Raw genomic sequence first — 142,576 nt, 5'->3', positions numbered from 1 at the left:
CTGGGCACTCATCTGGGCTCGGGAAGGCCTGTGGTGATGACATTGATGGCCGAGGCGGAAACTGCATGGCGGGCATCGCCGGCGTGCGCATTCACGCGCGGTTCTGGGCACGGGAGTGGTGCAATAGAGCTCTGGGTGCGTGCGCAGTGCAAAACAACACGAAGCTGGGCCTATGCGTGGCTATGCTGCTCTGTAGGAACGGCGCCGCGGCGGAGCAGCGGCGGCGGAACGCCGGCGCGTATGTTCCGGCCGCTCTGGGGGCCAAGGTCTATCAGTTCTAGTGCAAAGGACGGGGAGGCTAGGGTGTTGCTCACCGAGGGCACGAAATGGCCGCAGATGCGGCGCAGGATGGTCGGCGTCGTGGTCGGGCGGCGGCGCAGGAACGGAGTTCGCGGACAGGGCGATGCAGGGGTGCTCCGGGCCTCGGATCTCCTCAAGTCGACGCGTGGTGTTGCTGCGGAGGTGTACAAGGGATCAGGATGGGCTAAGGGTCACCGGCGGTGAGGAATTGCGGTATCGGAGGTGCTCACCGGCGGTGGGTCTCGGGTGCGAATCTGGCGTTGCAGAGGTCGGAGCAGAAGGCAGCGGGCTCGGGGAAGTTCTTGGTCCCACGACGACGCTCCTGCGTCGGCTTGCAGTAGCAGTGGCACGGCGGAGCGGCCGGACCATGATGGCGGGGTGCTCTGCTCCGAGCGCCGAGGTTGCGGGCACCGAGGCTAGGGTTTGTGGGGAACGGCGGTTGCGGGACGAGGATAGGGGAAAAGGGGGGTCGCAGGGGGTGTTTAAAGGGGGTGGCCGCTGATCCTGGGCGTCCGTGCCGTTGGGCGCGGCGAGATCTCGGGCGGAATGTTCGGGCGAGCTGGCGCGGGGAGGAAGAAAGGAAAGGGAGAAGGAAGCGCTGACAAGTGGGCCCATGTTGGTCAGCGGCGGAGACGGGCGAGCGCACTGTTGCCGCAGCGGGCGCTGACGTGCGGGCCCAGGAGCTGCTGAAGCGAGCACGCGGGCGAAGCGGAGAGAGCGAGAGCGGCTGTGCGTGCGAACTGGGCCGAAGGCTGCACGAGCTGGTTCTGGGCTGACGCGCCGTGCGGGTAGCTGGGCCGCGCGGTGAGAGAGGGCTGGCTTGTTGGGCCGAGCCGATAGGAAAGAAGGTCGGGCCGCGGGAAAGAGAGGTGGGCCGCGGGTTTGGGCTGCTGGGTTGGGCTGGGGTTTTGTGTTTCTTTTTCCTTTTCTATTTCCTTTTATTTTTCAAACAACACTCAAACTATTTGAATTCAAATTTAAAATTTGAATTCTAAACTAGCACTCAACCAAAATAAAACTATGCTCCAGCATGAATGCACAAACAAGTTGAACCTAAGATAAATTTTAATTACTTTATTATGCGAAAATAAATTATAAATGCAAGGCTAAGCAAATTAAATCCTAGAAAATTAAATAAACCAATTAAATTTATTATTAATTGCTGAAATTTAAATTAGGGTGTTACAATCTCTCCATTCCATCCTCCTCGATCATGCATCTCGACCTCGATGTTCAATTAACTGTTAAAAAATCTTGTGTTTTGCGAGTAGATGGAGGATAGAAGTTGGATGAGCCTTTCTAGCCATTGTTGTCCGCAGTACTTGAGGGGGTTGAAGTATTTCATACAGCTTGCCAGGGCCGACATGGAAGCGAGGTCTGAAACAACAATGTATTATCCGTGCCTCGATTGCAAAAATGATAAGAAATACTTTGATTTTGAATTGGTTTATGCGCATTTGATCATTCGTGGATTTGTACCAAATTACACTTGTTGGAATAAGCATGGAGAGGAAGGGCCTAACAAAAGGGGGTGGGGATGGGTCGCCGATACCAAAGAAGCAGGGTGCAGGGATGATGATCAAGATGTGCAAGGCAACTGTGATCAAGAAGGGTGTAGGGATGACATCAATGAGGAGTGCATTCTGGAGTTTAGTGACGACCAGTTTGATGCCTTGGTCGACAATGTTGAGGAGATGATCCATGATGTCAGGGGAGAAGATGAGATGACTGAAGCTAAGCTGCGTAAATATAAGCAATTTGTTGAAGATTCCAAAAAACCTCTTTATCCCTATTGTGAGAAGTACTCGAGGGTAACCGGGGATCTGAAGCTTCTGCAACTAAAGGCTGCTCATGGTTGGAAAGACAAGAGTTTTAAAGCATTGCTTCTTCTCCTGAAGGATATGCTGCCAGAGGGGAACTTGCTACCGGATACTATGTACGGGGCCAAGCAGATTGTGTGTCCCGTAGGATTGAAAATTAAAAAAATTCATGCATGCTGGAATATTTGTGTATTGTTTCGTGGAGAGAATGAAGATCTGGACAATTGCCCTGAATGTGGAATGTCGAGGTACAAGCGTCGAAAGGATGGTGGTGATGATGGAGAGGACATCATGGATGAGAGGAAGAAGAAGGGGACTCCTAGGAAAGTTGCATGGTACTTTCCTTTGGTTTCCAGACTGCAGCGGATGTTTGCAAACAAGAAGGAGGCGAAGTTGTTGCGTTGGCATGAGTTGAGCCGAAATAAAGACGAAATACTACGTCACCCTGCAGATTGTGCTCAATGGCAACATTTTGACAACACCTATGGCTGGTTCGGTGATGATCCTTGGAATATCAGGTTTGCTCTGAGCACAGATGGAATGAATCCATATGGAAACATGAGTACATCACATAGCACGTGGCCTATTCTATTGTCAATCATGAATCTCCCCCCATGGCTTTGTAATAAACGCAAGTATATCATGCTGTCAACATTGGTCTCCGGACCAAAACAACCCGGTGATAGAATTGATGTGTTCCTCCAGCCCCTCGTCGAAGATCTTCAGCTCCTTTGGGATGGTGTGGAGGTTAGGGATGCTGTCGTCAATAAGCACTTCACTTTGCATGCTATGCTGATGACCACCATCAGTGACAATCCGGCTCATCGTAATTTGTCCGGGCAGAGCAAAAGGAAGGGTCAAGGTTGCTCCCACTGCTTGTTAGAGACATGTTCCTTGAGGCTGAAGAACTCGAACAAATTTGCATATATGGGCCATAGACGATGGCTTCCGAAGAATCACCCATACCGAAGCATGGACAAACAGTTTGATGGTACAAGGGAGACAAGAAATCCTCCACCACATTTGTCAGGGAGTTGATCATGAAGGTGATGATGATGGTCATGAAAGGATCTGGAATAAGAAATCCATTCTATGGGAGTTAGAGTATTGGCACATCTTAGTAGTTCGACATTCAATTGATACCATGCATTTAAAGAAAAACATTTGTGAGAGCCTTGTCGGCACAATCATGAACACAAAGGGTAAAGGAAAGGACCACGAGAATGCCAGAGCTGATCTTGAAGAGATGGGCATTCGTCCTAAGCTTTTTGTCAAAGAAGCGGAAAATGCAAAAGTCCTTCCTGTAGCCGCCACCACAATGTCCAGAAAGGAGAAGAAAGAATTATGCCAATTCTTGCATAGTTTAAAATTTCCCTCAGGATACAGTTCCAACTTTGCCAGACTAGTCAGTATGAAAGAACTAAAGTTGAATTTCGCTATGATGAAGTCTCATGACTGTCACGTGCTTATGACGTCAGTACTGCCTGTAGCAATCAGGAATGTGCTCCCTGTGAAGGTTTGTGAGACAGTTGTAGTGAAAATGGCCTCTCATGCCATATTTCAACATAATGTTTTGGTGATTGATATAGACAACACAACACTTGGACTAATATGATTGTTAAGAAAACCATTCTCAGGCTTTTAGGTTCAAGTGATGACAAAGAGAAGATAGGCGTAGCTAGGCCCGAAGGGCCACCGACGTAGGGCAAAATGAACTCACCGGTGCAATCACAGAGAAGGCCTGCGAGCTAGGGTTTGGCACCGGATTAACCGGCGTTGGGTATTTTACACTCGTCGGTGCATTGACTTGGAGCACGTCTGGAAGTTTGGTTTCACCGGTTGAACCGACGTTAGGAAAGTTATATACGTCGGTGCATTGGCAGATGAAGACCGAGGAAAATACCTACATCGGTTGAACCGACGATGCATCGGTCAATTGCATCGGTTCAGTTGTCCAGAGAGGTGGTTTTTGGAGGAACGTGAAGAAGTTACACTCACCGGTTAAACCGACGCTAATATTACATACACCGGTTGATTGCATCGGTTAAACCGGCGATACACCGGTTGATTGCTAACGGCTAGTTTTTCAATTAGCAGTTTACATACACCGGTTGAACCGATGATGGCTTTTGGGTACGTCGGATTAACCGGCGTTACGCAGTTTTCTGGCCGCTTTTCTCCAACGGCTATATTTGCTTATGCTGCCTATATATACCCCCAAGGCCGGGTCATTTGAGAGTGCTGGAGTTCAAGGAAGTATACAAGAGCTAAAGATCATCTCCAACCACCATAGAGCTTCATTGTACATCATATAGGCTTAAGCACACTTGTGAGAGTGCTTAGTGCTTGTTTAGGCTTAGTTCTTGAGAGAACAAGCTTGAGAGAAAGCTTTGCTGCGGCAAGCACCTTGTGTACTCGTCGTGTGACCCTCCAACTTGGTGTGGAATGGCAACGACACTTTGTGCGGGGAAGGAGGCCCCTACTTGGTGTTAAAGCTCCAAGATAGTGAAGACGGTGCCGTGGTGACGCTTCGAGATAGACGGTGGCGGTGACCTCGTCTTTGTGACTTGGCGTCACTTAGCCTTTGCTTGTCGGGAGCCTTGGAGGCGTGGCAAGACGGTGATCAAGCGAAGAGACTCGGCATCATACTTGTTCTTTGTGAGCAAGTGGCCGTGGACGTAGGGAGGGACTTTGGTGTCCTAACCGAACCACGTTAAATCGTGTGTCTTGGTGTCTTCACGGGAGTTTGCATATCCTCTCCCTTACCGCTTTACTTACCGCATTACGTTTCCGCATTTACTCTCTCTTGCTTACCTTTACTTTCCTAGTTAGTTTGATTAGGATTGGCTATAGGTTGCAAGTCTTTTGGGGTAAGTAGAGGGTAGCATAGATAAATCCTTAGTCATAACTAGCATGTGTATGACGTGTTAGGTTTATCTTATGCAATTAGATTGAGCCCTAGGTTAAAAAGCGATTAACGACCCTATTCACCCCCTCCCCCTCTAGGGTCGAACACCCCGGTGATCCTTACAACAGTCATGAGCCTCTGCTTCTTCTTCAATGCCATAGAGCAAAAGGTCATTGATGATAAGTTGCTGACAGCTCTAGACAGACATTTACAGGAGACACTTTGTCTGATGGAGGCCTTCTTCCCTCCGACATTTTTTGATATTATGGTTCACCTCACGATTCACCCTGTAAGTGCAATTGCAATGTGTACTGCAGTCTGAATTTTCTTTCTGGAAGTGTAAGTTCAACTGCAAATTCTGAATTTTGATGTCCCAAATAATTATACTACAATGTACATTACTTGTTGTCTGAATTTTGATGTAATATGACTTAATTTGCATTCTGGAAGTGTAAGTGCAACTACAATGTACAGCAGTCTGAATTTTCTTTCTGGAAGTGTAAGTGCAATTGCAATGTGTACAACAGTCTGAATTTTCTTTCTGTAAGTTCAAGTGCAAGTGTATTACCCGTGACCTATCAGTCATAGGAGACGGACGACATCTGTGTGGCCCGTCACCCATGCGTGAAAGGTGACAGGCTACATTCCTTGCCCGTCACCTGGGTCAAGTTCCAACTGGACTGAAAGCCATCCCCCTTAGCCGTAGTTCTTTACGGCTCCCATTTCAAACCCTAGGTCGTGCCCGCCTCCTCGCCTCCTCCGGTAGCGCCGCCCTCTTCGCCATCGCGCAGGCCCACCTCCTCGCCTCCTCTGGTCCTCGCGCCGCTCTCTTCGCCGTCGCGCAGGCCCACCTCCTCGTCTTCTCTGGTCCTCGCGCTGCCCTCTTCACCGTCACGCAGGCCCACCTCGCCTCCTCCGGTTGCACCGCCCTCTTCACAGTCGCGCCTCCTCGTTGCGGCCCCCGACGCCCGCCCTCGCCCTCGCCTAGGCAAAAGCCAGAGGCCAGCCACCGCCAGCAGTCAAGATCCAGAGCTGGGCACGCCGTCGCCAAGGCAAGATCTAGAGCCCAGCCGCCACCAGCGGGCAAGATCCAGAGCCGGTCACGCCGTCACGCCCGTCGTCATCTTCAGGCAAAATTGTTCATGCTATCATATATTTTCTTGGATTTGCTATCTATTTTTGGTGTTCGAAACATCAGTCTGAATTGCTTGGATTTGCTATCTATTTTTGCAATTTGAGGCAAATGATGATATGGGAATAGTGAATATCTTATTTTCACCTTTGCCATACAAAATTGAGAGATTCATACTTGCCATGAACTGGTCAGCCTCAAAAGGCATGAAATAGATGGCATGTACACTCGCTGGTGTGTGACATCTATTTCTGCCCTTTGAGGCTGAGCTCTTCATGGATTCTGGAGAGTGAATCAGTCATTGCCACCTCTGCCAAATAAAATTGAGAGATTGAGTAGTTGCCATGAACAGGTCAACCTCAAAAGGCATGAAGCATATGGCATGTACACTTGCTGGAGTACTGTGGCATGTGCTTCTGCCTTTCGAGGCTGAGGTCTTCATGGATGGATAGTTAATCCAAACATATCTCTGCCACTTTTGACAGTGAGGGGTTCCCAACAAATGGCCTAGTGACATCATCAAAGTCGCAGGCTTAGACAGTGAGGGGTTCCCAACAAATGATGATGGAATGAAACACTGGCGACTGATCTGTGGATTAATTGCATGGCAAAGGGTTGGAATCAATGTCCACTTTGAGGATTTGGATGAGCCCGCGCGGCAGGGCTTGTTCGATATCATGAAGCAATACTTGCAGTTTCCTAAGGGCACATCCGAGGCAGTGCTGAATTGTGTCAGAGGGGCGGCATGCAAGTCAATTGCCAAGCTTCACAAGAGCTTTAAGTCCAATCTAGTACGAAATTATGTCAATGAAGGTAAAGAGCCCTTCGAGCTACACAAGCACTTGGATCGCCAAGATTGGGATTTGTTCGTGGAGAATGCCACCTCGGAGCAGTTCAAAGGGAAGAGTGAGCACTTCAAGAACCTTTGTGCTAGGATCACGGACAACCACCGCCTCGGTCCAGAGGGCTATGCTGGGAAAGAGAAGGGGAGGTGGAGCAAAGAGGACAAGGCAATGGAGGAGGCGGGGTCAGAGAACCCTTAGAAACAGTATCTTGGCCGATCAGAGCCATATTTAAGGGCCAGGGCTGGTCCAACACCATCCACCGGGGAAATCACCTGGAGTAGCGACGGTACTAAGAGGCTAGCCGACCGTGTGATCGAGCTGAAGGATCATGAGAGCGGCGTAAGAGAACATGACATCTTCTCAACTGCCATTGATATGACAGAGCACACCGGTCGCGTGCGTGGAGTCTCCAGTTCAAGGGGTTGGAAGGAAGCCTTTGGCAAAGGACATGAAGGCTTGTGGAAGAAAAAGAAATGGTCTTCTGCTGTGGATCTCGACCGCCTGAAATAGGAGATAAAAGAATGACATATTTGCTACACTCAGGGCAGCAGGGATTGATGTTGAAGCAGCATTATTAGCCGCGGCCCGTGGCAAGAGCAGCTGCGCCTCCAAGGAGGTTTAACAGCGAGTACCAGAAGAAGAAGAAGAAGCAGCAGCAGTAGCCTTGCCTAACCCCCCCTCCCCCAGTCAGCGCAGCGTGCCGAACCCAGGACCCCCCTCCCCCAGCATTGCTCCTATGTTTGATGAGCTGGACACAATTGAAAGGCTCAATAATGTTCCAACCCCCTGCAGCATTATAACTGGAACCTACTCAACTTTATTGATTGAGCTAGCACAGGAGATTGTGCAACCCGGGGACAAGGAATGCCACATGGTGCCAGTGCAGGATGGGTATGTCGTGGTCAAGATTGATTTTGTAAACCAAAACACAAAGGATATCGCTCCGCCCATCCCGCTGCCAGAAGCTGACATTTATACTTTGGGGGATGCCCTTACCATGAGGATCCAATAGAAGAAAGGGTCAGTTGGATCCATGACACTACAATTTCACGATTTTTGATTTCATGTTGAAATCGATGCCATTGAGTGGCATGATTTTCAACGTGAAACCCAATTTCACGGAGTTGTGGTGGCATGAATCGAATTTTCCCTAGAAGAAAAGTGGTATTCTCATCCCCCCATTGGTCGGTCGTCAACTAGTGGTGCCCCAAAGCGGCCATGCACCCCAACACCTGATCCTGACAATGTGAAGAAGGATGCCGTGGCATACGACGACCCTCCCCCCGCACCAAAGAAAAAGAGACCAGGCACCCCAAAGAAAAAGGAAAGGGGTATGGCACAACCCAAGGAACCAGCACAGAAAGCAACGGAATCAAAGGGTAAGGCGGCACCCAAGGAACCAGTTGCAAAGAATGTATGGACTTCTGCTCACTCCAAGTTTGTGATGGGCAATTCAATGATGTTAGAGCTGGATCTGGCCACTGCAGGGGTGAATACCAAGGGACTCCACAAGTACTATATGACCCATGCCAATGGTGATGATACGTCAATCGTGGGTCATTACAAGGCTGAGGACTTGCACAGTGGGCCTGGTTATTTCTCCGTTTCTTGGTCTGATCTGTACGACGTCTTCAACCTTGATGCCTTGGACATCTCCCTCATCTGTTGCTTGACACTGTGAGTATATATAGCACAAAAGATTGTTCACTTTCATTCTTAATTACTTTGTAATGCTAAACCCTATGTCAGCTTTCTGAAAACTAATGTATTTGTATGTAGGCAATTGGCCAGAGAATCAAAGAACCGTCAGCTTGGTGTTGAATTCATTAACCCCTAGGATTTCTCTGCCAGAGTGATCAATAAGGATCCGCAGCACGTAGAGTCTGCCATCACAAAGGTCTTGGGCTCTTCACAATGTTGTGTGCTTGCCGCGCACCACACAGGCTCCCACTATTTCCTAGTCGTCATCTGTCCGAAGTGGGAAATAAAGTGGTACATAGACTCCTTAAGACCACTCGGCGATGATGGCATCACTCTAGGACAACGCGACTTCACCAGCATCAAGGCGGTTATTGATAGGTATATCTCTGAGTTACCACATTTGCAATCTTCCCATTTGGAGCCTGTCACCTATTTAATTTGTAGCTAACGACATCCATAACGCTTAATGCAGTGCTTTCTCCACCTTTCGAGCCAAGCATCGTCTTCCAACCACCAAGTTGACGCATGTGACCGATTTTCCGGTATATCTCTAAGCTCCTGCATACTAAGTTTTCATGATTTCACTAAATAATATATTTGTGCTAACAGTATATATCATCTTGAGCAGTGCATGCAGCAAGGACCTGGAAATGTATGCGGGTTCTATGTTGCATACCACATGATCCGCCTTGCTACAAGTTTCAAAACCCTTAAAGGAGCAAAAGTAAGCCTTTGTCAAATATATCTCTGACCGCTTGCTGCATCAACATATATATATTTGTCGCACAAGCACTCATTATTTGACTGTCACTTTTTGCTAGGACGTGTGGGGTCATCCGGACAAGCAATTGGACGACAAGCAGCTCTTGGGTATTAGAGAAAAGCTTGCCTCCTTCTTGCTTCTAGATGTCATAAGTGACAAAGGCGACTTCCACTGTCACAGCTGATGAACTGATAATTGTATATGTGTACTGTTAATTCTTTCATAGACCTACTCTCAATTCATGTGATTATTGTATATGTGTACTGTTAATTTGTAGTGTAGAGATACAATATATAGTTTTTTCATATACAGTTGGTGGTTGTTTCTTATGTAAGCTTTGTGAGATATCAATTGAGTTCTATTCTGTGTGTTTGCTGGATCAACAAGAAGGCTGCCAAATCCTAGCTGTGCTCTAGGATGCAGCCAGGAAACAAATTTCAGCTTGCATGGGTCAGGTTCTAAGGTGACGGGCAACAACCAAACCCGTCCCTTCTGTATACTCACCAAGTGACGGCACAGTAAAGCACAACCCGTCACTTATCTAGAATCGTAGGTGACGAGCATTGTGACCTAACCGCCACAAGTGTTGAAAAGGTGACGGTCGTAGTCCCCATACGGGGGGCCTGGTCACCAAGAAAGGTGACGGTGCTAAACTTAACCCCGTCACCTTCTAAACACTGATAAGTGATGGGCCTTGTTGCAGGCCCATCACCTGTAGTAGACAAAGGTGACGGTCGAAGACCTCACACGGGGGGCCTAGTCACCAAGAAAGGTGACGGTTGTCTACTGATATCCGTCACCTTGCTTTGACATAGGTGCCCGTCACCCTTGTGTTCTAAACAATAATGATGTAGGAGTGACGGGCACGATGCCCGTCACCATAGGGAGATGACGCCCGTCACTATAGATCTTTTCCTACATAGTGTTAACAATCACTTTCTACCAAAAATATAAAAAAGTATTATTTGATGATGTACAGAGAAAATATAAAGGGTATGAGAGAGATAAGCAATCTACTGGAGATGCTCCACCCTAGTTGCGTGGTGCCCTCATTCTCATCACAAGAACATCTCCGGTGTAATCTATTAGAGTGTTACCGTGTTACCAACTTTAATTGTATCTAACAAAAATATGACTAGTGCAAAGTTTGATGTTACCGTGTTACCAACTATTAGAGTGTAATCTATTAGAGTGTAATCTATTAGAGTGTTACCGTGTTACCAACTTCAGTCTCATCACAAGAGCATCTACCATCATGCAAAGTTTGATGTTGAACAAAAGTATGTGCAAGAAGAAATAGAAAAGAGAGACTTATACTTAAACAGTTGCGGATTCAGCTGTTCATCTCATACCCGTAACCCGCTACTATTCATAGACTAATTTCTATTTTTTGTTTCTCATTGCACAAATTCCAGTTGCATCTTAAATTTTGCATGATGGTAGATGCTTGCGTGCTCTATCCATTCACATTTTTTTGTTAGAATTTGAGATGTACAAATTTAAATGTAATTAAAGTTGGTAACACTGTAACATCCAAATGGCAGGTAACACTAGGGGCCTGTTTGGCAGGGCTTCGGCTCTGGCTCCGGCTCTTCTGGTGAAGCAGCTTCTCTGGTGGAGCTAAAACTGTTTTGGAAAATATTTGGCAAAATGGTTCCTCCTAGTTGTTAAATATGCCTAGAAAAGATCAAATGGCCATCCTTCCCTAATTGCTACCTTTTTTCTTAATTCTTTCCATCTCTTTCCTTTACTTTTCATACTTCTTGTATTTTTCCTTCTTTTTTGTTTCTTCACGTTCTCTCTCCTTCTCATCCTCATCTCCATCGCCCTTCCTCGCGGCTTGGTGACGGCGACCGGCCGTGCGCTCCTCGCCCTTCCTCCTGCTGCCGGCCACGCGATCGCGCTCCTCGCTCTCGTCCACTTCCTGGGTCCGTAGCCGGCAAGCTCGGCAAGCGCCACCACCTCCCGGTCTCCGCCAACTCTTCCTCCTGCTAATGCTGACCTCTACCGATGCCGTTGCTTCTCGACCTCTGCCCGCGCCTACCCCCGCTACCGCTATCGATGGCCTCGTCTGCCCCTGCCATGGCTGCTTCAAGCTCTAGTGGCTGCGCACCTCCTCCCGCAGGCCACGCTCCAGTTTTGAAGCTGCTTTTGGCCGTGGCAAATGGGGCCTAGATATGTTCTCATCTCATCATCTCTTCCTCTCCTCTCTCCACGTGGGTCCCACCTGTCAATCTAGTCACCTCCCCCGTCCTCTCTCGCCGCACCCCCGTCTTTTTTGCTTTTTGGCCCTTCGCGCAAAAGAATTTCACAAATAAACCCCTGGCGAAACGATTCCCGTTTCTGTACCCTGGGGGTCGGCGCCACAGCCCCTGGCGCCAAGCTTTAACGTCTCGGTGCCGTGTGTCAGTGTTTTACCATCGTGTTCTCCGAGGGGTATCCCAAGGAGAGTGGTTATGAGTAGGGACTCGCTGAGATCAAAACACGATGGTGCAAGGAACACAAGGATTTAAACAGGTTCGGGCCGCCAGAGCGTAGTACCCTACGTCCTGTATGGTGGTTTGTATTCCCTTAGGTATAGTTCCTTTTTTTTGGAGGGGTCCCTATTTGCCCTTATATAATCCGGGGGAATAGGGTTACATGGAAACTTCTTGTCCAGTTCTGTTTGGATCCCAGTCTGAGGGGTTCGGCTGGTTTCCGAGTATGCCGACTAGTTCTACTCCTACTCGGGTAGATACAAAAGAGGTAGGGCATATCCATGTGCTACTCCCTACTCTAGAATATTCTATGCCCGTGGGCAGTCCTGCTACCCCGGGCCTGACAAGCCCCCGAGCTCTTCGTAGTCGAGTCCTGCAGGCATTCGTGTACTTCTGAAGATGTCCTTTGAGTGCTTTGAGGGCTTCAGGACTTAAGTCTGGGCAACGAGTGCTTTGGATGCTTCTGGAGCAAGTCAGCCGTTTCTGGAGTCCATCGAGTGCTTCGAGTAGTCTTCCGAGTATATCTTTTTGGCTACGTCGAGGCTATGAGGTGCTCAAGCCCTAAATTTGTCTTGATATATGGTGCGCGATGTACTCGCGCTCCATATGAAGTAGCCCCCGAGCCTTAGTTTGATTTGGCGAATCAGGCTGAGGATCTGCTCAGTCTTCTGGGTTCTTCAATCTTCCGTTTGAAGTTTGGAATTTTTTTCAAAAAAAGTGGCTATTTATGACACGTATCCTGCAGCCCCCGAGCCTTGAATTCAAATCTTTAATTTGGGTTTAAGGGTCCAGTAGATCGTGTTACATCCTCTTGTGATCTTTTTGAAATCATCAGTACTGCAGCGAATCATCTGAAAAGGTGACAGTGTGGTGTACTGTTAGCCCGTGGGTTCTTGTGGCGAGTACTGCTGCAGCATCTTTTCTGTTTCGCCCGTGAGCCCCTCTGTCCTTGGATGTCACGGGTTGTGCTGCGGCTCTGCTGCTACTTCTATTTAAGCAGGGATTGCTGCACTTGAATCTTCATTCTTGCAGTTGTGGCCATGGGTTCCAAGTGGAGTTCCTCGCTGGAAAGTACTCAACCTCCTGATGAGAGTACTCGATTCATCCTTGTAGGTGCTAGAAGAGTGTTTGCGAGCAGCACAAACACTTGTTATCTCTCAGGCTGCCACCTTTGCTTCTCACATCGTAGCCATCCAGGTTGTCTTGGTGTGGAACTGGTGGAAGCCGTGTCAGAAGCTTTTTCGGGTAGGAACTATGGTTGTTTCCCCCTCGATGGCTTCTGGAGAGATGGCATTATTTTTGTTGCAAAATGTATCAGGGAGAGGAGCAGGTGCAAGAAGAGGATTTGCGATGTTTCTGGCCACGCATATCTTCTTACAATAAGCCTTTTCCTCCCTGAATGTATCTGGATTACTCCCCTTTGGGAGTAACAAGCTTTGAATCTTTGTATCAGCCCTTGGGCTGTTCTCTTCATAGTTGAGATAGAGTGGTTTTGAGTGGTGAAACCGTTAAGATTTGTGTATTTTCTTATATTTGGATGTAATCCTTGTAATCAGATTTCCTTTGGAGTGAATCCCGAGGTTGCTAGCTGAAATAACTCCGAGAACTTGGTTGACGACCTTTGAACTTCTTGTTATTTACCGTACTACCACGAGGTGTGCTTATTTAACTGTTCGAGTAAATCTAGGTTTAGCGCGCTTCCTTAATCTTCTCTGCCGCCGCCGACTCGTCTGCTCTCGCCTCTGAGTGCCGCGAGAAACTAGCCACCGCTAGCCCCCGAGCGTGAAGCAAGAGAGAATCACCTTCTCGTCACTTCCAGGGCTCCCAAGAGATCTTCTGGAAGGGGGAAGGTGAGCGAGGGCGCTAGCGATGAAGCAGAGACTCATGGGTGGAAGTCGAGTAAGTGTACTTAGTCCCATCTTCTGAATCTGGTGGAGAGTCATCTTCTTCAGTCTCAAAATTTGATCCACTGGCGTAGATCCGAGGGGGAGTTTTTCCTCATGATGGGAAAAACAAATCTGTTGTTTTCCTGCCTTACGTTCTTCGGGGCCTCGGTTTTCCCGTTTCTGATTTCTTCCGGGGCCTCCTTTTCCATTGGGGGGGTTCAAGTGCATCACTTGACTCCTAACTCTATTCTTCACATCTCGATTCTTGTCTATCTTTACGAAGCTTTCTTGGGGATTGTGCCCAACTTCGATTTGTTTCAGAATTTCTTCCATCTGAAACCCCATCCCAATGAATCTAAGGTAGATGTAGTTGGGTGAGCTAGGTTGCAGTTTCGTCAAGGGAAGAAACTTACGAGTTGAGTGACAAGGTCATCGACTGGAAGGGGATGTGGTTCTATGTTAGGAATTTTTCTTCTTCTCTTTCTCTTCGCACTCCTAGTCCTCCTATGAAGAGACCAAGTTGGAATTCCATGGGAGCCGGGGCAGACCAGGTGAACTTTCTTCTAGGGGAGATTGAAGTTTTGAAGGTGGAACACGAGATCACTGGTGCATCCGTGGTGGCACACTGGACCATTCATAGGGTCCAGCCTCTTCAGCAGCGAGTTCATCTCACCTTCGAGTATACGGGTGAGAAGGATCCTATTCGTTATTCTCGAGAGAAGATTTCCGAGGATGACTAGGAGGTTCGGGTGGCCGCGCTCCTGAAGAATGTGGAGTGGAGGCCCAGTCTTTCTGGGGCGTTCAAGGCTGGCAGGCGTCCTCGGGAGGTACTGCTTAGAGTAGTAGATTGTAGTTTTTAGTCGAGTACTTTTTGTCGAGTAGTCGAGTTGATCAAGTATCTTTCGTGCAGATTAATCCCGAAAATTATCAGAGTAGGCCTCCGCTGCCCGAGGATGTGCCGTTGGCGCATACTGACTCAAGTGTGGATCTGACTTCTTTTTGTTTTGCATTTTGCTTCGATTGGATTGTTTGATCCTCGATTTACCGATGTTGTATCTTGTTTCCAGGTCCGTCGGCCAGTCGGATGGCGTCAGATGTCCAGGATCGGGCGGGGGATGAGTCGGTCTTCGATTCGGGGAAGACCCGGAAGCGGAGGGCTACTTCCGCTGGTAGCATTGACAGGTGAGTCCGAACTGTTGCTTTTCTGAAGTCTTGCGTTTGTGTTTTGATGGCCTTTTCTTTTCTTAGGCCTCCTCCCCTTCCAAGAGGTAGGCGTTGTGCTCTGTTGGGAGCCCGGTCGTCGCGACTCCCGCTGCGTCGGCTAAATCCGGCGGGAGTGTGGCAGAACCGTCAAAATTAATCCGGTTTAAGTGCGCTAACCATCACTATTATTACTAAAATGGTTAGCACGCACTTCAAATGGAGAAATTTGACAGTCTGTCGGGTAAAATCCCGATAAAACCACTAAATTTCGAATCGAAACAATATACCTCACTCGAAGGTGAGCCCAGAGATTGCAATAACCATAATTTTATAACACCAACTTCACTAGTAAATGTTATTATAAACTGAGTTTGAAAAATTCAAAAGAGTTCCTCAGAAATTTGAAAGTAGATAAGTTCTTCAGAGTTTTAAAGACAGCGGAAAAGAAAATGATATTTAGCGACGATATATGACATCATGATGAAGCCCGTACATGATGTCAATCTCACCAAGCATTCCAAAGGTTACCTGAAAACAAGGTTAAAAGCAAGACTGAGTATACTAATACTCAGTAAGGCTGACCCGACTAAGGGTATAACATATCCCTTTAGCTAGACATGCAAGGCTTGTGAAGGCTCTGGAGTTTATTTTGCAAGCAACAAAGAGTAGGTCCTTAATTTCAAGTTTTAGCTTTTAGATTCTAGTTTGATTTACCATTCTAGGTTTGCACCTATATAAACAAGCATGGTACAGAAATTATTGCATTCAACCATATTGAGTGTCATCAATGTTCCACTTCTTACTCTATGTGGCAAAAGTATCAAGCAGTCTCAATATCCGTGAGAGGCGGAACAATTCGAACTGAATTTCAATCCTTGCAAGGTAAAACCTAACACACACGCTTGGAGTACCGTTGAGTCACTCTCAAGCAACCGTTTGCTTGTCATTCCGGGTCGTGGATCAGGGCCACTCTCCCCGAGTACAGCGAGCCCGACTCTCTCTGCACTCGTAGTTTGTTGCAACATATATTATCTTTCATTTTAACTTTTTCTTTCCTATCTCTAAGAGAGAGTGGGAGGTATGTCCACTTGTTGGGCCGAGGAGTTACTAGGCTTGCCACTTACCCATAACTCATGGCATGTGGCTAATACTTTCAAACGCTTAACCACGATTACCACATATTGCGGTCTTAGCAGATTTAATCAACACAAACGGATTTCCACCATGAAACTTGTATCCCAATCCGTCCATGGTCCTTACAGTGATTGTAGAAAGTAAACAATCAACTCCTATAAAACTCGCGAGTGACAGGCAATCACTCGACTTTTACCGGTCCTATTAGCATAGCAGCTATTTCGAAACTCAGATCTAGTGTTCAATCAATAGGAACCTAGAATTATGCATCTAAGGTTTTCATTCAACTCCAATAACTTAAATGCACAAGTAAATAGTAATAAGATGCATAAAATAATAGGATTATGCACCGGGGCTTGCCTTTAGTAGTGTCTATAGAGTCAATAAGCTTTAACTCTTCCGAATCTGGGTTTGGGACTTCAATTAATTATGCTATGTTGGTTGAACTTCATGCAGCTCACTCTTGGATTCCGAGTTCACGTTCAGGTCTTCGTTATCTTTCGTAATGTTGACTTGGACTTCAGAAGTATCCTAGTCTGGTTCCTGGATGAGTTCGTACGTTCCGTCGACTAACGATATTGTTTCTATATGCAATGCAGTATTCGAAATTAGTGAAGTGCTTGAGTAAAAGTAAAGAGTTGAAAACCAATAAAGTAAACATTTAAGACCAAGCTTAAAAATGTTACTTTACTGGGCAACCGTTTATAGAGTAAAAGTAAACACAAGGAATTACATAAAATAACATGGAAAAGAGGGTTTTTATTTTAATCAAAACAAACAAACAAAACTAACCATGATAAGTACTCAAATCTATAACTCATTAATCCTAATTTCATGAAATAACAAGACTAGTTACATAGACAAGATGGGTAAGGTTCAAAATCAAACATAAACTCAAGGTCCAAAAGGAAAAGATCATGCATATAAATTAAGCTTAAACATGGAATTTATTTTAGTAAAAACCACACTAGCATGAATTAATCTTAAAACTCAAACATAAAATTAAAACTCAAACTAAATAGTGAAAAAATTTATTCCAAAAATTACCATAAACTATTTATGATTATTAGAGCCCATGGTAAAAGGATAACCCCAAGAAATTAATAAAAACATGCTTTAATAAATAAAACAGGTGTATATGCTAGACTTAAACAAAACACATGAAATTACGAGTAAAAGTCAAGCATTTGAGCCACAAATTTTATACAAGAACATACATAGCATATAGATTACATGTTTCAAAAATCAAGCATAACAGGGCTATGATTAAAAAGATATAAATAAATTACTCATTTGCTAACAAATAAATTAGAGCACACAATATAAAGTTTCATACAAAGTTTAGTAATTAAAGTTATAGATCTAGTTGAGAGGAACACAACAAAATTAATTTGGCATTTTTCTGATTTTTCTACATTTTTCTAGGATTTTTTCAAAGTTCATTGAAAACAAAAGGAAAGGTTCAGGGATTTTTACAAGGAAGACCCTAGAAGTTTTTAAAACAAAGCAATCAAGTCCTTGTAGCCTTGGCCGGCCGTGGAGGTCCTGTTCCGGCCAAATCCCGGCGAGGGAAGGCCATCGGAGCAAGGGGAAGCTTGGGGAAAACGAAGAGGGGGCTCGTGCACACCTATTGGTGGTTTGAGTGGGGCCTGGGATGGTTTGTAGTGGTAGGGCCATGGCGAGCAGCTGGCTGCGGCGGTGTTGTGCTGTGACAGCGGCGCGTCGGTGAGGCAAAAGGAGGGTTGGGCTGGGAAGCTTCAGTAGGGTGAGGACAAGCTCGTGGATTGCTCGATTTGGGCAGAGCTGGGGTGGAGGGGGTGTTTCGCGGCGAGCTCCGAGCTCGAGCGCCAATGGCTGGTAGCGGTTGGGAAATGCCGAGATAGGACTGACCGGGGCTATTTATAGCCTGCAAAGGGAGTGGATAGGGGAGAGGAGAAGGAGATGAGCTCGTCTATAGCTGGGGGCGAGCTCCCAGCGGCGGCGCTGGCTCTCCAGTGGGCAGGCCGGCGGTCGTAGCGCGAGCGGCGGCGTGGCGCATGCCTGAGGAGCCAGCAGAGGGAAGAAGAGGCGGCGGCCGGGGTGTTGGCGACGCGTGGAGGCGGCGCGGGGCAGCTGGCGGGCGAGGCAAGTCGGTGTGGCCAAAACGGTGGCAAGGGGCGGCGGGCGGCACTCTGTTTCAGCAGAGAGGAGAGGAAGAAGATGAATAGGAAGGGTGGTTTTGAAATTCTCTAAAAACTCAAGGGTTTTACTGTAAACATAAATTTTCCCATTGTTTTAGGGCTTAAATGAAAATGTGTCCAACATGAAAGTTGTGTAACTTTTCAAGATCTACAACTTTCCTGTTGTGCAAATTTTCACTAGATCAAAGGATTTTCAAATATTTTCAAATCCGTCAAATCTTTTAAAATGCAAAAGAACACAACTCATTTTTAAAATTGCAAGGGTAGTCTTAAGCATAAATATATGTTTTTATGAGAGTAAAAAGTGTAAAATAAAATATGCATTTTAACCCATCATAAATTTTGAAATTTTGTCTTTTGCAAAACTATTTTGTAAAAAAGGGCTTTACATTTTTCCAAAAATACAAAAATACCCTTGCTTTGGAAATCATGGTTTAAATTTTTAAAACAGCACAAAAATTTTATTTTTAATCCCTAAAACCTGGATTGTCACAGGGAGTGGCTCTGGTAAGGGGCGAAGCGCTTTGGGGTTGAGCGTGGTCTCAAAGTTTACTAAGCCGAGAAAGTTCGTGCTTAAACATTCCTCTCAGTAAGTGCAAATGTTGATCGGCTGCTTATCTTTGTTTTCTTTTTTTCTTGCATTGAAGTGTTGAGTACTTCCTTTGTTTTGTAGCAACCCAAACGCTCTTGGGATTGATGAGTCTGAGAAGAGAATTTTTTATTCCCTTAAGAATTTTGCCCAGTTGCTTCCTTGCTCGCCGAAGGAGGATGATCGGCTGGCTGATTCTTCTACAGGCGCGGTGAGGGATCTGTCCATCGGGGAGGCGGGCAAGGAGTCTCCTGCCACTGGCACTGGTGAGTGTCTTGATGTGATCGACTGGTTTTTCCATCGAGCTTTTTGGTAATGTCTTTTCTATTTTTTAGATAAGCAGACCGAGGACCAACCGAAGAATTCTTCATTTGTTGCAAATGTTGATCCATCTGTTGGCGCCTACCAACGTCACCACCGAAAAATAGCGATGACACCCGTAGACGCCAATTGGGGTGGCAGGTATTTCATAAACCACGAATAAATCCGCAAGCGCACGGAATACCGCTGTAGCATTTTACCCGGGGAGTATACTGGGGTGTCATTTATATTTCCGCAGGAAAGGCGGTGAGTGAAGAGATATATAGACCAGTTGATGAACTTTATCTAGATTAGATATTCTCATGCATAAACAAGGGTAAGATATATAACATGGTAGGAGGTAGTGTGACACACACACAAACTACCCTCTTGGATAAATAAAAGAAAAATATAAAAGAAGCTTTAGGACGGGAGTAAGGCAGAAGTCAGAGCTCGAGTCAACTACGCTAGGCTAGCTATATCTGTACTTTATCATTGGTTAGATCGTCAGATATTAAACTACACAACAGGGAGATCGCTATCGAAGCAACGGGAGGAGCCCGTACAACCCGGCGATTTTATGTACCTCCTACCCCCCATACCGAACGTGGAGGATCACTCGGGCTCGGACAGGGCTGTCACCACCTGCTGGCTACCTCTACAAACCATGGGTATAGTTGACATCCAGCAACTCTTAGCTAATCTAGACACCATGTCTACACTAGTAAGGGATACTCTAGTGTCCCGCGCGGAGCCCCCACCCTCCAGATGGATAGACATCACACTAGAGCAAACATACAAATACTAGAGCAGTTGATAAAGTTCTAAGAACGGAAGACTAACCATCTCCAGCACAGGGCGATCATACAATACAAGCATTGAATAATAATGCAACCTTATCAAGAAGCATATATCCGATAACTCGGAACATACTTCAAGCAGATACCGGTAACCACAATCTAATTCTATTACAAACAACTGAATATTACAAGAGAGAGCTAGAGATGAACCCATACCAGACTCTCGAGCAGATCTGGCGACTCGAAAACTCCTAGACTTCTCCAAAACTCCACTAAGCCTAAAGACTATGCAAAAAATGCAAGAGAGAAGAGGAAATGTTGTGTGTGTCATAATCTCTACCACCCCCCCTTGTATTTATAGCAAGGAGCCACGAGTGAGAGCTTGCAGAACCGACTTGAGCAACCAGTGAGGAGGTGACATGTGTTGAAGTTGAGGCGGTGGGGCCCACGGGCCAGTTCGGCCGACCAAGTAGGTCGGTCGACCTGCCCGGGCCGCCAACCGCCGCCATCTTCTTCCAACGGGCTGTCTTGGAACTCCTCTTGTCTGAATGCTGGGGCTTGTCTTGTCTTGACTGGTTTTGGTGTGGTTCTTGGGCTACACTTGGTCCAAATGAGCCTGAATCGTCGCTCTAATATTTTTTTTATGTCGGGCCAAAGTGTGCTTGCAACCTGCATATTAGCTCAAAAACACAACTTGCATTTTCTGGAAGGTGAAGTGTGGTTTAGGGACTTTATTGGATAAAGATTCATGTAAGAAATGCAAACTCTCATGATTTTCGGATCAAGTTGACGCCTGGAAATGATCCTTAGTGAGCGTCAATAAGATCCCCCAAGCTGTCTTTTGCTCATCCCGAGCAAAGTAGGACAAATCAGGTTGTTGATCAGAAAATCACTTTGACTCGTACCTTACCTATCATGTCATAGTCTGAAGCAAAGAGATTCACCTATAAGCTTAAATAAGTTGGCTATCATACCTTTGCACAATTACCTTACTCCTTCATGGGGCTTTTTAGCTATCTTCTTGTCTTGGGCTATTGAGTGTTAGAACGGTGCATAGAGTAGTACTTACTTGCTCATAGATCTGCAATCCATCTGGAGATACTTTTTGAAAGATTTTTGAAAACATGGCAAAGTTCCCAGGATAACTCTCTCGAGGCACTCAACTAGTATTTCCTTACCAAGACAGCATTTGCCTTTGATCTCTCCTACTACTACAAGCCTTTATGGAGCTCAAGGTAGGATAAGAACAGGGCATACTTGCATTCCATATATTGTAAAGTCAAAGAGATGATCCATGGAGAAACAAGTCATGCAATCTCGATCAAAAAGTGAAAGTGTATGAGTGGATGGGTAGATGGATGGATGGATGGATGTGGATTACTCCTTGAGGTAATGGCTTTCTCTCTCAAATCATCCCTTGTCTCTTTTTTTTGAGACATGGCTACCCCCTTTTTCTCTCTCTTTTTTTTTGGGTCATGCTTCTTTGGCATGCCATCTTTTCTCTTTTTTTTGGAGCAATCATAATCTAACTTTATTTTATTTCAGGCATGTTCTACGAGAGAGATCACCAAGACATGGAGTATTTATTAATGTGGAATGGATGGATGGTGGTGCTAATTCCCAGTGAAGGAATTGTCGGTGTTTACCGCCAAGCCTGCTCAGGGATACCCTTAGCAGTAGGGTTTGTAGGTAGGGATCGACTGCTCTAGAACTCGATGGTACAAGGAACACAAATATTTAGACAGGTTCGGGCCGCGAGTTTGCGTAATACCCTACGTCCTGTGTGGTTTGTATTGCCTTAGGTGTTGATGGTTGTTTGGAGGGGTTCCCTGCCCGCCCTTATATATCCGGGGGGACAGGGTTACATGGAAAATCCTAGCCGAGTATAGTTGGAGTCCTACTACAATACAATCGGGTAGTTTCCTTTGTACTGCAGCTAGTTCTATGCCTATTCGGATAGTTACAAAAGAGATAATGTACATCCATGAGCTATCCCTTACTCTAGAACATTCTATATCTATAAGCAGTCCCACTGTCCCGGGTCTGACAAGCCCCCGAGCTCTTCGTAACCGAGTCCTGTAGGCGTCGAGTACTTGACTGGGCGTCTTCGAGTACTTCAAGTAGTCAGAACATCCTTCTGGTTGCTTTTGGTCCTTCCTTCAGATACGTCGAGTAGTCCTTCAAGTACTTCCGTTTACTTCGAGACTGTGAGGTGCTCAAGCCCTGAAATCTTGATCATATATGGTGCGTGAGGTACTCGTGCTCCATATGGAGTAGCCCCCGAGCCTTAGGTTGAATCGCATAATCAGGCTGAGGGTCACTTCAGTCTATTTTCCAAAAAAATTGAAAAATAAATCTTTGATGCCTATATCCAGCAGCCCCCGAGCCTTAAATCAAAATCCCTTTTGCTACGAGTAGCACCCGAGCGTAGATTTGGAATTAAGGATTTAAGTCGTGGCATCAGATTTTATCCTTCAGATTATTTGCAGGATTCCTCAGATCCGGAATCCGAAAAGACCTCTTTTCGGGTAAAATCCCCAGAAAAATGATACAATTGGATCCGCCACACTGATTGCACCCGAAATAATTTCATGAATAAAACCCGGGATGTACTGCTCTTTATTCAGTGCTCACATGAGACGTTACTGTTTGGAGAATCTGCATTATTGCAGCTTTGACTGCGTCCATGAATGCAGCCATGAATGCGTTCGTGAAACATGCATTGTTGATTCACGATTTCTCCTTCAGCAAGTCTCCTTGTGGCTATAAAAGGCAGGGGAGAGGCTTTTGCCAAAAGCACCAAAGTATAGCGACCATGGCTTTTTCTTGGTGTTTTTGCTCTCGTCCTCCTGAATTTTACGTAGTTTCTTCCAACAAAAGATCCTAGAAGAGAACTAGCGAGTGACAAGAGAAGTCTCTGCTGCCTCCTCCTGCATCCCTAGTGCTCTCATCGAATCCATGCTGGACATCATGTCCTTACATCGTCCAATGAGGAAGATTTGGGGTCGCTGGGTTGGGTCTTATTGTGTCACATCCTCGGGGTTGCCTATTTATGGGTGCCCAAGAACTGACATCTCTAGCGGGGAAGCTTGATCTTGCCACAAAGTGTTCAGGGAGAAGGAGAAATTTCTCTGCAAGATGCTACAAGAGGACTTGCGAGGTGATTACTGTAATCTGCCCCCATACTCTTATAGCTTATCTCCCTGAATACAAATATCTTTATTTCCGAAATGGGAATAACAAGTTTGTACTTTGTCACAACCTTGGGCCAATCTAGCTACAGCAGGCATCGACTAGAAGCTCTAGGAGATCCAGGCAGCAAGCATGCAAGCCCGAGTCATTTGTAAAGTTATGTAATAAAAAGTACTCGAGTTGTAATGTCGAGTAGTTGTACTATGTCGAGTACTTTATCCTTGTTTTGGAATGTAATCCCAGTTAAGGAAAAGGGTGTCGAGTAGTCAACTAGGGATGTGAGTGTTTTCTTCTCCAAAATGTAATCTCAGAAAAAGGAATGTCTCTTTAAAAATCCTATTTTTTCCGCGATTTGCAACGGACTTTTGGTCTATTGGGTGTTTTTACCATGTTGCCACCGCCATTATAAAACGAAGCAGTAACTTAGGTTTTACCCCACCGGCCGCCACTTGTTTTTGCTGCTTTAGATTTTTCTTTCTGCTCTCGAGCTCCCAGATCCAAAGTTCTTGCTTCATTTTGCTCCCCACTTTTGCCCTAGGGTTACTGCCAGTATATGCGTGTGAAGCGATCCGTAGATTTCCAGATTGCCCCCAAAAAAGCGACCAAGGGGAAAGGTGTGGCTACAGAGCCAACCCGTGATGAGGGTTGGAACACAAGTAAGTATTCTCAATCTGACTTAGATTCTCTGGTATTACAGGGTCTTTTAGTTCCCAAATATGTTATCCAATGGCGTCCTGCCTTGGGTTCAGATCATCCGTATGAAAATACGGGGGAAATTGTTGCTTTTACCTCATACTTGGAACGAGGATTGGGGTTTCCTTGCTCTTCTTTCTTTTCTGGACTCCTGCGCTACTACAGGATCCAGTTACATCATCTGACCCCAAATTCCTTTGTCCATGTTTCCATCTTTGTGCATTTATGCGAAGCTTTTCTGGTCATCGAGCCCCATTTTGAGCTCTTTCACTTTCTTTTTCATTTGAAACCGCAGCCCAACAGATTCGTCTTAGATGTAGTAGGGGGCGCGGGTCTCCAACTTAGGCAAAGGAAGGATAGAGTGTATATCCCTTATGACCTTAGTAATAAAGTAATCGAATGGAAACCCAAGTGGTTCCATGTCGAGAACCAGTCGAGAAGTTTTCCATCCATTACTCCCGGCCCTCCAATCCAATGGCCCGAGTGGAATAAAAAACCAGTCGACGAGAGTCAAATCTCTGAACTACTCGCGCGGATTGCCATTCTAAGGCAAAATATATTGTCTGGGGAAACAGTCATGTTTGACTGGATGAAGCGAAGAATCCAGCCATTGCAGGCTCGGGAATCGCTTGGATTCCAGTATCAGGGAACAACTGATCCATCAAGATACTCGAAGGAAGAGATCTCGGATGATGTAGTTCTTAGTCGAGTACAACGACTTCTGAAGAATGCAAATAGAATCCCAGTTGTTCCAGGTATATTTTCTGCTGCGAATCCACCGAAGCAGGTACTTGATAAGAGTAGTCAATTCATAGAAATCGAGTACTTTACCATAGTGTAAATCTGATAGGATTTGCTTTCTGTAGGAGGATGTGGATCGCTTTAAGAGTAGTCCTTCACTACCAAACATTTATTCGCCCTTTTGTTCTTCTAATTTCCTCGATTTGTTAATCAAATCTTAGTATGTTCATATGAGGTTTCACATAAACAGTACTGATATCCAGACTTGGTTGTGCAGATGAGGCAGCGTTTGGGGAAAGGAGTGATGGGGAGCACAGCCCTACTCCAAGTGCTGATGCCCAGACCGAGCGCCCAAGGAGTACTCGGTCAGTGGCGAGGAAGCGTAGCAGCTCCTCCCATACCACTAGCGATAGGTAAGTAGCTAGTTATTTTGCAATCGAGTACTTTCTAGTTGTCGATTTGTAAGTTTTGATTTATGTTTTTGCTTTTCCAAGTCCGGCGGCTAAGATGCCACGGACCTCACCATCTGGGGTTGATACTGCGGTGGGACAAACTGTCCCCTCCACCACAGTGGACCCATCAAGTGGGATCGGGGCTACTCATTCAGCGAGTAGTTCTGATATAAATAAGTCCGTCGATGCGGGTAAGCTGGCCATGATCGCAAAGCCTGCTCGCAAATTTGGCATCAAGGGGTTTGCCCTAATAAGAGCTCCTGCGTAGGTTCTTTAGAACTTGTATGTGTAGAATCTGTTTTGAATCTGTTTTGAATCTAGTAGTTTGTAACTACTTTGTCTTTGCAGAGATACAGTCCTGGGAGAGGACGTGGTGGCTGAGAGCCACTCGGCTTCTCAACCAGGGCTGGAGAAGCCCCCGAGTACTCCTGAGATGAGTACTCATGATGCAGAGGTGATGGTAAATAGTATGCTTCTGGATTCTCCATTGCTCGATCCTGAGAGGGCCAATGAGGAGATCCCGGAGGATGGTGGAAGCAGCAAGCTTCCAGGAGAAGGAGAAGGTGAGAAGCTTCCTGAGGGAGGCGATGATAAACAGCCTGCGGAGACTCCTGCAGGTAAGCTTGTAGTGTCTTGTAGAAAGGTATCCTTCTGTTTGCTTTTAGTGTGAATAAGTAACATGTTCTTCCTTTAGATTCCCAAGTCACGGGGAATACTGTAGGAAGGATTGAAAAAGTGCCCAAGAAGGCTGTTGTTGTGGCGAGTACTTCCCAAGTCATATCGGGAAGTGACTTGCCAAGAGAGAAGGTGGAGCTAGCTTTCAAGCTGCTAGAGGTAAATAGTCGAATGCTTCGAGTACTTTTAGAGTAGATCGAGTAGTATACTGATCTTTTTGTTTTGCAGGAGGCACTGGGACGAAAGGGTGTCCAGTCGCCAGATGAGACAGAGCTGAATGCTCTCAAGGAGAGGGTTAAGACGCTCTCATCTGAGAAGACTGCGTTTGAGGGGAAGCTGAAAAAGCTTTCCCAATCTAAGAACGGTTAGTCTTTAGCATTTGATATGCACTCGACTAGTAGATCCGCTTGGTGTTTATAAGATTTTCTTGTTAATCGAGTACACAGCTTGTGCCAAATCTTTAAAGATTCAGGAAAACTTGGTACTGGATTTAAAGATTCTTATGTACCAAAACGCAGATGAAATAGAGAAGCTTAAGAAAATCAAGGAGGACTCTGACCGTGAGGCAGTGACGGTGCTGCAACAGCTCAAGACTTTGTCAGAGTCTTGAGACTCGATGCAGCGTGAGCTCGTGGAGCTGAAAGAAGTCAGAGATGCCGCCCTGGAGGTAGCCGAGGCCATGGATATCCCAGTTAGAGATAGAGATGAACCGCTCACACTGGCAGGGAGGCTTCGCAAAGTTCCCGGAGCTTTTGAGAGGTTTGTTTCAACCATCACCCGCCAATACATGGGTCACGTACTTGGGTTGATGAAATCTTGTTGGCCAACCACTCGTCTAGATGCTGTTGGACGAGGAGCCAAGGCTGATTGTACTGATGATCAGTTCCGTCAGTATTTGGCGGAAACTTCCGGGGTGGCTGATCAGATTGTGGAAGCCTTGAGCAGAGTAGAGTCTCCTTAAGCTTTTCTTGTATTTTGAGTTGGCGTGTGAGCCAGAAGTACTTTGAACAAATGCTGAATGTTTGTGTAAAGTAAAGTACTTGTTAGGATTGTGGAATCCCTTAATGTGTCGAGTAGTTGTACTCGTGGGTCCTGAGTGTAGGCAGCATCGGGCCCATTCAGTCATAATGGTAGATACGATGTATTGTATCCGTGGGTGCCTTAGGAGGCAACATATTCTCGAATCAAATCGAGTCTGTATGGTTCTGAATCATAACCATAGTGCCGACCGGTTAGGATTGAATCCCGCGAGATCAACCAAGTGGGAATAGCACATAAAGGTGTGAGAAGCCATAGCTTAGTATGAATTTCCTTTTTGGAGGGAAAAAATTTTCAATTAGCACGTGGCTAATATGAACTTTGTTGTCCCAATGGGGAAAGAACTCTTATTGAGTATTTAGGAGTTTTAAGAAGTTTCTCGATAGATAAGAAGACAGAGAGCTCTCGACAACTACTTACATTACTAAGGGAGAACAGGAGTTCTTTTTGTATTTTAAGCAAGCGAGTAGTACCCGTCAAGTACTCGAGGCAAAAAGATTCTGTAACGGAGATTCCCATAGTAAACTAAGTAAGAGGGAAACTTGTGTCAACTTATTTTAGAGTATCAAGAACTTATTTGTACTCCATGAGGGGTTTTCGTAGTTGACCATTTAGGATAGACCTTGTTTGGTTACCCAGATAGTATGCAACTGTTTACAAAAATGGCCCAAACTACTCGATCGTATCGAGTAGTGTGTCCTATTAATGGACTGGATTGATTTCTAGAATAGGACTGTTAGGATTGAACTCCGTCGAGTTAACCAAGATGTGAATATTCTAGAAACATCCCAAACTTACTCGAGCAGAGCGAGTAAGGTGTCCTACCTGAGGACTGGAGTAACTCTAAGGCAAGTCTGTTAGGTACTAACCCTGTCGGGTTGTCCAAGATGAAGGTGCCGAAAGAGTATCCAAGACCTACTCGAGCCAGCGAGTAGGGTGTCCTTTAACCAAGGACTGGAGTAATCCGTAAGACAGAACTGTTAGGTACGAACCCCGTCGGGTTGCCCAAGACGTAAATGTCGAAGGGATATCCAAAACTTACTCGAGCAAGGCGAGTAAGGTGTCCTTTAACCAAGGACTGGAGTAATCCTTAAAACAGAACTGTTAGGTACGAACCCCGTCGGGTTGCCCAAGACATAAATGTCAAAAAGATATCCAAAACTTACTCGAGTAAGGCGAGTAAGGTGTCCTTTAACTAAGGACTGGAGTAATCTTAAAGACAGAACTATTAGGTACGAACCCCGTCAGGTTGCCCAAGATGTAAATGTCAGAAAGATATCCAAAACTTACTCGAGCAAGGCGAGTAAGGTGTCCTTTAACCAAGGACTGGAGTAACTCTTAGGGCAAGTCTGTTAGGTACTAACCCCGTCGGGTTGCCCAAGATGAAGGTGTCGAAAGAGTATCCAAGACCTACTCGAGCAGGGCGAGTAGGGTGTCCTACCGGAGGACTAGAGTGTCTTTTAGGACAGAACTGTTAGGTACGAACCCCGTCGGGTTACCCAAGACGTAAATGTCAAAAAAGCACTCGAGTGAGAACCATAAAAACTACTCGATAGCTGCTCTAAAGCTGAGCAAGACTTTCGAGGTGGGGTATTGGTCGTGTGAGCGGGAGCCAAGTAGTCGATATAGGAGAAATCAACTTTATTTGTATTTGTCGAAATTACAATAACTATAAAGTGACAGACTCTGACTCTTAAGACCTACCCCTTGCTTGTTGGACGTGAGCAATGGTTTACATAACTGAATAAAACTTATTCGAAGATAGTACTAGTCGATATGGGGGTCGACTAGGTTTGGGGTAGAGCTAGTCGATGCAGAGGTCGACTGGATTTATTGGTGGGGTCTCCTTCAGGAGAGGTGCCCCAAGGGCCTTGCGGAGCGAGTCACACTGAAAGATCGTGTGAGAGCTCTTTGGGTGGATAAAGCACTTGCGTAGCAGTGCTTTGTTGATCCTGTTTCCATTCTGAGACGGTTCAGCTTGATGCTGGGTGCGTGGTTTACCCTGAGGACGGGTAGTGAAGGTTGCTGGCTTGTGCTTCTTGAAGGATGCGGAAGCCGTTGGGGGGATGCGGTAGTTGGAAGAAGGGCTATATGCCTCGACTTCCTCCCGTTCCTTTCTCCTTGAGGTGATGATGTTGCGCGCATCGCACCCAACATTGATCACACTGCGGAGGTCGCAGTTGGAGTAGTCTTAGTTGTCGCCTTGCTGTTCCTGTAAGCTGTTAGCAAGGCGCTGACGCCTGAACGCCCTCTTCTGGTTGAGCTGGCGACGACATTCATAGAGATCTTCAGCTGGATGCTGCTTATCTAGTTGGACGGTGACGGTCACTGCTGGGGGAGGGGAGGAGCGGGTAGATCCTCCTTGGTAGTGACTTGGGCTTCTGTGATTGTAGGAGGAGTAGTTTCCATTTTGTCGGAAAGGTACTCGTTGAAATCATCAGAATTGTAGTCGTCGAGGTTGAGATGCTCCGCGGGATCGCCCTCAGGTTCTTCGGCGGTACGAACCATGAGGATTTCATGGCAGAGTTCTTGAATTTCTTGGTCTTGTTTGGTTGAGGATGGGTCTAAAGGAGTGCTCTGTTCATAAGGCAGATCCGCTAGCTGTGAGGCAGAAGCGTTGGGATCTTGTGCCTTCCTGAGGTGCACCGTCCGTCCTTGTGGCGTTGCATAATCAGGTTAGGGAGGGAGTCCTGATCAGACTTGAGGTTCTTAGCCGAGTTGGACTCGGCTTGTTTGCTATACTGGATTAGGTCGTCCAGTTGTTCCTCCGGATCGAAGGAGTACTCGAATTCAGAATCGGTTAGCCCACCGATTTTTGAGTATGTATGTTTTGGGTGAGCGAGAAGCGGTATGCCCATCTCTACACGGAGGGCGTTCTCGTTCATTCAGTGTAGCCATGTTTGAGTAGGAGTTAGCCCCTTGTTGACACTTCTTAAAGCGCCAATTTATGTACCGCAAGCACACGGATCGTGTAGCTTTTCCCTTAGAGTATTCCCCCAAGGTTTATCAATCCACGGAACAAGTGTATTACTATGCTTAACTAAGCACTAATGATGTTGGTTAAAGATCTATATTGAATGATTGAGTGTGAAATAGATCTAATCTAACCAATCTAATCTAATCTAGACTAGTGAGCAATTGTAGGTGTGTGCAAAAGATATGAAGAGCATTTGTCCATAGGGTCTAGGATCACTAGAGATGTAATCGCCAAGCAACGAAGAACGGATCTAATCTACCAAAGGTGTGTTCAAAGATCAAAACATTTCCCTCCCGCATACTGTCACTACACAAGGATAATCGGTAACGAATCAACAAGAACACGATAGTTGATGTAATCTAAGTAAACCATGCAAGAGCAAAGCAAACCCAAAGCCAAGTCGCGAACTATTAGGCATCAAAACATCATCAACAAGAATCGTGATAGATCAATCTCATAAAGGATTCGGCAATTACAACTCAAGATCTCCTTACAACCCCATGAACAAACGAGGACTTTACCCCATGAAGCTAAGCGAAGCATAGTCGATCATGGTGGTGAAATCTCCGGCAAGGGATGGATCTCTTGCTGTCCTCCAACTTGCAGCGGCACCGAGGGATGATGAGGCCTCCGGTGTCGCCTTTCTCTTGTGTCTAACTCGAATGTATCTCTGGATGCTCTTCTCTGGATCCTCTCAATGCCCCCTCTTTGACGGCGGCTTCGGGGTATTTATAGGCAGATATGGTCGGTGGTTTTGGTAAAACATAGATTAGAGTTGACGCATACTTCGTGCTGAAGAAAACTGATACCGATTGGGCTCCGAAATGGGCTAGGCCGGCCGGACCAAGGGCTCCAGGCCAGCCGGCCTAGGCCCTTTCTGGCCCCTTTCGGTCCCATCTTTCGCGTGTGGCCTCTTTCTCTTATTCCTCATCTTAGCCCAATTGTAACCATGCGTCAAATCATCTCCGAAAATGTCCAATTTCCTGTCAAAATGCAACATGCTCCAAAATCCAGGACAAAATCGAAAACGGTCAAGTTCGGGTGCCAAGTGGCAGATTAGTACATGAATCATCCCGAAGAATTTACCAAAACAACTCCTAATTATATAATAAAATGGGTACTTAAGGAGCGCCAACATTCCCCCCATGCTTAGCTTTTGCTCGTTATCGAGCAAATCAAATCATCAAATCCTTCCAAGGGTTGCTCAAGAGTTCTCGAACTGCAAAATTCACTTATGCTAACAAGTCTAACAATATTTCTTCCAACAAAGGTCAGAGGAGCAGCGAGGATAATCATATCATGGGCGTTTAAAAACTCATCCAATATTTCTCCATGACTCTTACCTTTAGCCGGCAACTCGAATATCGACAACACTTGCTTTTCTTGCCATCGTTGGAGGTTTTTCTCTCTTTTTTTTATTAAGAAACAAAATACCCTACAACAAAGGTTAGACCAAAAATTCTTGCACAAGTCCTTTCATGTCTCTCGATAAAAGTGGCTATCCTATTATTATTTGCAAACTCTCATCTCCCAAAAGTCTCTCAAGTATAAAGTAGGGCTATAGGTGAGGCTTAGCAAAGTATATACATATATTGTCAAATTAAGAAAATCTTCTAATGATTGCTTACCTTCCGAGCCAATGATCATGAGAGTTTCTCCATAATGTAAAGGGTTCAAGGGTAAGAAGATTTAGAATGGTGGACATGTGCAAAGGCATACAAAAAGATTGACTTCAAGGCACAAGCATCGTCCTCGTTGTCGGATTGCACATGGTTGGAATTGAGGATGTTGTTCTCAAACAACAAGGTGATATCTCTTTGCATTTCTCTAACCATAGAATCCCTTCATTTATTCTTTTCTTCTCATACATTTTTTTTCTTTCTTTCTTTCTCCCGAATTTTCTTTCTCTTTTCCGAACCTTTTCATAGGACACTTTCTATAAAACATAGATAGGAAAATTTCCAAAGTGGCTCCCTGAATTTTTGGAGCCGGAGCCAAGGCCAGAGGGGCCTAGGCCGGCCGGCCCAAGGGGTGTAGGCCGGCCGGCCTGGGGCTTTCCCAGCTCGGCTTCGGTCCATCTTTCCAGTACTCCTTCTTTTCTTCGTCCCAAAATTATGTTTTATATAAATCACACGCAGAAACAGAACGTATCCTCACAATTGGGTTGTGGTCAAGGAAGAGGATAATAAATAAGATAATCTCAGGTTCGGGTTTTGGAATCCGGTAGATTTCATGAGTTATTCCAATGAGGAATTCTCATTACCGAATATTGACGTGGCTAGCAATTCAGAGATGAAAAATACAGACATGATCATTGCTCAAAATTAAAACTCCCAAGAGAAAGAAATCCTAACTCAACTCAATGTACATCCAATACTTATGGTGGAACGAATAAAGCTTTTGGATGATAGGATTTTTACTCTCGACTTGTCAAGAACTTGATCAACCTTATGCTTGTAGGGGTTTTATTTTTATGAAATTAAAGTCCTCCAAATCATGCCTTACTCGCAAACGTAATCAAAACCAAGTGCTACATCAAAGCTCAAGTGTGGGTATTAACATGGACGAATAATTTACTAAGCTCCACAAATACGAAATAATTTTCATGACAACGCTCGTGAACAATTGCTTAAAAGAAAATAAAGTAAAACTAAATGCATAAATAAAATGCACGATCCAACAAAAAAAACAAATACTCTTTTTATTTTGTTTTCATGACTCAACACTAATTTAAGACTCACTCTCACAAATGCGAAAAATAAAGCACTCAACGCTAAACTATGACTCTCACACATGCGGAATTAAAGACACGCACACGACGAACTTTCGAGTAAACAAAGACCAAAATTCGATCTACGAGTCGTCACACCTTCCCCCCATGCTTAGATTATGCGGTGTCCTCGTCGCAATGATATAAAAGACGGGTGTGACGCTCGTCGGTGTTCTCAACGGCACCTAGGGCAATTGCATCTAGGGTGCCCTCCTCCTTGCTTTTGTAGATCTCCGACCATCCCGAATAACTTCCTTATGTTGCGGACAAGGAAGTTGTAGTCTCTCTCAACCAAGCTCTCGATGTCATCCATCCTTCGATCCATTGCCACGATTCGATCATGACACCTATCAATGGTGGTGCGGAGATCCGCGATTTCATTGCGGCACTTGAAACAGCACCCGGAGTGATGCCCGCTACGGTTGGGGCTGTCGTCCTCGGGCTCGTCGTCGTCCTTCTTCTTCTTCTTGCCGCTGTCACCTTCGGAGGGGTCGTCTTCCTCCCTTCTCTCCTCTTCGGCCCACCCCGGCCAATCATCATCATAGTCACGACCAGTGGCGCCCCATGAACTAGGGCTCATGATGCTCTCCCAATCGCTGTCCCCCGCATAATCCTTCGGCTCCGGGGTGTGCTCGATGTAGTTCTTTCTTTTAACTCCGAGGAGGCGCAAGGAACGCCTAGGCGCGGGTGGCTTTTTGTCTTGTCGCTTCTCGCCTTCGTCTTCGTCGCTGCTGATGATGACGACCACCCTTTGGGCTTGAGCTAGCTTCTCGTTGCACCATTGAAGGCCCTTCCCTCCGACGCTCATCCTTGCTTGAGTATTGAATTTCTTCGGAGAGGCCTTCGCTTCACATCGCTTTGCTTCGACAAGGAGGGGCTGCGCACCGGTTGCCGAGATGGGGCTAGGCGTCCTAGGCATGGGGGTGTCGGGCGTCATGCCCCTCTAATTGATCTCCATCACTTCAATCATAGCTCTTGCGCTCGCTGGACCGGCCATTGTCGATGTCTCTCACGAGGTGGTGGTGTAGATTGAAAAGTATGAGAGAATAGATCTAACCTGCGCCTCTATTTAAATCCCGAAAAGACTTGGACGAGAAGTCCAAAATCTCTTCGGTTTTGGCATGCGAAATCTATAAGACACAGGTTTGAAATTTCCTTATCTTGTACCTACCAAAAAATCGAGACCGATTTGCACACGAGAAGGGTCAGGCCGGCCGGCCTAGGGGTATTGGGCCGGCCGGCCCAGGGTGTTTTTCAGCCCCCTGGACTCCAACTTTTTTCGAGGTGCTCACCAATAAATTAGAAGCCTATGTTTTACTCAAAGTTCATCCAAAATAAAAATAAAACTACGAAAATAAATCTAAAAGAGAGTATGTACAAACTTACCTTGCTTAACTTTGTTAGGCTTGACGTTCCGGTTCCTCCTCCATGGCGTATATGTCGATGTAATGAAGGGGCACGACGTCGGGCTCCAAGAATACCTTTAGTCGCTGTCCGTTCACCACATATTGGTCACCTTTCACATCTATGATTGTCACCGCTTCCGTAGGTGAAACTGAGTGTACGACGTACGGTCCATCCCATTTTCTTTGTAATTTTCCTTTGCCAAAGAGTTTGAATCTTGAATTGTAGAGTAGGACCTTGTCTCCTTCTTTGAATACCTTATTTTGTAATCTTTTGTCGTACCACCTCTTCATCCTTTCTTTGTAAATTGATGCACTATTGTACGCTTTCAATCTTAACTCCTCCAATTTGCTTATTTGGATTCTCCTTTTAATTCCAGCGGCTTCCGCATCAAAGTTCATCTCCTTCATCGCCCAATACGCCTTATGTTCTAGCTCAACCGGCAAGTGGCATGTTTTTCCATAAACAAATTGGTAAGGAGTAATACCAATCGGGGTTTTGTGTGCCGTACGATATGCCCATAGTGCATCATCTAGTCTCTTCGACCAATCTTTTCCTCCTTTTACCACGGTCTTCTTTAAAATGTCCTTCAATTGCTTGTTCGAAGTTTCCGCTTGTCCGTTTGTTTGGGGGTGATAAGCCGAGGACACTCTATGTTCAATTCCCAATTTCTTCAAGCATTTACCAAAGTCTTTGCCCGTGAAGTGTGTTCCTCCGTCGCTTATCAATACTCTCGGGACGCCATATCGAGGGAAGATTACCGATTTAATCATGTTTATGGACTCTTCCGTTGATGCCTTCCGACATGGCATAGCTTCAACCCACTTTGAAATATAGTCCACCATCACCAATATATGCTCAAATCCATGTGAGTTCACAAATGGTCCCATGAAATCAATTCCCCAGACATCAAATAGATCTATTTGCAAGTTGTAGTTCAATGGCATGGCATTCCTTTGCGAGATATTCCCCGTCCTTTGGCATTCCGGACAAGTCGAAACAAATCTTTTCGCGTCTTCATGCATCTCGGGCCAATAGAATCCACTAGCCCATACCTTAGCTTGAGTTCTAAAGTGCCCATAATGTCCTCCATATCCCGACGAGTGACACTTTCTTAGAACTTCTTCACGTTCCTCCCTCGGTATGCATCTTCTTAGGACTCCATCTTCTCCATATCTATATAAGTATGGTGGATCCCAATAGTATTTTTTTCTTTCCGCGATCACTCTTTTCCTTGCATTCTTGTCCAAGTGATCCAAGGGCATCCCTTTTATTGCCCTTATTATTTCATTCATCCAACTATCTTTGTCGAGAATTCTATATAGGTGATCATCTCTCATTTGATCCTCGATCGGTTCTTTTCCATCATCTCCATGGTTCATCCTTGATAGGTGGTCGGCCACAACATTTTCTACTCCTTTCTTGTCCCTTATCTCCACATCGAATTCTTGTAGCAATAGGATCCATCGAATCAAGTGTGGTTTAGCATCTTTCCTGGACAAGAGATACTTGATTGCCGCATGGTCGGTATAAACTATCACCTTTGAATTTACTATGTATGATCTGAATTTTTCGAAGGCGAATACCACGGCAAGCAATTCTTTCTCCGTTGTTACATAATTAAATTGGGCTTCATTGAGAGTCTTGCTTGCGTAGTAGATAGCATTTACCTTCCCCTCTTTCCTTTGTCCAAGAACGGCTCCTACGGCGTAGTCGCTTGCATCACACATGATTTCAAAAGGTAGATTCCAATCCAGAGGTTGCATGATAGGAGCACTTATGAGGGATTGCTTGAGTGTTCGAAATGCATGAAGACAATCACTATCAAAATTGTACTCCACATCTTTTTGGAGAAGTTGTGTCAATGGCTTGGTGATTTTTGAAAAATCCTTTATGAACCTTCTATAGAATCCGGCATGACCGAGGAAGCTCCTCAAAGATTTGATGTCCGTGGGTGGTGGCAATTTCTCCACGGTTTCTATTTTTGCTCTGTCCACCTCTATCCCTCTCTCGGAGATAACATGACCGAGGACAATTCCTTCTTTCACCATGAAATGACACTTCTCCCAATTAAGCACAAGATCAACCTCTCCACATCTTTTAAGAACTTTCTCCAAATTTGCCAAGCAATTATCAAAGCTAGTACCATGCACCGAGAAATCATCCATGAATACCTCCATAATCTCTTCTATGAAATCTGAAAATATAGCCATCATGCACCTTTGAAAAGAAGCTGGCGCATTGCACAATCCAAAAGGCATCCTCCGATATGCAAAAGTTCCATACGGGCAAGTAAACGTGGTCTTATGTTGATCATCCGGATGAATAGGTATTTGGAAGAATCCCGAGTATCCATCAAGGTAACAAAAGTGTGAATGTTTTGCCAACCTTTCTAGCATCTCGTCAATGAATGGTAGTGGAAAATGATCCTTCCTCGTTGCCTTATTCAATTTTCTATAATCGATGCACATCCTCCATCCCGTGATGGTTCTTTGTGGTATCAATTGCTCCTTCTCATTTTTCACAACCGTGAGTCCTCCTTTCTTCGGAACGCAATGTACGGGGCTTACCCATTCACTATGTGGTACGGGGTATATTATTCCGGCATTCAACAATTTGATAACCTCCTTCTTCACCACATCACGCATAGCATGGCTCAACCTTCTTTGATGCTCTACGACCGGCTTGTATTGCTCCTTGAGTTGTATACGATGTGTGCAAAAAGCAGGGCTAATACCTTTCAAGTCATTAATCGAGTAGCCGATCACCTTTTTGTGCTTCTCCAATAAATTCAGCAACTTCTCCGTCTCTTCCGGGCTCAATTCGTCGCTAATAATCACCGGAAAAGTCTTGCCATCTCCCAAAAATTCATATTTCAATCCCTTGGGGAGTGGCTTCATCTCAACATTGGGCACACCATCCTCTTCTTGATCTAACTCTCCAATGTCTTCAAATTTTTCATCCTCCAAATTTCCGTGTTGCGGCTTCAACTCTTCCATTGTTTCCACTAGTTCTCCATCTTGATCATCTTGAGTGTCTCCATTCTCCAAAGCGTGTTGGAGAGGATCCCTGAAAGAATCAATGGAACGAATGCACTCTACCTCTTCGTTATCAAGAGGTAGGGGTGAAGCAAAAGACGGTTTTGAATGAAATTCAAATATGCACTTCTCTCCATCTAGATCAAAAGTGACAATCCCTTTTCCAACATCTAGAACAACATTTACTAATTTGAGAAAGGGTTTTCCAAGGATTATGTCTTCATGCTCATCATCACTAGCATTAATCACAAAAAAGTCGGTAGGAATTTTTTTACCCGCTATAGCAACATTTAGATTTCTAAGCACTCCTAGCGGTTTGATTAATCTACCATCTCCCATGATCAATTTAATGATTGTGGCATCTAGGTTTGATGTTTCGTTAAAAAGCTCAACATAAACCTTGGAACTCATCACACTAACATGGGCGCCAACGTCACATAGAACATTGCAACATTTTGTTCCGTCTATCATGCAATCAACACGAGGTGTGGGTGATGGATTACCTTCGCCTTGATCGCTTCCAATCGCATATACTTGGGCTATGTGCACGTAGGGTGATGATTTTGATTTCACTCCCATAATCTTTTTGACCTCCAGCACTTCGTCCAAGTCAATCTCTTCCTCTTTTTCTTCAAAAAGTTTCCGAATAATATCACCGGCCGATTCCTTGCCAAATGTATATCCCGTGTGATTATCCGGCGGGAAGTCTTCTGCTATCACCTTCGCCATTCCTCGTTGATTTGGATGCGGTCTTGCTTTGTCGAACAATCTTCCGAAGTCAATTGGTATCCAATCCATTTGCTCGAATTCCCTTAGCGATTTGGCGGTGCCCATGGTTCTTCCTTTCTTTTCCGGGTCGTCTTTCGTTGCACTCCGGATCGATGCTTCTTCATCGTGGTTTGTCTCTATGACTTTCCCATGCTTCGGTTGTTCTTCCTTCACTTCCGATGCCTCTTTTCTGAAAATTCCAGCAAGCACCCGCACTTGAGATTCTTCCTCGGAGCTTGCCGAACATCGTTTTTCCCAATCTCTTCGCATGGCCGCACCCTTGCTGAGTTTTTGTAGGAGTTGGGTGGCTTCCGTGAGTGTTTTCTCCATGAGATCTCCTCCTGCACACATTTGAACAAATTGCATGCACTTGGGGGTTAGGGAAAAATAAAAAGAATGCAAGAGTACTTCACCGGAAAATCCGAGATTCGGTCCTTGTTCAATCAATCCATTGAATCTATCCCATGCTTGATCTATCCCTTCTTCTTCTCCTTGCACAAAGTTGATCACTTGCTTCCGAATATGTTGAACCTTGCTTAACGGAAAGAACCGCTCGCAAAATTTCTTCATCAAATCATCCCAATTTCCTTTTACCTCGAAGGATGCAAGTGTAAACCATATTCTCGCTTCTTCCGCAAGTGAGTATGGGAAAAGATTCCATCCAAACCAAGCTGGCGGAACTCCGTCTTGTTGTACCGTGTTGCACAGCATTGTGAACCACTTGATATGTCTATATGGGTTGTCCGTCTCATCTCCTCTAAAGGGGTTTGCCGCCGCCATCTTGATGATTTGAGGCTTGATCTCGTACACGGTGGCTCGCAACACCGAATCTGATTTTTGCATGTCGAAGTCCTCCGATCGCGGGCTTGCATAATCCCTTAGTGATTTTTCTCCTTCCTCCACGTGTTGAATGAGATGGGCCATCTAGACAATCAAAACAAAAATAAAAACAAAAAAATTTCTAGAGAAAAAGGTTAGGTGTTAGTAACCAACAAAATTAATACAAAGTTAAACGTAGCAAAATCGCTTGTTCCCCGGCAACGGCGCCAGAAAAGCTTGTTGACGCTTTTTAAAGCGCCAATTTACGTACCGCAAGCGCACGGATCGTGTCGCTTTTCCCTTAGAGTATTCCCCAAGGTTTATCAATCCACAGAACAAGTGTATTACTATGCTTAACTAAGCACTAATGATGTTGGTAAAAGATCTATATTGAATGATTGAGTGTGAAATAGATCTAATCTAACCAATCTAATCTAATCTAGACTAGTGAGCAATGGTAGGTGTGTGCACAAGATATGAAGAACATTTGTCCATAGGGTCTAGGATCACTAGAGATGTAATCGCCAAGCAACGAAGAACGGATCTAATCTACCAAAGGTGTGTTCCAAGATCAAAACATTTCCCTCCCGCATACTGTCACTACACGAGGACAATCGGTAACGAATCAACAAGAACACGATAGTTGATGTAATCTAAGTAAACCATGCAAGAGCAAAGCAAACCCAAAACCAAGTCGCGAACTATTAGGCATCAAAACATCATCAACAAGAATCGTGATAGATCAATCTCATAAAGGATTCGGCAATTACAACTCAAGATCTCCTTACAACCCCATGAACAAACGAGAACTTTACCTCATGAAGCTAAGCGAAGCGTAGTCGATCATGGTGGTGAAATCTCCGGCAAGGGATGGATCCCTTGCTGTCCTCCAACTTGCAGCGGCGCCGAGGGACGATGAGGCCTCCGGTGTCGCCTTTCTCTTGTGTCTAACTCTAGATCCTCTCAATGCCCCCTCTTTGACGGCGACTTCGGGGTATTTATAGGCAGATATGGTCGGTGGTTTTGGTAAAACATAGATTAGGGTTGACGCATACTTCGTGCTGAAGAAAACTGAGACCGATTGGGCTCCGAAATGGGCTAGGCTGGCTGGCCCAAGGGCTCCAGGCCGGCCGGCCTGGGCCCTTTCTGGCCCCCTTTCGGTCCCATCTTTTCGCGTGTGGCCTCTTCCTCTTATTCCTCATCTTAGCCCAGTTGTAACCATGCGTCAAATCATCTCCGAAAATGTCCAATTTCTTATCAAAATGCAACATGCTCCAAAATCCAGGACAAAATCGAAAACGGTCAAGTTCGGGTGCCAAGTGGCGGGTTAATACATGAATCATCCCGAAGAATTTACCAAAACAACTCCTAATTGTATAATAAAATGGGTACTTAAGGAGCGCCAACACCCCTCTGGCTCCTTAATCTAGGGTTTGTCATAGATTGAGTCGCTGGATTGTTCTGGGGCCTTGGTTTTTCCTTTTTTAATCTTGGCCAGTTCCCAAAGAGCGTTGGCATGCTCGGTTGGTTTGGCCATAGCGTCCATGAACAGCTCGACGTTGTCTGACCACTCTTCAAGATCGTCAAATGATTCAAAGTTCTCAAGACCGTTCATGAAGCGATCAAATTCTTGATCGAATTTGGACTCGACTGGTTTCGGAGTCCGAGTGTGAGCAGGTTTCGGTGAAGGGCTCTGAGGTATCCTGGAGATAAACGGTCCCATCCGAACAAGCCGGGGGTTTGTCTCACCAGCTCCCCCACAGATTCCTCCTCCCGACTTCTGCTCTTTGTTTTGCAGAGTGCTTTCAGTCACCTTAATGCAGTTAGCAAGCTTTGAATTTACCCGATCGATCCCTGAGAGCATGTCGCCCGACCTCTTCTGCGGTGGGTTTAGTGCTTTAGGGTTCTGCTATAGCGCAGATGGGCTGAGAGCGGTTTCTGCAAGTTTGATGCAGCCCTCTATCCATCGTGAAACTTGATCCACTCTGGTGAGTAGTTCTGAGTTTTTGATCTTAGGGCGTTTGATTGTCTTCAGATGAGCCAGGTATTTTCCAAGAGTTTTGGAAAAGTAAGACTTTTCGGAATCAGAATTTGTGTCGAACTCGACCAAACCAAGAGTTCGGTTTTGAGTTGTCATGTTTCTTGGGTTGTCCGAGTCGAGTTCGGGTGGAACTCTTTTCTCGTCGAGATCCGTGGACTCGCGGATGTCGACGAGTTGGGAGCGGGTTTTTGATTTAGGCGAGTTAGGCGTGACAAGGTGGCTGGAAAAGCCTCACGTTCCATCAGCCGTGCAAACCCAGGAACCGAAAACGAAAGTCGTGCCTTCTGGCATGTTGTTCGTGTCGCTTGATCCGGCCATCGAATTCGTTGGTGAACTCGCCGAATCCCCTACCTGGCGTGCCAGCTGTCGGTGTTTACCGCCAAGCCTGCTCAGGGATACCCTTAGCAGTAGGGTTTGTAGGTAGGGATCGACTGCTCTAGAACTCGATGATACAAGGAACACAAAGATTTAGACAGGTTCGGGCCGCGAGATTGCGTAATACCCTACATCCTGTGTGGTTTGTATTGCCTTAGGTGTTGATGATTGTTTGGAGGGAGTCCCTGCCCGCCCTTATATATCCGGGGGGACAGTGTTACATGGAAAATCCTAGCCGAGTACAGTTGGAGTCCTACTACAACACAATCGGGTAGTTTTCTTTGTACTATAGCTAGTTCTATGCCTATTCGGGTAGTTACAAAAGAGGTAAGGTACATCCATGAGCTATCTCTTACTCTAGAACATTCTATGTCTATAAGCAGTCCCGCTGTCCCGGGTCTGATAGGAATGTAGCGAATGGATGGGACGTGTACGTGCTTATGATCGAGAAAGTATGAAAAGCATCTCACTAGGGTCACACAATTTGACAAAACTCAATAGAACATCAAGCAGCATATGTATAAGGTTTTTCTTGGAATATGACATATCTCTCTGGTAGGACATTACATATCACTGGGGAACTTGCCTTTTTAGATTTTTGAAAACAACTCCAGATTTCAAGCATCACTAGAACAAAATTGCACAACCTTATATACCATATCTAAACTCACAACAACTTAGACTTGGATCAAGCATATACAACCCCACAGAACTTTCAGGTTCATTGGCAAGATATTTGCATAACCAACAGATTTAAACTCAAGAGAACTCTCATTTTCAAACTAAGCACAGCAGACATGATAGAGCAAAGCAAAACTCATCCTTTCAACTTATCATAAAGAGTTAAAATATTCTTACCACGCATGATGGAAAAGGGAAATAAAGCAGTAAATTTTTATTTTATTTTTGAAGGTTTTTATCCTATTTTATTGGAAGGCAAGTAAAGGGATATAGATGACTTAGGGGAGGAAACCTCCCCCAAGCTAGCTCTTGGTTTAGGGTCCGAAAAGCAGGACCTTTCTCCATACCTGATCAGGTTGTGGTTGTTTCGTCCGTACCTGGAGAAGTAGTAGCGGTCGATGACGTCTTGTTCTTTTTGTGCCATACCTTCTTGGTCTTCTTTGATGGCGTAGACGGCGCAGGAATAGGATCCTCGGATGTAGGATAGATGATTTCCAGATCTTCCCACACTGTATTGGTGATGAAATCGGGGATCTTCTGGTCGTCTTCCACTGACTCGATTGGTGGAGTATGAATCTCCCAATCCTCCCAAGCTGGCTTGGAAGGGGAGTGATAATCTTGATCATCCCAATCGGGTTCTGCCCATAACTCTTGTTTCTCACTATCCGCATGAATCAGGAATACCTCCCTCTTGTTTTGAAACTTGAATTTCATGGTCTTTCCCATGATGCGGAGGCTGATTCTTCCTGTCCCTACATCAATTCTGGCGTTTGTATCCTTGAGGAATGGTCGCCCAAGTATGAGCGGGATCCCAAGATCTCCTTCCATATCGAGGACTACGAAGTCCACTAATATGTAGGTATTCTTGACTTTTACTATTAACCTTTCCACAACTCCTTCTGGATATCTTATCGTGGAATCCGCCAGCTGAACACACATAGTGGTAGAGGAAATTGATGGATAGCCTAGCTTTTCGAACGTTACCTTGGGGCTTGGGCATGATGTTGACGCTGGCTCCAAGGTCACAAAGGGCGTGATCAAATTCATAATCGAAGATTGAGCAACTGATCACTGGGGTTTCGGGATCTTCTCTTATTGTGGCTGCTAACTCGCCCCACGTACCTCTTCTTGGGCGTGTGAGCTTCTCTGCATAGCTGAGAGGTGTCCTGCTAAGTGGCTTTTTCCACATAGCATTGATGATGTTAACACTCTCAAGAGTTGATTCGGGTTGCCCTGGAATCTTCCCTAGTTTAGCTGCAGGTGTAGCAGCAGCTAACTCAGCTAGTTCTTCATAGTGGTGAAGAATCCGTCCATCTTGGCATGGATGGTCTCCATAGATTTGTCTATGGCGGCCAACTTCTTCTGAAGGAACTCATTGATCTTCGCTTGGCCGTAGACAAGATCTCTCAAGGTAGGCTGGTTAAGATTGAAGGAATTTAAATTTCCATTACCTCCTTGGTAGTATGGGCGTGGTTGATTCCACCCCTGACCTCCTTGTGGACGAAACCCATTATTGCCATTGAGGCATAGAGCTTCCTCTTGGGTTTCTAGGCAGTTGTCGCCCGAATGTCCAACATTCCCACAGACCTCGCACATCATGCAAGTTTCCAAGGCTTGAAGTGTTTGCATTTGAGCCTTATCTTGGGAATAATCCTCAAATTTCTTGAGGAGGAGATCTTTCTTCATAGCGAGCATGTCAGCTTCCTTGACGGAGTGCATACCTCGCTGGCACGGTTGGAGGCGATCATCGCTCCAACCTTGGTTGGAAACCATCTTCTCGATCAATGATGTAGCTCTTTCAATGGTCAATGAGAAGAAAGCTCCACCCACAGTGGCATCCACATGATCACGGGATGATTGTATCAACCCGTGGTACAAGTTCTGTAGAATGAGCCAATTGTCCATTCCGTGGTGCGGACACGCCAGAATGTACTCCTGAAGTCTCTCCCAAGCTTCAGGAATTGACTCACTTGATGCCTGCTGGAAGTTCGAAATCCGACCACGAAGAGCATTGGTTTTGCCCGTCGGGAAGAACTTCGAGAGGAACGCCTGGGCACATTTGTCCCAAGTATCCACAGCAGCCTTGTTAGCATAAAACCATTGTTTTGCTCTCCCCAAGAGAGAGAACGGAAACAGACGGAGCCAGATTGCATCTTGCGATACACCCTTGATAACAAAAGTACTGCAGAGCTCCAGGAGCTGCTGAAGATGAGCGCTGGCATCCTCATTTGCCTTGCCACAGAAAGGGCTGGCCTGCACCACCGGGTAAAATGCATCCTCATTGTTGCAAATGTTGATCCATCTGTTGGCACCTACCAACATCACCACCGGGAAACAGCGATGACGCCCGTAGGCGCCAATTGGGGTGGCAGGTATTTCATGAACCACGAATAAATCCGCAAGCGCACGAAATACTGTTGTAGCATTTTACCCGGGGAGTATACCAGGGTGTCATTTATATTTCCGCAGGGAAGGTGGTGAGTGAAGAGATATATAGACCAGTTGATGAACTTTATCTAGATTGGATATTCTCATGTATAAACAGGGGTAAGATATCTAACATGGTAGGAGGTAGTGTGACACACACACAAACTACCCTTTTGGATAAATAAATAAAAAAGATAAAAGAAGCTCTAGGCCGGGAGTAAGGCAGAAGTCAGAGCTCGAGTCAATTGTGCTAGGTTAGCTATATCTGTACTTTCTCATTGGTTAGATCGTCAGAGATTAAACTACACAACAGGGAGATCGCTATCGAAGCAACGGGAGGAGCACGTACACCCCGGCGACTTTATGTACCTCCTACCCCCCATACCGAACGTGGAGGATTAATCGGGCTCGGACAGGGCTGTCACCACCTGCCGACTACCTCTACAAACTGTGGGTATAGTTGACATCCAGCAACTCTTAGCTAATCTGACACCATGTCTACACTAGTAAGGGATACTCTAGTATCCCGCGCGGAGCCCCCACTCTCCGGATGGATAGACATCACACTAGAGCAAACATACGAATATTGGAGCAGTTGATAGAGTTCTAAGAATAGAAGACTAACCATCTCCAGCACAGGGCGATCATACAATGCAAGCATTGAATAATAACGCAACCATATCAAGAAGCATATATCCGATAACTCAGAACATACTTCAAGCATATATCGGTAACCATAGTCTAATTCTATTACAAACAATTGAAAATTACAAGAGAGAGCTACAGATGAACCCATACCAGACTCTCGAGCAGATCCGGCGATTCGAAGACTCCTAGACTTCTCCTAAACCCCACTATGCCTAAAGACTATGCAAGAAATGCAAGAGAGGAGAGGAAGTGTGGTGTGTGTGTGTCATAATCTCTACCCCCCTTGTATTTATAGCAAGGAGCCACGGGTGAGAGCTTGCAAAACCGACTTGAACAACCAGTGAGGAGGTGACAAGTGTTGAAGTTGAGGCGGTGGGGCCCACGGGCCAGTTCGGCTGACCAGGTAGGTCGATCGACCTGCCCGGGCCGCCAATCGCCCCCATCTTTTTCCAACGGGCTGTCTTGGGCCTCCTCTTGTCTGAATGCTAGGGCTTGCCTTGTCTTGACTGGTTTTGGTGTAGTTCTTGGGCTACACTTGGTCCAAATGAGCCTGAATCATCTCTTTGATATTTTCTGTGATTTTATGTCGGGCCAAAGTGTGCTTGCAACCTGCATATTAGCTCAAAAACACAACTTGCATTTTCTGGAAGGTGAAGTGTGGTTTAGGGACTTTATTGGATAAAGATAAATGCAAACTCTCATGATTTTCTGATCAAGTTGACGCCTGGAAATGATCGTTAGTGAGCGTCAACACCATCCTCGTAGGAGATGCCACGGTAGGAGGTGGGGAAACCAGCCGCGGAGTCAACTGCGGTAGCCCAGGAGATTCTGGGTTGTCACACTTCTCTTGTTGTAAGTATCTTTTTATACTCGAGTAGTTGAGTTTGTCGAGTACTCTGTCTTGACTTTATTTTGTTGACAGAATCTGGCTAAGCAAGTCGCTGAGCAGGCCGAGTTCCTTCGGCGGACTGGGGAGGATCTCCAGTTGACGGCTGACCAGGCGCTACAGCTTGAGAAGATGGCTGCTCTTGAGAGGTCTTCTCGGGAGCAGTCCGAAAAAGTCAAGCTTTTGGAGGCCCGGGTGGAGACTTTGGAGCAGGATAATTCTGCTCTGAAAGATAAGGCCATCAAGCTGCAGGAGAAGGCCAAGGCTGCTACCAAGGAAAAGAAAGGTATTCCTTTCCTTCTTTTGTGTTGTTTGAGTAGTTTTCTTCTGTGCTCATGTTTTCCTTGCTTTGACAGAGCTTAAAAGCTTGCTGTTGCGAAAGAATAACGAGGTGATTGATCTAACCAATATTATGTATCATCACGCAGATGCTGTGGAAAAGCTGACCAAGATTAAAACTGATGCTGACAAGCAGACGGTCAGTGACATGAGGCAGATCAAGGAATTGGCTCAGCGGCTAGCTGATCTTGAGGCGGTGGCTAAAGTAGTCGCCGACATGGTCGAGGATGAGGAAGCTGGTGGCAAGAGTTAGCGAGATCGTCTTCGTGAAGCCCCCCAGCGTCTCAGTAACTTCTTCTCTGATACTTCTAGGGATTACTTAGCCCATGCCTTAGGATTAGTCAAATCCTTTCTTCCTTCCGTGAACTTGTCCCTTATTGGTGATAGGGTGGCTGTTGGCTGCTCAGAGGAGAGATTCTTTGAATATGTCACGGAGATGAAACCGATTGCTGGTAGGATTATTAGTGGCTTGGAGCCTGCGCCAGAGGCTTGAACAGTTGTTTGTAATATTCCTTTGGCTTTTGTGTGGACGGGTGTCCGTTGTAGTACTTTTGACATTCTGATGTATAGTACTTTCTTTTGAGTTGACGGTCGGTCGGCTGGTTGCCTTTGTCATTTGGCTGTCTTGATTTGTTTATTCGAGTACTGTGGTATTCGATTTTCTTGTGTCATACTTGTTCGAGTACCGTAGTAGTCGAGGTTTTTGATCGTCTCATGGACGGATGAACCCCCTTTGTCGAGTACTATAGTAATCGATAGGTCTTCATCTTCTTGTGTGATGATTTCCTTTATTGCGGTCTTTTTGGGTCGAGTACGTAGTAGTCGACTGGTTGTCATCGCATGGATGAGTAATTCTTCTTGTGAAGTAGAGATCTTATCTCGGATTGAGTCGAGTACTGTAGTAGTCGACTGGTTGTTGTCTCTTATATGAGAGTCCTTTTGGGAGATGGGCAGCTTGTCCCGTCCGAAGGTCGAGTACCGGAGTAGTCGATAATTTTTCGCCTCATGGACGAAGAAATTTCTCTTGGGAGATAGGGACCTTGTCCCATCAGAAGATCGAGTACCGGAGTAGTCGATATTTTGTCGCCTCATGGACGAAGAAATTCCTCTTGGGAGCTAGGGACCTTGTCCTGTCGAAGATCGAGTACCGTAGTAGTCGATAATTTGTCGCCTCATGGACGAAAAGTTCCTCTTGGGAAATAGGGAGTTTGCCCCATCGAGTACCGTAGTAGTCAATCAATTGTCGCCTCATGGATGAAAAAAGTCCTCTTAGGGAATAGGGAACTTGTCCCTCAGGGCCGCAAGGCTCGTGTCCCTTAGCCCCAGCTACTTGATTCGCTGTGCCTTTTACCTTAACTTAACAAGGAAATGTTGGTATTCGACGTAGCTAATGGAGTAACGACTCCTGAAGAAGATAGAGATCTTGTCTCTAGGGCCGCAAGGCTCATGTCCCTTAGCCCCAGCTACTCGATTCGCCGTGCCTTTTACCTTAACTTAACAAGGAAAGGTTGTTATTCGATGTAGCTGATGGAGTTACGACTACTGAAGAAGGTAGAGAACTTATCTCTAGGGCTGCAAGGCTCATGTCCCTTAGCCCCGACTACTCGATTCGCCATGCCTTTGACATTGAGTGAACAAATAAAGATTGGTATTCGAGGTAGCCGATGGAGTTACGACTCTTGAAGAAGGTAGAGAACTTGTCTCTAGGGCCGTAAGGCTCATGTCCCTTAGCCCCGACTACTCGATTCGCCGTGCCTTTGACTTTGAGTGAACAAAGAATGGTTGGTATTCGAGGTAGCCGATAGAGTTACGACTCCTGAAGAAGGTAGAGAACTTGTCTCTGTGGTCTTTGTCAACGAAAATTCCTCTTTCATCCAATTCTAAAGCACTCGATTTCTTCTTTTATTGGAATCTTACTCGGGCGGACCCATCCTAGCCTTTACTGGGTGTAAGACCGGTGGTTGGCCCTGAGGGATTCAGCTTTGTTAACTGTCTTCGGCCAACATGAGTAGTTTGGAAATTGAGTCAGAGTTCGGGTGAACCCATCCTAGCCTTTATTGGGTGTAAGACCGGGGGTAAGCCCTATAGATGACTTGTTTGAGTATTTGCCTTCTGCCAACACGAGTAGTAAACTAAGTCAGAGCTCGGGCGAACCCATCATTGTCTTTATTGGGTATAAGACCGGGGGTAAGCCCTATAGATGACTCGATTGCAAGTACGGGTAGTTTTGAAGATGAGTCAGAGCTCGGACGAACCCATCCTAACCTTTATTGGGTGTAAGACCAGGGGTAAGCCCTATAGATGACTCGATCAAGTAGCTGGCATACTTTTGTCTAACTCTTTCTCCATTGATTGTCATAAAGGATTTTGCTCGTGTTGGCTCACTTTTTTGTTGTCTTTGTTGGCAGAAATTTGAGGTGCTCCGAGTGCTTTGCGAAGGATGATGCATTGCAAACTCGAGTGCTTTCCTTTGGGATGCAGGAAGCATCTTGAATGAATTTTCTGGTGAGTAGTGTCAATCGTTGACTGCTTTGGTTGGGAAGGAGGTGCTGCTTTGTCACGGCGCTGCTTTCGGGAGTTGTACCCGTAGATATTGGATATCCGGAAATTAGATGTCGGACTGTAAGCTTCGACTTCCTCATGATCTTCCCCTTTGTTGATGATGACTGTTTTTGTGTTGCGACCAATGTTGATAACATTCTGTAAGTCGCTGTTGGAGTAGTCGAACGAGTCGCCAAGTTGTTGATGATGTTCTGTCTTAAGAATCATCTTCGGGTTGTTGTCCAGCTGGATAATGACTGTGATTCCTGGTGGAGGTCGAGGAATTTCGTAGCTAGTTGCTACTGCTTCACTCGTCTCTGGTTCAGGAAGGAATTTATCATAGTCCAAGTCTTCCAGTGCCATGGAATTGGCTTTTTGGTTTGTGCCATCCGAGAGGAAAGCCATGAAAATTTCGCGATTGTGGCCACAAATTTTCGAATTGATGTTGTCTTCCTTTAGCGGAAGGCCTTGCTGGAAAGGAAGTTCTTTGTCTTTTGAGAATTGCTGCCTCTCTCCTTGATTTGAGGACTGCAGTTCTCCTTTTGAAGTAACTGTGGAAGTCGACTCTTTGTCGGATTCAGTCTTCTTGTCCGAATCGAGTTGTGTCGCGAGTCAGTTTCTTTTAAGAATTTGATACGAATCCGGGTAGAGTTCCTTGTCTAGCTTGGCTCGAGGAGAGAATCTGAGAGTATGTTGTAGAAGGTCTTCGTCATGTGGGATGTAATCCGCTGGAGGCCATCCGCCTTCGATTCAAACTGAGAGATCATTTATGAATTTGTTGTATTTGTCCAAATTGTCATGTTTGTCCGGAGAAAATAGCTGCAGCGTGCGATGATTTTCTTGCGGGGTAGGTGAGTTTGGAGTTTGAATGACGTTGCAGTCTTCTGCGAGGTGAGAATTGGATAAGTACTGATCCAATTGAACTGACATCATGTTTTGTGAATTGTCCCATAGTTTTTTCACTTTGGATTGCTCCCAGAGAGCTTCAAGCTTGTCGGGATTGGTTAATCCTTCCATAAACAAGTCGATGTCGTATGTGACCATACGGTTAGTTCATCTTCAGAGATTGGTGCGTCCAATTCTTCGAGATATTTGATGAAAGCTCGATCTTGCTCTGCAGAGTTGAGAGCGCACTGGTTGGAGAGTTCTTTGCAAGAAGTGTTGATGTTGAATGTGTCTACAACTAACTGAAGGCAGTGCTCAATCTTTTCATCGATATTGTCGATGTTTGAAAAAGTGTCTTCCGACGGCTTCTTTTTGTGAGTAGTTTTCTTGAAGCTAGTCTTTGACTTTTTCTTCCGAAGACTTGGTTCAGCGGAACTGATGCAATTGGAAAGTAGAATCTTTCCATCCGTGGAAGTTTCTTGCTTGGAATCTTCCAGCAGTTTCTCCAAGTTCTCTTCCAACTCGTAGAGTGTTTTGGTTCTGATTGTATCGAATTCGGTTTGAATTTGGGTTTCGTCGTTGAGGTTTGAGAATCCAATTTCTTCAAGTTGATCGATGAATTCATCGAATTCACGGTGTTTTGCAGCTTCTGAAACTTCTGGCAGATCTTGGTCAATTGACCGGCTTTTGAAACCGTCTGATCCGTCGGCAATGAAGATCCAGGAGCTGACGCGGAAGGAGGTGCCATTTTCGAGCACCAGATTGTCGTTGAGAGGAGCTATCGAATTCTTCTGACGATCGTTGGTGAGAGGCCCCACGGTGGGCGCCAGCTGTCGGTGTTTTACCGTCGGGTTCTCCGAGGGGTATCCCGAGGAGAGTGGTTATGAGTAGGGACTCGCCGAGATCAAAACGCGATGGTGCAACGAACACAAGGATTTAGACAGGTTCGGGCCGCTGGAGCGTAATACCCTACATCATGTGTGGTGGTTTGTATTCCCTCAGGTATTGTTCCTTTTTTTGGAGGGGTCCCTGTTCGCCCTTATATAATCCAGGAGAACAGGGTTACATGGAAAGTTCTAGTCGAGTTCTGTTAGGATCCCAGTCCGAGGGGTTCGGCTGGTTTCCGAGTACGCCGACTAGTTCTACTCCTACTCGGGTAGATACAAAAGAGGTAGGGCATATCCATGTGCTACTCCCTACTCTAGAATATTCTCTGCCCGTGGGCAGTCCTGCTGCCCCGAGCCTGACACCGTGGCCCATGGCGCCGAGGTAGCTGCCAACGTGTCATGAACTTCAATGTGGCTGCCGACGTGGCCCTATATCTCGGCGCCAAATAACACGGCGCTGACCTCGGCGCCAAGATCTGTGGCGCCGAGCTTGGCGCCGAGGTAGAATATTTATACAGCCCCCACCTTTCTTCCCCGAGCTTCCATCCATTCTTTCACCATCTTCTCTTTAATTTTCTCAACTCCCGCTCACCAAACCATCTCAATCGAGAAATTAGACCTTGGAAACTCTGATTGGAACCGCAGATTTGCAAGAGCAAGGTATCCTCTATCTCCTCCTATATTTTCACGCATGGATTTGGTATACAATAGCTGCATTATTGAAATCATTGTTCGTCATTTGGCGCAGCACACTATAGCGCCAATGTCTTCGTCAGGATCAACCTACATTCCATGGAGCAAGTGTGAAGCCACCATACTCGAAGGAATTGATGTGCCAATGTGCTTCTGCGGTTTGTTGTGCAAGTTCATGCAATCAGAGATTTTAGGAGATGACTACGGCATGAGGTTCTTTATGTGTGAGAACTACGAATATGACCCACCTAAGCGATACGGTAAAGACCGGGCTAAGGTAACACCACAACAAACGCTCTTTTTCTTTGTGACCTAACATTGTGTTGTGATTCTAACTTTTATTGTTCAAAGACTCCTCCGTCTCTTTGTTATTTTGTGCAGTGGTTCGACACCGAGCAGTCGCAGCAGGCAAAGGACTATGTGGAACAACAAGCAAAGTGGGCTGCGGGCAAGAGGAGAAGCGCAAGAAAGATCAAGAAGAGATCCGCAAGAGGATAGAGGAGGCGGATCATAAGGCGGCGGCGGAACATGAAGCTGATAGGGAGAAAAAGCGAGAGAGGGCACGCCATGCGAAAGAATCTGGGCCCGAAGCAATTAGGAAGGCAAATATCGGTGCACTCAGTAGAGTAGTACCATGTAATCCTGTCATTTTACATTCCCTAAGGCATGATAGGTTTATATGCAACAAGAAATTACTTTGTCGCGTGCACATGCCACTGCAGTTAGTTGTTTATGTTTTCTGTTGAGAGCTTGACTCTGTGTGTTGTAACTTGTACCATTAATTTGCAGTGCGAGCCGGGAATCTATGAAACCTTCAAACTTGTCTTTAATATTTTTTGGAGCATTTCAGGTCACTACAATACTGCATACCATAATGAAAAGCGCACATTAAAAAAATAACAGTAAGAATTAAGAACTAAGAAGGTACATTACCCTGGGTGGCCGCCGCGCCGAGCCTAGGCTGCCGCCGCGCCAAGCCGGGCCCAAGGGCGGGGGAGACGACGGCTGGGGGAGGGGGAGGCGCAGGCGGCGCGCCCAGCCGGGCGGGAGGGCGGGGGAGACGAGGGCGGGCGGGGTAGGCGGCGGCGGGAGGGGGACGCAGCGGCGCGATCGATAACGCGGGCGGGGCAGGCGGCGGCGAGAGGACGAGACGGGGCTGACTGAGGACGGCGCTGCTGTTGGTGTCGGTTTTGTGGCGCCGAGCTCGGTGCCGAGATCTGTGGCACCGAGCACGACACCGTGGTCTTTGGTGACGACCCCGGCCATGTCGACAGCCACGCCAGCCGTTGCGTGGAATTGGAGCGCACATCTCGGCGCCATGGGCCAGGACGCCAAGAGGTTAAAGGTCGGCTGTGGCGCCGACCCCAAAGGAATCGTTTTGCCAGGGGTTTATTTGTAAAATTCTTACGCGGCAAAGGCCAAAAAAAGAAAGCGGCCGCACCCCTTCTCTGTTCCCAACTTCCTGCCCCTCCTGTCTCTCCCCCTTTCTCCGCCTCCGCCGCCACCACGGAGGACGCGACGCGGCCCCCCCGTGAATGCCGATGACCGCGGTCTCACAGGAGGAGCTCCCCCAGGAGGCAGGGGCCGCTAACGATGAGATGCAGGAGAGGGAGGGGGTCGACGCCGATGTGCGGCTGTTACCGGACCAGGTGCTGCGGGAGAAGGCCCGGCGCATTCAGGATATGTTTGACAAAGGAACGGCCGGCCGCCTCTCGGACCGCGGCAAGAAGTTGCGCTTGTCGCTCGATGCCATGCACCGGGAGCTCAATCGCCGCCAGGCCCCCCGCGGCGGCGCACGAGCGCCGGTGAGTCCCTTCTCCTCATTCGTTGTCCCTAGTCATCGTGTGCGGGAGTGCGCCAGGTTCGATTTCTTGTTCCTTTGCGCCGAGCTGATGTAAATTGTAAAAGACCCGGGATTCGGGGGAGGTTGGTAGTTCGTCACTTCAAGCTCCTGTTCGACGAAATGCCTGCAAGCCGTGTGCAGTCATCGCAGGAGGGACGCAAATTTGCTATGCAATCTTAGCGGTGTACAGGTGTGGCTGAAAAAAAAAAAGAATCTGACATCACAACTGTATCTTGCTAGAGTATATGATCAATTTGTTGTACTGTATGGTTATGGCTAGCATATATATCGGTAATCATGTCCAGCATAGCTATGCAAAAAGCTAACTTCTGCAATATATTTACGTGGAATTATGGAAGTGGGAATCTGCTGACAAGTGAAATCTGGAACACCGTAACTGTACAATGCAGTAAACATTACGAGTATATTTGCGCACCTGTTATGCCTTATTTTGGGATTCTTTCTTGCAGGGTGGTGATGGATGTGAAAGGATAGTACTATCAAACTGTGCTGAATCATCTGGTATGTTATTGATATCTGGTTTTAGCACTGTTTGGACATTGGAGTTTTAACAGACCATGTTGTATAATCTCACTGTTCATAGGCATGGTTCGTGCTCTAATAGGCAAAATGCAAGACCTATTCTTTCGTGTCTGCTATAGTGTCTTTATATCAATATTTGATGAATGATGATTATGAACTTCAATTTTTTATTTTTTTATTTTACAGTTAGTTCTGTAGCTTACTGTGCCAGTTTTGGTTGTTTATTAGTTTATATGGTTTCTATTAGTTTTGGACTTTAAAATTGTTTCTCATTGTTTTATTTTTGTAACTATCACTTTGTTCTGTTGGTACATAACTAATTTAGGACTGCTTTTTCCATGTGCTTTTCTTTCCTTAAGATATGTAAACTGTTCTTAACCCTTTAAGGCTTTAACTAAAACATGAACCCTGTACTTTCAAACAAACTCACATGAAAATGCAATGGAAGTTTGTATAGTTCAACTGGAATAAGAAAACTGGCATGGATGGCTATCTTATTGCGCTGGACTGCTATCTTGAAGAGTAATTACACATCTTTTAGTTAATTGTCTAATTTTTCTCTTCAACATTTGATAATCATTGTAGATTTTTTCCATGTAGCTGATCAGTTTATAGAAATTTTTAAAAATAGCTTTAAAGTGCCTGAAGTTCAGGTGAACTCAAACCTGTCAAATTGGAAACAACAGTTTTGACTCACTGTTATGGCCATGTTACTAGATACAAGGAAGGCAAGTCATCGCCACCATATGGATCAAGTAGGGAGAAAGCCTGGATCTGGTGTGTGGCTTTATATCTTTTTCGAATCATTTTATCTTTTGCCACCCAAAAGTTCATCCCACTTTGGAGCTCCCTCCATCCCAAAATAAATGCAATTCTACGCAAACCAATACTAGATGTAAAATTACAAAAATACCCCTTGTCTTTTGTGATGAGTGGATGAGGTGTTAGTTGTCTTTTGTGAGAATGTTCCGGAAATTATCTTGTCTTTTATGGTAGGTGGGTCAAAGTTAGTATTTTTTGTGGGACAAATTTTGAACTCTAAAATTGCATTTTGGGACAGAGGAAGTAGGTGGGAAAAAAGTACAGTGAGGAAAATGTAACATTTGTTTCAATGTTACAATTTATCTCCTTTATATGTTTGTTTATCATGGTTCATTTTTCTTCTGTTCTAATTTGTATTTTGTATCCCCTTGCAGGTTTGCATAGTGACCCCAATAGAACTAAACTATCAAAGGCGGATTTCCAGTGTTCATTCGGGATGGATGAAAAGGTGAATATTTTATTCTGTGGTGCTTAAACATCTTTTTCTCTGCAAATGTTCATGTTCTGTACATTAGGCAGATGTCGACATATCTTGTTTGGAAATAACTAGGAGCAGGAATGAGCCTAACGCTTCAGTAGAGAATGAGGGAAAGTTGTGCAAAGAGGAAGATTCTTGTAAACCCTCTTCAGAGCCTACAAATTTATTTATTGAAGAGTTGCATGGGGACACCTCATCCAATACAGAGAAGATATCTTCTTATGATGCATCTAATAACAATGACCGCAATAGGATATGTGAAGCGACTCCTACGCCCACTCGTAAAAGGTCTGTATTTATATGCTTTTTGTGTCAATTTTATACGATTTTTTGTTTTGTTCTGAAATTACATTTCATTAAGTAACACTGCATAGTTGCTTTGTTGCTCATGACGTTGAGTCACCTGATTGCTTAAAGATAATTGCCCAGCTTTCATTATTTTCTTGAAATAATTCTATCCACCATCTCATTCATTCTTCGAAATATTTCTGCATTCATTTTGAATAGTTCCTAGACCACAATCTGTTGGTGTATATTGAGCCCATGTATAGAGGCCCATCCAGAGGCCCATGTATAGGAACTATATATCCCACCCTTCTAGGGTTTGGAGGAATACAATCCATTATTCTCTCCTACACAATCATTTTTCAATCTTCCCTGTATTGTAATGTGAATATTATCGAATTCAGATGGGAAATGAAGTATCGCTAGTCTATAGACAACCAATATTTAATGATTATATGAATTTTATGTTATAACTTGCCATTGTGGGACTGTTGAGCTTGCCCTGCCAAGGCAACAACACATGATAAAATGTACTAATCTGTCATGTGCTGTAAAGGACTGTATATATGGGAGACATGGTGATAGCATGCCTTTTTATGCAGTTTTAACAGTATTGGTTAATGGAAGTGTTGCAGTAAATTTATTTCTACATGACCACATCTCATGCATGCCTTATAAGTGTAATTTAGCTGCTGATTCTATTTCTCATCCTGTGGATTTTGTTGTTGCATTGAGCTATCTAACTGACTTTTGTTAGGAAGGGAGCTGATCCAGCTAACTTTTCAATGCGATTGAGATCAAGAAAGGTTAGTATGGACTTTCGACATTTCTCGCCATCTTGATTCTGTACATTAGTTCTTTTTGTTCAGAAGACTACTATATTTATTTTGCATTTGTCAAATATTTTAGTTCAGAGCACTGTACTATAACTGGCAGATCTGCAAACGTTCTGTTTTTGGAAGCGGATTAGGCAATTGGTTGTGCTTTCCTCTTACGCTGTAGATAACATGGAAATGGTTACTAGATTTTGAATTGTGGTAATGAAATACTTTTCTGTAGATGTTCATGTCATCTTTTCGCTCATGGTCCTGGAACCTTCAACTTCAGTTCCCTGAGTGCTTCTATGCTTCTATATAATCAAAGCCATCATGCTTGTTTCTTCTGTGTTGATGGTATTTAATTTGATCGCCATGGGACAATAAGAAATGCTGATGTACCTTTGTATTAAACATAATAAACCATCGTGTGAGAGCAACATTAATATTACCGACTTCGACGACATAGGTGTTGAGTGCACATTTGATTTTACCCTTTTGTCTAATAGAAATTTCAAGTTTGTACACGTGCTGGTCTCAATATGTTAAATGTTTCATGCGCATAGTAGTGAAGCGCATACTTCAAAAATCTTGAATTCATCCTTTGTTGAGAGAAGAAAACAAAACAATTAGTGGATCGTATATGCAAGTAATGCTCTTGTGGTATGCTTCTCATGTTGATAGCTACCCACTTGTACATATGGTGCACTGCATGCTGTATGTATTTCATTTGTAAAAAGTAAAAATATTCGTTGTGCAGTAACATGAGTACTGTACGCGTTGCACTACACATGCATTGCCAGAATTTGTGCTGCTCCTCAATTCTGAAATATTGCATATTATATATTTTTCCTGAAGCTTTTTTGATGCACTGCATTTCGTGCACTGTAGAATGTTCTATATTTGAATGTGAATCCTCAGAGGAACAGAACACAATGAAGACTAGGGGCATCATTAAATCCAACAAACCTAAATCTCGGAAATCATTCCAGCATTGTTTAGAGCTAATGCGCCATAGCAGCCAGCTAAGCACTTATGTAGTGATTTGCTTCTGCATTTGTACAGTCATCTCAAAGAAAGAGGCATCCCAGCCACATGTGGAAAGTGAAGGGTAGAGACTAGAGAGGGATACCACTGCTGTAGTGCCATGTGAACCTGTGAAACTGCTGTCATGTCAGCTGGCCAAGATGCCTGTTAGGATGCAAATGTCATGTCAATGGAGTACCAGTGCTGCATGCCAAACCCTCTTGGAGAGGACACGTCTACAATCCATTTTAATAGCCTAGTTATTGGGTCATTGCTCATATGAGCGCAAAATCAGCACTATAAATTTTTAACATGTCCATATTTCGAGATAATGTATCAGCAGTCTAAAATATATTTTAGAGATTATAGAAGTTAGAATATGTACTATCTTATATGTCCAATGCTTTACTTTTACCTGTCATTTTATTTCTGCTTTATTATTCTTAAAATGAATCCTGTGGTATCTGTAAATAGAGACCTTCTCATGTGAATGTCCAGACACTGTTACTGTTAGATAATCTTTTTTCTTGCGCTCACTATTATTTATTAGATTACTCTTTCCACAAATTGTGATATGATTTTTGTATTGTGAATTTGAATGTGGTTCAGGAAGAGGTGGTTCTCCTTGATGGAGACACACCCCATCCAGATTCTGCTGAAGGAACATCCAATAACCGGTAAATGATGCAACTAAGTCATTTTGCTCTTTTCAGAATTCTCGTAGTTATGAATGTATCCATCGTACATCAACGGCTGTGAACTATGTGTCGCAAATGCATACTTAGATGATTGGTTGATGTCTTGATGTATCCTCTGTAAGTTATACAATTACTGGTAACTGTTTAGATGAAGCTAGTCATTTTGCTCATGTTAGAATCATCATAATTGAGAATACACCATACATTATGTCATTATTACTGGCCGTGAACTATGTGTTGCCAATGTATACATCATACATCACTGTGCTTACGGTTTTCATAAGTATCTTTTGTAAGTTAATTACTTCTCTGACTAATGCTGGCACCATTTTTTAGGGATGCAAAGAAGCTATACTATCCTTCAAGGTTGGCAGTTTAACTTATAGATTCTTTGACCTTCTTTTGATACATAGTTCATCGCTATTTTATTTTCTGCCTTATCCACAGGGAACACCCGAATTCTGTTGAGATATCTTCTGATGACATCAGATGTCTCCAGCCTGAATCATTGCTGTCCTCACCTATAATGAACTTCTACATTATGTAAGCACTGTTCTCCTTCTACTCAACAAAGTTTTTGTTCTTATATGTTCAAGAACTAATAATGCGGGTAACAAACTCAGTCACTCATATTGAGCTTGAAAGATGTATTCATGAGTTGATACAAGTAGGACTGATTTTTTTAAAAGTTAATTTCACCTTTGGCATATGCAGCAACATGGAACCTATCCTAAATAGTAGTTTAGTTTTGATAACATTGAAAACAGGGAGCTTTGGAACTTATTATGCAACCTTTTTGTGATGATTTATTACACTAGTTCTACTCTGCTGCCTTACAATGTCAACCTGTCAAGCATTTCATAGTGAAGCCTCAAAATAGTCAGCTTATGTTTTTTTAATGAGATGTGGCATAGAAGATAGTTAATGTGTAGTTTATTTCAGAAATGGTATCTAGCTGAAGCCATCAGCTCGTTCTACAAGTTTAATTTTGACATGGCAAAATGGTAATATTATACTCAACTGAAAGATGGTATGCATACTAAAATTACTGAATGCATGTTGGGCTTTACTATGGTTGTAGACATGATTATCAAGTTTCATGATTCATGTAACGACTACAACTATCTGAAGCCACATAATACATTGACAACCAGAACAGAATAGAGTTTTTTTTTAGATTTTATAACATAAAACCGAAATTGCTTGGAGTTTTAATAGAAAATAGTGATGCGGCTCTGTTCAATTATCAAAATTTTATATATATTCTTTCGTCTAATACCTCAACCTTTGAGGCAAACTTAATTATTCATGAGCTAGCCATGTCAAGCATTCATACTTATACATCTTGCTTTTACAATTGTAAAAATGTAATTGCAGTATGTGACTGTCGTACTCAAGTTATTATGTGACCTTTTCAGGTTTAATTTAAGAAAAAAGGGTTCAATGTAACTTTATTCCCTTGAATCAATGCAACATTTTTAACATGCTTTATTTTGTGGTAGTAATTAAACATTTTCATATATGACATCTGATTGTAGTTGGTGATTTTGATACTCTGGGGAATTTACATTTCCATGCTCTGATTTTGCTTGAAGTTTGCAAGTTACATTTTCATGACTTGTTTCATGGCAATCATAACTAGACTTCCTTGTAGGTATCTACAGGGACCAATGTCACCGATTAGTAGACCAAGAAGCGAGTATCACATTTTCAACACATACTTCTTTAGCAAGCTTGAAGCCATGACATCAAAGGTAACTTTTTGTATGAAACTCTTAATGCTTTACTTGCTTGTCAACATTCAAAAAATCTATCTTGGGGTGATTCCTATGTTTGATAGTGTATGAGATGAATGCCTAAAAAGGCAAGATTCTTCTCTAAGACAAATTTATTGCAATTTCGTGTCACTCATGTATCTTTTTGGTCAAATGACCCTTTTTGCTAACTATTTATAAGATTAGACCGGCCAGTAAACATTTTCTAAATCTGACCCTTCGATGTCGCGCCATCTTCGGTGGCGCTGGTCTTTTACATGTCCACGCCACTGTCATTGGCGTGAGGTCCTCTCCGACGTGGTGCACCCTCACCTTTGAAAAGTCCTCTGTGCTTACGTGTGAAACGCTTCGGCAACAACACGCCGGTATGCGAGTCCCCCCGTTATGGAGCCCGCAACAGCACGCCAAGGCGTCTGGCGCGGACCTGACGCGCCGTCGTCGGTGGCGCGGTGTTTCCCGATCTAAAAAATTCCCAGCCTTATCTATTTGTCCGAGCCGAGGTAGTATTAGATTCAGTTCGTCTCCAATCCTAGGACTCTAATCTCCATCTCAATTCCCGATCTGGAAATTATTGGTAGGCCTGTGAATGGTGCCGAGCGGAGTGCTCCTACTTCTAATCCGTGGCTCCATTTGCAAAAGTGAGGTTCTAGGGGCAAACCGAGGCTCGCTGCTGCGTGACCAAGCGGAAACACACACGTACATTAAAGCTGCAAATTTACATAGCGCATGACTTGAGCCAGATTGTTGGAGGGTTTTATGGTCGGGTTGGCTAGGTGGGGCGTTCTAACTTGGTACCAGAGCCGAGGTCCTGGGTTCGATCCCTCCCGGCCACGCATTTCCGCTGCGCGATTTCCCTGGCTGCGTTTGCTGAGACCGAAGTGCTGAGACCGTACAGGTGGCACAGCCCCGCGGCTCGTCCGGCTCGCACGCAGTAGGGGGAATGTTGGACTGAGGATAAAAGCTCCCACCCCTCCCACTATAACACCTGGGTTTTATGGTCGGGTTGGCTAGGTGGGGCGTTCTAACTTGGTACCAGAGCCAGGTCTCGGGTTCGAAACCCACCGGCCACGCATTTCTTCCGCTGCGCGATTTCCCCTACGGGGTTCGCTGAGACCAGCAGCCACAGGCGCGGCGCGGCGCGGCGCGGCTCGCTCGCCGTAGGGGGAATGTTGGTCCAGTGATAAAGCCCCCCCCCCCCCTCTCCCCCACTCTAACACCTGGGTTTTAGGGTCGGAGTGGCTAGAGGGGGTGATCTAAGTCAGATGCATTGTGATCTGTTACTAGCTCATGAGCGCTTCTTAAAGTTACTAGCTCCTGCTCTCCTACAAATCATAGCCTACAAGGCAAATAGAATCACAATTAGTTGTAACCCTCAGTAACTGTGACAACAATGAACAACACCCCCAGCAAACAGGACATCTTAAACTTAAAGTTAGGACACAATAAATCCTTATCTAACTCTGTAATGTTAAATAGGTTCAACCATCAGTCGGTCTCATTGAACCAGGAGAAACAATGGAAGTTGCTGATATTTCTGCAAAGGGCAGATCGCCAAATGAGGATATATCATGAAGGGAAAAAGATAAGCAACAAATATAGACTAATCAATGGAAGTCTTTCTAGAAAGACTGAAGCTGATATTTCTGCAAAGGGCAGATCGCCGAGAGCAGCTTTCCTTCTGCGGTCTGGGCCACCCAAGCATGCACCAACAATGCAGGGCAACATAGAAATCAAGCTGGGATTCTTGGGCTGGACCGCTGGACTGCTGGCAGTGCTAAACATTTCACAGGTTTAATGAATTTCTCGTGAACCTAATTAACCAAATCATTCTACCAATGACTGGCTATAATCAAGACTATAAGCAAATCATTTACCAACCGAATCAGGGGAAGCATGCATATACTGTTGGCTTGGCACTGTGAAATCAAGGATTAACAGCGAGAGGGGACGGGGTGGATTGATTTCGTATATCAAACAAATTAACAGCGAGAGGGGACGGAGTGGAGGAGCAATGCACGGGGGAAGAAGCTTACCACCGTTGCGTCATGAGAGAAGAGGCGGCGGAACCCAGCGGCGGCGGCGGCTACGGCGGACGCGGAAGGGAGGGGAAAAATGACGACCCAAGATCTTGAATGCGAAGGGTGGCAGGTGGCCTAAGCCCTGAGGTCTGCGCCAAACACCTTGGCGTGGTGTTGTGGGCTCAGTAACGGGGGGACGCGCCGAAACGTTTCGACAGTCACGTAAGCATGAGGACTTTTCAAAGAGGAGGGTGTGCCACGTCAGAAAGGACTCCACGCCAATGACGGTGGCGTGGGCATGTTGAAGGCTAGCGCCATCAAAGATAGCGCGACACCGAAGGGTTAGATTTAGAAAAAGTTTATCGGCCGGTCTAATTTTGTAAATAGTCAGCAAAAAGGGTCATTTGACCAAAAAAATACCTCATGTGACTAGAGGAAGGTTAATGTTACATTAGGTGGTTAATGGGCTGGATGGGCCAGAGCCTGCTGGATAGGCCTGGTGGATGCTGCTAGGTGTTGGCTGGCAGCAGTTGATTTGTGGCTGGTAGCACTAGGTTACCTGAGCAAAGAGGAGGCTATTAATGTTATTATTGAGTTGCATGCACCGACCAGTTAAACCCAAAAGCTTAAGCTGATGGGGAAAGGCGGACAATTCACTTATACTCCAACACTCCCCCTCACGTGCAGGCTCCCCCAGGCCGCAAACGTGGAATATTGGAGTGGGCAGCAATTTATTTATTAAATTGTGCCAGCCAGGATTCGAGCTCGAGACTTCTGGCTTTGATACCATATTGAGTTGCATGCACCGACTAGTTCAACCCAAAAGCTTAAGCTGATGGGGAAAGGCGGACAATTCACTTATACTCCAACAGTTATAGGTGGGCAATGGGCTGAATGAGCCTGTAACTATATTTGTGGCCTATAATAGTTCATTGACCTGGATTTGTTGGGGTGGCCCTTTGACCCATGTTTCCAGACACCTGCACCCATGTCCCTCAACCCTGATCCGTGGTCCACTGTGATTTCTGATGATGTGGACAGAAACTTATCTTGCCCAATTCTGGCCCTGCTCACCATCTTGTTGTCACCGCCTCGCCGTCCCACTGCTGATCAGCCTTCCTGATGCCGCACTCCAGTCCTGTAGCTGCATTCACTTTGAGCATTCATCAGCCTGATAGGGAAGGAGAGATATTTTGTTGAAAATTTATGGCACTCTGAACCAGAAGTGGCACTTCTTCTTGAATGGAATAATCAGAGTTTTTGGGTTTATGATGCCTAAATAGATTATTTTTAATTTCCACACAAACATACTTCCTCCGATCCCAAATGTAAGTACATTTAGGTTTGGTCTAAATCAAACCTTTTTTTATCTTTGACTATTAACATCGAAATTTTCATATGAATTGACAACTTAACATGGGATTGCTAGATTCATTATAGTAAATATTTTCATAATAAATTACTATTTTCATTTAACATAATATATTTCTTTTTTTTTGGGAGTACATAATATGTTTCTGTAGACTTTGCTAGCCAAATTGTCATATTGGAGACATGTCGATGTCCTAATGGACTAATATTTCCAATGAGAGGGAGTAGCAGTTAAGTCCACTTATATTTCCAAGGTGTATAGCTAGTTCCCAAAATACATGTCACTTTTCAGGGAGGGTGTTCACATTAAACTGTGGTTTAGGAAATACATGTGACACTAGATAAATTTTTCATGTGATATTCTGGGAACAATTCATTTATATTTGTCTCATGAGAAAAACAAAATTTGATGCATGTACAAACATATCTTAAATCATATGTATATGTTAATTTTGGTTGACTTTTGTTTCTTAATTTGAAGGAGGACAAGACCACTTATTTTTTGAAGTTGAGAAGATGGTGGAAGGGTGTAGATATATTTGAAAAGGCATATATGTTGTTGCCTGTGCATGCAGAGTAAGTAATTTAGTTTTCTTTTGCTTAGGGGCATAGTTATGTTTTGCTTGATATAATTGAAATCAGCATTTCTTCCACTAGGTGCTCCAATTATAATTTTAGAGAAAACCAGACTGCCTGCTTTACCAGGAAAAAGAAAAGCTGGAAGCTCCTTGTCTGGTGGGTTGGGTGGGTTGATACAGCAACTAACCTTGCTTTTGAAATGCCATGAAGCAGTCTAACTGGCTGGTCTTCCAGTAAATTCAAATTAATCATAAAATTGTCAGTAACACAACTACGTGTGCGTTAACTAAACAGCATGGCACATTCAAACAAATTATATTTACTCCACAGAGCCAGAGTTTGTGCAGCTTTCCCAAGAGTAAAATGCATGGGCAGTCCTACTTGTCCTGTCGTGTCATCTAGTCCTACTCTTAAAGCGCACATCCAGGTCCCTAAATTATTTAAGTGGGTCACTTGAGGTCCAAATCACCCTAATCAGCAAATGGTTACATGTGGCACTCTATTGAGGAGCCTAAGATGTCCTCATGCTATACTAAATGCCAGTATTTGCATGCCACATATATATATTTGTGCGGATTAGAGTGATTTGGACCTCATATGGCACACTAACTAGTTTACGGACCCAGATATGCATTTTAGAAGCTTAGGGACCTTAATGACACCATGGGACAAGTTTAAGGACCGCTGGTGTATCAATACTTTAATCATTTGAAAACCTATGTCATAACTACAGCTTGTTTGGATTTGGGATAATGAACTAGTGATATTTGAAAACCTATGTCATAACCACAACTTAATTTGAATTGGAACTGGGATAATGAACTGGCGTTATTTTGAGTTTTTCTACATTGTGGGGGAAAGATTATCTTGGCTTTCAGATCATATATATTAACCTCCATTACCACTACATAGCTATTGACTAAGATGTTCCTGAAATCCTAATTATTGTAGATTCTCTCCAATGTCTACTTGGTCATGTTTTCGGGACTTCATTGTACCGGCGACCACCATGTTCAGGCTAATGATGACAGATTTATGTAGGAATGAGCAAAATATTATAAAACTTAATTAATTTGTGTAGCTCATCTATTCAAGAAGAAATGATGTAGCTAATCTTTGAATTTCGTCAAACTCATATAACCTAATAAACTGAATTTAAGTAGTCATAGTTTTTGCCTACATTTTGAGATTTTGTAGATATCATGTACATTCATAATATTAAAGTTAAGAAACAAAAGTATTTTCATTCTGCAGGCTTTGTGTTGACTAGTTTATTATGCAGACAACGCAGTTAATATATACTCCCTCTGATTCCAAATATAGACTCATTTATTTCTCACAATTGACTAAAATACTCCCTCCGTTTCACTATATTTGTACATGGGCTTTGGGCTTGGGAGAAACCTTTCCATAGTAAGGATATCAAGGGTTTAATTTTTGTAATTTTTTACCAGTTGAAATATCAAATGCTCTGATAGAACAGTAATGGTTGTATCATGATATTTATAGGGACATGAATGGTCTCATCGGTTATTTCCTACCTATATTATAGTAACCTAATACTTAAAATATTTTGTTAAAAATGCTAAACTTTTATGGTTTCAATTTGTCAGAACACATTGGAGTCTCGTAATTATATGCATGCCAACAAAAGAAGACCAAGCAGGTCCCATCATACTTCATTTGGATTCTCTGAAGTTTCATAGTAGCAGATTGATTTTCAGTGTTGTTAGCAGGTAGCAACCTTGAAGACTTTGTTTAGTTGTATTTGACTAGTATTCACTTTGCACGTGTCTTGCTTTACCCTTTATTTGTACAAATACGAGTGTGATGATTTTGGTGTTATCTTTGAAATACTGATTTCCAGAATATAGGCACTATTGTCATTAACTTCACTTGTATAGGTGTGAAGAAATTCATGCTTTTTTACATATGTTTGTTTTTTTTTCATTCTATTTGACATGTTTGTTTTCAGATTCCTTAAGGAAGAATGGAACTACCTGAATGAAAATGTTTCATCAGCAGAATGTCCCTTACGAGAAACCGTGTGGAAGAACTTTCCTCGTAAAATTGAAAAGAAAACAATTGAGGTGATCCCTTGTTCCCTTTGAAATGTTTGTTTTGTCAAGGAATACTGGAGGGGAGGTCCTTGAAAAGCATTACTGCAGTACGTGTGCTAGAGGCTCAAGCTGATAAAATGTGTGTATTCTGTAGCAGTTTGCAATGTTTTATGCATCTCTAGGTTGTTATTTAGACATGGGGATGGTTGTCTATGGAATGTCTGAATAGTATGGCTATCCTCGTGTTTTCCACCACCTATCCTCACCAAATCCACTTTTAGTTTGAGTAGTGGGTGTTCGAGAACTCCTATGTATTCTGACATACATACACAAAATACAGAAATGGATGGATATAGAATGTACAAAACACAAGCACGGGTATAGAAGGTGTTTCTAGACATTTCTCTTGAGAAAAATGCATTGGATCCACTTTCCATGCTCAAAGTTTAATATTTCCACATCCTTTTAGTTTAGATATAACCTTTTAATGTGGGTATTTGCTGCCTACTTCATTGGGATTTATCATTTCACAATGTCTTTTTCTGGAAATCAGAGGATAGCTCATACAGTATTTGCAGTCTCTGCCTGGTGGTGTGGAAGGGGTTGATAGTTGTAATATCCTAATATACCATTAATTCAGCATACATAACGACACAAATTATCTACAGTAGTACCTATTTAGTACAGTGTTTACAAATGGTGCGGTTGAACAAACATTGTTTCAGAAAGGATAGATTGCATGGAATAGGAGATCATTTTTTTATGACAGGAATAGTAGATTATTGATGAGGATGTAGGGTGTAGGCAAGGAAATATTGGATAGGGTTTATAGAAACAGAACCACCAGAGAGATCCTTGCCTATCTCTGATCAGTCGTGGGCTCGTGGCCTAATGGCCGGCAAAGATGTGCTGCCTGGGCCTAACCACATACATATCACAATTAGTTTCAAAGCGAAGCAATTACCATCCATATTGCTGAAACCTGTGAAATCATATTCTTACTGCCTTGAGAATTTCTTTTGTATAAGACTGGTTCAGGATGAACAGCTGAAATTCTATACTGCAGTTGATCCACACAATTGAGTAAATGCCTGAACACATCATGTGTGAAATTGCACCAAGTTACAAACTACAATTAGGTATTTTAGTTGCCATGGTCATTATAATGTTCGTCGTCAAAATTAACATCAGAATATCCTTCCAAATGGATATCATCACATTTTCTTTGTACAAATTCAGACCCTCACACCCTCACCTTTTGTTGCCAGGTGCCGCAGCAGCAAAATGATTATGATTGTGGCCTGTTTGTGCTGTACTATATGCAGCGGTTTATTCAGGAGGTGCCTAAAAGGCTTCAGAAGAAAGATCTTTCTATGGTAAGTCACGACTTTATTACTGTCTCATTTTATTTTCGGATAGCATTCTGACCTGCCCATGGAATGTGACTCGCTTCTTTCTTCACTCCTATATGTTAGTTTGGCAAACGGTGGTTTCGGCCTGAAGAGCCATCTCAGCTTAGAGATGAAATCCGCCATTTACTCCAGAAGTGCAGGGAAGCCGATCCTAAGAGCTATGCAACTGAGTTGTTTGGGGAAGCTGAACCCAAGAATGATGTGACCGAGCCACTAACGTCAGAGCACCTGCAAGAGACAGTTGATGCTGCCACAGCAAAAGACCATGCTTTGATTGAAATTGAAGAAACTTGCAGTTGCGACTGATGCTCCCGGAACAGGCTAACCGACTGCTGACTCTAGATTTTCCTGGGATAGATCGCCCCTGTGAACATTTTAGGCATATGTGCTGTGTGAGGAGGAAACTTGAGGGTGCTTGTATATAATCCTGTACTAATAGTGTCCAGAAAATGCCTTGTGTATTGTGTATAGTTCATTACAAAAAAAATGGAGGCATAGTTGCCCAGTGCCTCATGAACCGCGCACACCTGTTGCCAGTGTCTTCTCACATCTGTTGCTGACCACATGATGTGTGTGTGCAGTGGCAAATCTTGCCAACGGCTTCCTGACCGCACCTCGCAATTGTGTATTTAAACATCCGGATTTTGATTCATACGTCTCTGATGGGGTTTGCAGGTGGCCGACAGGCGGCTTTAGGAATTCAATTACCCTTTTATAATTGATATCATATAACAAAGGAATGTACAACTTGAGCTAACAAACGGAATGCAACCACTAAATCTCAATTGAAAAAGGAAGGAATTGAATGTAACAATCTCTTTTCTGTATGTTGAGTGTTCCACAAGCTGGATTCAGCACCAAAGGCCGTCAAGTTTCGCACGCTCTTCTGTAAACAACCTTCTGAGTCTCGTTGCTGCCACTGGTGCATCCAAGAGAACCCCAGAGCTTGTCGCCGGCATGTTCGATTCGTTGATCTTCTCTATTTGAGTTCATTGTCAAATTCACGTCAAAAATGAGCTGCTCCTGTGGATTGTACCTGAACATCCTGTGAGCAGGATTCTAGTGTTGCTTCATTTGCCGCAGTGACGCGGTTGGACTTCAGGACCTTTGCATAGCAGTCATCTCTCCTTTGCTTCAGCTTTTCTACTCTTTCTCGCAGATCTTTGATGTAGGTCGTCGCTTGTGCCAGTTGTGTGGGAAGGTCTGAAGAGCCCTGGTGGCACAAACATAGGTTAACATACAATTTTCATGCTCGAAAAAAAATTGTATATGTAAAGGAGCAAATAATCTTCATCTGCTTTTCTTTTGAGACGCTTGCTTTTGCCCAAATGAAAAAGGACAAATTAAGCACCTTTGACTCCGTACTATGTTTGCTGCAACATTTTAATCTCGAAGATTCATGCCCTAAAAAAAATCTTCATTTACTCTCTCTTGTTAAAACAAATACTGCTTTTGGACAATCAAACATTTTAGCTTCTACTTGTATATATATGAATGCTTTACTCGGCACATGAAAAGGTTTATGTTCCCTTGTAAGAAGAAGAAGAATATCAATAAATTTTTAAAATTTTGTTTATGACAAAAGTTATTTATCAATATTGGTGTATGCCTGAGAGTGGCTGCAAAAATGAAGATTACTATTCCCTCTATCCACAAATATAAGTATTTCTAGCGTTCATAATTTTCCCACAAGTGTAAGCCTTTCTTGCATAATATGTTCCCCCACCATTAATTTAATCTTGATGATTGGTTAGCTTAATGGGCAGGCGTACTTATCATTTTTGTAGTATTAGCATAGTCATTTCCCATCCTCCTTAATCTGTTCTAAAACTCCTAGAAATGCTTATGAAGTAGACTTATGTTTTCTATTTTTCCTGAAGATTTGCAGAGTTTTTCATAGCCACAGATCACTTCAGGTTCTGAAACTCTCCTAGCAATTTTGTGCAGTATTTGTTCATTTGGGGTTTAAAAATCCTAATGATTGAATTGGGATTTTGGATCTACTATATAGTTGTAGAAAATCCCATCATAAGCTTTCCAATTTGGTAAGGAGAGCTCCAGTTATGACTGTTTTAGTATCGCTAATCTGCAAGGTCTCTCAGATTGTTAGATTAAGGTTCCACCAAACAAATAGTCCATCTTGATGATTTTTCCTCCAGTTTGTGATCAGTATAAAGTTGTCAATTTTGAAGTTGTAAGTCATACATAACAATATGAGAAATTTTAGGCATCAGGATTAAAAGATAGAAAAAGAAAAGCAACAGTGTTACTGTCATGAATTGTAGCGCATCATAGTTGCTTCAACAATGGGTTCGGCAAAAGAATTCATTATTCTTGTTTTGTTGGTACTTAGATTTGCTCATGATCTGGTGGGGGTGCCTAGTTAGCTCTTTTGCTTGAATGTCAGTGAAGGCAAGTGAACACAGGGTTATGGTCTACAGGCTTTAATTTTATTACTTGAATTAACTTCACTCATATTAGTACCTCACACCAAAACTTTTGGTGTTTGCCAGAATATGGAGGTTGTAAGTCATACATAACAATATGAGAATATATCACCGGATGTTTTCTGGCAATCACCAAAAGTTTTGCCCAAACTTTATTTAAGAATGGGAAATAAGTTTTCTTAATGCTGATTTTTTTTAACGTATTTTCTAAATGCTGATTCATGTATACATGTGGACATTGAAAACATGATATAAAAGCGAGCATGATTCTCGTGATCCAACTCTTTGTGTGCAATGAGGCCTGAGAGCATGAGAGCGTGACTCCACCTAAAAGATTTTCCAGTTTAGAAATGATTGATTAATTAGAGGGAATTGGGTTCGGATTAAGTCCCATTCGAGTTATAATCCTCCTCAATTTTCTTGAGAAGGGATTAACCAAACCAAGATGTGATCTATTGGGCCACTAGTCGATGTGATCTATTGGGCGTACAGTACACCCGGCCCGTTCCGACCGGGACACATGAAATCTACATGTCGATCTGGATTAATAATTCTGGAGAGTGTGTGTCTGTGTGCGAATCTGGCAAGAGAACGACACGCTGGCCCCCGGGCCAAGATGCATGGATCGACAGATCGATTTCGTTCTCCGATCCGTGTGCGTGGGAAACACGGAGATGGAGCCGCGCTTGCAACGCCACGCGGAACACACACCAGCAGGGACATGCGCTTGCACGTACGGTTGCATGCCCTTCGATAGAGGCACACACACGCTTTTCACGTCTCCTGCGCGTACGCACGGTTGCATTCGTGCGTCGTGCTTCTCCAACCTCCACACACACACACGTACAAACACAGTGCATACACTAGCTAGGGAGCGAGAGGGACGTCGCTGTGGATGTGTGTCTCACGCAGCACTACTTGTGTTCTCTAGCTAGCTACAAGGGTGGGTACACCCTATATTTCTTAATTAGCTTCCTGGTCCAACGAACACCATATATATTGTTCTGCAAGAGATGGGCCTCTATCAGATACAAGGGTGGGTACACTGGTGGTGAAGGGATAGAGAGGAGCTAGGGGGATTATTGGCGCCCTGTTTGAATAACTAGCACCTGATGACACCATACCCTCAAAGGTACAAGTAGGCCGAGTCTCTCTGCAGTACTGCAGAGGAACCATTTCGCACGGGTCAAAACTAGGTAGAACTCGTGAGATATATGTAAATATACATGCTAGATTAACATGAAAAGGTTCATGTTCAGTTAATTACTATTTATCATGGCTTCTAGTGTGTGTGTATATACTCATGTGCTATTCTACATCTTAGTTGTAGCAGTTTATTCTACACTGATAGCTAAACTGAACATAATTACTAATAAACAAATTTTTAGTAGTTCACTAACCGGCGAACTATTACTGAACATTATATGTGTGAACGAGGCAAAACAACGAGATAAATATCCATGAAAAAAAGCCAAACAGATGGGATATCGGAGTTAACATGGACCAATTTTCTGGGTATGACAAATTAAACAATGCCAGTCGTGCTGCATGCTAAGCTAATCCCAATTCCAAAGTGTATATACGCGAAGCGACCGTACTCTTAACTATTTTCAACCAGGCAAACCAAAAAAGTGCTTTGTACAAGCTAGAGCTAGCAACAATAATGGAGATTCAGACAAACTTAGCATCGATCTGATGCAATTGTATTAGATCAGTTTAGGATCGGGCTAAATTTCAACAAAAAGAAATGGATAGTATTAGAGAGGTTTTTGCAATTCTGGCGGCGTACGTATAGAATGTGTATGTAGTACCTGCTGTGAATCGTTGAGCTTATAGTCTTGTGGAACGAGGGACATGAGCTTGGAGCACAAATCTTCCATCTCCGTGCATCGTGGCCCCTTCATCGGCTCCTTTGCGTCGAACGCCATTGTTCTTCCTCCATCGCCGCCTCCCCTCCTCTTCATCCTGCTTGATGATCCTCCCCTCTCGCTCGCTCGCTTTATCTCTGCCTGTCTATCATGGGGGAGTGCCATGCGTCTGATTCTTTATAGAGTTAATGTGTCAATCTGGCGTTTGCACATAATGAATGAGTGCCCATGCGTCCACTTGTGCAGCTAGCTAGCTAGGTGTTATGGCGATGGGGACGCGACTGTCTCTCTGTCGTCTATAGTGATTTTGTGCTGAACATCAAAGGGTAAAAAGAAATTTTCCCCTCCCTCCTTTTGTAAAGAGTTGCTCCATAGATGTTTTGCATTTGGATAGCACCCTTAAAACAGAATCTGGACCAAATAGAACTGACTGTTGCAGTCCTTAAATCTCATTTCAACCGTTTCTCGAGCATTATGTCATTATTCATGTATTTTATTTTAAACTAATAAGTTACACGAGTTTTGATGAGTTGTAACCGCAAGAATATAAGAGATCAAAATGGGTGAAAACCTAGGCTAGCTAGCTTGCCACCTTGTCTTCAAAACCGTGCCATTGATCCACACGCGGAGAAAACACACTTAGTCTCTCCATCCCACAATCTTAGCATTTAAAGCACTCAAATTTCTTCCCACAATGTAAGCTTTTGTATAGTCTTATGTGCCCCACACATTGGATTCCCCAACCTCCCATGGTAAGCCATTCGGCGTTGAGAAAAATCTCCAATCTCTCGTCTCGTCTCCTTCCCCAGCCGCACGCCGGCCCCCCTGCAAATCTCCGACCCCTCCACCGCTAGTGTCAGACCCCCTCCGCTGGTCCCCAATCGCCACCACCTCTCCACCCTAGCCACTCCATCATCGGCCTCCTCCCTCCCCATGGTAGGGACGAGTGAAGGAGAGCGCAGGCACCAACGATCGAGCTAAGCACCACTGTACTAGCAGCAAGATTTTGAGCGGCGGCGAAGCCAAGCTTTGGAGCGTGATAGAGGGGAGGTTATGACGCAGCGATGTATCCTACTATGTAGGCGTTGACGTGGCTCCCTGACGAGGACGCAGATGTGTAGTCAGGATCAGATCTGAAAGCGCTGTCGGCGGGATGTGCGGCAGCATCGGCAGCCAGTGCCATGGCCACATCTCCGGTAGCTGATGCGGCGCTGGCTTTGGCGGCAGCGGCCACCGAGTCAACAGCCAGTGCTAGTGCGGAGGCATCAGCGGGAGTTGCTGCCGCAGCGGAACTCAAAACATGAAACGGTTGGTTTGCACCTGATACGCTGCCTTATAAAATGGTAGGGTTAACAGATGTTCCCAGTCTAGTACGATGAGAGGCCAGAAATATTTATTCATCTCCACGATGCAATGCCAGGAAGGCATCTCTTTCGCTTGTTTATTTCCGGCGGCCCACATGTCCCTGTGACAACAACTTCTACTCATACAGCGATGGAACAACAGTTTCTTCCTCGCAAAATCTCACAGAAAAGAAGGATACAGCTCTGGCCTATGGCGTGCGCGATCACTGGTACTGGCTTGCGAGCTGGCCTTCCTTGACGATGTAGTTTTGCGCGGGGAAGTCCTCACCCTTGAAGTACCTGTCCAGCATGTCCCTCACACCCTCGGCATACCGCAGCTGCACGGATTATTTGTTAGCCGTCGGACATCGCAGATATGGTCAAAAGTCAAAACAGAGTAGTGCATATAGGTACTTGTGTACTGTACTTGTCGTAAGCTAACTTGTCTTAAATTATCACTCTGCTTTAGTTAGATCGCATGAAGTAACTGATTTCTCAGTGTGATTTATATTCTAGATAATCCTTAAGGTGATCGCCATTCTAACAAGAAATTTGGCCCCAGTACCTACAACTTCCAAGTGCTTGTCGCTTTGTTTTTGGTGTCAATGTGCATTGTTTTTAATGTGCTACAGACAAATATGAGCAACCCAATCCAGAGTTTAAGTTCACCCACTAAATGAATGACATAAACTAGTCAGCTTATGGTAGGACATGATCACGTCAACCATGATGAGATGTTGCAACGATGCTACTCCCTTACTAAACTAATTCAGGAAACACAGATACCAAGTTCCTACAAGGTATTAGACTTTAGACTCGGGTAGTAAAGAAAACTCAGAAACTAACCTGAGCATCAATTGTAGTCCCAGATATGTGGGGGGTCATGGCATGGTTAGGCATGTAGCGCCAGGGGTGATCCTTCGGTGCTGGCTGGGGGAACCACACATCGCCACCGTACCCTGAGAAATGGGAATGAGATGTTACATGTGACAGGAAATACAGGTCAGTGTTTGTATATATATTGCATTATTTCCCTATTCTTCAAATAAAATGTAGTAATGATATGTGATGCATAATGGCTCTAATTTTTATCCAAGAAAACAAGGCCACAGCAAGAATACCTATCACTCACCTAGGAGCAGAGTACATATGATAGTACCTCAGCAAATTTTTAGAACAAATATCAAAAAGTCGCATCATTGGCTCAGATTCTACAGATTCGAAGTTTTAATACTGATTTTACAAAATGCAAGCATGGCAAGCTTCTTATATACTTTAGGGACCCCAATAGAAATAGGCTGACATGCGAAGAAATACTAAAATGTAAAAGCTAAAGAAAATAAATGAACTGATATAGGTACCAGCAATGTGACCACTGGAACAAGCGTCTGCAACTGCCTGAGTATCCATGATTGCTCCTCGAGCATTATTCACGACAATTACACCTTTCTTCATCTTTGCGATCCTCTCTTTGTTAAACATGCCTCTGAACAAAAGGGCAACCAAAAACTCAGAAAAGTCATATGTTAAACTATTTTGGAAAGGTCAAGTACATGACAAACACAAACCTTGTTTTCTCGGTAAGTGGGGTGTTGATCACAACCACATCACACTTTGGAAGCATAGCATCCAGGTCCTCTTCAAACTTGGCACCAATTTCTTTCTCAAGCTCTGGGTCGATCTGAAGTCTGTCATGGTAAAGCAGGTTGCAGTTGAAGGGCTTAAGACGCTGAAGCAAGAGCCTGCCGATCCGACCGGCCCCAACAGTTCCAACAGTTTTTCCTTCAAGATCATAAGCTCTGTGGGCAATGCCTGCGACGTTCCACTCTCCCTGAACCACCTGTTGATACCCAGGCAAGAAGTTTCTGACCAGAATCAGAATGCGCAAGAGCTCATCTTCCGCCACGGAGACGGTGTTACTTCCAGTAACCTCTGCTACCGTTAAGCCTGCAGCAGCGGCTGCTGGCAAATCGATATGATCGGAGCCAATTCCAGCCGTGAGAAGAAGCTCAAGGTTCTTTGCCTTTTTAATCCTCTCTGCAGTAACATAAGCTGGGTGGAATGGGGTGGTAATCAGGACATGCATGTCTTCAATGTGCTTCTCCAGTTCTGGGAACAAGAACAGCAATCATTTAGTGAAAACAATAATCAGAGTCCCATGAAAACAGCAATTTTAATTACAAAAATAATTTGTATTAGTTATGTCATTGAGTAGAGGAGATAGTCCTAGGACTCAGTCGCAATGCAAACCATAGTGGGTCAGTAGGTTACAAATAACCTGTGCAGGGCCCACCGCCAGGCAACTGGCCTTTGTCGCCCGACAACAATAGTAAGAGTTACAAATCTATGTAAAAAAGTTGCATACCATCACCTTTGTAAGAATTGAAGCATAAAAGAATGTAGTCTAGATTTCACGAAAAGGGAATCTTATATGCATGGAGTACTAAATGTAGTCTATTTGCAAAACCTTTTTAGAGATGGATGCAACTTTGCGAGCCGAATCTAATGAGCCTAATTAATATATGATTAGATACAGTAATGCTACAGTGATCATGCTCTAATCATCGACTTAATTAGGTACAATATTGCTACAGTACCATGGCTGTGGAGGTGTTTTTGTAATTAGACTTAATTTAATACCTCTAATTAGTGGTCAAAGTTGCAAAAAATTTCCATCAAAACTTTTTCACCCCTAACCAAACACAGCCAAGGTTAAAACACAGATGCAGAATTGGCATGCCTGAACATCTGCAATGATACAGGTATAAGCGAGTATGACAAGCTTTAAGCTAATTCCTGTGTAATTCCTGAATTGCATGCAAAGTAGGGTGAAGCCAGAGGTAACCACTACTCATAAGCCGGCAATCATTCAATCAAGAAAACATTTTTTCTCTCTGCCATGAACCATGGAAATTGGAAAGGATGAAAAACAGTGCTGTATAAATAGAGAAAAGAAGAGTCTTCGTTGGCAAGATATGTGATATCCTATATGCATCATGTAGCAACCTAAGACATTAGAGCTTTTCATGTAAAGGAGGCACCATACGTGGACTGTGGATGCTGACTATATCACAATTCTACGAGTTCAGAAGTACCGTAGACTTGAGAAGGGAAAAAAATTGACAGTGACAAACAGTAATGTTTGGGGAGCTACTGACCACTGTTGGGGCCCTCCTTGTCATCGGTGACAATGTAGCGATGGCCCTGTGACTCGAGCCAGTTGCGGATGCCGAGTGCCCCCTCGACGCATCCGACGAAGTTGGGGTTCTTGTCGGCGTACTCGCCGGCCTTGTAGAACACCCCGACGATCTTCTTGCTGACTGCAGACGTCTGCGGAACAGAGAGAGAGAGAGAGCACAGCCTTTACACATCGAACTGCTTAATCAGCGTCCAGAATTCTACATCTGACGCAAACAAAATTCTGTGCCAAATTTCAGGTAGGAAGCGGCAGAATCGCAAGCGAAAGCCCGCGCCCTTTTCCGAGGCCGGGCTCGGGTACCGCGACGGGTCAACGGCCGCGCGAGGAGTCCGCGGGGAGAAGCGGAAGCACGGAAACGAAAAGGAGAGGATCGGGTGGATTACGTGCGCGACCCTTGCGCCGAGCGCCCGGTCGACCAGCTGCCTCGCGGCCGCCCTCCACATCGCCATGGATCCGCGGCGGAAGGAGAGGGAGAGGAGCCGCCCGGCGGCGGAGCAGGGAAGGAGTGGGGGAGCGACGCCGGCCGAGAGACGAGGAAGGAGGAAGAGCAGGGGGCTAGGGGAGTGACGAGTGCGGGTGGTAGAGATAAAGGCACCGGCTGGCCCGGTCGCAGGCGGGTGGGCCCCAACCGCCACAGGTCACGGGAAAGGTGGGCCGCCCCGGCGCGGTCCACGTGTGCGCGCGGGTGGGTGGGCGAGGGTGACTGCACACCGGGGCGGTGGTCCCGGCATTCCGAATTTTGGTGGATGACGTGCGGGCCCAGCTTCTACGTTGGTCCACCTGTCTGTCTTAGTTGACGTGCTAGGTGTGTGTATCTCGGGATCTGGCTTTTGGATAATCATTAGACCAGCTACTGTGCCAAATTTTGGCGATAGCTTCGCGCCTAGCGTCACTAGAGCGAAGCGGCGTGGACCGCCGCCGGCGCGCCGCCAGGAACAGGAAGGAAGGTAGCAAACGCACGAAGCATGCCGTCGTCCAGTCATTCAAGAGGTGGATGAGCCGTGTCGTCCCGAATTTGGTTCACGAATATTCCCTCTGTGCTCAAAAACCAAGCCGTTTTGGACAGCGACGTAGTCTTCAAAATTTAATTTTGATTTCTTATTTTTATAAAAATAGTCATCGCAAAGTGATATATTTATATTTTTATGAAAGTATTTTTCAAAATAAATTTATATAATTTTTTATTTTAAAACTCAACAATCTAAAAGTTATTCATAATTTATATTCCTAATATTTAATTCAAATCTTATTCAAAACGATTTTTTTCGATTATAGAGGAAGTATGAAGATGCAACCATCCTAGGAGGGAATATTCTCTCCAGATCCAGAAAGGATCTATAAACTTAGCGTACCGAGCAGGGATGGCAGCGGGTTGGGTTCGGGGCGGGTATCCGCAGGTTTCGGGTTTGCGGGTTTCAAGTTCGGTTTCTAATATAGACCCGCGGGTTTGCGGGTTCGGGTACCCGAAATCCTTCGAGTTTGGGGCGGATCCCAAAATTAACCCGCGGAGCTCCATTGGGGCCCAAAACCTTCAGCCCAATAAATGCTCATCTAGCAACCCTAGTAATATATACCTGAAATCTTATCCTCACCTCGCCCCATCCTCCTGCTGCCTCCACCCCCGCCCCGCGCCCCCTCAAGCCCGCCGCCGCACCTAGCACCCCCGCGCCCCCCACCAGCCCGCCGCCGCACGCCCACACCCAGCACCCCCTGCGCCCCCCTCCAGCCCGCCGCCGCACGCCTGCACCCTTGACCCAGAGTTCGCAGCACCGCGCGCCCACCCCGCCCCCGAGTGAAGGTCGGCCTCGCCCTGCCGCCGTGCCGGCGGCTCGCACTGATGCTGCCTGCCCCGCCCTGCCGGCGGCTCGCACTGGTGGCTGGTGCCGCCAGCCCCGCCCCGCCGCCCGCCCCTCCCGCCGTCGGCTATGGGCTACCTGCTCGCACGGGCTCAGCCCTCGCGCGTAGGTCGGGCGGCGCCGGGAGCAGAGCCGCCTATCCCGCACGGCCGCACCCAGCCACCGCATGGCGAAGGGGCTGAGGCCGCCTGCGCCCCCGCACGCAGGCACCGGAACACTTGCTTGTAAAAAACGGGTTTTGGATTATCCGTCGGGTTTCGGGTATCCGCGGGTTTCGGTTTCGGGGATGAATTTTGACCCGAATTGGAGTTCGGGGCGGGTTCGGGTTTCAAGTTCGGGTTTCGGGTTTGGGTGCCCAGGCACTCCACCCGAACCGAACCCGACCCGTTGCCATCCTTAGTACCGAGCCATCCTATTTCTACGATGTCTTTGAGCTCTGAAAGCTCGGGTGGTGAGGGGCAGAACTCGGAGAGGTGCCAAACAGCATGAGATAGGGACAACCGACAACCATTACATCCTGCCTCGTCTCCAACTCAAGATGGGAATGGGCTGGTCTGAACCCGATCTTGAACCTGGCCCTATAGTCTCGGGGCCAATTATAGCGATTTTTTATTTTTATATTTTTCAATTTCATTTTTTACAAAAATATATTTTTGTTTTCGAAATTAACAAAAATATACCCCGGCCACCCCACTGCGGGGCGGCCGGCACCTAGCCGCCCCGCTGCCGGGCGGCGGGGGTTTTTCTACAAAAAATTTCGCAAAAAATTTACGCCCGGACCCCTGGAGGCCCCAGGCCGTCCGGCAGCGGGGCGGCCGGCCCCAGGCCGCCCGGCTGCGGGGCGACCGCCGGCTGATTCTGACGTCACGCACTCACCTTGCTGTGTACTGTGCTACCCCTCCGCGCTGCGCCGCGCCTTTACCGCACGCCGCCGTACGTACACGCCGGTAAAAAAAATGTTTACGGCGACGTCCCTGGTCGTCCATGTGATGTCGTGGTGGCAGCAGGAAGGTGTGCGTGTAACCGTCGTACGTGGTGGGCGTGCGTGCGGTACGGCTGTTGCTTTGCGCCCGCCGTTGAGATTCTGATTCTTTTCTTCCGTTCCATCACGGGCGTCGGCTGCCGCCGGAGCGTGAGTCCCGGACGGCCGGCCAGCCTTTTCTTTTACCCGTCGCGGTAAAAAATAAAAGATAAACGAAATAGCAGCTTGGGCAAACGAAGGGCACGCCGGGCATTTGCTCGGGCTAGCTTGCGGCTGACTGTACCCCGGTTAATTCGCGGTGAAAACAAGCTATAATGATTGCCATTAGAGTGGCATCCACGACATTAGGATGGGGAGATCATGAGGCATAATTGCGATGTTACTGTCTCGGCAGCCACTGATTATTAGGATTCGTTCCAAGGTTAGCGTCACCTTAATTAACCTCTCTGTCCTGAGCATTAGTGGTAATTAGTTACTCCGGAACTCACGCTCCGGAGGCGGCCGGCGGCCGTGATGGAACGGAAGAAAAGAATCAGAATCTCAACGGCGGGCGCAAAGCAACAGCCGTACCGCACGCACGCCCACCCACCACGTACGACGGTTACACGCACACCTTCCTGCTGCCACCACGACATCACATGGACGACCAGGGAAGTCGCCGTAAACATTTTTTTTTACCGGCATGTACGTACGGCGGCGTGCGGTAAAGGCGCGGCGCAGCGCGGAGGAGTAGCACAGTACACAGCAAGGTGAGTGCGTGACGTTAGAATCAGCCGGGCGGTCGCCCCGCAGCTGGGTGGGCTTGGGCGGGCCCTGCTGCCGGGTGACCGGTTCTCTAGAGACCTGGGCGTAAATTGTTTGTGAAATTTTTTGCAGAAAAACCCCTGCCACCCGGTAGCGGGGATCTGGCCGCTCGGCAGCGGGGCGGCGGGGTATATTTCTGTAAATTTCGAAAATAAAAATATATTTTTGTAAAAAACGAAATTGAAAAATATAAAAATAAAAAAGCGCCCAATTATAGGGGTTATAGATTGACCCAATCTAGACCTTTGGTTGTGGCCTTGATGGTCCAATGGGCAGTATGGGTCGGTCCTAGCTAACATTTATATTATGCTTATGCAATTACTTGACACATGAGATTCAAGATGCAATCACTCGGATCCGTGATGTTCATGCTTGTCAGAAGTTTAACTTCCATGCTCATCATCAATGATCGGACAGTTTTTGCCATCAGTTGCCAATTCATATCTGCCATCATTATTACACATAACTCATCTTTTTGCTAGTGATTACTCATTGAAAGAGTATCTAGACCCCTAGTGGATTTTGATGTATTGATTGACAATATGATTAAAGGACTAACGTGTTTTTTATGAGATTATGAATAGGTGTTTAATTTAGGAATTGATATGAATTGAAATAGCTCATGTACTGCAAGCAAATGTGAATATCTCATTGGCATTACTTGAATGTAACAAGCTAGATTGAGAAAGAAAAATGGAGAGTAAGACATTCATGATTGATATGAGGGCTCTAATATTTGTTGAAGCTTGTTGACTTATGTGGGATTCAAAATGACAAGCAAAAGAATTGCTAATGAGACATGATAATATGCTTGTGCATAGTCTCAAGTTTGAAAGACTTGTCATATGTAATGAATTTTGATTATCAAAGGAAGCAAAGCAAGAAACATGTGAATGAGACAAGAGTTCATGCATATATGTAGTCTCAAATTGGAAAGATTGCATATAAAACTGAATAGTGGATTCAAATTGATAAAGAAGATTTCATGTATGACATCATAAATCAATGTGAGTTTGAAATGGATGGCTAGGATGAAAGTAGAGGTGACCGAGAGGCGAGTTTCAAGAGGCTACGCAAGCAACGGCTTGGGGGAGGAAGGAAACCGATACAGGTCAATTTTTGGCGGACGACATGCGGGCCCAGCTTCTACATTGGTCCACCTGTCTGTGTTATACTACACGAAACCTGGGGGTGGGGGCAATTGAGGCTAGGTGCGTGTACTTTAGGACGTCCGCAATGGTTAGCTATTTAGCTGGCTAGATCTGATGTGACAATAAAAATTGGGTTAATTGGATCCGTGCCATTATAATTTTGCAAGTTCTCTCATCTGCCATTACAATTCACCTATTCGGAGATATGCCATTACAATTCGTTTTTTGCCTGAGATGTGCTATTTTATACGTATTTGATATTCTTGGGTCCACTTGCAGGCCTCTGTATTTTTGTATGATCCAAAATACCCCTGCTATCTCTCTTCTCTCCGCTTGCTGACATATAGGCCCCACGTCATCTTCTTCATCCTTCCTTCTCCAACCTGGCTTTCTTCACTCCAGCGGTCGCACCCTACTCCACGATTTCTCCTTCCCTACGTTCAGCTGGGGCGCGCACCATCTACTCGCTGCTCCAAGAACGGCGCCTCCAAGTCCCCGCCATCACACCCGCAGACATCGTTGCCCGGGAAGGAGAGAAGCCCCAGCGCTAGCAGGCCTCCTACGGGCGCCGCAGCTGCCACACCCGTGGAACCTTCGCACCTGCCGCTTCGCCACCGTCGCTCCGCTCGCGTCGAGATTGGAGGGTGCTTGGAAGGCGGCGGTGCACCAGCCGCTCGCGTCGCCGCCAGCGGTGGCGGCGAAGAGGGGCTTCTCCACCTCGCTGACCAAGGAGGAGATCCCGAGGACTTTGCCACCATCCGAGGCACGCACTTCCAACGCGCGATTTTGGGTCCCTGTGCTCAATTCTGCATGGTTTTGCTTGGAATTGCAAATGTTCTACCCAGAATTATCTCTCGCCGACGTGAATATGGACTCTTACAAGACTGTGATGGCCTTCCAAGCACTTTCCTTCGCACTTCGCAATCCACACCCCCTCCCCCCGCTCCGCAGTTCCATAGGAACGTGTGCTCGAGCGGGCCTTGTGCTCGTAGTAGGTGGCGACGTGGTCGACGGCAGCATCCACGGCGGTGCGGGCACGAAGCAGGGGCAGCGCGGAGGCGCGGCCTCGACGGCGCGGCATGAAGGCACTGGTGCGGGCCTCGCAGGCGCGTCGAGGCATGGCGGTGCGGCCGCGGAGCGGCGGCGGCGGCGAGCTCCGCTCCAAGCGGCGTGCCCGCAGCGGCGGCGACGTAGAGGCAACGGATATGTGAGAATATGTGAGAGTGTGTGAGTCTAATAGTATAAAATAGTCTTTTCTTTTTATCTCCCACCGTAGCTAGCAGCTATTACCATTACGTGCCCTTAGGCTCTAGCTTCTGGATAATCATTTGCAACATGTTTGTTTGGCTGGTCGGTGGATCAGCTGCTATGGTATCACGGCTGCTACAGTACCTTTACATACTATTAAATTATCGGTACTTGAGATTCTACCGTAATCACCCGCTACAACGCTCTAGCCTCTCAAAAATGCTATTAAACCAGCTGCTACAGTCCCAGCAAGCAGCCAAGCGAAAATGTTGTAGACCTCCTGATAGAGTATATTTGGTAGGTTAGGATATGTAATTCCGGACTGCCATATGTATCGGGGAGGTGCCTTAACCTCCCCCCTCCCCCAAGTCTCTATACTCTATATATACCGCCCAAGGGGCTCAATGCAATACATCGACCACATTATACACATCCTACTTTCCAACATGGTATCACGAGTCTAGGTTTAAACCCTAGGCCTTCGGCTTCTGTTGCCCTCGCGCCGGGGTAGTGCCCGCGTAGGATCAACGTGCGGATCCCTCTGATCTGCCATGCTGTCGTGTCGTCAAGCGGCAGAAGGACCTACCTCTTCGCTGGCCGACCCATGGCGGCACCGCTCAATGTTCCCGTCGGGTACCACATCGCCATGGGGGCGCCACTGTGCCTGCGTGCCTCCACGTCGTCATCCTCCTCGGCTCCGCATTCGGATCTGCCCGCCCCTCCCGCGCATAAGGTCAGGCGCCCCGCCTCCTACCAGCGCCCGCCGCACCGCTCCCTCAGAGCACGCGTGCCCTTGCCGCAGCGGAGGACCACCGCGGGGACGCCAGGCCACTGCGCCATCAGGGCCGGCGGGCCGCCGAACCACCAATAAACGTCAACGCCGGGCCGCAGCGCTGCTGCCGCTCTCCTCCACCACTCCTCTCCAACGCGCCGCCGCGGGACTGCTTCCCCTCGTCCCTCATCGCCACGCTGTTGGTGGTCATTTTTAGTGAATTCTACCGCCAACATTGCTTCGGATTTCATATTTTCAAGACCATAATACCATAATTTTCACTAACATTAATGAGTTCCACAAGTTTTGGTGCATGTCTGATTTCAGTAACAAAACATACGAAATTGAGCCAAAATGGGAGAAATCCCAGGCCGGCCTACCCCTGTGCAACCTCGTCATGCAACTCCCCGGTGATGGTCCTGAACACAAGATCGAGCAAAGATCAAGTGCTCTACACAAGTGTCACAAGTTAAGACCGAAAGGCCTACACCAAGTCTAATTGGGTCCACTTTCAGTGACAAACAAATCAACCAGTACCCAAACTGACTTAAGGAGCAACACAAGATCCTGGATCAACGTGACAGAGCAACGGAGGGCCGAGATGTGCCAGAGCCAGGCAGACCGGCCTAAGAATCACGTGGAAAATGCCAAGCAGCTCAGAACCGACTCCAGGAGAGAATCCAAGCCATCCAGAGGAAGGTCGGTGCCAGATGGCATGATCCCCAGGCCGGCTGGCCTAGGAGAGGTCGGCCAACCCCACCTGTCAGCCTCTAGTGATCTCCCTTGGCGTGGAAGCTAAGCACAACTGTCTTACCTACTTGCAACTGACGCCAAGCTCTAAACCGACCCTGAAGCACTATAAATAGAGCTCCACCTCTCACTTGTAACACACACCATCCATTAGAGAAGAGTGTTCACTTTTGTGCTCTCTTTGTATTAGAATAGGGAGAGAGTGAGGTGAGAGCTTTGGTGCAAACCAAGCTAAAGGAGCGGACTCGAGTTCTCTCAGTCTTACTACATATTTTGTATCTACCTCGGAGGAATATATCTTTGAGTAAGTTTCTCGTCTCAACTTCAGTTTCTCGCTAGCTTTACTTTCTGCTTTAGTTACTTGTTTAATTACTTTATTTGATCTACGGGATCCTGAGTCTGCATAAGCAGCAAGTTCTACTTATTTGAGGTTGCTTTCTATCTAAATACACGGTAGGAGCAAGTAGCTCAATAGCTGTGGGCGCGGTGCCCAGCTTGGCTAGCTATCTCAGGTTGTGTTCCACCCCACGGAACCGTTGTGGCAGGCGGCAGGTGGTGACAGCCCTGTCCGTCCCTCGTAGTCCACCATGTTTGGGTGTTTTCATAGCAATAGTGTCGACTGCCGTTGGACTCCCTTCTCACCCCAGTCTGAGTCCTTCCCTGAGGCCGCCGAAGCAGATCAAGTCAATAGTTAGCTCGTCGCTACGTAGAACTATAGGTTATCTGGAGTTAGGCCCTCTTCCCCCTTACCTTTTCTCTTTCGGTGTGTCCGGTTGAGTAGTTCTAGATTTGGTCGAAGCTTTACTGTTTCTTGGATTCAATATCCCAGGTATACTCCCTGGTGAAGGCTACATCGGTCTTTGTACGCTTGTGGAGTAATTCGTTTAGGCTATGGAGTGCCAACAAGCTTTCTGGCACCATTGTCGGGGAACGATAGCAACACTAGATTTAGTGTTAGTCAGCCGTACGACTTTTCATCTTACCCCATGGAGTTTTCTCCTAGTTATCTGGTAGTTCCATCTAGCGAGTATTTGGAACCACCAGCATCCTGCTATCCCATACTATCTGATGGTTACGAGATCCGTCCTAATCTCGTAGCCATGGTTCGCACTCAGTCCTTCTCTGGTAAAAAGGACGAATGCCCCTATGCTCACTTGCAGGTTTTCAAAGAGAATTGTTCTCTTCTGATTATACCTGATATGACTCAACACACCCTATAGTGGAAGCTATTCCCGTTCTCTCTGATGGGAGAAACAAGAATTTGGTACAACCAGATTGCACGAGGAGTTGGAGGAGATTGGATACAACTGAAGGATGAGTTCTGCTTGTTCTTCTACCCTATCTCCAAAGTGATTGCTCATCGAAATCAACTGATGACATTCGAGCAAGGCGATGAATCACTTGGAATAGCGTGGGCTAGATTCATGCATCTGGTAGAATCCGGGCCACCACATCAAATCCCGGAGGAAATACTGATGCAACACTTCATCTATGGTATCAAGCCGGAGAGCGCACATTTTCTGAATGTGCCCTCCGAGGGGTCAGTCATGTACAAAACAGTGGCCGAAGTCAGGACTCTTTTGGAGAACGTTCTGAACAGCACAGAATACACATGCATATATGACGACCCACCAGAGACAATAGAGTAGTCTAACGAGACGCAGCAACTTCAGGTTCTATCAGCTGCATCCTATCCACCTCCACCATATATAGAGGAAATTACCGAACCACAAAAGTCCTCAGATCAAGAGGCCCTCCATGAAGATATGCCAATGTTCATACCAGACCTCTTCACAAAAGAGGAATACTTGGAACTCAGTAATGTTTCAGACATGCCGAAGGAGCATAAGTGTGTATGCTCAAGATCTGAGGCATTCATTCAAGAAGCAACATCGCAGATAGAGGGTCTTTCTGTGATCATCAGTAAGGAATGGACAGAGGAAGCAGAGGCCAGTAGTAGCATCATCTAGATCTACCGCCGACCCAAAGTACTCCTCTGTTCTATTGGGGGACGCCGTACCACAAGAGACTTTTTACGATCCGAAGGTCGGGGTGAATGTGATGTCCAAAACCTTGGCAAACCACATTGCACCCGAAGAACCCCTGACCTTCTCTTGTAAGCACCTGAAGTGGATCGATGGCCAGATAGTGGAAAGTCAAGGGATTCTGCGACTAGTGCCCATGAAAATGAGCAATAACAAAGTTTTCCTGGACTTCCACATCTTCGATATCGCAAAATGTGAAGAGTTTGTCTTGATCGGACGGCCAATAGAACCACTTGTCAACCCAAATGGAGACCGAGCGACCCTCGAGGTTACGGTTGGCAAAGAAAAGATCCTGGTTAGTCTAGATCGTTCATGCAACACCACTGCAGAGGCTAGACCGGAGCAAGACCCATTAGAGGAAGCAGTGAACATCAGTCAAGAAGAGGAAACTCAGCCCATTCCTGAAGAGGATGTCTCACACTTCACCTAGGAAACAAATCCGGCTGGCAGGAGTAAGCTCAGTGAAGAGGAGACACCGCAACCGCCTCTCCTAGAGCTAAAGCCGCTGCCTTCTGGTTTGAAGTACGCCTTCCTCCACAACAACAGAGCCACGCCAGTCATCATCAGTGATAAGCTGACAGAGAGTGAGAATTGGCGGCTCGTTGCAGTCCTGGAGAAATATCAGTCTGTTATCGGGCATTCTCTCCATGACTTGAAGGGGGTCAGCCCCAACTTATGTACCCATCGCATCCCTATGGAACCGGAACATAAGCCGTCAAGAGAACATCAATGGTGGCTCAACGATGCGATGATGGAGGTAGTCAAGAAAGAGGTACTAAAACTACTACACGCGGGTATCATATACCCCATGCAAGACAGTGAGTGGGTCAGCCCAGTTCAAGTGGTCCCATAGAAGGGAGGCATGATAGTTATCCGGAATGAGAGAAATGAGCTCATACCTCAGCGGACAGTCACCGGATGGAGAATGTGTATCGATTACTGGATGTTCAACAAGGCCACCCGGAAAGATCACTTCCCTCTGCCCTTCATTGATGAGATGCTTGAACGGTTGGCAAAACACTCATATTTTTGCTACCTCGATGGATACTCTGGTTATCATCAAATTCTTATCCATCCTGATGACCAGAGTAAGACTACCTTCACCTGCCCCTATGGAACATTCGCCTATGTCGTTTGGTCTTTGCAATGCATCGGCTTCCTTTCAAAGGTGCATGATGGCGATCTTCTCGGACCTGATTGAGAACATCATGGAAGTGTTCATGGATGATTTCTCAGTCTACGGCAAGGATTTCGATCAGTGCCTTGAGAATTTGGACAAAGTTATCAAGAGATGCCAAGAGACACACTTAGTCCTTAATTGGGAGAAGTGTCATTTCATGGTCAGAGAAGGAATAGTCCTCGGACATAGAGTGTCTGAAAGAGGAATAGAAGTGGATCGGGCAAAGATCGACGTCATCGAGCAGTTGCCACCCCCGACAAATGTCAAGGGAGTCAGAAGTTTCTTGGGCCATGCTGGCTTCTACAGGAGATTCATCAAGGATTTCTCCCGTATAGCCAGACCCTTGACCAACTTACTGGCGAAAGATGCCCTGTTCAACTTCGACGAGGAATGCCTCGTAGAATTCTACACCCTCAAGAAGGCACTCATATCAGCACCCATCATCCAGCCACCTGATTGGAAACTTCCATTCGAGATCATGTGCGATGCAAGTGACTATGCTGTGAGAGCAGTGCTTGTTCAGTGCAGAGATAAGCAGCATTATGCCATATCCTATGCCAGTAAGACGCTGACCGGACCCCAGCTGAACTATGCCACAACGGAGAAGGAACTTCTGGCGGTTGTATTCGCCATGCATAAGTTCATATCCTACTTGATCGGGGCTAAAGTGACTGTATACACGGATCATGCAGCACTGAAGTACCTCCTGACCAAGAAGGATGCTAAGCCATGACTCATCCGTTGGATTCTGCTCCTCCAAGAATTCGACTTGGAAATAAGAGATAAGAAAGGAGCATATAACTACATGGCAGATCATCTCTCAAGGACGAAAATACAAGGGTCGGACCTGCTAATCAATGACTATTAGAGAGATGATACTCTTTTGAAGGTTACTACAACCAGTCCATGGTATGCAAATTTGGTAAATTTCATGGTGACTGGGTACATACCTCCGGGAGAAGATAAAAAGAAATTGATACACCTCAGCCGATTTCACCTATGGGATGACTCATACCTATTCAAGGTCTGTGCTGATGGACTACTCCGCCGTTGTATCCCGATATGTGAGACTCGCAAAATTCTGGAGCGTTGTCACTCCTCACCCTATGGAGGACATTACAGAGTATTTCTGAACCCATGCAAAAGTTTGGCAAAGTGGATTCTTCTGGCCAAACATGTACGGAGACGCAAAGGAATTTGTGCGGCGTTGCCCAAGATGTCAAAAGCATGGGAATATCAATTCTCGAGACACAATGCCACTAAAGAGCAATCTTCAAGTGGAGATATTCGACGTATGGGGAGTCGACTTCATGGGTCCCTTCCCAATGTTAGAGCAGTGCGAGTTCATTCTTGTGGCAGTGGGCTACGTGTCCAAATGGGTTGAAGCACTTCCTTGTGTTGCGGCCGACTCGAAAAGCTCGAAGAAAATTTTTCAGGAAATTATATTTCCTCACTTCGGAGTTCCTAGAGTCATGATCAGTGATGCAGGCTCACACTTCATCGACAAAACCTTCAGGAAGTGCCTCATCGAGTTAGGAGTTGATCACCGGGTTGCCACACCATACCATCCCCAAACGAGTGGTCAGGCAGAGACGTCAAACAAGCAAACCAAGAACATCTTGCAAAAGACGGTCAATGCCATGGGGAAGGGATGGCAAAGCAAGTTACCTGAGGCACTATGGGCCTATCGGGCAGCTTACAAAACTCCGATAGGGATGACACCGTACCAACTGGTCTGTGGCAAGACCTGCCATCTTCCTGTTGAACTCAAGTATAAGTCCCATTGGGCAATCAAGAGGTGGAATATGGATCTCCAGTCAGCCGGGATCAAACGACAAATCCAGCTGGCTGAACTGGATGAATGGAGGGAGAAGGCCTACCACAGCTCCAAGCTCTACAAGGAGCGGACGAAAAGATGGCACGATAAGCGAATCAAGATCAAGCACTTTAAAGCGGGAGATAAGGTACTCCTTTTCAACTCCCGCATTCGTTCGTTTGGTCATGGTATGCTTAGAAGTAAGTGGGAAGGCCCATTCTTAGTGCTTAACGCCACCGACCACGGCGCTATAACCCTTCAGGACAATGACGGGAATATTTTCAAGGCCAATGGCCAAAGACTGAAAATATTCCTCGAGCCCGAAATACCGGAACTCGAAGAAGTAGATGTCTACGAGTTATCCGAGTTAGAACACACATCTAAGGTCGTCGCCGTACCTTAAACGTGCCATATTTCATGTTAGGTGTCCTTTGTCTTCTCCCCCATGCTTTTCTTTCCTTTCCTGGATCAAAGCACCTAAATGCTCAAAAATAGAAAAACTGAGGAGGAATCTTCCAGAAGCCCGGATTCACACCTGACAAGGTGGGACCGGCCGGCCTGGCTTCGAGCCCGTTCACCCTCATCCTTTCTTGCAATGTTACAATCGGTGCAAACTTTCACTTCCTGGGTGTTCGGGGCGAGTGGAGTTGATTTAAACTGAGAGGCTCCCCCTTCCTCCTCATTCCAAACTCTCCACCAGATCCCTTTTCGTTCATCCACTTCTCCACCAAGATCACACCCATGGACTCGCAATCCTCTCCAAAAACTCCCAAATCCGCGTCCATGGAGATATCCACTCCAAAAGCGCCCTCCAAGTCCAACCATTCGTGAGCATCGTCCAGTAGCGTCAGGATCCTTGGGTCCCTGGAGATCGCCGCCCTCCCTCCGTCGCCGCCTGCCGGCCAGGGGCACCAGCCCCAGGCCGGCCGGCCTAGAGGAGGCCGGCCGGCCTTACCCCGAGGCCGGGCGTCTCCCAGTTCGGCACAGAGCATCGCCCAGGGGCTAGGAGCAGAGGCCATCATACGCTCCCGCGCACGCAACCTGGTGCGACCTACAATAGCGGTTCCTTCCCCTAGAAAGGTCGTTACCAAGTGCGCTGTAACACCTCCATGTTAATTTTGGTGTTAATTTCATGCTTAGTCGCTAATCCTCGCTTAAATATAGTCATTAATCGCCGCGAACCGCACGCACGCGCCCCTGCGCCGCACCGCCGAGCACCCCCAATCCGCCCGGCTCTGTTGAACCCTCCCGTGGCCGCCCCATCACCAACCTGCATCGCCGCAGGCGAGGGCACCGCCGCCATTGCCACTCGTGTTGCTGCACCACCGACGCCCCTCCTCCAACCATCCTCGGCTCCAACTCTTGCTTCGATCCGGCCCTAGGTGAGCCCCTCGTGCTTCCCCACCACTCCCCGACAGCCGGCACGGCCTTCCCCCACCGGAATCGTGCACCCTGAGCACTCCTCCATTCCAAATCCACGTGAGGGACCTCGTACGAGAATTAGAACTTTTCTAGGGGGTTTTCTGCGAAGTCTGCGACTCAGATGAATAGTGTCGCGCTGGACCATTTTGAAATTTTAGCTGCAAACTTTGGAAAATCGTAGTAAATCGTAGAAAAATCAGAAAAATACAAACTAAAATTTGTTGGATTCCTTGTCCTAAGATCTATAAATTTCCTTACAGGTTGATCTTCAGTTTCTAAATATTTTTTGCTCTAGTTTAAATGTTATTTAAAGTGGTTGCAAGCTTTGAAAATACATAGTAAATTGTAGAAAAATGGTAAAAATGTAAAACCAATTGTATTAGCTTTGATTTGGCATGTAGAACTTAGGAAAAATATTTAACCTACTGTTTGTTTAATGTTTTCATGATGTATTGATTTAATCATGGTTAATGCTTGTTTACGCTTGTCTATTTAATATCTGTAGTTCTGGATGTTCAAAAATTATGAAATTTATGTAGTAGCTTACTCTTTGTATGTTTAGTTCACTGTAAAAATTTTAGAACCAGAAGCTATGTGCATGTTTGTAAATCTATTTTTGTTCTGTTTGTCTTGCTAGGGCTAAATTAAATGTTTTCTGTTGTCAATAAATGTTGGAAAAATATTGTTGCATGCTTTATCAATAGCTCATCATGCTGGTAAATTTTGGTTGCTAGATCATGTCCTCAAGTTAAGTTTTTGCATTTGTTTAGTTTCTAGCTATATCTTTCGCTTTCCAAAAGTATTGCTAAGCCATTCTTTTCTGCATGGTTTGATAGATCAAGTATGTCATTTTTGGGTGAATCATGTTAAATTTTGTTGGCTAGAAGGTTTGGCTAATTCCTGAATGGTGGATGCTTGCAGTGGTTTAATTTAAGTTAATTTGTGTGGCATGCTTGATGTGCTTGTCATCTTCTATGAGATGCTTGAGTGATGGTTAAGTTAAATAGCTCTAGGTGCTTATGCTAGTATGTTGTAGTTTTATGAATGCCTTGCGTGTTTAACTCCCACGCATTCATACATATGCATTGTCGCATCTCATTTAGGTACGATAGATGAACCATATGAAGGACGTGCTACTGGAGCCAAACCCGAAGACGATGTTGGTGGACATATCCCGAAGACGGATGGATGGAACCCGATGTGCATGACCAAAGGAAGATGCTCGCCAAGCGAGTATCATCTAACTAACACTGACTTAGTGTTAATCCCAGGCAAGCCCCGGAGCATAACCCTTAATTTCAGTATCCAATGTTACTAAAGTATTTGCGCATTTACGTTTCTAGGAATTGTATGAAACCCTAGTATGCATGTTATCCCTAGGTACCCCTGAGTCTCTACTAGTATACAGGTGTCGTTAGAAATGCTTTGCTAAGTAGGAATTCAGTAGAAGTCGAGTGATTTCCTGTCACTCGCGAGATATAGGTCTTTGTTACTTATGGCAAAGTTACTTGAGAATGAACTAATGAGGAAAGAGAAATGGAGACCGGGAGTGGATGAGTTTGGTTATGGATATGAAATGAAGGGAAAGTAAATCTCCGCCTGTGTCGGTTGAGGACTGTACCGTTGTTGGCACATTGATCGAGGATTGAATAGTACTAACCACATGCCGAAAGTATGAGGTAGTCGAAACCGATAAGCTAAATACCTGATTTACAACGATATTTTGAATCGCGACCTGCTACTCTGGGTGTGGGATGATGGCGGGTGTTGGAGAGTATGTCGCCTCCGGGTTCTCTGGGAGTTCACTGTGAGGGGCCCTTCACCCGGGTTTTGGCAGGCGTGGTTCAGACGTCGGGGTGATGATGGGAACAGTTGACATGTGTGGTCCAGCGTGGCTGCACGTGTCGTGTGAGTTAGGTCCACCTTGCAAAGTTAAATCAGATCAATTCGCCGTGACTCGCGGTTATGAGGGCCTTGATCTCTCTGTCACATCGTAGTAAACAAGTGGAACATGAATGGCAATGGAATATATGTTTATTATACTCTTGGAAAATATAATATGATGTACCATGTTTGATCTAGATGTTTATGCAAACCTAGTTGTTATTTGTACATTAAACTTGAGCTAAAATATTGAAAGTAAGGATCCACTATTAGTTGCTTTCCAGCAAAAATAAACTGCAGAGCCAAAAAGCTTACATGTCTAGATAGTGGGCTAAGTATACCCATGTCGGGTAAGCCTTGCTGAGTATTAGTATACTCAGGGTTTGTTGTCACCCTGTTTTCAGATAACTGCTGCTGGTTGGAGCTAATCAGGATTCACATCGGTGGGCTCGATGTGACGTCCTCACGTTATCGTAGTCATCGTTGTTTTTCTAAACTAAACTTCTATTTAATTTCTGCTGCATTTTGAACTCTGATATTTTACATAAACTTGTTTGTAAAACTCTGCATTGTAAATTAAATTTGAGAACTTTTGTCTGCTTGTAATTATCTGTGCTCGTCTTCGTGCGAGACTTCCAGTGTTTTTCGATTCTTAACCCGACAGACGACCGGATTACACCGTTTTAAGTGCATGGTAGCTTGATTAACCATTAAGATGATAGTTAGCGCACTTAAGCCAGTTTAATTTGGGTGGTTCTGTTACACGCGCGGGAACGTCCTCCGCGGGTCGTGTCGCACAAGTTGCTGCACTCCAAGCAGTGCCAATCAACTCATCCACGTACTCCCCAGAGTACTCCCCCGCCAGTCCTAGCCCTCCACGCTACCGCATGACCGGGGCCAAGGTTGGCCGAGGGAAGGTGCTCACCCCGCCATTGGATCGCAGCGGTGTGGACTCCCCACCGGATACGGTGCGGCGCCACATCAAGCCGCCACCGATCCGTGGTCCGCCAGAGATCCACGCCTACACCTATATCGAGGACGAAGATGAGGACGAGGAGGAGGAGCCCACCAATGTCGCCTCTCTCCGTGAGCAGCTCGCTGCCCTCCAGCTACGCCTCAACAACATGGACGAGCGCGTGTCCGAGTCGGAGATCGATAGGATGGAGTTGGGTGATCGGGTTGACACCCTTCGCAAGGCCATTTGTTCAAAGATCAAACGTCTTGCGAAGGCGACCGGGAACAAGGATCTTTACCGATCCCTGGACCCGAAATAGGTGTTAGGTCTAGGAAGAGTCTTAGGTTTAGGTTTTGGTGCTGCATTTTAAATTCTTTTATTTCATTTGTTTAGTTCATTCAGTTGTATGCAGCAGCACCCCACTTTGTTTTGAATAAAGAATAAAAATAAAAAGTTATTCCTCCTTGTGCTCTTGTGGCTGGTGCACATGTGTGTGCCAACCACACCCCTGCTCTGACCTTTCGCTGAGTGCGCAGTGAGTTCAAACGAGGAGGATGAAACCAACGTTCCAGAGAAATTCGAATGAATTCTGAAGGGAATTCAAGTCGGGCGGTCTACACTAGGCCGGCCGGCCTACATTCTCCATCAATCTGACCGAGGCAATTGCCCTGGAACTCAACACACCGAGCCTGCACGTCTGCAACAGGGCCCCCGAAATTTGGCCATAGGTGTAGGCCGGCCGGTCCCACTTGTCGGCCTCTCTTTGAGGGCCATTGCATGGAGCTGGTTCGATACCTCTACTCCCCTATCCTTCCAGTTTTTGTTCAAATTCACCCTGGTTAACTTCAATTAAAACCTTGAACGAATCACATAGGAAGAGTTGAAATCTTTTCATGGAAACGACATGTGCTAAGTTTTATTTCATATACAAGTACCTGCCTACCTTGGAACTCATGTTTAGGATCGCTTGCTTTCTTGCTTATTGATCTTTGTGATATGATGACATGAAGCTGTACAAGTTCCTAATTCAAAGTCTTGAAAGTTTTTATTTCAAAAATACAAAACAAGGCAACTCCTGTGCTCAGCTTGTCGTACACCCATTCCAGAGCCTTTGCAACAATACATACAAATTCAAACCTATAGCTATCTTTCTCATTTCTGAGCTCGTTCAAATGCCGTGCCTCTGAAGTCAGTTACGGTTGTTCATCGCTGTGGGTCATACACGTACATGGCCATCACTCCACGGTCCTTCATGTGGGTGCTTAAAGCTCTTCATCCCCCTAAAACAAAAAGGAAAAAGAAATATATGAACAGCGTTCATGCTAGTTCAGTAAAAAAAATGATGAGGAAGGGGAGAAATGAAGAATGCTTAAGTTAGTACCACTAAGGACATGTATCTCCATCTACACTTTGCACGTGACCCGAGTGATGAACACTTTAACTACCAGGAGACATTACGTTTGCACTTGCAATATGAATGTTTAAGATATGCAATCACCCTTACCCGAGCTCCACATACGCCTAGTGAGGAGAAAAGTCAGGGGTAGTGAGGTTTGAACAAAATGAGCGAATGAGTGGTTCGAGCAAAAGAGTATGCCTTGATTTTATAAAATCTTGAAAAGCCCTTCCAAGTACGGCGAAGCAGGGACTGGTCACAACCTTCATCGGCTCGTTCCGGAGATCAATGGGTAAAGACGGCAGTGCTAGCCACCCGGAATCCGAGGTATGAAAGGGAAAGTTATGAAATAACGCTTAAGCATACCTGATCTTATGAACCCTGGACTTTGCTTGATCCTCATGATCTGTTTCGACTCTTTTTGCTCGGGACGAGCAAAGTCTAGGTGTGGGGGTGTGTTGGCGGTCATTTTCAGTGATCTCTACCGCCAACATTCCTTCGGATCTGATATTTTTAGGACCACTATACCATAATTTTCACTAACATTAATGAGTTCCACGAGTTTTGGTGCATGTATGATTTCAGGAACAAAACATACGAAATTGAGCCAAAATGGGAGAAATCCCAGGCCGGCCGGCCTACCCCTGTGCAACCTCGTCATGCAACTCCCCGGTGATGGTCCAGAACACAAGATCGAGCAAAGATCAAGTGCTCTACACAAGTGTCACAAGTTAAGACCGAAAGGCCTACAACAAGTCTAATTGGGTCCACTTTCAGTGGCAAACAAATCAACCAGTACCCAAACCGACTTAAGGAGCAACACAAGACCCTAGATCAACGTGACAGAGCAACGGAGGGCCGAGATATGCCAGAGCCAGGCCGACCGGCCTAGGTGAGGCCGACCGGCCTAAGAATCACGTGGAAAATGCCAAGCAGCTCAGAACCGACTCCAGGCGAGAATCCAAGCCATCTAGAGGAAGGTCGGTGCCAAATGGCATGATCCCCAGGCCGGCTGGCCTAGGAGAGGTCGGCCAACCCCACCTGTCAGCTTCTAGTGATCTCCCTTGGCGTGGAAGCTAAGCACAACTATCTTACCTGCTTGCAATTGACCCAAGCTCTAAACCGACCCTGAAGCACTATAAATAGAGCTCCACCTCTCACTTGTAACACACACCATCCATTAGAGAAGAGTGTTCACTTTTGTGCTCTCTTTGTATTAGAATAGGGAGAGAGTGAGGTGAGAGCTTTGCACTTTGGTGCAAACCAAGCTAAAGGAGCGGACTCGAGTTCTCTCGGTCTTAATCCATATTTTGTATCCATCTCGGAGGAATATATCTTTGAGTAAGTTCCTCGTCTCAACTTTAGTTTCTCGCTAGCTTTACTTTCTGCTTTAGTTACTTGTTCAATTACTTTCTTTGATCTGCGGGATCCTGAGTCTGCGTAAGTAGCAAGTTCTACTTATTTGAGGTTGCTTTCTATCTAAGTACATGGTAGGAGCAAGTAGCTCAATAGCTGTGGGCGTGGTGCCCAGGCTTGGCTAGCTATCTCGGGTTGTGTTCCACCCCATGGAACTGTTGTGGTAGGCGGCAGGTGGTGACAGTACTGTCTGTCCCTCGTAGTCCACCACATTTGGGTGTTTTCATAGCAGTAGTGCCGACTGCCGTTGGACTCCCTTCTCACCCCAGTCTGAGTCCTTCCCTGAGGCCGCCGAAGCAGATCAAGTCAGTAGTTAGCTCATCGCTACGTAGAACAGTAGGTTATCTGGAGTTAGGCTCTCTTCCCGCTTACCTTTTCTCTTTTGGTGTGTCAGGTTGAGTAGTTCTAGATTTGGTTGAAGCTTTACCGTTCCTTGGATTCGATATCCCAGGTATACTCCCCGGTGAAGGCTACATCGGTCTCTGTACGCTTGCGGAGTAATTCGTTTAGGCTAAGGAGTGCCAACACACGCCACCGTCCGCAAGGTCGCGGCTGCGGGGGCGGCCTCTTTGGGGGTCGTCGGGCTGCTGCGCGGCCAGAGCAGAGGATCCGCTCGGGTTGCACCTCCCCCCATTGATCTCCCTCGCCGGCACATTCTTGCCCCCTCCACCGATTCGCCTCTAGTCCTCTCTATCTCTTGACCGATGGGTGTGAGGATAAGGTTGGGGGGCAACGCTACGTGCACCTGAGACTATACCCGTAGGTTCGTCTTGATGCTGCTGCTATTTTTCTTTTTCTGATCCAAGATCGGTTTCGTCGCCCCACTGTTCCTCGTCGATCTTCATCGACACCCCAAAGTACTAGGTTGTTGCTGCGCCCTTCCAGGTTGCAGCGATGATGCTTGTGATCGAGCCATTATCGCCGGTGTCGCCACCTTCCAGCGGTGGCGGCTCCAGCACCAACTCGCGGCCCCTCGGCGCCACCGGTCGACCACCCGACGCCGCCGGTTGACCACTCGGCGCTTCTATTTGGCCCCTCGGTGCCCCCCGGCGCTGCCGCTCGGTGACTCAGCACCACCTGCAGTACTCGGTGCCTCTATTCGGCCACTCGGCGCCCCCGGTGCTGCCGCTCGGCGACTCAGTGCCACCTGCAGCTACCCGACTCCTCCGACCAGCCACTCGGCGCCTCCGACCACCGGTCGGCGACTCAGCGCCACTCGCGGTCACTTGGCTTTCTGGTCAACCACTTGGAGTCTTCGTTCGACTACTCGGCACCACCCGGGCTGCTGCACCCTCCTCCACGGCTTCGACCACGTCTACCTCGACTTCGGCACTTCGGCACTAAGGGGCTATTATCTGCATCAGCTACTCCAGTCGAAGCATTCGCACCGGCGTTACGACTGTGGAGGGATATCTCCATTGTTCTTCAGTCTGTCCGTTCGTATTGCTACTGCTACGACTGCGGGAGGATGTTAGAGTGTATTTGGTAGGTTAGGATATGTAATCCCGGGCTGCCATATGTATCGGGGAGGTGCCTTACCCCCCAAGTCTCTGTACTCTATATATACCGCCCAAGAGGCTCAATGCAATAGATCGACCACATTATACGCATCCTACTTTCCTACACCACCAGCTACCACATTTTGGCGATAGCTTCGCGCCTATCGTCACGAGAGCGAAGCAGCGTAGAACAGCGCCACCATGAACAGGAAGGGCACTGCTAGTGCTCGGATGTCCGCTCGATCGCAACATTGATAATACACAACAAAAAAAGAATCAATTTTTGCAACATCAAAAAACGTACTGAACCACATCTGGATGCAAAGAGTAAAATTTCCGCCGCAACATCGTAGCTCTGTTTCATATGCAACATCAAAACAAGACTACTGAAACATCAAGTTCATGCAAGTGCAACATGAAGAAAGCTGCCTCCACCAAATCAACCCGCAACAAATCAACCCTAATTGCATTGCTGAAGCACATTAATCAAAAGACCAAACACTCAGTGTATGGCTTATTTCTGAAACGTTACAGCAATTAACAGAAGTCAGCCCTAATTTCTGAACCACATTAACCAAAGACCAAACAGTTGGTGTATGTTGTATATTCTGAAACCAAAAACACATGTATACCTCCAAACCAACATCGCAAGTTGAAGTAAATGATAGGTGTCCCTTCATTTTTTTCATCTCCTGCACAAAATATGCACTGTTTTGCTATACCTGTCATGTTCTCAGGTTCAACATTGAATCATATGATGTTCGTAATTCAACAAATGGAGAAAAAATGATAGATACTGACTAATGTGATATGGGCTATACCTGTCATGTTTCTCAGGTTCAACATTGAATCATATGCTGTACATAAATGTACAGATGGAGAAAAATGATAGGTACTGATTGATGTGATATGGTCACATCACAACTTGATACACTAATTTTGCAATAGCCTAATATCAAAACCTGGAGCATGCAGGGAAGTAACTTGAAGAAAACAAGACGATTACTTAGGCTACACCAAACAGAAAATGGCACATGGAGCCACTGACATGCTGTTTAAGGAAGTAAATGCTTGTGCAGAACAGGAAAATTTGTGTTTGTTCCAAAAATGCTTTAATTACATGACAATGCAAATGATCACAAGTCTACCTACAGTAGGGTTACCTTGGCCACACCACATTTCCTACAATTCTGTTGCAGGTGAAGTGTTCCTCCTTGACCACCGTTGTTTAATCAACTCCTTTGCATAGCGAATGATGGACTGAAACAAAAGAAAGAAGCATGACACAATGTTGATAAGACAATATACATTTATATTCTACTATGGATTAACAATATCTTAAACTCAGTGTGGGACAGGCCACAACAGGACAACGATTAACATAACAATAAATGTCGTCAGTGCAACAATCTATATTTTGGCTCCTTCAAAGCTTACGAAGACCATGCACGTCAAACCAAGCAGAAACAGAATCATTCCCAAAAGTGACTAGTAGCACCATGTGAAACCAGTTTCATCAATAGATTCTAATTCCTTATAGAATGTAGTCGATCCATGCAACACAAGACTGGTGCAAAAGCTAATAACACAAGCATCGCAGAATAATTGAAACCAATATGACTTCATGAAGGTCTGGCGCTTCTCACCAGTCATGTAAGCAAATCCAAAACCACATATACCAAGCATCATAGTGGGAATTTTGTCCTTGAGTGCAAAGAGGACATTGCAATTCCCTGTACAAGAATGAAATCGGATATGATCTCTAAATGCAATGTTTAAGTAGTCACGTTATTTGAAATTTTGTAGCAACTAAATTAGAATAGTTTGTGAGCTATAAATTGAAATTACCTTCTTTTGTTTTTGCAGATATAGTACATCTTGCTCTACTTTCTGTTCAGTCTTCATTGGTCCTGCGGATCCTTCAATCTGGGAAGACCAAAAGCATGCACAATTACATACATACACACACATAGATAGATAGAGAGAGCTTTGTGAAATGTGTAACAAAAGTTTCGGTTCCTTTTTTGTATGGTACATATATTTGTAATTTTGTGAAATTAACTCTAGTCTTTACTTATTAGATTAAGAACATTCCGGCATGAAGCCAAAGATACGCACATGTCTACCAAAGAATTATGGTGCTGTTCGGTTTTAATGGTTTGGAGGCCTGGAGCACTATGACTTTATAGTGGTAGCTGTTTCTACATATGTTTCCAATTATTTTCCAAGAATGCTACAACCCTGTACTCTCCAATTGGAGATTCCTTTTATATATATGTTTCAAAATTATAAGCACTATATCAAGTAGAATATAGATGGAAAATGCATGTGAACATAAAAGCAATTCTCATATTCAGAGCAGGAAAGGAAATATTTAATTCCTCATGTGCCTTTGAACTCACTGATATGAGCTGACCAAAAATAGCTTCAACTTTCTAGAAGGGTAAGTTGGTAGTAGCAGCATAAAAGGACCTCAACACAGTTGAAAAAACCATGCTCAGCAGCAATATCTATTGGTAATTTCCCATTCTATTGACAGAGACGTCAAGAATAAACATTGCAGAAATAAGAAAACTTAGATTTTACTTTGTTTAGTAAAATAAGTAACATCATAATGTGGCAAAGACACTTCCATACAAGCATGTCACTAAGATTAATCTTTAAAAAAGCATATCATTAAGATCACAAATGAGTGTGGGAATCGTAATATGTAAGTGTAGTGTATTCCAAATTCTAAACAGTACTCAGACTACCGTTATCTGCAGGCAAATGTAAAGTCTAAAATGGTACCTTTCACCGATATGCTCTTTTTTCATAAGTGGAAACAAACGATCATGCCATACAGCCAAGACAAATCTTTCAATATGCAAATTATATGTTGCAGTATTCCATAAAACTTATTTTGCAAATATAATTGAGAATAAACAATGCACCTCATCAACAATGTGCGGTTCCTCATCATTTAACAATAAACATTTTATGCAAGCACTTAAACCCTTCTCTGTTGTAATAGCTAAAGGTCTGCTGGTGTTAGGAATACGACCCTGCATCAATACGGACATGTATTATGATCTGCAATAAAAATAATTGCAAGAGAAAACAACATGCAGCTTATGAGAAAGACAAAAGAAATGTGGAAAGCAAAGAAATTATACATCAATGTATTTCAGTAACAACTTTAACATTCTCCAATTGTCCAGTTGTTCGGTGCAACTATGACCTTTTGAGGAGCTTTCCAAGTCATCTTTAATTTACTATGATGAGAAATCGGTGCCCTTAACCTTGGCGCCAACTTTCGAGAAGCAGTACCAAAATAGTGTGGTACCACTTTTTCTACGGACCCTATACCCACACCACATCGAGAAGACCTTTACACTGACACCAACATGGGAGAGCAATTCTTTACAAGGAACTCAACTTCTCTATTCACAACACAATTTGATACAACACAACAACTCTTACATTTTTTATATGGCTACCCTACCATACTCTAAGCATGTCATCCAATGGCATGTCACTCAATTCTTCGTAGTGGCTACCTATGCCATCTCCAAATGGCTTCTAATTGGCATGGCTTGGGGAGGAGAGTGACCCCATATATATAGGACTCTATGGCTCATATGGTGCTTACATGTGTCCACCTTCTACACTCTTCTACAATTTTAGAGTTTTCTCTATCTTTATCCAATCATACACATATATCTTCTCTAGAACATTTGTTGCAACCACTAGACCCAAATATATTTGATGGTTCCAACTACAAATATTGGTGTGAGCAGCTTATACTGCGATTAATGGCAATGAACCTTATGCATGTGACAAAGGGGAAGCCCAAACAGTACACTCCAGAGGAAGGGAGTGCATTTGATGCTATTGATAACCTTTTCCGAGGCTGCATCATAAGTGTTCTGCTAAAAATCTAGCGATTACATATATCTGGCTCACGAATTGAAGGATGTGTGGGATGCTCTCGAGGCTCAATATGGAGTTTCTATACTGGCAGTGAGTTGTATATCATGGAATAGTTCCTTGACTACAACATGATTGAAGACCATTCCGTGGTAGAACAAGCCCATGAAATACATATGCTGGCAAATGATCTCAAGAATTATAGCAGAGAGTCTCCATATGTGTTACCCGATAAGTTTGTGGCCGGAGGTATTATCTTGCCATAATTGGAGATTGGCGATTTCGGGTTTGCAAAGCGGCGTCGTTGGGCGGCTGGCCAGGAGCCAAAGAGAGATTGAATATCCATGTGCCACGAGCTGCGGTGCGCCATCCCATTGATCTGCGCGACTGCAGGTCGCCAGTTCCGGTGCGCGGCACGACGTGCGACATCGACCTGGGAAGAGCCTCACCTCGCTCTAGATACCGAAGGGGAGGGTGGCGGACGGAGACGATCCGCGTAGGCAATGGAGAGGAGTGCGCCACGCGTCGGGGTTGCGAGGGGAGGACGTTGGGGCGACTCGCGATGAAACCGGCACGTGGGAACGTGGTGGGTGGAGGATCGAAAATGAGGGGTTGGAATCGGACGGACGAGATGGATTGTTGACGGGATGAAAGTTGATTGGGTCAAAGGTCGTAGCAAGATTTTTATCCCTACTTTGTTCTTTTTAGTAGTAAAGAAGACATATTACACGAATAATCTATGGACCACGCCGTCGATGGGGTACCTCTTTTTTTGACCGAAACATACATGGACTAAGAGTTGAGGAAGATGTACAAAGATAAGTACAACAGACGTACACCGTATAAGGATACAGAGGACAGCTGTCCCACCCATCTTTTTTTTGAAACGGGTAGCCTTTCATTCATTGAGCCGATCGTTACAAAGAGAAGACAAGAGAAACTCTGGTGCAACATGAAACCAGACCGACTCAGAGAGCTGATTGGCCGACCTAGCAAGTACATGAGCTATCTCATTACAACATCTAGTAACATAGATAAAAGAGAAAACAACATTAGAATCATGTGCCGCTTTTTTGATATCTTGGGTAATGATTCCTATATGGGATCGGTTTATGACCTAAGCTTCTGGATCAAAGAGAGGCAATCAGTTGCTACTATGGCCTGTTATATGAGAGCTGAGAAGCAAAGAGAATCGTCTGCTTGAAAGCAATAGCTTGCTATTTCCGAGGTTGTGATCCTAACAATGCCCTGCTTGCAAGCAGCCATGAAGTTCTCTTTGTAGTCTCTAATCACAATGCACAACCCCATTCAATTAATTTTGTGAAAGATTGCTGTGTCCACATTGACCATAACCCGTTCTCTAGGTGGTGGATCCCAATGTTTAGGCTTATATATGAGAATCACACCTATTAGGGACGACGGGATTATAAATGCATCAACACAATATCCACGTGTCCCACCCATTTTTTTTTTGAAGAACTCCACCCATCTTTGCACAAAGGGGACGTTGGGGGACCTCAAAAATAAGGAAAAGGGATCTATTTTTTTTGCTGATAATACTACTACTGTAGTTTATAAAAACCCCCTATGATTGCCGCGGCCGAGTCCGACGCAGCGCAGCGAGGCAGCGACGCCCCGTCACGCGGCGGCCACAGAAAATCAGCGGGCCCAAAAAGGAAGACAGACCTCCACTCCACCTTCTCCTCTTCTCTGCTTCGTCTTCCCCAGCCCGTTACGCTGCCGGAGCCGCTTCCGCGCTGCTCCGCCCCGTCGCCCTCTTCCTCCCGGCTCCGCCACCGCTTCCCGGTCGCCGGCGCGCGCCTTGCTCAGCTCCCGCGCCCTCCTCGCCTCTACCAGTCAGCGGCATCCTCCTCCTTCGTCGAGATCCGCGAGGCCACGGCAACCCCCGCCTCGTCGCCCCCTCAGATCCGCAGGTGCTCCTCCCCCGCCGCGGCCTCGACCCGCCACCCTCGCGCCGGCGCCGCAGCCGCTCGCTGGTGGCGATCCGCCGCCCGGAGCTCCTCGTCGCGCCGTCTCCAGGTAACGCTGTGGTGCCGCGGCGCAGCGTTTAAGCTTGCAGATAGCGCGATCTTAGGCTTAGGTGCGCTGGGAAGGGCATCTAGGATGGTTCCTGCGATGCGATCGTGGGTTTAGCTCGGGGCCGAAGTGATTGCCTTGCTGCTGCGAGACGGCTGGGCCGCTGGCTTGCTTAAGCATGAACTGAGTTTAGAGCTCATCGAAGCTGTATTGCCCACACCTGCTAAGCGCTGGTAGTTCACGGACCCAAGCTTTATTAATTGAGCTTTGCGCTTCACTATGCTCTGGGATCGGAGATAGATAAGATGCTAAGCTATGCTGCTGTTTGATGTTTTTTTTTTGAGATTGGGGTTTTTATTTGGAGTTATGTTTAGGTTGTAACTGGGCACTAGGCTTAGTATTTGGAGATCAATTCATGCTTTTGTATTTTTTTTCTCTTTTGAGAATTGTTGAGCTTATACGATGGCTAACTAGGTATCTCTGTCTTGATCTAATGCGGGATTTAGGTTGCATTGTTGAGTTATGCAGTTTCGTATCTTCCATAGAGAATTTTAGCACATGTTAATTAAGACTGGATATGGTGCCATGCTGTTTGCGCTATGGGTACCTTTTAATGCAGCTATGTCCTTTCCCCGACTTTGGTGCTCCACCTTGCTGATGCTTTCATATTCCTTGCTTTACAGCTTATAATATTCTGCTAAAGTACTATTGGTGAAGCAAGGTTGGGTAGCTTTCTGGTGCCTACTTCATTCTCGTGCTTGCCAATATAAGCCACTGGAGCAAAGCATGCGTGAAATTAACCCAATGAAATAAAGGCTCCCATATTGGTCCAACCATTCACCTATCAAACTGCACAATGCTGGAAATTTTTCTCAGGCACACCTATATGGTGTTCTTGTCATTTACTGCTGTGTTATGGAAATTTGAAGAGCGCTTATGTCAATTGTAGTGCTCTCTAAATTTGGACCATGGAGCATGCACTGCTTAGTAGAAGGTTTCCAACTAATCCCAATGAGTATAAGTTATATGAGGAAATTGGAGAAGGTGTTAGTGCTACAGTATACCGAGCACTTTGTGTCCCACTTGACATTATGGTTGCCATCAAAGTTCTTGACCTTGAGAAATGCAATAATGACCTGGTAAGTTATGTTCTGTGCCAAATTTTATTTAATTCAGTTATGCTAATTGTTATTCCTTGTCAAAAACTTACGTTTGGAGAAAAATGTAAATTCTGGTTCTTGTAGCATAAGCTGATGTTTTTCCAACAAAAGAAAATGTAGGCAAACTTCAAGGTCAATTAAGTCACCGTAAGGCTCTTTTAGTTCTTGCAGAGCGTTGATGATTTGTTTGTTCGCTTAGACCTCAGGGTTTGGAGGCCTGGTTCTTCAGAATGAGATTCTGGAATTTGTAGTAGGTAGGTTAGAAGACACGAATTACAAATTTTCAAATAAATCTTTCAATTTTTTTTAATAGATTAGAGATGTTGACTATGTGTATGAGCTACTTGTTTTTGTTATTCAAGCTATGCTTCTTAAGGTTTTCATGGTGGTGTTTGCTAAAGATCCCATCTATTGCGAAATGGAGTTTGCATTAAATGGGCATGGTGATTGAGTGACATTAATTGAAGGTTGGAGCAATAGGAGGATGCTAAAACAGCATCTTTTTTTGGCAATGGAGGGATTTTTAGTGGTTGTCTATGCTTCATCTTTTACCGCATGCAAACCAGCAAGTGAGACTTGACATATAATGTTATGCTATCCTTTTCTACCTTAATAAATTTAGGGCAAAATGCTTGGTAGTTGGATAACAACATTATAACTGTCTTAACATGCGGGATCCTTACATTGAAAGCTATTTTCTAATTTTAAACCTGTCCACTGTTATAGGCCTCAGCGTCATATTACTAATATATTGCTTGCATGCAAAGTGCAAACGGCACCTTGCAACATTTTTCATGGGGACTTGTTAACTGCAGTCGATTGTTGATCAGAACTGCCACGAAAACGTAATCATTCCTGGCAACACCATAACACTATATGTGAAACAATCCTTTGTAATATTGGTGGAAATGCCATATTTTGTGCCGGAGGTTCCACAAAATTCATTTTGTGTGTATATTTCTTTGTATTTGATAACTTTTAAGCTACAACCATCTTTTATCCTTTTAAGACAGTTTCTTCTTATTTTCTCTGTGAGCATGATAATATCAAACTTTGGTGAGCTATTCTTTATTTTGGGACTTTGTTTCTAATCCTTTGGAATTATCATTCTTTAGGATGGGATAAGACGGGAAGTGCAAACGATGAGTTTGCTTGACCACCCAAACCTTCTTCGTGCATATTGCTCATTTACAAATGGGCATCAGCTTTGGGTTGTGATGCCTTACATGGCTGCTGGATCCGCTCTCCACATTATGAAAACTTCTTTTCCAGAAGGGTTCGATGAGCCAGTCATTGCAACACTGTTGCGTGAAGTTCTGAAAGCTCTTGTCTATCTACATTCTCAAGGACATATTCATAGAGATGTAAAGGTAATATATTTCTGTAGTTCTTTAAATATCCATTGATGTATTAGAGCAGAAGCATTGCATCCAGAATTTGGATTGACTTGTGTGAAATTTGGCTAGATTTTTTTTTGAAACAAGAATTTAGCTACAAATGGTGAAGGGTGAAGTTGTTCAAATTTTGGGGGTGGGAAAAAAAAAATCTGAGAACACAATGGGTGAAGCGTGGGGGTATTTACTTAAAATTCCTGGTAAAATAATCTGGAAGATGAAACCATTTCAATTATTTGATGCAAGGGACATTTAGCTAAAGCAGGTTGTTTTATTGTGGCGTTAAACTGAACCAGATTGTGTTCATCATGTTTTCTCCAGTGCATACACCCCCATGATAGGTTTTTCTCCTCCAATCAATGTGGTGTGATGCATATTAAATGCTTCTGTCACATGTATAGCTATCGTATTGCTGTGCTATGATGTGGCATGAATTAAGGGACGAAGCCAGGAAAAACCTCCTTGGGCTTTTAGTGGAGGGAGGGAGGTGTTTAGTAGAGGGTTTGCCAATGGCTACATATCTCACATTACATGGTGCTCGTACGGTGTGCTTTGTTGTCTATAATGCAATCCTGTCAAGTCACATAAAGTGACATTTACTGTTACGGAGAGAGTGCGGTCAGCAAATTTTAAATTCAATGTGTCCACATTATCTTCACATGCATCTAGAATTGTAATTTGAAATTGGCACTCATAGATTCATTTTAAAATACTTTAGTAATATGATAATTTATTTTGTTTTGAACATATTGTTGAAGGTGTGTTTATGGTACCTTATTTTTGTTGACTGGAGGTAGTGTTAGAGTATATCAGGAATATCTCTATATTTGGTAGATTAGGATTGTATTCGTATCCTACTATATCTGTAGAAGAGGCTCCTTACCCTCCAAGTCATGTACTCCTATATATTCAGCCCCAAGGCTCAGGCTAATACAATCATTCATTATTCAACCGATTCTATTCTATTATTCTAAATGGTATCGTGAGTTTAGGTTTTGATCCAAGGCCACAAACCCTAGCCGCCGTCAGCTTACGCTCCGCGCGCCCCCGGGGAGATCTATCTCTATGATCGTCGCCGGGGGCTGTGCTGCCCGTACCTAGGGTTCGCGCTGCCGATTGAGTTGATCGGCTGCCCTAGAGTCTTTTTCTTTATCCTTGATCGGGGCTTTTTCTCTCTCACCGGTCAATTGATCGGCATCTCTTTTTTGGTTTTCTGATCTAAGATCGGATTGAGTTGCCTGCAGCCCATCGTCTTCATGCTCTTCTGCTCTGACATCGGTGTTCGCTACACCGGCCTCCTTATTATCATCGCGCGACATGGTGGGGCTCCCAGCCCTGCAGGGGCACTCGATGCTACTACCTCGCCAGTCTGTCCGCGTGGTCTTCCTTGCCGTTCGCCATCGCCTCTCCTCGGATCGGGACTCCTACTTGCTGACTACGTCCAGTTCCTCCGCGGCATCCAATCTGCACAACACGTGCGACCTCCTCACCTCAGGATCATCGCGTTGGCTGGACTCTCCTGGCCCTAAGTAGCTTCGTCTCCATGCCACGGCGCCCGTTCAGTCCGACGACATCATGCTCACCTTTGCTCCGTCGGGGATTGCTAGCCTATGTATGTATGCATCTATGGCCCAAAGGGCATGTACGCATGTACATGTGCTGATGCATGTACCATGTGAATGCATGCTGGGCGTTGGAATTCCAATCCCCATCGCCAGACGACAAGACGGTTGCCCCTACGACCTCACCTCCTCATCGCTCACGTGATATTGGATTGATCACCCGAGCGCACGCGATGCACTCCATCCGTGTCGTGCGATCGGCCTGATTAGCCGTTTGCACGCGCCTCCGCAGGATACCGTGAAGAGTCATCTCCGAGTACTGTACCACACCTCCCCGAGTATGGAGGGTTGCCGTTGCATCGCCTCTTTCCGTGGTCTCCTCTGCCGTTGCATCCTCACCGTGCCGACCACATCCACGACTATGTCATTGCGCGCATCTTCGCGTGCCTGGTCTTTTGCCAAGCTAATTTAGTACTTAGTCGACATCTTCGAGCACCGCCGCCACTACCCATGGATCTTCTATCCTTGTCATAGATCGTCTGTCTACCCTCTTCGACTCGCTTCTAGCACAATCTCATCGCTAGCGTCACCGTCTCTTCCCCGACTACTTCGTCTACTCCAGCAAGCATGCTGCATTGACATCTTCTACCCCGTCATTCTTCTGCGCCTGCGACCGTTGTGGAGGTTTTCTCTGCTGTTTCCACAGACAATGGCATGTCTCGTTGTGCCCTTTGCATTGCACGTCCGGTATTGGCAACATCGGTGCATGCCTTCGTCCTCGACGCGTTCTTGGGTCTGACAAACCCGGCGCACGCGTCGCCACGGTGGCCTTGACCTCGTCCTCGGCATCGATCGTCCTTGACGACTGCCTCGACGCATCAACGTCTTCGTCTTTGGTGCTTTCTCTTATGCGCCACCATCTCTGGCACCCACCATGGTGTGCCCATGGCTTCGTGTGTGGCTCCCTCATCTTCGGCAACCTCGACAGCTACAGTCTCACCATCTGCGACGTTCCTGCTGTTACTGCGGGGGGATGTTAGAGTATATCAGGGGTATCTCTATATTTGGTAGATTATAATTGTATCCGTATCATACTATATCTGTAGAAGAGGCTCCTTACCCTCCAAGTCATGTACCCTATATATTCAGCCCCAAGGCTCAGGCTAATACAATCCTCCATTATTCAACCAATTCTATTATATTATTCTACAAGTAGTACTTGATAGTTTAAAATATTTCGAAAATCATCTATATTTGATGGGGCTCAAGGAACCCCTTTGTCCCGTTTGCTGATTTGGACACCAACGGACCGAACACTCATGTCAGATTCCAACACTTGCACAATTCTGTACTGCAAAGCTATCCTCTGAAGCAGAAACTTAATGGCAGGCTGCTAAACTCTTAATTCAAGAACACAACACTGCATCAAAAAAAACACTAAGGGAAGGTGGAAAACTTAGGATACCTTGCGTTAAGTACCCGTTTTAACTAAAACACCACTGCTGGATATTCTGATGCGGCTAGATCATGATATATGTTTCAGTTCGCTGGTTTCTTCGATCATCATTGGGTGCATGTTCTAAATTATGTTCCACGTTACTAATCTATTACAGGCTGGAAATATCTTAATAGATACAAATGGAGCTGTGAAGCTAGGAGACTTTGGAGTGTCCGCCTGCATGTTTGATACTGGAAATAGGCAAAGGGCAAGAAATACATTTGTAGGGACGCCTTGCTGGTGAATATTTTGTACCTATTAATTTGTATATCATTATTTTAGTGTGTAATGTCATTTTCATTCTTTGCTTGAATGAACATACTGTTTATCTTACATAATCCCTTGCATCTCCAGGATGGCTCCTGAAGTCATGCAACAAATGCATGGTTATGATTACAAGTAAGTACATGGCTAGCACCTATAAATTTTGAATAATGTCCGTGCTGGTTAGTCTGTTATTTATATATGCCCCACTTTTTCTCTTAATTTTGTCTTTATGATTTACAAACAGAGCTGACATATGGTCCTTTGGGATTACGGCATTAGAACTAGCACATGGTCATGCTCCTTTTTCAAAGTACCCCCCAATGAAGGTCTGCACTCAAGTACATTAATTTTGCATCAGTAATTTCTCCCATACTACAGAATGACAGTGATATCTTTTTCTCTTTATAGGTGTTGCTTATGACCTTGCAAAATGCACCACCAGGTCTAGACTACGAGAGGGACAAGCGCTTTTCAAAGGTTTGTTCTATTTGCTGAGTTCCTTTTGAGTAATGTGTAGATTCTATAGTAATACACATTTTTTATTAATAGTCTTTCAAGGATTTGGTTGCGACATGCTTAGTCAAGGATCCACGCAAGCGTCCTCCTTCAGAAAAGCTCTTGAAGCATTCTTTCTTTAAGCATGCTCGCTCAGCTGAATATCTAGCACGGAGTATTCTTGATGGCCTCCCTCCACTGGGTGAACGCTTTAGGGAACTGAAGGTGCAAATAAGTGTTTATGAAGTGGCGTGACATTGCTGTAACCAGTATGACCTTTGTTTGACTTGCATTGTAGAGCAAAGAAGCTGAGTTGCTTCTCAATAACAAGCTTGGTCAAGAGAGCAAGGAGCAGCTATCACAGGTTAGAGTTTGCTCTTGTGTAATCTCTGCGTGTTTGACGGGATTTTTCCTAGTGTGCCTAATGTCCTTTCTGCCTTAGAGGATGACCTTCTGCAGTGGTCTTTTGCTGGGGCTCGAGGCGTTTCTTACCTCCTCGCTCTAGTGCCACCAGCAGTTTAAGTTGGTGTGTGTGGGTCTGGTCCTTCTTTCCCTCTTTTAGGAGAATAGTTTTGTGTGTTTGTACCGGACGGGTTACAGGCCCTTATCTGTAACACTGGGGGCTCTTTTTCCCACCCTTTCTTTTTCTTCTTAATATATAGATGCGCAGTCCTCCTGCGTGTTTGAGAAAATGCGATAGCTTATATCTTCATGATCACTAGAAATTGGTATTTGTCCTATCTGCTGGAATTTCCCATGGTCTTAGGTTTGAGTTAAAATAGTCGGATGTGATCTTTGTTTATTTGAAGATTGCCTCCTTGAAAGAAACATACTTTTTCTTTATAGTTGTGGGTCTGACTTATTCCTTAGGCAATGAAATAAATATTCCATCTTTCATGTGGCAAACAATTCAAAAGATGCTTATGCGAAGTTTTTGAAAGCTGCAACGTAAATGTTTTTGTAGAATTGTTTGGTTCTTCGAACTGTGATGTTAGCAGCCACCTGTTGTGTTATCAAATTTCTTTATCTTTTTCAATACAAACCACCATTTGAACTTTCCTTGGCTGAGAGTTGAACTATGCATACAGATGTGTCTTCAATATTACTGACATACAATTATTTACCTTTCAGAAAGAGTACATACGAGGCATTAGTGGTTGGAACTTCAATCTAGAGGACTTGAAAAATGCAGCTGCCCTTGTAAGAGTTCAATTTTAGATGCTGGATTCTACTAGCTGTTAAGGGTTGACATAAATCAGCCAAGAGAACAACTGTTTGCAAAAAATCTGTGTTTTCTAATTGAGGATGTATTTTTTGGCAGATAGACAGTTCGAATGGCACTTGTCATTTAGATGTCAGGGATAACAAAGTTAAAGATGACTCACAAGATGCTTACAATGGTCCAAAACATATTTACCAGGAAAGGGTCAACCATGTTGCTTCAGAAAGGCCTGAAGAGGTACTGGGTTTTCATCATCATAATTACCCGACTGAGACCCGATGCATAAACTAACTTCATACTTATACATTAATTTCCTCATGGTTCCAACTTATCAGGATGAGATACAAGAAGTCGAAGAGTTGAATGATGCTCTGTCCTCTTCTTTTCCAAGCCGCCCCCTCGAGGCACTAAAGTAAGCTCTTCACCCTGCAACTTTCTCGTCATACTGAACATACCTTTATCCTATGCATATGATTTGGACAATTATCTGTTTTATGAAATTGCTTTGTTTGTTTATGCAACTTGTTACTGCCTGAATTTTTGTTTAATCATGTTTACCAACTTGAAGTTTTTGTTTTGGGGTGGGGGTGGGGGGTACCTAGGGTTACCCTTTTTGATGCTATGAATTTCTGATGACCTGTGAACTACCTGCGTTACTGTTTGTGTTGTTTGTGTATGCAATTGGTTGGAGTGTTTAATCTAGTAAAGATAGAAATCGCGTTCTATAGAAACAAGTCAATTTTCCCCCAACACTGATGAATACATGTCTTGGCTTATTTTGTGTGGAGTGTCTTTTGAAGTATTTGGGTGTGAATATATTGGTGTCTGCAGTTTATCATACAGGATTTAATGATGTTGAAAAGTGAATCTCAACGTTAAATCCTTCTGGAACATAATTGAGAATAAAGACCGCTATCTTCACTTTTTTCTTCTTTCCTCTATTACTATTATTCTATCTTTACCATGTTTTGAGCTTTGTATTGTACAAATAGTAGTGAATTATGAAGGATCTTCACTAACTAGTGATACAGATCTTGTTTTGATGTTTGTGGTGCTGATGATCCCGGCACCACCGCTTCTGATTCGAGAGTGCAACCAAGTGTTGGATCTGTACCTTTCCTGCAGTTCCCAAAAATTGAGCATTGTAAAGGTGCCAACTGCAATGGTGAATCATTGGAAAGAAGTGTTTCTGTACCCATGAATCTTGGCACTAGTGGAAACCACAAACATTCAAGTGGTTCTCTTGTACCCGAGCAAGTTCTTTCTCCTTACATGAATGCTGATTTGGAAAGGTAATTTTTTCCTCACTTTTATCTTTTTCCTCATCAAGTATTTTTCTTTTTCTAGTTTGTTGTAATAGGCTTTTGAAGTGGATTCAATTCGCTTGTTAAAAGAAATCTAAACCTGTATTACATTATGTTCTGAAAGTGTTACATGCTCCGTATTAGGTGTAAGGGTATATACTTTTGCTCAGTTTTGTGTATTTTCCATGTTGACTTATATTTTGTCCTAGTAATACTCATCCGAAATGCAAAATAATGGGTTTTAGTTTATTTTATTCACTTGCATATAAAGGAAGTTATCGCTACCAAAAGCACTGTTCTGAAGACTGGGCCACATATAGGTGTATGATGTGATGTTTAGAGCAATCGTTGTTGGTCGTACATGCTTTTGTGTGGTGGTGGCAGAACGAAATAAAGAATAAAAATTGTAGCAAATTGCTAGCACTGGAAGGTAGTCTTTAGCCTAGGTACTCTGACTATGTCAGTTCAACATCTGCTTGGTGTGAACCATGTTTTCTATGGACATGTGCATCGAATTAAATGATGTGGGTACATATCTTCAGTTTTTGTGTGTTATGATCTCTTAGGGTCTGTTTGACTTAGACCACCCCCTCTAGCCAATCCAACCCTAAAACCCAGGTGTTAGAGTGGGGGAGAGGGGGGGCTTTATCACTGGACCAACATTCCCCCTACGGCGAGCGAGCCGCGCCGCGCCGCGCCTGTGGCTGCTGTCTGCTGGCTACTGGTCTCAGCGAACCCCGCAGGGGAAATCGCGCAGCGGAAGAAATGCATGGCCGGTGGGTTTCGAACCCGGGACCTGGCTCTGGTACCAACTTAGCGCGCCCCACCTAGCCAACCCGACCATAAGACCCAGGTGTTATAGTGGGAGGGGTGGGGCCTTTTATCCACGGACCAACATTCCCCCTACGGCGAGCGAGCCGCGCCTGTGGCTGCTGGCTGCTGGTCTCAGCGAACCCCGCAGGGGAAATCGCGCAGCGGAAGAAATGCGTGGCCGGTGGGTTTCGAACCCGGGACCTGGCTCTGGTACCATGTTAGCGCGCCCCACCTATCCAACCCGACCATAAAACCCAAGTGTTATAGTGGGAGGGGTGGGTGTTTTTATCCATAGTCCATCATTCCCCCTACGGCGTGCGAGCCCGGCGTAGCCCGCAGCAGATTCTACCGTTCTAGTGCTCGGCGTAGCCCGCAGCAGGTCTCAGCACACGAGAGGCGCAGGGGAAATCGCGCAGCGGAAATGCGTGGCCGGGTGGGTTCGAACCCGGGACCTCGGCTCTGGTACCATGTTAGCGCGCCCCACCTAGCCAACCCGACCATAAAACCCAGGTGTTATAGTGGGAGGGGTGTGGGCTTTTATCCATAGTCCATCATTCCCCCTACAGCGTGCGAGACCGGCGTAGCCCGCAGCAGGTTCTAGTGCCCGGCGTAGCCCACAGCAGGTCTCAGCACACGAGAGGCGCAAGGGAAATCGCGCAGCGGAAATGCGTGGCCGGGTAGGTTCGAACCCGGGACCTCGGCTCTGATACTAACTTAGACCACCCCCTCTAGCCAATCCGACCCTAAAACTCAGGTGTTAGAGTGGGGGAGAGGGGGGGCTTTATCACTGGACCAACAGTTTGGAACAATGGAATACAAAATAAAGGAATGGAAGAAAATGTAGGAATGAAATATGATTGTAGTGGGAAACAGAGGAATGGAAAAATACAGGAATAGGATAGGAAGATGTGTTTGGAACGCAAGAATATTGTATACGGGATGATAAAGAATTTAGCTTGATATAAAAGCTTTCAGTACGTTAAAAAGCAGATTAAATAACACACATGGTTACAAGTTTCACTAATGTATGGGGCTCCTGTTCCATGTACTCGTCTGATATTCCCATCCTCACAGTCGTCCAGCCTTCCATCCATTCATCTCCCTCTTCCGCACACCCACTGAAACAAAAGGCCTTCTGGCAACAAACTATGAGCCGGCGGTCAGCACATTAGCTCACACCATTCGACTCAAGGACGACGACTCAGATAGCTTCAACGCTTTCTACAGGACCACCGCTGATGGCTAATCCTCCACATCCAATGAGTTACTTGCGCAGCTACCTTGGGCTTCTGCGAAGGAAAAGAAAAATAGAGGTTGGAGTGGAGGTATTGTTTCCTGTGAAATCGTGAAGACGCTACAGTATTCCAGAGGAAAGGGCTCGATGTTTTCCTTCGTCCCAAACATGTTTCTTGTTTCCCTTTCCTCCATTTTGGTTTCCTTCATTTTTCCTGCAAAATTCCTTTGATCCAAATGGGGCCTTAGCCTCAAGTCTTTCTGTGTAGCTTCCTTAAAACTATCAACTGCTGACCTAGTTCCAAGACACTTTCAAATTTCCCTTTGATATTGCAAAATAAAACTGTTAACATTCGTTTTGGCAACAAAGTTAGTACAACTAGTCTCCTGGGGTATTGTAGTGAATGGTGGAAAGTAAGAACATAATAAAGAAGCATGAATCTATCCATACATCTTTGGCAGCAGTGTTCCTTATTCTGTATATTGTTTTCCATATACATTTATGCCTTTCAAAATGGCTATTCTAGGTTGCTAACATTTGCACTTTTGTCATGAAAGGGATGAATTTCGTCAGAAAAATCCAAGCATGAGGAACCGTAGTGGCCCTTTATTGTTCCGCCAAATGAAGGATTCACGCACACATCTATCTGGTAAGATAACTGTGACTTATGCAACCCCTTGCTGTCTCTTGTCTCTGTGTTCGCTTTGGCTCTTCGAATCTAGCATGCATGATCTGGAAACTAACCAGTTCTGCAGTTGTCAGCCTTTTTTTTTGCGGGTACAGTTGTTAACTTTAGAACTAACTGGAAGCATGCATATAAACTTGCTTTTACTTGTTAGTTATGTTGATGCTCAATTTGGCTTATCACACCCACTTTTGGATGCAGTTGCACCTGAGGAGCCATCAGAAGGAAAAATTATCCGTCGAAGGGGACGCTTCCAGGTTATGTCAGATAGTATTTCTCAAAAGGTACTGAATTATTTAAATGAGAAATTACAGTTTATCAGCATAGTAAATTGTTTATTGTATTTCCTTTTTCTTTATATCCACTGGTTCTAGTGAACATGACAAAGCTTGGAGTTGCCAATTAATTCTGACTGACTTGAATTTTAAGAATTTAAGTGCTGTTCTGGAAATAAATGCGTTAAATAATTTATTCTGTGTTTAACATTCCTCTATTGTACTCCTGCATTTCCCAGATTCTGGAAGATTCTTTATATTCTGAATGCCTTCCTTCTGAACATTAGTTTATTTTCTGCCTTGCCAAATCGCATACATCTGCTTGTCCCTTTACAGAAGTAACAGTCATACAACCATGATTGTTTTTCCCCCTAATTTTGAATATGCTAATAGTAAATACTGTACTCCTATTTTTTTCTGATATATTCCTCATGTGCGTCTTATTTTAGCTTCAGTTGTATTGTCCTTTGTACTGCTTGAACTAGTGGATCAACAAGCATGGGCACTGGGCAGCCAGTGGAAATCTAATCACCCAAATGTGCTTTTATAACGCCTAACTCTAGGTTTTAGTAAGTAGGATGCAAGTAGTTTTTAACACTGGTTTGTTGACTGTAATTTCCTTAGGCAGCTACATCAGTTTGCAGCAGGTCAAATCTACCAATTGGAGCAACACGCTCAAATCTCAAGCCATCTGCAATTCTTCCAACATTGCAATTCTTGATGCAGCAAAATACTATGCAAAAGGTATTAAATTACTATGTTTATCAGTTAACTTTAAAAAGGAAGAATTTTCGGTTTTTGAGAATTCTTTGTTTTGGCAGGAAGTATTAAGTAGGCTGATTTCTTCAATTGAGGAAACATCTGGTATGCATGAATACAATACTTTATGTTGTGCCTTAGTGAAAAACTTTGATGCATACTAATATTATGCATGGGGCTATTGTTTAACAGATGATTCTGAAGCAAGTACAAGTGTTTCATATCAGGTGCGTAATATTGAGTGTGGCTTTTAATCACCCCTTTTGTTTTCATGTTTTGCCTGACATGCTTTAGAAAGAGCTGAGCAGTCATTGATCAGTCTAAACACCTATGTTGTGTCTGTAATTCTCATGTTAAGCAAACATGAAGTAATTTATGTGGCACAAAAAGTGGCACACTAAGTGTTTGATCTATTCGCAGTCTTCTGGAGGGCCTGTCAGAGAGAAGGAATTGCAGTCATATGTTGTCCAGTTGCAGCGAAGGTATGAAAAATTGTGATAATGGTTCAGCATATTTGCAGACACTTGATACAATTTTTTTTTTTGAAACTTTGCAGTATCACTGAACTCGCTGACGAAGTTCAAAGATTAAAGCTCCGAAATAATCAGGTAACAAAACTCTCTGCAAGACTGCAAATAGATTTCGAATAGTTGCATTTTGTTGATAAATTTACAAAAAAGGTAAAACAACTGAGTTTCTCTGATATTTGAAAATGGGTCAAAGCCTATGGGTTTTTGAGCTTTGACTTTAGATATTAAATCCTCAATTTACAAATATATACTTGGATTTTTCTACAAAGCTAAGCGAATTTCTGATGTTTGAGCTTTAACTTTAGATATTAAATCCTTACTTTACAAACATATACGTGGATTTATTTTTGAAAAGCCAAGTTAGTTTTTCCTATATTTGAAAATGAGTTAACTCCTAAAGGTGTTTATGCTTTGAATTTAGATATTAAATCCTTAATTTACAAGCATATATGTGGAAAAATTCTAAAATGTTGCATGTATTCTCTGCATGACAGCTTGAACAGCAGATAAATGCATTGTCAAGAAAAGATGAAAGGTCGCAAACAGAGGATAACCAACAATGATGACATGCCCCTTCTACCCCCGCAGTATAATTCAATTCCACAATTTTGCGCTTCTTTAGAAAAATTATTTGTATTTTGGTCTGCCATCAGGGTCGCGGTATCATTGTAAGTTGTAAGTATTTAGCAAAGGTGAAGTCATAGTAATTTTGATTTGTACAGCTTTATCTGGTTTATCGGGGAGGAACAGTTTTCTTTCTTTTAAGGTAATGTGTTGATAATGTTTAGTGCATAGTTTGTGAAAGTTCATTTGAGCATCGAACATTATGTTGTGTGGAGTTGGTTGTAGGTAGTATAGTACTTGCGCTGGCACCTCGCAGTGGTGTTGGGTCCGAGCATAGCCATAGAGAAAAATAAACGAACCAGAACTATTCTCGCTAATTTTATTCCCTATTTATTATTCTTTTTTTTAAAGCATCCAGGAGTACTGGGAATCATCTAAGAATTTTAGGCACCCATGTTGATCGGACTCAACGCAGACGAGGCTGTTCCGAGTAATGCGTCATACTGAGGTACTCACACCGCACGCACACATGCACTCCTCAGCACCCGTGGGAAAATCCCGTGCTGAGTGACACTCGAATGCGGGATCGGTGGCCTCCACACCTGGAGCGCGCACCACCCGAGCTACGGCTGGTCACGCTATTTATTATTCTGGTAGTCAAGCTTTGTTCCTTTTGGACTGTCAGATGTGCCGGCAGTGGTGATGTGTCATTTTCATGTGATATTTCTCGGGTTTACTAGGCTCAGTTCAGCTTATATAAACTCCGAGAATGTTGCAACAGTTGATGTGATATTTGTAGGGCCATTATGCCGTCTGCTGTGAAATGTATTCCTATGCAATCTTGTAAGTAGCGTCAATTACGTTTTGGTAGCTGATTTGGACAGTAGTCCACAGCTTGCTGACTAGCGACTAAGCTAAGATCAATACATCTGTGCCTGGTATCAAGTATATGTATGGAAGTTACAGAGTGGACTGCATATGTAAGTAGAATCTAGCTAGATGAGTTTATTTTGCTGTGGCATTTTCACATAGGTGACACTAAAGTATAGTTGTAGTATTTGGCTAAATTGGCTCATCAAGGAACAATGGCATGTATTGACTACTACTTACCTTAAGGGGGGGAGAGGCATACGCAAAACGAGCTCGTAAGCCAAATATAGCAAGGAGCTACTTTCCCTCCTGCTTTTGAGCCTTCACATTTTGTCCTAGTGGCGAAGAACCGGAATGCCTAAATAACACTTGTTCTTTAATTAGGTTGGGTCGTCCTTCCGCTTGAAACTCTCGTGGATCTTCCTATTCTTAGGCATTTGATGACAAGAACCCATCTTCTCGTGCCCCTTGATGGGAGTTACAATTTTTTTCTTTTCATTTTCTTTCTTAGTAAAATAGCAAAATTTCTTCCCTGGAGTTTCTAGGCTACCGGTTGAAATTGAGTCTTTGTTGGTCCATTGCTAAGCTCATAGCAGTTCTCCCTATAGATGTGAAGACATAGAAGATGTTAGACGCCGAGCTGCACTAACAGGGAATGGGGAGAAAGAAGTTTGATTATTGCAGTTCATATCCAAGCGCAAAGGATGCAAAGGGAGGGCACAAATTGATCAAGAAAAGCAGCTTGATGATTTTCGCAACAGAGGTACGTAATACCAACTTGGATCAACTAGTAAAGCAGGCGCGTCTGAGAAAGAAAGCATGTCGGATATAGCCCCGTCGCCGAGTTCTTCATCGTCAAGTCAAGAAAATGGAAATGGCAACGACAACAACAATAACCACAACAACAATGATTCCAAGGCTCCTCCACCCAGTGATTCAAGTTCAGATTCAGGTTCAGGCTCATCCCCTGATTCGAAGGGGTGGTCTAGCCCACCTCCATCTCCAAGCTCAGAAAGCTCAAGATCAACACCACCCTCAGATTCAGAAGATTCCTCTAGCCCTCCTTCACCCTCAGGAAGCCCTCCACCATTGCCTCCGCCATCATCAGAACAATCACCAAGCCCACCGCCTTCTCCATCTTGGAGCGGCGGCGGCGGCGATTCGAAGTCTTCACCACCACCAACTCCGCCTTCCGAATCTTCACGGAACAGCGGTGACAATTCCAACTCTTCACCACCTCCAGGCAGGTCGTCATCATCGTCGCCTCCGCAGCGGTCAGAGGGCTCCTCGCCTCCGCAACCTCCATCTTCGCCCTCCAATCAGCAGGCTTCTCCCAACCAATCAGGCAGGTCTCCGTCATTGTCGAGAGAATCTCCTCCATCGCCACCACAGGAGAGCAACGATGATCAATCAAGTTCCCAACCTTCACGTAGTCCACCATCTTCTTCTTCTTCATCGTTGTCATCGTCGTCGTCGCCTCCACCGCCGACCAACCAATCAGTTGTCATAATTCCTGTCCCAGTCTCGTCAAATAATACTCCAGTGTCCATTGCACCTGGTGCCGCCGTTGGCACCCTAGCCTCCAACACCCTGCCTTCGTCACACGGAACCAACGGTAGCACCGCCGCCGGCAATTCATCCCGGTCATCTTTAGGCTCATCAGGAGTAGGCACCAGCCATGTAGCTGCCGCCATTGCCGGTGCGGCGATCACCGGCTTGATGTTTGCCATGCTCGCCGTTTTCTTCATCACGAGGAGGAGGAGGAAGACGACGGACGGACTCGTTTATCACAACGGTATTTAACCTGGAGCCATCATCATACCATAATTATGCCATTGGAAGTAGTTATTAGTTCATTCGTAACCAATGGAAGCCATGTTCGCTGCAGACGGCGACAACAACTTGGCGTCGGGTCAGTTCGGCGTCTTCGCCAACACGTCGGGCGCCTTCTACCCGGGAGCATCGGCGGGCTTCTCGCCAGCGGCGGGGCCGGAGTACCAGTCCGGGATCATGGAGCCGCCGCCGGGCTCCAAGTCGTCCTTCAGCTACGAGGAGCTGACGAGCATCACGAGCAACTTCTCCCGGGACAACGTGATCGGCGAGGGCGGGTTCGGGTGCGTGTACAAGGGGTGGCTGGCCGACGGCAAGTGCGTGGCCGTGAAGCAGCTCAAGGCCGGCAGCGGGCAGGGGGAGCGCGAGTTCCAGGCGGAGGTGGAGATCATCAGCCGCGTGCACCACCGCCACCTCGTCTCCCTCGTCGGCTACTGCATCGCGCAGCACCACCGGATGCTCATCTACGAGTTCGTCCCCAACGGCACCCTGGAGCACCACCTCCACAGTATGTGCTGTGCTCCAGTCCAGGAAACACTACTACATATATATATACTATAACTGTCTTCAACATACATACACATCCTGCTGATGGATGAATAATAATTAATTTTGCTCGGTGCAGGTCGTGGCATGCCGGTGATGGACTGGCCAACAAGGCTCAAGATCGCCATTGGCGCCGCAAAGGGATTGGCGTACCTGCACGAAGATTGTATGTTTTAATTTTTGGACGAGTTATTAACAATCGACGACTTAATTTGGCTCCGTTTGGATCCACCCAGCTAATTCATTAGCTAAATTAGCTAGGTTGAACCAGCTAATTGGATAATTGCTATTTAGTTTGTTAAAAGAGATTTAGCTGTGCATTAGCTGGTTCTGTTGAATCCACCATAGCTAAAATTATCTAACTATCAATTTAGCCGGCTTATCCAAACAGACCCTTTAATAATTTATTTACACAATACGCCCGGCCACTACTATGAGTTTCGATTTTGTTGAGATGAACAAATAAATGCTCATGTTTTTTCCTTGACCTTGCTGCTGATGCATGCTGAACTTTCCAGGTCACCCGAGGATCATCCACAGGGACATCAAGTCCGCCAACATTCTACTCGATTATTCCTTCGAAGCACAGGCATGACCGCTGACTGATCGTCGAGTGTTCAGCTTCAGATCAGCGCATGCATGTGGAAATGCTGGTGACTGACGGTGCCATGCCCGTCATGCAGGTTGCAGATTTCGGGCTGGCCAAGCTCTCCAACGACACGCACACGCATGTCTCCACTCGCATCATGGGGACGTTCGGGTGCGGCCGGCGTCCACGTTTAATTTGATGATTATTGATTATTCTCTAATAATAATAAGAACTTGGATGCTCAGTAGTAATATAATCAAGCTAATAATAATAATAAGTAAGTGCAAATTAATTAATAATGCAGGTACCTTGCCCCGGAGTACGCGTCAAGCGGGAAGCTGACGGACCGGTCGGACGTGTTCTCCTTCGGCGTCGTGCTGCTGGAGCTCATCACCGGACGGAAGCCCGTCGACCAGGCGCGCCCAGGGGAGGAGAGCCTCGTCGAATGGGTAGAGACCCTCGCCAGCGAAGCGAACCTGCAGCGCTTCCAATCGCAATGCAAATGCAACTTGCTCTGACGAAGTCTGAAGCTTGGCTTGACCTGCAGGCACGGCCGGTCCTCGTCGACGCCGTCGAGACGGGCGACCTCGACGCGGTAGTCGACCCCCGGCTCGAGGGCGCCTACAACCGGGGCCAGATGATCGTGATGGTGGAGGCCGCGGCCGCGTGCGTCCGCCACTCGGCTCCCAAGCGCCCGCGGATGGTGCAGGTAATTGATTAAATCTGTCGGACAGCATGCACGCAGTGATCGAGGTCGATCTTTGCAAGGGGAAAGGCGACCAACATGCATGTCCTCGATCGTCGCCAGGTGATGAGGGCGCTGGACGACGAAGGGAGCATGTCGGACCTGAGCAACGGGGTGAAGGTGGGGCAGAGCCGGAACTACCACGACTCCGGGCAGGAGGCGGCCGCCATCCAGCAGCTCCGCCTCACCGCCTTCGCCTCCGAGCAGTACACCGGGGAGTTTGAGCAGTCGTCAGGGGAGTACCGTGGCGCCTACTCCGAGACGCAACCCATCAACCGGAGATGACGACGACAGTCCGGACAGCAGGTTATTGTTTGAGATGGTTTCGTAGTGGAACAAGGGAATGTGGCTATCTCGATCGAGTAGAGATGAGATATTTTAGAAGGAATAGCATCAGTGCTGTAGGTCATCACAGTAATTAAGAAGTATATTATGGGTTTATTCAAGAAACAGAAATGGAAAGGAGTGGGCCGCAGAAGATTTCTGCTTCCCGTGGGTGTTCTCTGCTTCTAGAAATTGTTATTTTACAACGCCCCCCCCCCCCACCCCACCACCAGCCAAAAAAAAATCTTGCTATTTGCTGAGGAGTGCAAGGGCGACCTTCCAACTTGTTCAGGGTTCTCACCTAGGTTCTTCCAATGCCTAAACTTGTTAAATTGTGTTACGTGGTCCAATGTCATTAATTGGCGTATGCTTGCCTATGCCTTGCCAACGTGGTTATATCTCGATCTTCATCCTTCACACAGATGGATTCGGATCAGATATGGATGCAATCGAATCCGGATGTCACCTTTTGTCACATTTTAATCCGGATGCGAATGCAAATGGGGATCTCATCTAATACGAATACAAAATGGATTGTTCGAATTCGGATCCGAATCTGGATACCTTGTCGATTTGAAATATAGCACCATCATGACAATCAATTTACTTTGTCAACGATTTTGTAGTACAATGGAATCATTATACAATTCAAGTAGAGAGTAAAGAATTCAAAGATAGCTAAGTAAACATAATATACTTATCTATGTATAGATTTTATAATTAAATATATAAAACAAATTATAAATGCAAAGTAAATAAATATTTGAATACTTAATAACTAAGATATATAAAAAAATTCACCATTAAATAAATAAGTAATTTGACTCATATAAAATACTTTTGTGATTAAATAAATATATTAAAATAGTTAAACTTAATTTTTATATCCTTAATAATATTAGAGTTAACATTATTAGTCATCTAGCTTTTAAAATAATTTAAATGGTGTGCATCATTAAGTAATTAGCTATAGAGATAAGTTTAAGATAGTTTCATTAGTCACTTTTTCTTTGCGGATATGGATATGGTCAGATATTTCACATTTTTGTCGAATACGATTATGGAATCGGATAGAGAAAAATTCTAAAAATCGAATTCAAATACATCCATATTAAAATTAAATACGAATACGGATATCCATATTAGTGTTTTAAGAAGATACGAATACGGATAATTCGGATGTTTAGCCATCTATATCCATCCTTAATCCTTCATGATCAACTTTTAGAGCTCTTGTCCTAAATTCCAAGAGATTTTGTTTGTAATGTATGGCGAGCATCAAGGTACAAAATAGCCCGCTAATAGCTCGCTATTGTCCGTTATTAGCTTTTTAAGAGATCTCCCACTACGCTATACAGTATTTGTCCGCTATGTCCGCTATAGGAGTTTTTTATAGGATTTAGTGATAATAAATGTCCGCTACTTCCGCTAAAGATGTAGCCAAAAGAAATAAAGAATCAATATAACTAGGGTGGATCATAGACAAAGCATCACGGGCACAGTTAGGCAGTCAAGAGACGTGTTGAGTCTATTTTAGAATGTTAGACCAATGATGCTTCTAATTTTATATGTATTATGGACGTATGGCTATGAAAAATTTGCTGAAATTGGTTGCATTAATGATGTTATTGGCCACATTATGCATATTTTTTTTGCAAACCGCTAAATGGATAGCTGCGCTATAACTTTCGCTATAGCTCTCTTAGCTTTTTGGAAGGGTTTCCGCTAAACGTCTTAGCCCGCGATTTTATACCTTGGCGAGCATTGATATGAAAAAAATATAGCTGACATGTGGATGCATCCTATCTAGGTGCTTCCTAATTTAGAGTAAAATATGTGGTCCGTGCTCGAACTTGTCAGAGTGTGTCATCCTGGTCCCTAAAAGATTTTGAACCAAAATTTTGGGTAGTTTTGGGCCTACCCGGACTACCTTTGGGCCCGCCACTGTTTCAACTGGTACCTAAGGTGGCCTTGAGTATCGAGTAAAATACTCGGTGTCTTAGACCGACCTCAATGGTCTCAGTTTGGTAGTGCCGGTTGGAAAACCGATGCCTAAGACTCTCTCCAACGGGTGCAGATGGTGTGTTTTCTAGTAGTGTACGTTTTCTTTTATCCACACTAATAGTTTTGTTGGCTATTGACGTGGACTTACCATCTTTCATATGGTTTCATTTCTGAAAACCATTTATTATTTACTAGGAGAGTCGCATGTGCGTGTCGTGATTTAGTTTGGGTAGCCCATGTAGGGCTCCTAATTATTCTTCACGTAAGCACTATCTTTTTATAAGAACACGTTAGGATTTGAGGTGGTTATGATGTGGGTGCCCAATACAATAGGTGGGTATAGAGAGATGTGGTGAGATAAGAAATAATTTTTTAGTAGAAACTGAAGGTGTGCATATAATGAAAGTTGTAAACATTGTAACAGGGAGCTCAAAATTTTTTATTTTGCATTTTTCTGATATTTATTTGATTTTTAATTGAATTTACACGTTGCAGTTCTACATAGCTTACAGTTTTTAACTTTACAACCAGGTCCCTAACTTTAAGCGCTGAGGACCCTGAAAAGATCGTGGCTGTAGTGGAGGGGGCTTCAAATTCTAGCGATGGGAGGCTGGGCCGGCGGCGAGGGGCGGTGGAGGAGCACGGGTCAGCTGCGAACAGGGGCCGGAGGTGGACGGGAGAGAGCGGGCTGCGAACAGGGGCTCGACCTCGAGCGACCGTGAAGCTCGGTCTCTAGCGAGAATCCGGCAAGGAAGGTGTGCCCGGTGTTGGGCTGGGAAGCAACAAGAGGCGGCGAGGGCGCCCCGTGCAGGGGCTATGCTAGGGCGGAGGGAGGCTGGAGGTAGGGGCTCACCGTGAGGGGCACTCGGCAATGAGGCCATGGAGCTCGCGTGCGAGCTGAGGGAAGGAGGGGCGCCAGGGCCACGGAGCGTGACGAGAGGGGACCGTAAGAGAGGCCCGCGAGCAGCCAGGCGCGCCGGTCGTCCAACAGTGGAGACTTGAGGAGAGTTTTTTTTTTGAGACAGAGACTTGAGGTCGAGGAGAGTTGTGAGAGGAAGAGAGAGGCAGGGGTGAATTGCACCCTCTCCCACCTTCTTCAATCCTGACACGTAGATCCTACGTGAGGGGTATGATGGACCTGATATAGGTGAAAAATAATTTTCTAATTGTTTTTTATCTTTATAGTATTGATGATAGATTAAAGGTCTCAACCATGAGGTGATATTGCTGACACGCATGTATTTTTTACAGTTTTGCCTTCCAAATCTTGTACCTATATATAATCCACCCTCAAGGCTATTGACACACTGGTTCAACGATCCAACCAGTGGCTTTCATTTATCAATATAATATTTATTTCTCATGTACTTGTATATACGGCAAGTTTTTTGTTATCATGCCTAATAGAAGATCTATCCAAACAAATCACATATATGACATAGTAGATGAGATAACCTAGCAATACTACAGTACATAGTGTGGTCACTAAAAACATTCGGCACAAAACCAGCCAGTTCATCTGGTTTGCACCGGTCCAATTCCGTAGCTAGTTTGTTAGTTGAACCGAACTAGTAAGGTCATCGATTCAGGTTTTTCGGTTCAACTGTAAATGGATCCGAATTTTTGTATTACGGGTTAACCACTTCACCGCCACTCAGTAATGGGCTCAAAGCCTTAACAACGATGCTCATTTCGGGCCGGTAGTCCGCCTCGTGCTGCAGACAGAGTGCAGCAACAGCAGCCATCTGTTTCAAAACCAAGTGAAGAATTACACATACGCAAGAGTAAAGTTTATTTGTTCTACTTTTAGAACCAAGATATGCTGTTCTCTTTTATATGAAATTCCGATAATACTTGTAATTCCAAAGAGTAAAAAAAAACTGGTAAGTCTTGCTTATGGTGCTTTTGTTAAGGTGTACCTGCTCTGTAAGCGGCACCCTGTACCATAAGTTTCCTTGAATAGTCACTTTGTAAAAGAATAAGAATGTACTACATCCATTTTAAATTGTAGTTCGTTTGATTTTTTTGACCTAAATTTGACCACTCGTCTTATTCAAAAAAAATTGTGCAAATATTGTCAAATTTAAGTCATTCTTGAAGATTTTGTATTGATAAAGCAACTCACAATAAAAAAAGTGATATTTTGCACAAATTTTTAAATAAGACCAGTGGTCAAACTTGGAGTCAAAAAGTCAAACGAACTATATTTTGAAATGGAGGGAGTACAAATTAACATAGATTGTGGTCAAACGGAGGGAGTACAAATTTTAAATGTCCACGATGCACAGCTCATCGTGTCTTCATTGTGAACACTTTCGTCGGCGTATGCACAATTCAGAGCTGTGAGTTTCTTAGCAAGGTAGCAGATTTAGGAATATTGCGTTGGTGATTGATTTATTAGGACTGTATATATATGCCAGGCAAGTTTACTTCAAGGATTAAGCAAGTAATTTTCCCTAAACCACCAAATAAGCAGTTCAGAGCAGCCAAAGAACGCAAGCTCGCCATCGTCTCCTGGCTACGATATTAAAGAGTAAAGACAATCTGACTTCAGCTGTATCTTTGAGGAGCCAACCTTGAGTTATTTGTGGAGTAAGCCATCTGTTTCTTAAAATGGCATACACAAGCTATATCTATTTGATCCTAAATAGGGAAAAGTCCGATTTACACCCTCGAACTATCACAAAAGTGTGATTTTCAACCTTCAACTATGAAACCGGATAATAGAGGCCATCCAATTGTTCAAACCGGGCAAATTTAGCCCCTTAGGTGGTTTTAAAAATGGTTTTCTATTTTATGAGAATTAAAATATTCAATTTTAAAGTAAAAATTCATAAGTAATTCATTTTAAGTCAAAAATTACGAAATGGATATCAAAAGTTTTCTAAAAATGTAACCAATCTATTGTCACAATACTTGTTAGTTATTCAGATCTAATTTTTTATGTTCATAATATTTGGTTGTTTGTAGTTATACCTGTTATTTTTTAATAACTAAGATTCAAATGGAGCAATAATAGATAGGTTAAAATTTTTTAGCAAGCTTTTGGTACTAGTTTCATATTTTTCTGATTTAAAATGAATTAGTTTTGATTTTTTTAGATCTAATTAGTTTTTTGATTTTTTTTTAAAATACAAACCACCTTCAAAACCACCCTAAGGTTCAAATTTGCCCGGTTTTGACCGTTGGATGGTCTATGTTGTCTGGTTTCGTAGCTAATGATTAAAAGTCAGACTTTTGCGATAGTTCGAGAGTGTATATCGGACTTTTCCCTCCTAATATGATTTTACAGATAAGTTCAGTTTAACTGCAGTTTAACCGCAGAACAAACATTTTCTAATCATTCCCATAAAAGCAGCAAAAGGATAAAACGATTATGTCCTATTTTTCAAATGCGAAAAGATGGATATGTTCAAGCACGCCACAATCAAATCAAACTGTACAGACCTCAAGTTGCTCGCTCAAGCGCATAGCATCCAGGCTTATGAAAATTCTTACCTTCGCAACAGCCTTGGGTGGGTATAGTCCTCCAAGCCTTGGATCTACACATTCTTTTACCATGTCTTCACTAAGCCTTGGTTTTGCCTGCATCTCAGTATAAACAAATTAGCTGTTGCAACCTACAAAGAAACTATTCCCTCCGTTTCAAATTATTATAGGTCATTTTGGATATTCTAGATACTAGTTTTTGATATACAACTAGATATATACTTTGTCTAGATACTAGTAAAAATTATGTATATAGAAAAGCTAAAACGACATATAATTTGGAATAGAGGGAGTACAACTATGGATGCTGGCATGTATACCCATGTCACTAAGATCCACTGGCCATGTGGCAGCGAATTATCATATAATTTGCGACCAGTTAAAAGCTCCAACAGTACAACTCCAAAGCTGTAGACATCAGTCTTTCTGCTATACTTTCCTGTCATTATGCACCTAAAAATTCAAAGGAGGAAACAGCACATAAGGAGAATGCATATCATTTTTCAAACCTAGGCCCTGACGTAAGAACATGAGAGCATATAGAAACATTTAGTTGCATACTCAGGTGCTTGATGGAAGAAAACATTGTGTGGAGGCCTTGTTCGATCATAGTAGTGATAGTCCCTGTAAGGAGTCAGCTGTTCGAAGACACCAACATCACCTATTTTTGCACAATCATCATCAAAGATAAGTATATTGCTGGACTTGATGTTGGTGTGGATGATGCTGGGATCAGCCTTCAGGTGGAGGAACTCAAGCCCTTTTGCAGAGCTTATTGCAATTTTCACTCGCTGCACCCATGATAGAGTTGGAACTGGTTGGTTTCTGACACCCTTTTGACCTGATATCATGATGATGAACTTTAAGAATATCAGTAAGGCTTTCCAAGTTTGATAATTTGTAGACTATTCACCAGACTAACAATTAGATCAAAGACAAATTATATAACACTTTAATATGGATAATGCTACTACAGTACCAGAAAAGGGTCTTCCATCTACCATAAAATACTCGTGGGAATTAGACCAGGTACCCCTAGCTTTAGCATCGGGTCTAATTTCCACCGGTATTTTTATGGTGGATGGAAAGCTCTGAAGGCCTTTATTACTCGTTGGTTATAGCAACCGGTACTAATACAACTGTTAGTGTACATGATGCTTAAATACCGGATCGTGTTATAAACTGGTATTTGACAGCCCTCCATGGATGAATTCAAAAGAAATGCATCGCTCTTCCAAGTAAGATTTGTTGTGTAGGTGAGACAGTAATAATAAGGAAGCTATACGCAGTATTTTCCAGTAGTGCGACCTATGTCTGACAAGAATACTACAAGTGATCAAGCTAGGAGCCTCTGAAAGTAAAGGTTGTATTACTATTTACTCCTTACCGTGAAGAATATCATACAGGGAGCCCCTTGGTGCATACTCATAAGCAAGGACACGAATTTTCCCATCCAGAAAATATCCAAGAAGTTGTGCAACATTGTCATGATTACACATTCTTTTTTTTTCTTTCTTTCTTTTTGCGAGTCATGATTACACATTCTTGATATGGTGGATACCTCTACTTGAATTTCTTCAACAGGATCAAGCTTTTTTACAGCACAACTCTTTCCATTAAGAACCCCCAGGAAAATTTTGGTGTATAAGCCCTGTCCTATAAGAACATCATTACTGAAATTCCTGGTTGCTTCATTAAGTTCATCCAGAGAAATGGTTGATATGATTGTTGGATGAAGTTGTTCTGTGTTATTAACAGGAGCAGAACCCGTGGGTTGGCTTGGTTTATTGTTGCCACCAGCTGCATTGAAGAAGACCGCATTAAATAAAATAGGCTAAGGTGATTGCCTCTCAGGAACCTCTGTGTTTATTTGGAAGCACTAGAGCACACCAAATATTGTATTTTGATATACATGGTACACTATTTCAATTCAGTGAAAGAGCGTGTGTAAGTTTATTTTACTCTTTCTCAAATGCACAGGAGATCTGCATATCATTGTATTAGAAAGTTTATTGTGCTGAAAGGTACACCTAAACCTTATGTACTGACTACTGATTACTGCATGTTCTGTTTGTTTGTTCATATGTGTGTATCTACCAAGTTAAGCCTGAAAGGTGAAGTTGAGAAGAGCTTTTGTTTCGTGTACCAGTGAGTTTGCTTCTAATACTTTGAGCAGAGGCGATGATTCGGAGACGGGAAAGTACATCATTCATTTCTGGCCTCTTTTGGATATGAACTTGTAAGCAATCAACTGCGATGGCTATGGCCTCGTGAATGAAGGACCCGCCTTGTTCATCGTAGACCTTGCCAAAAATTTCAATGGCATTACAGTCAGTTCCATAAGAATCAATGAAGTCCTTGGTAAGCACATGAGCCCTCCCATCATATATGTATCTTACTGTCCTCCAAGTTATGAGTTCTAAAAGAACAACTCCAAAGCTATAAACATCATATTTCGGGTTAAAAGGCTGAGAAACATCCCTTGGGTCTGAATAATACTTTTCTGGTGCATTGTCATTAATAGGAAAAACAGAGATGGTATTTTGCTGCACACCTGAAAGTCCAAGAAATATTGACAAGTTTGCATTGAAGATCTTGGGTACAAAATTTTTGTCCAGAAATATGTTGGCAGACCTAAAATTTCCGAAGAGGATGGTGCCACACGAACCAGGATTTTCAGCTACTAATGAATGGATATGAACCAGGCCCTCTGCACACTGGACTGCTATTGACAAGCGTAGATGAAGAGGAAGTTTTTCCATCGAGCAGATAGTGTCATAAAGGTTTATGTGGGATAATAATATAGAGCCAAACTTTGACATGGATAACTCACAGCAACACTCGAATAGACACTCTGAAATGGATTTCCCTAAGTGGAAGCCAACAATATTGGCAACGTTTTTGTGGTTCTTTTTACTCAATATGCTCATTGTGTTCAGAAACGTCTCTCTGTCAGATTCTGAACATGTCTTAACCTGTCTTACTATAACTGGACGATTTGTGCCAAGGACTCCGTTGTAGAGACATTCACCTAACTCTTCCCTAAAGGTCATGCGGTAGTCTTTGGTCATCATTTTCATTTCCTTTTCATTGAAGGTATTTAGATTGCCGTGTTTGGTCATCATTTTCATTTCCTTTTCATTGAAGGTATTTAGATTGCCAAATTGGTGTGCCGCCAACCCTACATTCTCTGAGGGAATTGAGTTATTTGGCACACTGCCCTGCTTCTGCCTCATATTTTCTTCCTCTCTCTGCAGAGCTTTCCTGATCATCCTTAGACTGGTCACTACTTCAACCATTTCAGGACGCATTTTGACATCCCTCAGTAAGCATTTTGCTGCTAACTGTCCAATATCTCCAAGAAACTTAATTTTTCTACTGCCACTGATTTCCTTGTCGAACATAGGCAGCATATTCTCCCCTTTTGCAAGGGCCTCACTAAAACATTGGGCAAGGGTAATGGTCCCATCTACTGCTTTCTTTCTTGTGGTCATTTCCAGCAAAACCACTCCAAAGCTGTAAACATCACTCTTTGGCGTTAGAATTCCATTCTCACAGAATGTAGGATCCAGGTAACCTATGGAGCCAATGATATTTCTGGTATGCTGTGCCCCATTAGCACAAAGCAATCTTGCTATTCCAAAATCTGATATCTTTGGTGTAAGATTTTCATCTAATAGTATATTAGCAGGTTTGATGTCACCATGAAGAACAGGACTATACATGGAGTGCATACACCATAGTACTTCAGCAACCTCAATAGCAATGTTTAAACGTTTCTCCAAAGGAAACGGAGCATGACCATCAGCACTTCTGCGGCTATGAAGAATGCTGTTGAGGTTCCCATTAGAGATGAACTCCATGACAATCATTAGAGCATTTTCCTCTGTGCAGCAACCCAGGAGTCTAACAACATTCTTGTGGTTTATTTGAGAGTGCACTATCACCTCTTTGGCAAATACCTCTTTCTGGGTCCCATGTTTATATTTCTTTACAGCAACAGAAGATTGATCATCTAGCTTTCCTTTGTAGACCTGACCGAATGCCCCTTCTCCCAGAATAGTGGTATACCCATCGGTGATGTGTCGAATCTCATTTTCTGTGAAATATCTCAAGCCATAGTTGTTGTCCACTCTTTGAAGCACCTCATGTCCATTAGTTTGAAGGAAATGTCTAAGATTGTTGCCTTCGTAATCCATGTGCGAACCAGCACAATGATAGGAACCAAAAGGGTGGTTGCTTGCCTGCAGCACTAAAAGCCAAGTGCCACTGTTCATATTTGCAGTTTTAAAAAGAAACATCTTTTCGAGAGTAGTAAATAGAAAAGAACTTCTATCGCCTAACTGAACATCCATGAAACCGTAACTTACCAGAAAGTTATCTTGGAGTGTAACGTAGTAAAGAATTTCAAGAATACTATTCAAGTCACAACTTATTAAGTGCCACAACTTGCTCAGAGGACATGAGGACGCAGCATCACCTAATATATGACTTAAATCAGAGTTATGCTAGTTTTGAAATCGGAACTAATAACTGAATTAAACTTCTAGTTTTAAAGTTTCAATGCTGGGCTTCTAAGCCTTGTTTAGTTCGCGAAATTTTTTGGATTTTTGACACTGTAGCATTTTTGTTATTATTTGACAATTAATATCTAATTATGGACTAATTAGGCTTAAAAGATTCGTCTCGTGCTAATCAGTTAGATTGTGTCATTAGTTATTTTTTCAATTACATTTAGTGCTCCATGCATGTGTCCGAAAATTCGATGTGATGGGTACTGTAGAAAAGTTTTTGGGAACTAAATGGGGCCTAAAGTGAGTTTAATTTTCACAAATATTAGTGCAAGTTTAGGAATAAGGAGATAGACATTGTTGCATGTTGGGCTTATAATATTCGATAATGCTAGACTTTCAACAGGAAAGTCGAGAACTTGTTGCAAGGACGAGTTTCAGTTGGCGCTCTCTTAAAGCCAAACCTATCAGCAAGAAGATTAAAATTTGGCTGAGTAGATTTTAAAAGCTTGTATTCCTTTTCGTCCTTTTCTCTTGCGGCCCTTGGATCCCTCTCTGTACATATTCATTCTTTATATATATATATATATATATATATATATATATATATATATATAGAAAAACAGGTAGGGAGCTCCCCTACTGGGGCTCCCCTACTGATGTCCTAATCCTAAAAAGGAAAAAGGCTTTCCTAGCATTGTCCCTAGGCCAGCTGACTGTGAGTTGATATGTAATTGCTAGAAGGGACCCCTTGCTTTTTTCACCAATCCTATCCATCCATTAGATGCTGATCACATGGTTCTATTTGTTTCGTTTAGCGATCTCAAAGAGCTCCCACCGTGTGACAAACTTACACTGGTGATGACGAGACCCTCACCTTCCCTCCTTCCTCTTATCTCTAGTGGCGTCCCCAACCGCAAATACTAAGAGTCACACGTGTGATTGACAATCAAATCATCACACAAGATTCAATAACTATCTTTTGTTTCGGAATAAATTTTTTTAGAAAAAAATATTTCGAAACAAATTGGATTAAATTACACATGTGGACCGATTTATTGAACAAGTTTAGGTCCATAATAACATAAAATCTGGAGTGGGGAAGACTTAGTGTGACAAGTCTACTGCGGGTCACACGGGTGACCCCGGCCCCAGCAGCGCCCGTCCCCAGTTCCTCACCACCTGTGGAGTCTCCTAACACCACCTGCTACTGAAACAAGCAGGGATTTATTGCAATCGATCAAAGTTTTTGGGACGAAGAGGAAAAGATGATGTGTGCCAGGGTTCCACAGCATCTTGCCAGCTCTGATGCACTGTTCCACACGTCTGGGGCTACTACTACATCTATCCTGTGCAAACGGAGAGAATTTCTTGCGGGTTGGAACTGAATCGTCAGAAGTTTGTGCCGCAGAGAATTGCTAGGAAGCTAAGAGAACTGAAATACTGAATGGTTCGTTCCCAACAAATTCAAACTTAATTCGCAAGCGATTGGCCTGGATCATAATCCATGCCCAACTAGAGGAAAACATCAAGGCATGATGAGCGAAAAGATCGAAGTACTTACATCTCCCGTCGAGTGAAGGCTTACAACGGAAATCTTAAGCGTTCCGCCCGCCTCTACTGACCGGCCGTGACCTCTTCTGGGGTAGGCACACAAAGTCTCCCCTATCCCATGGTAGACCACCGCGGAAGGTGCATGTGGTGCTACTGTGCTAGCCAGCGAGGCGTATGATTAGGGTGTCCCACAGATAGTAAAACACTACTCAAGACACTGAGCGGGCGCGGCTAATCAATTATTGCTTATTATTGGTCCACGGTAGAAAAAAAAATCGCTTGCTCCGTCGGATGCCAATTGTGTGACTCTTGACCCCTTCACGTGTTGACTCAGTGTTGGCCACAAGCCTCTTGACTTCTTCACTCCAATCATCCAACCTGTCAAAATATTTCGGCAAAATTAGATACATACAAGAATGTATTCACTGTTAGCGCGCGGTCGCTAAGGTGGTACCGTGTTACCAACTTTTACAACTAAATTTGTGCATTAAAAATTTATTCAAAAATATGATTGGATAGATCACACAAGCATCTACCATCATGCAAAGTTTGAAGTTGAACAAAAATTTGTGCAAGAAGAAACTTCAAGCATCTACCATCATGGATTCGACACCTCGGATTTTCTGATATTCTTTCATAGCGGATGTCCTCCAAGTTCCTTACCAGATTTCACAAGCATCTACCATCATGCAAAGCTTGAGGTTGAACAAAAATTTGTGCAAGAAGAAACTTCAAGCACTTACTATCATAGATTCGACACTTCGAATTTTTTGATATTCTTTCATAGTCGATGTCCTTCTTCAAGTTCTTTACCAGAGCTAATGCTTCTAGTATGACAACCTTGAAACTTCAATAACTGACAAATGAATTTAGGCAAAACAACAGCGATGCGCCCGGAAGTTAAATCCTAGAACTCCTGACAGATGAAGATCATAACGAACTGGAAACCATGACAAACTTTTCTGGTACAACCCCTTTTCATAGCTGATAATCTTCTTCAGGATGTATATCACAAGTTTAAATCAATGTAAAGAGTCAAATCAATTCTACTTCTCCTGCTAAATAACTTGGGTGTTTTGCAAGAAAAATATAACTTTTTCTCCTCAAATGATTCTCTCAGATCACTCAATATGTATGATTCCTCACTAAGGCATTATGTTGCCTCTTTTCTCCCTATCTCTTGTAAGGCTTTTTGTGGAGCTCAGGGTAGGAAATGAAAAGGAAGCTCACTAGTTCTGCATATATTGCAATGTCAAAAACCAGATCCAATAGAAAAAACATATCATACAACCAGATCAAGATGTGCATGTGTGTGGAATTTTTTGGATGAAACTCGCACCCCCTTTGCACAACTCTATCTTTTATTTCTTTCTCAAGATATGGGCTATCTTTCTTTTCTCTTTTTTTTTCATGCTTCTGGGCACGGATATTTTTTATTTTCTCTTTTTGCATAGTCCATATCTTTCTGCATGACGAACACGATGAGCTGTGCCAAAGTGATGGAGCATTTCTCAAGTATAGAAGTCAGCATATGAGTAGCAGAGTAGATGAGTTTAAACAAAACCACAACAATGCGCCTGATAGCTAATATTTAGAATACCCGACAATGGAAGAATATGTGGAGTGTATGTGATCTTAATCTTAAAAGTATGAAATAAATCTCACAAAGGTCACAAACAATTTAACAAAGCTCAATGCAAAAATAAGTAGCATATGTATAAGGGTTTCCAATATGTGTAAACATATGGCTCTGGTAGAAATTTATGATATTATTGAGAAGCTAAGCAATTTTTACTTTTGCAAGACAAAAATTCTCAAGTATTTTTGTAGTAAGAAATAGAGTTTCTTTTACTATACCACATCTTCTGACGGTGACCTCACTCGCCAGCTTCCTTTCGTGTGCTATGCTGACAGCTTGCTTCTTTGGCAATGATCAATGTAATAGACTTGCCTTGTAGTCTCATAACTTGAAGTCATCATGGTGATGCAGGCGGTCTTTATTGTGAAATGTTTTTGCATTAAGTGCGATACATATCTTATCGGTCATGTAGAAACCGATGCTCATGAAAATTCGGCTAGCAGATTTACACTTCTGCAATATTTTTTCTTTCACATATTTTTATTCCTAAGGTGATACAAAGTATCGGCTATGATTTAAATCCTAGTAGACATTCAGGATGACTTTTCTGAATCGATCTCTTGGACTGTATCCAACTTGAAATCGTCCATCTTTAGGATTCGACCTTCCCAAGCTTCTCCCGATATACATCTTACACTACGTCAAAAATAGTCAAAGGAGACACCCATATTAGTGACGCGACAACGTCACACATCACTAATATAAGATTAGTGACGGCTAATAATCGCAGATGTCACCAATACCACAACAGTACCATTTATCTTATCCTAGTACGCACATATTGGTGACGGGTAACATTTACGCACGTCACTAATTAGTTAGTGGTGACGGACAATCTTAACGCACGTCACTAATGATAACACATAATGGTGACGTGTAAATTAGTTACGCGTCGCCAATATGTCACCGTATGTCACTTGTGCTGAGAAAGGAAAATTTGGGCAACCTGGGCCTGGGTCACAAAGGCCTTTCACCCGGCCCAAAACAGACCCCCGCCGCCTGCTCCCTCCGCCTCTCTCCCTCCCTCGACCACGCCGCACCTCTCCCCCCCTCGCTCCTCCCGAGGAACCCTAATCCCTTCGCTCCCCATGACAGACTCCGACGCCGCGCTGCCAACACCGTCGCCGGAGGTGGTGGCCGCCGACTCCGCCGCGCAGGAGGGGGCCGCCGCGAGGGTGGTGAGGAGGACACTGGGTGCTCGACGATGTCGCGAAGCGAGATCTAGGCGGACTCGGGGAGGCCGCGGATGAGGTCGAGCATCTCACAGAGGAGGCCGGGTACGGCCGGGCTGGTACACCCACAGCTGTGGCGACGGCGTCTCCGGCCAAATCAGTCCGTCTCCGCCATAGGTGAGCACACCCGGCCCATGAGTTCCCCTCCCTCTCCTCTCCCTTATTGCCTCCTCTCCGGCATCCCAAACCCTTCTTCCCACGAGCCATATCGAGCAGGCACTCGCTGCTGCTTCAACCCCCTTGGTTTGCTATGTTCCGGGCTCTGATTTGGTGTTGTTTGGGGACTTCCAAGTGGAGGCGTCCATGAACCAGGTGGCCGGAAACTAGATGCGCCTCTATGATTTGCCCTCCAAGCTGCTCTGCCGTGTGCTCAACGTCGAGCTCAAGGTTCCTCCTCTTCCTGCTGCAGGGAGGTGCTGGTGAGATCTTCCTGCAACCACTGACTGGACACTATGTCAGGTTCGTTCCTTGCTTCTCCTCCCCACCTCGAACCCTAGATCCCCAATGCGTACTTGATTTCTTGATTGGAATGCTCAATTTGTGCTGGGCGAAGGAAATAGGTGCAGATGTTGTGCCCCAAATCGTGCCTGATTTCTAGATTGGACTGCTAGATTCAGGGTCGGTGAGGGGATTACATGCTGATTTTTGCCAAGCATATGTTGATGTAAACCTGTTCGCCTGGTTGACTTCTTGCCGTTCCTGATAAGTATCTTGTTCATGCCCAGTTGATTTATTAGCCTAGTATACTCACTAGCTATTTATGAATTTTAGTGTATGGAAATGCAAAGATTATATGACTGAATATAAATGATTAAGCAGCCATGTACGTTGCAATGCAGATTGCACTTGCCAATTCAACATTGTAGTTCTGTTATGATTGACAATGAAATTTTTATATATTAGCTTGACTACTGAATATCAAATCCCAGAACAATTTGCTTCTTTGTATGGCATGTTTTCCAAATCTGTGCATATTTTTCTTTCAGTGCTAGATAAACTCGAACTAACTGGTCTGAATATAAGCTGGATGAACTAGTTAACTTTTTATTTGTTCACTGATCTCTGAATTTTACGTTACAAAGCAAGGCCTTAATGTCTGGACTTTACCATATATATGCAGGTACAATGTGGCCCAGGATGTGAATGTGATGGGCGTGAAGCATATGTGCCAGTTGGCCAAATAGTGCCCAAATCTTGTGGTCGTCTCCATGTCCTAACTGGTAATCTTATCATCTGTTAATGATGAAGAAACTAAAACTAAAAAAGGTAAGGAGCGCCACAATCTGAGTGCATTTCTGCAGCGTCACAATCTGAACTGTAGTAACTAAATTAATATATTGTCTTCCAAATTAAATATTTCTTCTAACCTTTAATATATTGTGCTCCACCTGTCTATAATGTCATGGCTACTCTTTCATTGTGTTACAGGCAAGGCGTTTCTTTTCTTGTCTTAGCCATTTCTCTTGCTTCTGCTTGCCCTCTTAGTGTAATGTACACTGCTAGTTATTAGTTCGGGCAGTGGTTAATGATATGTTTACAATTTTTCTGAAATGTATTGAAATGTTGGTATCTACCTGTATTTGAGGGTAACCAAAATTTTCATGTCATGGGCAATACTGTTATATAGAGTTCTGGACTAGACAGCTCTGTAGACAGTCAAGGAGTTAACTGGAACAATTGAGGAGAGGAATTCCAGCATTTGCACTTCTATTACCCACATATTTTTTTTTGCTTAAACTATTTGACCTGCTTATAGCTTACAAACTGTTGGTTTCTATTGTTGTCATTTCACAGGTTTCAGTTTAAGGACAACAGGAAGACAACAATGGTCCCTGTTTTCCAGAGCCTGGAAACAATATCTGGAGAAGTATGATTTCCTTGTTTCTTACCTAACTTGCTTGGGTCATGCCTAGTATTCAGCTCACTTGAAATGGCTTTCAGGTATCAATAGCACCAGTCCCAGATAAAAGGATTGAACACATGGATGTTAAGATCGAGTTGCTGGGCCAGATAGGTATGCTATCTTACCCTCAACTGCTTGTTTTGTCAGTAGCATGTTAGTTATGAGGCAACAGTTTTGCTTCTAGAGATGCCATAGTTACTGTTATTTTTGCTGAAAATGCTGCCGTATACAGTTTTGTTTACATGATCCATTATAGTCTTCATTTTGCTGGACATTTCGCATTACATGCCAACGTATTTCATTTTGGTAATTTGAATATACCTGTACCTTGGGCTGAAATTGATTTGTAAGCAAATGGGCCTAAGTTTCCTATGTACCAAACTTAAGTTCCACTGAATGTTCTTGCCATGATATCATAACTGTTTTCTTGTTAATGAATATCTATCATTTAACTGTCAGCATGAACTCTAGTTGTGTAGGTTTCATGCTAATGGGGGCAATAGAATTGTACCTTGCGGTGCATCTTTCATATGTGATTGTGCTGCCCTTTTTCCTGTTTCCTTTATGTTGCTATATCATGTATAGCAATTTAACTCTGTCATATTTGCTTGATTTCCCACGAGCACTGCTCAAGTATTTATATATAGTTATAGGTTCCCGTTTTGTGCAAATATGTTAAAAAATTCCACAAATTGTATTATTTCAGGTGGGAAGACTGAAACTAGAGAAGACCATTCTTAGACAAGCAAAAACTTAGTTGAATCATACTCAGATTTGGTTGTGATGTCTATATACTGAGTAGGAGTGTGTAAATAGATAAAGTAGCCAGAAGCTAGCTTATCTGGTGTTGTTTATTGGTTCATGTGGATAGCAATGTCTGTACATTGTTTTTTAGATACATTTAGTCAATCCATTGCTTGCTGCCCGACCTTGTAGTGGTCTAGAACTAGTTAATCTCACTGTATGTAAAGTATGTAATGGATGAAATCTGTTTACTTGTGATGTACATATGATGTATAAAACATGTGTATTTGTGATGTATATGATGGATAATCCATTGCTTGCTGCTCGACCTTTTTTTTTGTTTTTTTAATTCAACATTGGTGACGGGTGTTCATAAAGACACGTCACCTATATCTTCACATAGGTGACGCGTAACTTTACAGCCGTCACCTTTGTGAGTCATTGGTGATGCGCAATACCTACAACTGTCACTTTTTCTACTCATTGGTGACGCGCAAAACTGCAGCCGTCACCTTTGCTACTCATTGGTGACGCGCAAAACAATAGCTGTAACCTTTGTGAGTCATTGGTGACGTGCAAATCCTACAGCCGTCATCTTTTCTGGATATTGGTGACGCGTGTATTCTTCAGCCATCACCAATGACTCATTGGTGATGTGTATACCTAAACAGCCGTCACCAATGATAGTCATTAGTGACGGGTGTTTGCGCGTCACCGATGTGGTTCACATCAGTGACGAAAATTTAGCGACGCGCGTTTTAGCCGTCACTAATGTATCTTTTCAGCCGTCACTAATTAGGAGTTTTGACATAGTGTTAGCCCTAGACCATGCCAGACTTCAGGATCAATTGTAGCAATATTGAAGGATGAATCAACGTGTAGCATTGGATCACACACTGATGCATTTTATCACACACTGATGCATTGTGGATGGTATGCAACAGTTAGCATGGATCCAATCACTGACTAAGAAGGTGGTAGGCAGTGTCTTGCTTCCAATTGTCAGATCAACATATATTGCCCCCCGGGCTGGAGAAACTGCTCCATCGAAATCCTTGAGCATCATATCAGTCTGAATCAGATCCTCTTCACCCAGCCCAAGTTTTTGATATGTAGCATACGGCATGATGTTCGCCGCAGCTCCTCCATCGATAAATATTTTGGTCATGTGTATTCTTTCATGAATAATGAGATGCTTACGCTCCTTGTCACTTGGCTTGTCAAATGTTACTTGCATACGATCTAGGGACAATTGTACTATCTCTTCCTCCTCCCTCGACATCTCCCAGCCACCGTCAAGCTCTCCCCCTCTCTCTCTCAGCTCCCATCCTCCCTTCCTTCCTCCCTCAGAATCCCCCTCCCTTCCCAAGCATTGGCAAGGGCTGGCGAGTCGCCGCCTGGCGCAGGCGCGGACGAGCGGGAACGGGCCAGCGAGCCGCCGCCGCCGCGTGGCATGGCAAGCTGCGCCCAGGCGTGTCCACGAGCCGGCGAGCCACCGCCGTGCGCGGCCGGGCACAAGGGCGGGGGCGCCCGCCGCCTTGCGGCCCTGTGCAAGAGAGGCCGGCAAACCGCAGCTAGGCGCGGGGGCTGGGACGCTCAATGCCGTGGCAGGCGAGGGCAAGGATCTGTGAAGATCAACATGTATTTGTTTGTGAATTTTTATTTCATGTAATTGTATCGGTGAATCTTTGTGTGATGTGAATCAAATCAATTTCTTGTGTTGTGAATTAGAGTTGTGCTTTTACTTGTGTGATGTGTGCACTACTACAAAAAAGCTTAACCGAGGCAGTTTTCGCAAACGCCTCGGATTCAACGTCGCGGTTAATATGGCATTAACCGAGATGGTTTCGTGCCTGCCTCGGTTAAAGAAATAAAAAATTAAAAAATAGATCCAGGGCCCACCGAGCCCATCCACGGGCCGCCGCCGCCGTCGTGCCTCCACTCGTTCCGCCACCGGGGAGGCCGGATCCGAGGGCGCCGCTGCCGGATCCGGCACCGTCGCCCCCGGATCCGGCCCTGCAGTAGCTAGATCCGGCCCGCCGCGCCCGAGCCGAGGCCACTACGGGCGCGGATCTAAAGGACGACGTCGCAGTCGAGCCCCCGCCGAGACCGTCGGCCGTCGAGCCCATCTGCCGCCACCGTGGGATCCTGCCGTCGCTGTTGCGTCCCGTTGCCGTCACCACCTCGGTCGGGTCCGCACCAACGCAGTGGAGACGAGCCGCCGCCAGGAGGAGCACCGCCGGGAGGGAGGCCACGGGATCTCGTGGGCGCCGCCGGGAGGGAGCTCGCGGGATCTCGCCGGGGCCGCCGAGAGTCAGCGCTGCGCCCGCCCTCCTCCTAGCCAGATCTCACGCCGAGTGCCGCCGGGCAGCCGGATCCTGGCGCCGTGGAGTGGAGGGAGGTAGAGGAGCCACCGCCGGATCCGGGCGCCGCCGCCGGTTCCGGGCCTCGCCGGCGAGATCCCGTGGAGGGGCGACACTAGCGGAGGGGCTGCAGTGCTGCGCCCTGTCGGACCTGGGCTGCGCGCTGAGGGGAGGGCAGGGACGGAGAGAGAGAGAGAGTCTGTGCAAACCCTAAGTGTAGTATATATACGTGTGCTCGCAATTGGGTTTTTTGGGCTACCGGACTGGGCCTAATTTATTGAGGCGCCTCTGTTAACTGATTTTATGAGATGGTTTTTTATAACCGCCTCGGTTAATAAAAATTGACCATCTCGGTTAATTGTAGGCATTAATCGAGGCGGTTTTCTAATGTGCCCGCCTCCGAGGCCTTTTCAAAGCGCCTCGGTTAATCAGTTTTTGTAGTAGTGGTGATTTGTGATGGATATGTGAGATGAACATGTTTATGGATTCAATCTAAAGATTCTTGTAAGTGTGATTGTATTTTGTGAGCGAGTTGAAGTATTTTTGTGATGGAGTTGGAGCTCGGACTCCAAGGAAGAGGTGGCGTGGTCGTCGAGGCGGAGCTATTGTAGATGAGCAGAAACAACTTTTTTTCAATCTTTTGTCCTGATTCCAAAGCCCAACCAGGATATAAAGTTATCTTTTATTCCGATTGCATCACCTGGGACCAATGTTTGGGACCTTTAGTCTCGGAGTCGTGATCCCGATTGGGAAACCGGGACTAAAGCAGGTTTCCGACTGGAACAATATAGGTGCTTTGTACTAGTGAGCAGAGCGAGAAGCATCATAAGATAACGAACAAATATCCGAAGGCCAAATGAACATCTACTCTTCGTGAGCGAATTACTCTTCCGGAGGCTGAATTATTCGAAGCACCCATATGTAGAATACTGAAGCCGGAATACTGACTGTTCAACTCCTATAATTGTTTCAGCAGTAGGGAACGAAGGCACCGGCAAGGTTGTGTTTGGCCCCGTGGTCAATGGTTAAATATTGTCAGGCACAATTCATTGGTATATAATTGGTGTAAACAGTACTATGTAGAAAAGGCAAGCAAGCGCTAATCGAATCGGCAACTAAATATTGAATATTGCCAATCAACTAGATATTGCCTTCGGTCCGATAGTATGTGCCGAAGCCCAGAAATTCCGTTGATGAAGCCCCATGAACATGTATGCCGAAACCCAGTTAAGCCGAAGACCTCAGCTGGGTGGCCGTGAGAGGGATTAAGGTGGTATTCTCTAGACTAATTTTAGTCTCTGGACTAAAAACTTTAATCTGCACGTATCCAAGAGGGATGCAACTTGCGACTCCCGAGGGAGGGTATATTAGGACAAGCAAGATAACAGCAAAAGAAAGTCAGCCAAGATGATTAAATCTCGTGGAAACGGACTAACGAAGGCAGTAGCAGCCTTGTGCTGCCGTCACGTGAGATATGAAAAGTAGGACCAGGTGCAGTTTGTGCTAGCTGAACACTGAACAGTAATCAGAATAGAGAAGTCAGGTGAATGCAGAAGTAAACCGGAAGAAGCTTCAGTTCAGGCAAGTGCTTTGATTGTGTGACTTGAATAAACTTGCCAATATGTATCAACCAAGCGTTTTTTTTATATATTTTTCAAAATCGTTTTTTACAGAAATATATTTTCGGTTTCATAATTTACAGATTTATACCCCTACTGCTCGGCTGTGGGGCGGCCGGCTCCCTGCCGCCCTCCTGCCG

General features: G+C 44.7%; 5 protein-coding genes, 1 long non-coding RNA gene, 1 other non-coding gene and 1 pseudogene across 16 annotated transcripts; 5 read left to right on the top strand and 3 right to left on the bottom strand.

Annotated features, from left to right (window-relative positions):
- Window positions 1-43,605: 43,605 nt before the first annotated feature.
- Window positions 43,606-43,712, top strand: LOC120705288. Its single transcript, XR_005687876.1, has one exon. It is a non-coding gene; the product is annotated as a small nucleolar RNA R71 (small nucleolar RNA).
- Window positions 43,713-52,426: 8,714 nt separating this feature from the next.
- LOC120703206 (ubiquitin-like-specific protease 1D) lies at window positions 52,427-67,269 on the top strand. Of its 2 annotated transcripts, XM_039987217.1 has the most exons (15): window positions 52,427-52,813; window positions 53,322-53,373; window positions 54,112-54,171; window positions 54,591-54,664; window positions 54,732-54,982; window positions 55,737-55,785; window positions 57,430-57,497; window positions 57,855-57,884; window positions 57,966-58,061; window positions 59,173-59,272; window positions 63,164-63,258; window positions 64,875-64,997; window positions 65,237-65,351; window positions 66,590-66,697; window positions 66,797-67,269. In XM_039987217.1, exons 1-15 carry the CDS (start codon window positions 52,544-52,546, stop codon window positions 67,037-67,039), a joined length of 1,734 nt encoding a protein of 577 aa, XP_039843151.1. In that variant the 5' UTR covers window positions 52,427-52,543; the 3' UTR covers window positions 67,040-67,269. The 2 variants fall into 2 exon arrangements, with proteins under 2 accessions (XP_039843151.1, XP_039843152.1); XM_039987218.1 differs by lacking the exon at window positions 54,112-54,171.
- A 136-nt stretch (window positions 67,270-67,405) lies between these two features.
- Window positions 67,406-71,282, bottom strand: LOC120703207. The gene is made up of 2 exons (XM_039987219.1): window positions 70,992-71,282; window positions 67,406-67,946 (listed from the first exon to the last, which is right to left on the bottom strand). The coding sequence occupies exons 1-2, from the start codon at window positions 71,211-71,213 to the stop codon at window positions 67,740-67,742; spliced, it is 429 nt and encodes a 142-aa protein (XP_039843153.1). The 5' UTR covers window positions 71,214-71,282; the 3' UTR covers window positions 67,406-67,739.
- A 1,134-nt stretch (window positions 71,283-72,416) lies between these two features.
- On the bottom strand, window positions 72,417-76,162 carry LOC120703205 (formate dehydrogenase 1, mitochondrial-like). Its single transcript, XM_039987216.1, has 6 exons — window positions 75,974-76,162; window positions 75,550-75,721; window positions 73,960-74,500; window positions 73,753-73,877; window positions 73,238-73,350; window positions 72,417-72,729 (listed from the first exon to the last, which is right to left on the bottom strand). Exons 1-6 carry the CDS (start codon window positions 76,037-76,039, stop codon window positions 72,616-72,618), a joined length of 1,131 nt encoding a protein of 376 aa, XP_039843150.1. The 5' UTR covers window positions 76,040-76,162; the 3' UTR covers window positions 72,417-72,615.
- A 26,124-nt stretch (window positions 76,163-102,286) lies between these two features.
- On the top strand, window positions 102,287-116,742 carry LOC120703204 (serine/threonine-protein kinase BLUS1-like). Of its 2 annotated transcripts, none has more exons than XM_039987215.1 (21): window positions 102,287-102,715; window positions 103,396-103,851; window positions 104,988-105,242; window positions 108,442-108,566; window positions 108,681-108,725; window positions 108,838-108,919; window positions 109,002-109,070; window positions 109,143-109,313; window positions 109,387-109,452; window positions 110,220-110,288; window positions 110,410-110,547; window positions 110,646-110,722; window positions 111,342-111,602; window positions 114,219-114,310; window positions 114,548-114,630; window positions 115,246-115,365; window positions 115,443-115,485; window positions 115,573-115,607; window positions 115,801-115,862; window positions 115,937-115,988; window positions 116,405-116,742. In XM_039987215.1, the coding sequence occupies exons 2-21, from the start codon at window positions 103,681-103,683 to the stop codon at window positions 116,471-116,473; spliced, it is 2,085 nt and encodes a 694-aa protein (XP_039843149.1). In that variant the 5' UTR covers window positions 102,287-102,715; window positions 103,396-103,680; the 3' UTR covers window positions 116,474-116,742. The 2 variants fall into 2 exon arrangements, 1 of the variants encoding a protein (XP_039843149.1); XR_005686835.1 differs by having other exon boundaries at window positions 102,374-102,715; window positions 115,250-115,365; window positions 116,405-116,737.
- Window positions 116,743-117,060: 318 nt separating this feature from the next.
- On the top strand, window positions 117,061-121,598 carry LOC120701917 (annotated as a pseudogene).
- Window positions 121,599-124,696: 3,098 nt separating this feature from the next.
- Window positions 124,697-133,158, bottom strand: LOC120703203. Of its 6 annotated transcripts, none has more exons than XM_039987214.1 (8): window positions 132,947-133,158; window positions 129,018-131,123; window positions 128,413-128,671; window positions 128,259-128,371; window positions 127,433-127,712; window positions 127,192-127,324; window positions 126,881-126,967; window positions 124,697-125,127 (listed from the first exon to the last, which is right to left on the bottom strand). In XM_039987214.1, exons 2-8 carry the CDS (start codon window positions 131,068-131,070, stop codon window positions 125,011-125,013), a joined length of 3,042 nt encoding a protein of 1,013 aa, XP_039843148.1. In that variant the 5' UTR covers window positions 131,071-131,123; window positions 132,947-133,158; the 3' UTR covers window positions 124,697-125,010. The 6 variants fall into 6 exon arrangements, with proteins under 6 accessions (XP_039843148.1, XP_039843143.1, XP_039843142.1 ...); XM_039987209.1 differs by adding an exon at window positions 131,242-131,351 and having other exon boundaries at window positions 127,171-127,324; window positions 127,433-127,731; window positions 128,259-128,671; window positions 132,947-133,156; XM_039987208.1 differs by having other exon boundaries at window positions 127,171-127,324; window positions 127,433-127,731; window positions 128,259-128,671; window positions 132,947-133,156.
- Window positions 133,159-135,620: 2,462 nt separating this feature from the next.
- On the top strand, window positions 135,621-138,782 carry LOC120703200. 3 transcript variants are annotated; one of them, XR_005686833.1, is made up of 6 exons: window positions 135,623-135,924; window positions 136,100-136,266; window positions 136,928-137,073; window positions 137,602-137,674; window positions 137,749-137,821; window positions 138,417-138,782. It is a non-coding gene; the product is annotated as an uncharacterized LOC120703200 (long non-coding RNA). The 3 variants fall into 3 exon arrangements; XR_005686834.1 differs by having other exon boundaries at window positions 135,621-135,924; window positions 136,105-136,266; window positions 136,928-137,674; XR_005686832.1 differs by having other exon boundaries at window positions 135,622-135,924; window positions 136,928-137,674.
- The last annotated feature ends 3,794 nt before the right edge of the window (window positions 138,783-142,576 follow it).

This window comes from Panicum virgatum, chromosome 4K, assembly GCF_016808335.1.
Source record: "Panicum virgatum strain AP13 chromosome 4K, P.virgatum_v5, whole genome shotgun sequence".
In the NCBI taxonomy this organism is placed as follows: Eukaryota; Viridiplantae; Streptophyta; class Magnoliopsida; order Poales; family Poaceae; genus Panicum; species Panicum virgatum.
This window is presented reverse-complemented; position numbering and strand designations above follow the sequence as displayed.

Coding starts and splice junctions, on each gene's coding strand:
- LOC120703203 (XM_039987209.1), bottom strand. CDS start 131,070: ATGGATTACGAAGGCAACAATCTTAGACATTTCCTTCAAACTAATGGA. Junction 128,672..129,017: donor TATTAGAAGCAAACTCACTG/GTACACGAAACA, acceptor TCTTCAATGCAG/CTGGTGGCAACAATAAACCA. Junction 127,325..127,432: donor TTCTTCCATCAAGCACCTGA/GTATGCAACTAA, acceptor TTGAATTTTTAG/GTGCATAATGACAGGAAAGT.
- LOC120703204 (XM_039987215.1), top strand. CDS start 103,681: ATGGAGCATGCACTGCTTAGTAGAAGGTTTCCAACTAATCCCAATGAG. Junction 109,453..110,219: donor GCAAGGAGCAGCTATCACAG/GTTAGAGTTTGC, acceptor TTTACCTTTCAG/AAAGAGTACATACGAGGCAT. Junction 110,723..111,341: donor CGCCCCCTCGAGGCACTAAA/GTAAGCTCTTCA, acceptor CTAGTGATACAG/ATCTTGTTTTGATGTTTGTG.
- LOC120703207 (XM_039987219.1), bottom strand. CDS start 71,213: ATGGCACTCCCCCATGATAGACAGGCAGAGATAAAGCGAGCGAGCGAG. Junction 67,947..70,991: donor AGCTCAACGATTCACAGCAG/GTACTACATACA, acceptor TTGTGCCACCAG/GGCTCTTCAGACCTTCCCAC.
- LOC120703206 (XM_039987217.1), top strand. CDS start 52,544: ATGCCGATGACCGCGGTCTCACAGGAGGAGCTCCCCCAGGAGGCAGGG. Junction 57,885..57,965: donor AAGCTATACTATCCTTCAAG/GTTGGCAGTTTA, acceptor CCTTATCCACAG/GGAACACCCGAATTCTGTTG. Junction 58,062..59,172: donor ATAATGAACTTCTACATTAT/GTAAGCACTGTT, acceptor ACTTCCTTGTAG/GTATCTACAGGGACCAATGT.
- LOC120703205 (XM_039987216.1), bottom strand. CDS start 76,039: ATGGCGATGTGGAGGGCGGCCGCGAGGCAGCTGGTCGACCGGGCGCTC. Junction 75,722..75,973: donor TCGGCGCAAGGGTCGCGCAC/GTAATCCACCCG, acceptor TCTGTTCCGCAG/ACGTCTGCAGTCAGCAAGAA. Junction 72,730..73,237: donor GGACTACAATTGATGCTCAG/GTTAGTTTCTGA, acceptor TAATCCGTGCAG/CTGCGGTATGCCGAGGGTGT.